The sequence below is a fragment of the Xiphias gladius genome, chromosome 17 (assembly GCF_016859285.1).
Source record: "Xiphias gladius isolate SHS-SW01 ecotype Sanya breed wild chromosome 17, ASM1685928v1, whole genome shotgun sequence".
Lineage (NCBI taxonomy): Eukaryota > Metazoa > Chordata > Actinopteri > Istiophoriformes > Xiphiidae > Xiphias > Xiphias gladius.
In genome coordinates, this window is record NC_053416.1 from 10,044,595 (window position 1) to 10,163,358 (window position 118,764).

The window sequence follows — 118,764 nt, forward strand, 5'->3', positions numbered from 1 at the left end:
GCAAAATCTGGCCAGTGATGGAAGAAGCGCTCAGATCTTTTACTTAAGAAGTAAAAGTACTTACACCACGCCGCAAAAATACGTCCTTACAAGTGCAAGTCTTGTGTTGAAAATGTTACTTAAGTAAGTATGATCAGGAAAATGAACTTAAAGTGTTAGTATTATAAGTATTTTCTGCAGAAAAATTGTTCCTGTGACTATTGTACTTTTATAGAGGCTATTACCTCATAAGATTATTATTTTTTATACAACAATAATAATACATATTATTGTGCGTTAATGTGTAGAGCAGGATTTTAGTGTTTCATAATTATTTCATATAAGGCTGCAATAAATGATTATTTTCAGTATGGATTAATCTCCTGATCATTTTCTTGATTAATCAATCAGTTGTTTGGTTTGTAAAAATTCAGAAAAAACTGAAAAATGCCGTCACAATTACCCAAAAGCCCAAAGAGACATCTTCACAAAGGCTTGTTTTGTCTAACCCATAGTCCAGACCTCAGAATGAATACAAATACAATTACAAAATGGTGTACAAGCTCTTCATGTTTTGTTTTTACAATCTTCTCTACCAAAGTAACTTGTAACTATTGTAGTCAAATACTTCTCTCGGAAATGCAGTGGAGTAGAAGTATAAAGTAGCATAACATGGAAATACTCGAAGAAAGTACAAGTACCTCAAATTTGTACTTAAGTCAATGTACTTAGTTACATTCCGCTGCCAAAATGAGGCCCATGTATGATGAAATTCTGTGACAGCATGCATGTAAATGAGGAGGGGGCTCACAAATCCCATAACTGAGAAACAAAATATTGCCATCTAGTGCAACACCAACGCTATATGGCATCAGTTAATTGTAAATATACTAAATACAGCACCTCACAGTGTCGATAGAATGTCACTGCTGACTTGTACTGGAGTCTTGATACAATTATATGAGAGAATAAAAATCTGCCTTTTTTTTTTTTTGCACAAATATAACAAACAAAAATATTTGGAAATAAAATTTTTCATTTGGTTTTTAAAGAATTGCGACCAGTTATTTTTGTAAGAACATATACAAATTTTTTTTTAAAGCTCATTTTATTCATGTATCTGGGAATAATTAACAAAGGAAATTAACGACAGCCTAATATATTTATAATATATAATTACTTAATTAATTTATTAAGTCAAGAGAAGTTTGATTAACAGTTTTTTGTTCTTAAGTTTGTGAGTAGGTGTAAAAGTGAAGGATTTTTACTTTTATCTTTCACTGAAGTCCAAAATTTCAGATTTTGCAGTTTGATAAATACGGGCCCAGGAAATATCAGCAAATGGAGCTGTCTCAGGTTTGTCTGGCACTACAGCCTGTTCTTTCGGTGGCCCAAAGAGTTTTTAAAACTCCCTAAAACATACAGTTTTCCCCTTTTATTTCCCCTTACATTGCTTTAAAATTTTAAAAACATCTTATTCCTGTGTCTGACTATACATATCCACTATTTGTTTAGTTCAAACTCTTTATACTGAGCGAAATATTCAAACCCATGTCTTTTGTGGCTGCTCCATTCTATCAAGTGGATATATTCAAAATGTCTTGTGTATCATTTTATACATGTTTACCGTTATTCAGCCTGACATATTTTTGGAAATGGTGGGATGTCTACTAGAATTTAACATTTGAAACATTTATACTGGTGGAAAAAATGGGTTTGTCCGAGGTCCGAAAATGGTGTAAGACTGGTCGCGTCGATACTGGACTTGCTAACACTGCACAGGGAGTGTCTCCACTGCTTATTTCTAGGTATTACCCAACAGAGGTGAATAAGTATTATTATTAACTGGTTCAGCCTTGCAGTGATGATTGGAAACGTGCTGCACAACATTGAAATGGAATTTGGAAATGAGTAAAATCCATAAATAACCTTCATTTAGGAAATTCAACATTCTTTCTTGTCTGTGATGACAACACAGATAGACAACAGACCGGTAATGAACCTGCCTTGAGGTTCCTAAATGTTTTAACTAATATTGTGGTTTGGTGTTGCATATTCCCAAACAAAGGGCAGTTGCCCACTTTCCCTGGTTGGCAAATCCAGCCATGCAAAGGAGCACATTTGGACTGTAGTTGAGCGATTCATTTTACTTGTAGTACGTTCACACTGCTGACTACGTTTTGATAGAAAGTCACTGTAGTAAAGTATCTGTCTAACACGTTTGTGCTGACAAGACAGAACTAAGAAGAGAAAACTAAGGGCTGTACTGATTTTAGGAACTGAGTATTCTGTGTGTGAGCGTATGAGTGTGCAAGCCAAGTCATCCGTGGTCGCGTACACACCAAGACATTGAAATGCTTTCTTTACTGTTCAGTTGTTGATGGTTATTGTGAATTGTCTGTCTCCTTGTGTGCAATGTGTAAAGGTTTGGAGTACTGTTTTTTACTGGTTCGGCTCCTGGGAAAGACTGAATGTACTGTTTTTCATGCCTTGGACAATAACCCGACAGGTAACTTTAAATAAAATGGATTTATAAATTGTGTTTTCTCCCTCTCCACCCATCGCTCTCTGTCCGATGGTACTATAGTAGCCACTCGTCTCACCTTTTGTCCTTGCCCAGTCACACTGCTTTGGGTTGCTCTTTCAATTTACTTCCACTTTATCAAGCTAACCCAACTGGGTGTCTCTGCAAATACAACAAGCGTCATGGCTGCACACTGGGCTCCAGTGTTAGAACTGCTAACAAAACACCACCTAATCTCTGCCTTGGCCCACTGTGCCCATCCTGTCTGCCCACTTTCATTACTCAGGACAAGGCCAGCACATCAAAGCTCACTAGTTTTGCAGGTCACAGTCTTTACTGATGAGGAAGGTCAGGGTCGGTGTAGGTATCCCAGGGTTCCTGCACATTTTCTAATTTCATTATTCATTCTGTTCCTGTTCCACTGGATTTGAAGAAATATGGTTGTGCTCTATGTAATTGATTCGAACAGCAGCTGAGTATCAAAACATTACTGTCTTGTAGTTTACCAGAGGATTAGTCTTCACAGCCATTTTAAAACCATTTGTGAATGGTGTGCTGTAATTTAAGATGCATTATTACATTTATAGGCACAGAACAGCAGCATTTTCCCTACTTTGTTTCTAATTCCAAAACTGTTTAGGATTAAAAATATCATTGGTTGCTCTTCTTGGGGTTTCTTACTCTTTGTCTCCTTAATCTAGGAATCTACGAAAGGCTTTATATGTTTTTATACTGTGATTTTGTGGGTGTATAAATAAACAACCAAAGCTAAATATTTTACATTTTTGCTTAGAGGGAGCCATGTGTAAGTTTAGTGCACTGTATGAATCTACCGTTTCTAATTCCTTTTTTTAAATATATATCCACGTGGAAGCCACAATTGTGTCCAATTACAGTTATCTCTAATTTGGATCTCCTCCAGGTCAAGGTCTACATCACAAGATCACTATTCTGGGACAACTTTAATCCACCTGTGGCTAGAATTCCCCTTCCCCTGTTAATCCCCGCATTCCCTGAAGGTGAACGACAACAAGAAAAAGATTAGAGAAGTTTAAGATTCATGGTTAGTGAAACAAAAAGACCCAGTGTTGCCACTTGAGTGCCAAAACCAGTACTTATTATGATGCTTCCTTCCTGACTAATAAGCTGTATTTTATTATTTGCCGCATTAGGGCTGTGCTCTGGCTAAAACTTTTTGATTATAAGATGAAGAATTGACCGTGTAATGAACAAATTACAAACTACAAAACCGTAGTTTTGCTTATGGATGTATTTTTACCTGTTTCACAGAGGAAGTTCAGTACGTTGTTTAACACACTGCTGCAGAAAGGTGGAGCATGTTGGGTATCACCTAATGTATTGTTCTGTTAGTCAAAGCTGCTGAACAAAGTGCTAAAATATTTCAGTTTTCTTCAGAACTGTACAAAAATTATTAAGGGGGAAGAGGAGGTCAAAAAAGGCAAGGGCTATGGAATTTTTTCTTTTGGCTGAAGGCAGGAATTTGCAGTAAAGTCTTTTATTTTTTCTCATCCTGAATTTATACTTTATTTTAGCCTTCCTTTGCAAAATAGTGTGTCTGGAACTAAATTATTTTCATTAGCAATTTATCTGTTGGTTATTTTTTTGTCTAAAATGCCAAAAAGTACTTAAGTGTTTAATGAATTTATAAAGAGCATTCTTATCTGTTATTCTGTCAATAAATCAATTACTCATTTTGTCTATAAAATGCCATAAAGTAGTGAAAAAAGCTGATTATAGTATCTCAGACCCGGAGCTGACATCTTCAAATTGCTTGTTTTACTCGAGCAACAGTCCAAAACCCAAAGATATTTAGTTTACAATCATACATGTAAAAAAAAAAAAAAGCATTAAATACTGACATTTGAAAAGCTAGAAATAGAAAATGTTTAGTATTTTTGCTAAAAAAAAAAAAAGACTGTGTTGATGTGTCAGTTATTTAACTAATTGATCAACGAATAGTTTCAGCTCTAAATAGCTACATCAAAAAAAGTGTACTTTACCAGTGGTGGGAGAAGTACCCCAGTGTTAAATTACTCTGTTACATGTCCTGCATTCAAACGTTTACTTAAATAAAAGTACTTTGGCCTACTGCTATTACAAATCGTGATATTTTATAAGATGGTCATATGTTTTGTTAACAAATCTTAATCTTCAAAATGACTAGTAACTAAAGCCAGACAAATCCGATAAATGTTGTGGCCTAAAAAGTACAATATTTCCCTCTGAAATGCTGCGGAGTAGAATAATAAACTTGCACAAAATGGAAATGGTCAGCACTGTTGCAGGTGAGGTTGTCTGGTGACTCTACATTGCCCGTAGGTTTGAATGTGGGCATGACTGCTTGTCTCTATATGTCAGCCCTGTGATAGTGACCTGTCCAGAGTATACCCCGCCTCTTGCCCAATGTCAGCTGGGACTGGCTCCAGCCCCCGGTATGTGCATTGGTGGCACACATTCCAAGTTCCACCAAGGTAATGAGGTTTAGACACGGTGTACCATTTTAGCGTAGTTATATTATTTTTGAAATGTTGTGTTGAGGTGTTTTTTCTAAGACAAGTGGTGAGTTCAAAGAACATCAAAAACAATAATAATGCACGGAAGGGCCTGGGAAGCTTTTTAACAAAGTGAAACATAACTTTTACCTCCTCTCGCTACACCAGCATAAAGTCATACAGTCCCTTACTAACCAGGCCATGAGTAAAAACTATGGTTTGACGGTTTTAAACAAACAAAATGTAGTTTGTGTCTTTATGTACATGGTTTAATATTTGTTTCCAACTTCATGCTTTTACATTTCATAGTTAAATTAGGTCACCTGCCAATCTTCAGCTGTTCATCCAGCTCCCATGACTCTCTTTGATCCGCCTCACTGGCTCTCAGTGTGACGCACTAATCGCTAACTGTAAGCTGAGTTTTAGTGATTTTGCTTCCATTTCTCCCCACTAAACTGAAAAGAGACGTGTAGACATGACACAGCAGGCAGCAGGAAATTTAATTGGAGGACAGAAGTAACAAGGAAGGTCCTTGTCACCCAAGGTGGAACTGCAATGATAACATGTATTAATACACTCCACAATAATATTGATAGAAAGAATAAAACAGCTGAAAATAAGCGCAGAATAATCCTTATTTTAGATCAATAAACCAGATGCTGATTATGCCTTTAAACGATGAAATATTGTTCATATAATGAACCTCTTGTCACAGTGCTTAGATATGGTTATTTTACCTAACTTAACATTCCCAATAGCTGATTTGACAACACACGGCCAAAATGTAGACATGATGATGCAACTAAGACAGCAGAGTTAAAAACAATTAATCGTGAAACTGTCCTGACTAAGAGCATGTCCAGGACATAAACCTCAGGGGAAAATATACGGACTGGAATGACGAGTCACTGTCTTTTTCATGATGCTACATGTTGCTTGACTTTGGGAGGTTATCATCAAAATCGCATCTCTGCTAGTAAAAGAAAACACGAATCAAAGCAAGAAATTACCCTTTTTAAACTTGATCAAATCCATTAAAAAGACATTCAGAAAATATAACCATCATTGTAAAAAAAAAAAAAAAAAAAAAAAATACAGCTATGATAAAATGACAAAAGGATATATGGAACATGTTTTCGTTTTCACTGATTACTGAATCAAAATAAAGTACATATAGTATGTGGAATGACTGAATGGAGACACAACATCAAACGTTTTATACATTGGATCTCTGTTTTGTCCAGGAGCAAGAGTCGTGTTTTTCCTACACCGTTGACACTTATCAGCTCGGACATTTCCGCCAGCTTTATAATGACGTGATGTAGAAATAAATGTACACGGGGCAGGTGCATCATTCTGTATTGTCTTTGCAATAAAAGAGAAAGAGACAGACAGTAAACACGAGAAATAATATTCAAACATGTTCAAGCTGTAAGTGGATTTGAGTAATGCTCTTTGAGTAATATTATAATTCACAGAAAATATCAGAATATGAGAAATGACTGTGGGCCCATACAGTACAACACAGCCCCCTCTCCCTCTTTTTTTTTAATATATAACTTTTGACCAACTGCTAAACTTTTAAAATAATCAAATTCATGTTCTATGAAATTGGATAACACACATTTCTATATGTGTGTAGGAATCCTGTTTTTATTTGTATCATGCATTTTTTGTTAGACGAGGCAGTTGCTTGCTCTAAATACAATCAAAAACACAACAGGTTCCACATCCACACTGTCTACATGTTTTATATTTGCTTTCCACAGTGGAAAACAAATATACAGACAAGACTGAACTTTTGGACTTTAGTTTTACACCCATTCAAAAGTACCAGACGTTTTTTGCAAATGTCATTAATTTTTCGGAATTAAAATGGAAATGCTGACTCCTGCTTTTCGTTGGTGTAACGATGTAGAGTGCAAGCATTGCTCAACACATAATAAAATTTTTCTTAAACGGATCTTGGCCTCTATTAATGTGTTGTATTTAGATTGAAAACACGTTGTGGACTGAAATGTTATCAACTCATTCAAATCAGGCAGGCAGGTAAAAAAAAAAAAAAAAAAAAAAGTTGTGCTGGCAGCTCTAATACGATCTAAACATGGTACGTTACACATGTCTGCATGCAGTATGTCATGAAATGGTGACAGAACTGAACAGGTATTTTCCTGAGCTGAGGAATTGCAGTGCATCAAACTTAACCAGTAAGCCACATGCAGTGCAGATGTTTCCATCACTTATGTGTAACTTCAATTTCATGTGTTTTATTGCCAATACACAGCGTGCCATGATTCTCTTCCTGTATTTCAAGGCTTGCAAGTGATCAATACTGTCTGTTGTACGTGGAATGCAATATTTTTATTGCTGCTTTACCTACAGACATTAAATGCAACTAATGTCGTTCATTAGACATAAACTGTGTCTAATGAAGTGTAGACAGACTTGAATTGGTAGACTCAGATGCAAGAGGCAGGTGTAACTTGAACATAAAAAAGCAGGATATATCAATAACTACTTCATGGTAGAATTGACTGCTTTGTTTTTCAGACACAGATTTATCCATGTTTGAAAAAACTGGATCCAGGTAAATAAAGATCTGAATCAACAGACTGAACAGCGTGATAGTGATCAGAGGCATGTAGAATAATTTGTCAGCAAGACTAAGACAACAACATATTGCAATGAAAGCGTGCAAGTTCGCCATGCAGCCAATGATTAGTGCGGTTGATAGTGGCAGTGTATCAGAATTAGTTTGGAAAGAAATGTTTCAAAAAGAGCTGTAGTCATGGGTGATGTACAGTACTTAATCCCTATTAAACAATAGTTCACATAACTCAAAACACTAGTGGTGGTTTGTCTTTCCACTGGCCTGATACTGGTGGACTGAGAAACCTCTTCAAGCCAGTTTCTGAAGCACAGCTGATTAACACTAGTGCACTCATTGCCAATTAAAAACTTTCAACTGTAAATGAGATTTTACATTAATTTTTCCCTACATGCTAGATAATGGCTAATGCAAAACTGGCTTGGAGAACGTTCTTCCCTTTCCACACCATGATGACGTTTTTTTTTTTTTTGAATAACTGGTTGTTTTGTGCAACAACCAGGGACTATGTGTGGCATATTTACATGGTAAAATTACACATTCTTGTCAGATCTCTGTGATGATTTATATATGATACTAGCATTGTTTTACTTAAGTATCTGTGAACTATCGCCTTTGGTCTTTACAGTGCCCATGCAACCATCTTTAACTTCCTGAAAGCTCTTAGAGACGGGATAAAGTAAAGCAAACTTACTTCATTCATACCTAAAAAACAAAAAAACAACAACAAAAACAAAGAGAACAAAACAGGATCAGAACTCTCATTTATAGTCTGCATGCATTCCTATGGTACACATTAGTGCCAACACACACATTTTGACATTATTCTACTTTATTCACATTATATTACAATGATGAATATATGACACTCATCAGGGAAAGACTGAATGTATCGTACATTATTTTCATTACTGAAAATTGTGATTAAGAACCAAATCTTCACGATACAATCACAAGTAAGGAGGGGTACTTTCCTTGTTGTACAATTATAAAACAAATGCACAAGGGAGAGAGAAGCCACAGAGTTGTCTGAAACATTATCAACATGTCCTGATGTATAGTAGAAGAACATACTTCAAGATAAAGTGAATAAGACTTTACAATGGTATACACAGAGAGAGAGAGAGAGAGACAGAGAGAGAGAGAGAGAAGGAGAGAGAAAGAAAGAAAGAAAGAGACAGATAAAGCAGAAAGAAAGAAAGAGACAGATAAAGCAGACAGAGAGAGAGAAAGATTAAGAGAAGTTGTGAGGGAAGAGAAAGGCAAGTCAGTCCATTCTACAACCCCGAGTCTAAACCCCACATGCCCATTTCCCTCAGTAAACCCTAGTGTCGTACTTTTCCAGGAATGTAGTTACGGTCAATGCTTTCCTCTTGCAGAAACATGTGAAGACAGCGCTCGTTCTGGGCCAAGGGGTGACCTGCAATTCTACAGAAACATACACACAGACAGACAACATATAAAATTCACTCACTGCTCATTTAAAATGCTTTTCATGCAGGTCGGTGAAATGCAATTGTGGATTATTTAGTTGACGTGGTGCTGCTTTTCCAGACACAGCTTAGGTTAAGCCTTGTGTAGGGCTAAACGTTTTTGGCAATGTCTGACTCACACTGAAAATGTGAATTTCTGTTTAGGCCAACACATTTTGTGGCTATAAAACGTACAGGGAGCACAATAAGAGCTTTGATACACGCTTTACTAGATCTAACCATCCCACAGAGCTCAGTGATAGAATAATACAAAACTGTTCTTGTCTAGTAGCTCCTCTTTCAGCGATCCATTACAATTTCAAACACACATTCTCCACATTAACACATTTATATGTGACAAATATGTTTATATGATTTATATCTAAAAACACAAAATATGTAGTTTAATTTCGGGTCTTTGAACTGGCTCACCTGTTGATGAACTGCTCCAGGCCCGATCGCCGTTCCTCAATGAAGGACTCCTCAAAAAGGCCTTCATCTCCACGGAATGGCAACTGTCTCTTCAGGGCTTTGCCCGGCAGGGGTGGTACTACAATCTGAAGGTGTCAGAGGTCGAGGTCAACACAAATGACAGTACAGGTGAAAAATATCCAATATAATCTGAAATTTTCATCACTTAATTTGAGCTCCAGTTCCATGGCAGTGTAGAGCCACAGTTAATCCAGGTCACAACAAAACTTACATTTCACTTTTTATATCAACGCAGAAGATGACACTTACAGTGTAACTCTAATCCTGATGACAGGTAAGGAACTATGAAAGGATTGGTTTTTCCGCCTGTAACTCTGCCATTATCAATCATCCGATTATTGTAACTATTATCTTGCACCTGCCAGCCTGTTTAAATTATTAGCCTGAAGCATGCCGCTGTTGCTCACTCACCTTACTGTCTCTTTCCAGCTCATTCTTTAACCATTCAAAGTCACTGTATCTTCTTCTCACACAGGAATCCTTCAGTTTGAAAATGGGAAGGTTTGTCTACACAGAGAAGAAGAAAAATACAAAACATAGCAGCCCTTGGTTTATACTAAATTCAATGATTATCACATGGTCGCTGTTGGAAGGAGAGGACAGGGCTTGCTGAACAACTGACAACTATCAAGCCTCACTGACAGTGCTGAAGGTATTGTGGAAGTGCCTCAAGAGACGAAGGTGTTATGTAACAAAAACAAATATCTCTTACCACCATAATTTGACAATCATCAAATTCATCACAAACTGTGACATTACTAATTCCTAATGTGTAATTTTTCAATAGCTTATGTCCTACCAACAGTTCAAAACCCAAAGATATTCAATTTAACAACGATATAAAAAAGAGAAATGCGGGAAATTGTTTGCATTTTTGCTTTACTAGGAAATTAAATAATGTCCAGTAATTTTTTCTGAATCATTTTATGGATTAATTGTCTTAACGCTAGTTTTATTTGGCCAGAAATTATCTAAAGATCCTTCTAATCGGTGGAAAATTAAATATACAGTTCAACTTTCTGTACAGTAAAAACTTAAATAAATTTAACCTTATTGTGCCATGTGTTTATTTGAAATGCATGTAAAGATGCCTTGCAAGTGAACCTGCTTCACAGAATGCTGAAATGTATGCAGTTTACTTGAAAAGGCAGATTATGACTTTGCGTTTTCAAGGTGTTTTCAAAGTATGTAACTGACATTATCTAATTGACAAATTCATCTAATTATCTGTCAGTGTTTCAGTGGCAATAAAATGGGTGATCCTTCTGCATGTTGACAGTCTGTAGGCAGTGAAGGGGGATATGATGAAACACAGTGCTGAAGGTTGGTGTCTGTTCACTAGACTGATCTGGCTTTGTTCAAGTTTGACTGTAATTGTGAGAAGGTGCTGCTTGGACATGCGAGTTAACAAATACTGCCTTAAACTAGACGACCCCACCTCTGATGTAAGAAACTATCAAAAATCAATATGCCTGTCTGAGTCTGAGAATGTTGTGTTGAAAAAAAAAAAAAACTATCCGAAGTGGTCAAAACACTAACTTATTTTTATATTGTGAGGGAAAAACTCTCCCGGGAGACATCCACAACCATCACAAAATGAGAGTCTGTATTCAAGACAAGCCGAGAAAGTTGCAAATACGCAAATACAGTGTTAGCATAAGCTTCCTGAAAATGTCTGCAAAGTTTGCTGTGTCAGTGATTTTCTCAATCTCACACTATTGCACGCCTCACTGCTTTAACTCACTACTCATCTTAATATAACCAATATAGGTTTAATTCGCGTGCTTATTAATTGATATGAATAATATTTTAAATTTAAGTAACAAACTTTACTGCATGTCATTTCTCCCATTTCCACAAAACCACCGACACTGTTAACGTTCCTCATTTAGCTACGTTGCGTTAACGTTACTCTTCTCATACGTTTACCGATCAACAGTAGTAACGTCTGTTTTATGTTAACATTATCGACAAACGTACTTGATGTCTGACATCTAGATAGGCAGACAATGTTAAATCGGTCCTTATTTTTATGACTGCTAAAGTCTAGCAGTTAGCTACACGGTGTCTGCTGGGACTTAGGTAGCTAAATGGTAGTTAGTTTTAAAAAACATTACAGTAGAACGTTAACTCTACAATCTAAAACTGTAAATCTGCTTTCTGCATATATGGTGGAAGGCATTGGCATGCTCAAGAAACTTGTACATGCCAGCTTTGCTAATGCTACACCAAGCAACCTCCAGGTCCACAAGGTAGGCCGTTGAGAATCCCCGGTCCTCGAGTTTTACTGGCGCGACACCTTGAGCTACTCGTGCCGCCCAACGTCAACGTCACAGCCCGGTCCGTGTGTTGACATCAGCACAGCAGACAAACATGCTAACGCTAGCAACAACAGTGTAATAACCAGTTAGCTTAGCGAAGAAATGATCATGCTGCAGCAAGGTGTTTTGGCTTACGGTTCCAACACTTACCCGCATACGAACTTCGTAAGTTGTGTAACGGTTTCGTCCAACTCCAACGATTTGTGGATCATAAACGTCTATTTCCAGAAAATTGCTGGGGGGGCCGTAAGCATCGGTCAGGTCCTGGGGCTTGGAATTCAACCGGCGAGTGTCGGCCACCGCAGACTCTGTCATTTTGTCGGGTTTTAATCTTTGGACGACCAACGGCAAATTAGTGTCAAACCAACTAAGTGCAGGGCAAAATCTTAAATGTCATCTGAAGACATCAACCGATTGCGATAGCCGGTCGTTTCAGCTAGGGAAGTAGCTGACTTGTATCTCTCTTCTTGCGGGGGCCAGCCGCCCTGCGCCCTACCCTTCTTGAATCTGAAAAAATCCGTTGATTCAGTTCCGTGCTGTGCGGGACACCCTGCGCTCCCTCTAACGGACACGGGGGTAACTGGATGGGGCAGATTGAATTAAAATGAATCGTTGCAGTTCTACAAATCATGGGACAGAGGTTTTATACGGAAATAGACAGGTATGTTTATTTTTTTTTCAAAAAGAGTAGGAGAATAATACAACAAGGAATACAGAGCTGAGTCAGATATACAGAATGTGGGAAACCAACAGAAAATATACAAGTAGGTTACAATTAAAACAAAAAAAACAAAAAACGTCCAACCAAATTTAAAAAAAACTACATTCAAAGATATTAAGATAGGTGACATTCAAAATTACAGGCATATAATATAAAAATGATGTGGCTAGGACATTGTGATATTGGTGTTGATATTAACACGACTATCTGGATACTGTAATGTGGTGTCACTTTCTAAACAGGCACTATTTATTACAGGGTTTATAAATTCTATTAATGCATAATACTGCATTATAGAGCATTTGGCAGACCTTAATAAGAACATAATTTTGGGTTGCCAGGTTGTGAAAACTTCCTTTGGCTGGTGCTTACTCTTTCTATTTGGTAATAATGCAGTTATTAATGTATTAATCCATTAATAATTGATTATGGGTTTCTCACTTTTTCAGAAAGCCATCAAGTCTGCAGGTGTAAATGTTGACAAGCTGATCAAATAGATTTTGCTCTGGACGCTCTGCAACCTTCTCTAGCTAGCTAAGAAGACAAAACAAGTGTCATGCTGGAGAAGGATGAACACCAACCGAAGGCAACCTCTTGAGCTGCCTCTTGGCAACCCCAGAGGTACACATATAGAATTAGTAAGTCTTTTTTTTAACTGATCATTCACTTTTTTTAAGCATTAGTAAATTATATTCACCTATTAACGAAGCCAAGAGTTTCTAAGTTAAACTTAGAAACCCTTTATTAGGTGCCTTATTAGAAAGTATTACTATGAATTTGACTCATAAAGTGAGTTAACAGTGAATGCTGGTTTCTTGGCTGTTATCTAAATCGTGTATTTTTTAAATTTACTTTTATTATTTATTTTATTATAGTTCACAGTAAATACCAGAAAATAACCCACATAACATGTAAGGTATTTTGTCAAAAAGGAATATAAAAAATTACAGGATATTAAATTTTATTGGGATTTTAATTTTTTTTAATAGTTTTTTACACACTGCATTACAAACAAAAGATTTCAGTATTTGCTTCCTGAGCAAGCCATTTTCTCCAAATGTATTGTCCTCTCTTAAGTCGAACTGAACTTTCAGTCAACCACTGAAATGTTTCCTTGAAACAGTCAAACTCAAAGGGAGTCAAGGTCACATGGTATGAGATCAAAAATATTTAGAACTTGGTCTTGAATTGGGCAGTGCCAGAGGCTGGTGCAGTATATAAACTAGTTTATTTGGATGCACACTTTGTGATTTATGCATGTGGATTTGTTTAAATAGAAAATGTCTCACAAAAGGTTAGATATATGAAAAATGTACACATTTATCACTATACATCAACACCATATAACCAAACTCAATGTAGGAAGAAGAACTTCAAGGTTGCATATAAAGAAAAATGACCAGACTGAAGCAAACATTTTTACTTTTTTATCATACGGTAAGTTTTGTGAAGAAGAAATTCCCTTTTTGGTGATTTAGATTTTCAGTGAGTCATTTTAGTGTGGCTTTTCCTCAGGGCCATAGCTGCTCTACTAAAGTTACATTCCCTGTTATCAACATAGTGAAAGCGGGCTTTGGACTGATAACAGTTTTTAAGAAACACTTTGGATATTGTTTTCCTCATGAGCACTTCAGTCCAAACCTTAAATGTTAACCTCCACTTAACATAACATATGTTTACTTCTCATAAGGGAATATCTCATAAGTCAACAAAAGGGCTCCATGCATCTGAATTAAACACTCCTCGCACTAAATCCATATTTTCAGTCAGTACAAACCTGACACAATCATGGAGCTCAGATGTGTGAAATATTTGTCTCTCATAATAAACTTTAAGCTTTAAGAATAACTTATACTTTTATTGTCCTTAAACTGACATTCAAACTTCAACCAGTTACATTACATACGACAAGGGATTGGATGAAGAAGAATTTTAAAAATAAAAACTTAAATTTGTTGTCCTAGTGTAGTGAAATAAATGGACCACTGATAAAGTGAAAACTGTAGAGTAAATGATGGAATGTCAGCGCCTCAAAGTGGTGGTTAATGAATACTTAAAATATTTATACCCTAAGTATGGAAGTTTTCCTGTCTAACTTTGTAAGAACTTTGAATGGCATTTTATTAATGAAAAATGTTTCAGAGTTTATTTTGTTGTAAAATAAGCTAATAAGATCAGGCATTTTAAGGGGATTTAAAGTTATGAGTTGTTGTTTTTTAAATCTGTAACTGCTGCATCTGGTGGTTGTTATCCCTAAACACTAATAGCTTTAATGTAATTGAATGTAATTGTAATTGCTGTATCTGGTTTCTTCTGGTTTCTTCTCATAAGGGAACTATGAGACCATCATTTATCCATTTTCTGATCCTTGCGGTCAAGCAGGAGATGTGTCTGTAAGAATAAGAATTTCTGAATTGTAAAGTTTTGACAGACCTAACCCTGACTGAGAAGCCTCCTAAACACAGACCTGCTCTTCCTCCTGGGATAAGACAAGAACTTCAGAGGTGGAAGAGGAGATGGGGTTAGACAGGTCTTCTGATTTGTTCACACCGATGGAGACAGAGCAATCGGTTTGGTCGGTGGTGACAGAGAAGGTGGAGCCGTCAGAGCTCTCGCTGTCGGACTGGGAGACATGGGAGTACTCGCGGACAGGACAGGCATACTCATTGTAGTTGGCCTTAAAGTTCCCTTTCAGGCCTTTGGAATATTGAAACCAATCCTTTAAGAAAGATTAAAAAAAAAAGTATGGCTTGATCTGCTGTCACCTCATATAATTGTACATTTCTGTCACTCACCTTTCTGACCAACGGGCCTTTCATCAGTTAAATATGAGCACTGTGGATAATTAAATCGGGAAATACAGGCTTTGTTATAAGTCTACAGTGTCTATGTTTCTAACCATACTAGTGGTATGGCACTAGCAGTGGCTATGTCAATGTTGTTGCTTGGTCGATCCACTTCTTTGGTTCAAACTGAAATATCTCAACAGCTACTGAATGGATTGCCATGGAATATTTTACAGACATTCATGGTACCCAGAGTATATAAACTAGTGACTTTGGTGATTCCCTGATTTTTCCTCTAGCGCCACCATGAGATTTACTTTTGTGGTTTTTAGTTAAATGTCTCAACAGCTGTTGGAAAGATCGCCATGTAATTTGGTAGAGACACTCATGTCCTCCTCAAGATGAATTGTAATCCCTTTGGTGATCCCTTATCTTTTCAAGCGCCATCATTGAGACAAAATTCCAATTTGTCTAGTTTGACCAATGAAATTCCCATAAACCTCAGCTGTACTTGATGTGTAGTGCTGACTAGCAAATGTTAGCATGCTGATACGCTGAACTAAGATGATTAAAATGGCAAGCCTTATACCTACTTACAAATACAGCTTCACGTGGCTGCTAGCATGCCTGTAGACTTCTAGTCTTGTAATTTAATTCTTTCAATGACTGCAGTAGTTATTGTCTAGGCAGAAGACACAGAGCTGCTGCATGCTACTAACCTCAATGTCGTAAAGGACCAGGGATGGCTTGGGAACCACAGGGATGGGGATGATTCTGAGCCTGTATGGGAGGTAGGCACATTCTTAATATCGGATGTTCATATCAACAACAACTCATCTGCATTACTTTTGTTCCTAACTCCACTCTGTTGCAAGTGAGGTTGGGTTATGGAAGTGGTTGATATTTCTTGACTGCATGCCCCTGTACTTAACCTCCCTTACATTTACTGCTCCTTTAAACAATTAACATTGTTACTGCACAATACTAACTGTTAATAACCTAACAAAATCAATGAAAAACAGAAGAAATAAGTACACATTGCTGATACACTACACTACTCGATAATTTACGCTATAATACTATAACTACCACAATTTTTACATGACATATGGGCCAACCCACCTCTCATGGTGCAGCAGCATCACAGCCAGTAGGATGAGGATGACAGCACCCGACGCATACAGCAATGGAGTCCACACAGATATTGAAACATCTTTTTGTTCAGTGTCTGTGTGGGGGAGAGAGAGGTGGATAGCAACTATTTCCTAATCTTGTACCTTTAGTGTTTCGAGCACATGGAGAACAGCACATGCAGAGTTAGTGTGCTTTGGTGGAAAAGTTATAGAAATTCATAGAGGACATTACATTTGCCTGTTCAAATAACCCAGGTCTGATTTAAAGGGGAAAAAGTAAAGTTTTTACTGCCCTATCGCCCATACTGCCATTCTTGTACTGTGCATTGTGCTGGTTTTTATGGCCTGAGAAATTTATTACTAGTTCCTCAATTATTATTTCTGGCTTCGAAAACTTATTTGCCTACCTGTATTGTGTTTGGACACAAACAAAGAGCACGCACCTCTACCAACACTACATTGTCAAAATGCCAATTTTGCATTTTGGAATTAATCAAAAGGTCTTAATTCCTTCATAAAAGGTCTTAATTCTTTTTATGCCAATTTACCGTAGTGTATACCAGAATGTACGCTTCTGAAAACTGTATAGAAATAAGTCAAATTTTAGTCTTGTTTACGTGTTGTAGCTGATAATTATTGTGTAATCCAGCCAGTTGCTCCTCTGTAGCTGAACAATGTTTTTGAAAAATTGCCCACATATAAGCTCTCTGCTTGTTTAGTCTGTGCTTTAAGTCTGTGGTTTCTGTAGATTGCCAGTAGCAGTCAGTGATTACTTCATTCTTTCAGAATATATAGGCAATTTTACCTGTTCTTTTGTTGGATCCCCAGACCACAGGCTCGCTCCAGTTACTCCAGAAAACAGACTCTCCACAATTGTTCCCCAATCTGCTTCGCACTTGCAGCTCATACCGGGAACTGCTGGAGGGCAAGTTGATGCAGAAACTCTGCCTCCCAATACTGACTTTGGAAGTCTGTGGAAAATAACAAGGAGTTGAGAAAGCAGAAGGGTGGGAAGGGAAGACAAAAAAGATAACGAAGAAAAGAGTGAAGAAGAAGGATGAGATTGTTCACTCAAATTGCCTACCTCCCACTTCTTGCTGCTGGTCCTGAAGCGAACCTCATTCTCCACACAGTTTGCAGCAGTCTGGTTCCAGTAAAACCACAGGTTAAAGTCGGATCCATTCTGGACAGTTATGTTGGTTGGTGGATATAACTTGACTGGAGATGAGACAGGGCATTCAATACAGAATACAACATGTGATGTGATGATAAGGTAACAGGGCAGACATGCCAATATATTTTTAGCCTGTTTTTATGTCAAAATACTAGCATTGTTTTCCTTTCCTGCAAAAAAAAAAAAAAAAAAAAAAGATTTAAGTTACATCTGTGCTGTACCAGTAGGTGTAAAAAAAATCTCTCCCAGTGAATAAAACTCACTCCTTTATTAATTGTTTTTTTTTATTTTCAGTAGTACCTCCCAAGGTAATGTTGCACCTCAGTAAGTAAGCTTACCTCTCTTTTTCAGACTGTGTTCCTGCTCAAAAGTCTTGTTGCCATGTACCAGGCTGGTGTAAAATTTGCTGAACCTTTTGGACGGGCTGTCATAGGGCTGAGAGCATCCAGTGTTAATTCTGTTCTCTGACACATAGTTGGTGCAGTTAGTGATTTCTTTGTCATTGTGGAACCTGTGTAGAAATCACTATTTAGTCATTCACACACAAAGCAAAGCAATGTATGCAGCCGTATCAACATCAACTCTAAATGTAGCACTGAATAATCAAGTCATCCGCAGCAGGAATATCTGATATCGGGAGTTGTTTAATAAGATGTCCAATCATCCTCGGGGCAGAATTAGCTGAACATATTGGGTTATGATAAGTTGTACTTTTCCAGGTGATGTTTTTCTCTGTATTTTGCTACGTTAAGATATCAGGGTCTGTGTTTATCAAACTTGTAAGAGTTATGCAAGAGGTAATAATTTGAAGATCCAATCTTGGAGTATAAAAGTTATTTGCTCAGTGTGAAGAATAAGAAACATTTATCAAGCGACTTAATTACATTGAAGTCTATCATATCTCAGTTTTAATCACATGCTCTGAGCAGGAATGGCCGATCAGAGACAAGGACTTTCCCTTACAATCCTTACATTTTACTTAGCGAGGCATTCTGCTATTCTGCAAAAGCATGTGCTTATAAGTTTTTGAAATGTCAATTTCTATTTGTGTGAAATCTTTAATGCTTCTGGTAGCAATTAACATGTTGCTTTAGCAACTATCTAATACATTTATGATATATAAATATGGATGAACACATAGGAAACTGGTTGAAATGGAAACAATGACTGTGTGTGGAAAAGTGATGGTGAACAAAATCAAGCCCCGCTTTATCTTTGTGTTTTGAACCACAGATAAATGCAAAAAAAAAAAAAAAAAAGTGGTACACCTCTGGAGCTCTCTTAAATTTAAGAGCATTACAGATCAAAACAAGTTGATATGAAAGGATTTTTACTTTTATCTTTCACTCAAGTCCAAAATTTTAGTTTTAGTAAATTGATAATTCAGATGACATTTAAAAAAAAATAGTTTTATGGTTGGAGTTTTTTTAAGGGTACTGTCACCAAATTACGAACCTGCTGTAGAAGGTGTAATTGACGTCTGGAGTCCCCTGCTGATTCCAGGAACATTTAACATATTTCAGATGCAACACGAAACAGTCCACATCTGTCAGAGACACAGGAAGGTTGAGAACAACAGAATAGTTAAATGAAAACTATAAACCAAATGTCATTAGGGTTACACTCATGCATAGTGTATAAACCTACAGAAAGGACTGTAGACTAATACAGACCCACTCACACACGCACACAGTAAGGAAATGGCAGCAAAATGACGTAAAGGGGAATTTATGCATCAATTCATGATCAAGGAAGTAAGGTTCCACGCTAAACAGACAGTTTAATTCATTGTGATAATACAAGTGATTTATTAATTATAATCTTAAGGTCTAATCATATTTCAAGGCAGATGTGCTGTTCCTGCTTTTCTACTATTAGATTTTTGTTTTGGAAAGTCATCAAAAATATATTTAAAATCACTCATATAACATTTGTAGTAAAGACTTTTGTGTATGGCGGATTAATAACTGATATTATAGATATAAACATTCATTAACAAATGAAGCATCCTCACACGATAAAGCCAAATGGCAAACAATGTGATTAGATCTGACAAAAGTCCTTAAGCAAAGTGAATTACTGCTAACACACATCCATAAAGGCTAAAACAGTTGTTATTAATATCATAAGTTGCCTAGTAATTTATATAATTGAATTGTTAGTCTTCAAAAGTTCTTACCATGTGCTTCCTTGGCAAACACATCTCCCATCAGACAGAGGAGCAGAAGCAGTTTAGTCAGCATCATGGCACACAGAAACAGGATACTCAGAGTATCGGCGCAGATGTACTTCTACACCACAGTATTGATGTGCTGCGTGTTTCATTTCTGCTATTGCTGCTCCTGACTGTGGGTTTTTGTTTCCTGTCAGCGGAAACTTTAGAGATAATAGGCTTTCAAAATGACATTTCTGCCGTTAGACATTATGCTTTATTGCTTTAATGTCAAATAACTCACAATCTAATATCATGAAAATTGAATGCGGATGAAACCACATACAGACTACATTTATTTGGTCATCGTTCCCAGTAAAAGTAATCTTTTCAAATCTTAATCTTGTATAACCAATTTCTTAACTTCCAAAAACAGCGTATAGTTTTTCAGTGAACAAAGTGGATACCTTTTATGCATTGGTGCATTAGCCATTTGCATTTCAACCTCAGTTTAAACAACATAAAACTTTACAAACTGAACTTGAGGAACATTAAATTTCAAAAAATAAAGTGAGAGAATTTTTTTTTAGGATGCTTTTTGAGTAACAAGGTTGTTTTTTTTCAGCTGTCAAACATCACAGTTATCGTCTATTACATGGTAAGACATAAACCATCTTAACTTTTTAACAAAAGAAAGTAGAACAAAGTAGTGAGAAAGCCAAATCCACCATCTCTGCTTGTCATCTGTCAGGTTATATTTTCTGATGAAATTGGAATGCAATGAATTTTTTGGTAACATCAGAGTCCAAGATGTCTGATCTTTCCACCAGCATGTGAAAAAAAAAAAAGGCAGTTTTATCCATTTAAAATTAAATCTACAACACAATAGAATGCAAAAAGTGAAGGGGTCTGAATACTTTTTGAAGCCAGTGTATGTGTAACATACAACCTGAGATAAAGTGTTGTTTGTGTGTGACAGAAAGGTCATGTGATTCTTGATATGTGTGTCAAGCTGTATCTGCTGTTCCAAAGTTGAGTTTTGTGGGTTTTGTTTCCTGTTAGAGGAAACTGTTTCAAAAATAAAGATTATAGGTGTAAGGTATATCTACAGCTGAAGTGGTATGTTTTACATGTATACCAACACACAGACAAAAGTTGTTAAATCAACTTCATTGAAGAATTACCTCAAACAACTTGTTTACAACTTGTAAGCATGTCAAAATCTAACACAAAATGGTGATCTAACCCCTTCCTGTCAAAATACATTCAAAGGCAAAATACATTGTACTAATATATTGCAGAAGATCGGAACAGCATTTTGAAATTTAGCTTGTAATATGTTCCAAAACACGAATAAATTTGCCAGTGATATTTCCCCAATTACCGGTGTTACCAAAAAGGTAAGTATATTATGGTAATTTCAATTAGATCATGCACTCAGACAACATTTCTATGAGTCAACAATCAGCTCATCTCAGCTCATTTCCAGTGAATCGGACGTTACTTTGTCTGTGTACATATGTGTAAATCACTTTGACCTTAAAGCTCTTTTTCCTGTTTTCACAGAAAAAGGAGAGGCATTTTTTCCTATCTCTGAATTACGCTGTCTTTGTGTAGTCACAGACAGTTGGTCAGATCTTCCGGCTATAAATTCATCAGTTGTGAAACATCACACGGTCAAATGAAATACTTACTGAAAATTAAAATGATTCAGAAACACAGATACATTAGAATAATGTACTTCTTATGTTTAAAAATACAACAAAATTGAGACAGACTGTAAGCACATATTGATATTGCATCATAGGTGAATAAGCCTCATGGTGCTAAATGCTACCTTCTGACGTACCAGGTGTATGACGGTGCATAATATACTTCTGCTTATTGGAGTGACCCAGTCAGAATCCTGACCTTAACCCAATAGAGATGCCGTGATGGGATCTCGAGAGAACCGTTTACAGCAGACATCGTAAGAATATGTCTGAGCTGAAGCAGTTCTGTCAGGAAGAATGGTCCAAAATTCCCCATGAACATTGTGCAGGTCTGATCTGCAGCACTTGTTTGAGGTCATTGCTACCAAAGGAGGCTTGATCAGTTATTAAATCCAAGGGTTCACTTACCTTTTCCACTAGGACTGGTAAATGTTTAATGGGTTTGTTCAATAAAGACACTCAGGACTATAATTGTTTGTGTATTATTACCTTAAGCACATTATTTTTGCCTGTACTTGTGACTTTGATGAAGATTAGATCACATTTTATGATCGATTAATGCAGAAAACCAGCTAATTCCACAGGGTTCACATACTTTTTCTTGCCAGTTTCTTTTTCTACCTCAGTTTTTATTTAACCTATTTTTTTCTGTTTAATTCTAATTTGTATGATTATTTGTCATTTTCTTGCGTGTGTTCATAGTATATCTTTCTGGTGGATTTCATTGCACAGTCATGCGTCGTGTCGAACCTCAACCTTGAAACACCATGAAATGTCGGCGTTGGCCCCTAGACAACCAATCACGGGGTGACTTTTATTTTGAAGAACCGGAAGTTCCAGTGTTTTGATAACGGCGGCGGAAGAAGCTGTCATTTGCTCTCGTTTCGTCCAAGCGGTAGTTTCCCGACAAAACCGGTAGGAATTACATGACAAATGTGACCCGTTTCACAGAAAGTCACAATGGGAATTACACTGAGACGCTTTCTTGGTGTTAAACCGTCGAAAGCGCTCCCGTTGTTGCCTTTTCTGGTGACATTCGTGCTCGTCGGGAGCCAAGGCGAGAGCAATGCGATGGACAACGTCGCAACTGAGAGGATGGCTGAGGAGAGCCATCGCCAGGACAGTGCCAATCTTCTCATATTCATAATGCTCTTAACCCTCACCATTTTAACGATATGGCTGTTCAAACACCGGCGATTTAGGTTCCTGCACGAAACAGGACTCGCCATGATATATGGTAAGACCACTAACATTAGCTAACGGCAATGTCGACCATTTAATTTAACTTAGCGTTAATACTAGCCGGCTGTGATGGTGTTAGCCCCTCGAACTTGACCTGTGAGCTCACTTTGACAGCTTTCTCTTAGCCTTCATCGTGCATTGGGGGGGGGGGGACGTTCGCATTCAAACGAGTATTATTTGTGTAGTGTTATACTTACAGCCGATTATAAATAGTAACTGTGTCAGGGTTGTGGAATTGTGGCGGTCTTTTTCGTAGAGTTTGTCATTCTGTCAGCTGATTATTGAATAATAACTTCTAAGGCAATATGTGGGATATTTTTGCTACAGCAGCTGATTTAAAAAAAAAAAAAAAAAGCAACTCATCTTCCCCTTTAACTAGCCAGACACCTGCACCCTCATTCATTTTCAGCATGCAGCGAGGAGCTGCTTTGATGAATCCATGGCTTTCAGAATAATTAATTTGGCCCAATTAATATTTGTTTTTTGTAAGAGCCTAATCCAATCAAAAGCATGCAGCACACTCAAATAATTCAAGGCAGGTGTTTTAAATAGAACCTCACACTATTTTGCCACACAAGGGATATTTCCTGGAGATTTCTGGCCGACTGCTTTGCCTTTACCCCCTCTCTCCTCTTCTCCTCCTCCCCAAAGGCCTGTTGGTGGGTGTGATCCTGCGGTTCGGTGTCCACGTGCCCCAGAGCATGAGCGACGTGATCCTCAGCTGTGCTGTCAACGCCAGTCCTGCCACTCTGTTGGTCAACGTCAGCGGCCGATTCTACGAGTACACTCTGAAGGGGGAAGTCAGCCGGAGCAAAGGTCACCAAGTGCAGGACGATGAGATGCTGAGAAAGGCAAGGGGATGAACAGATGGAGCATATGGAGTTACCAACTGAAAATATATCTAATGGATATACTGATAAGGGCTTGACAGTAACCTTGAAATGAAAACTTTCAAATTCTGTAAATACAATTGAGTTTTGTCCATGTGACTGTATATAGTGTGATAAACAGCCTCAGCAAACTTTGACATAAGGTGCATTTCCACCGTAGGAACATTCCCCCAGGAACAGGAACCTTTGGAGCAACTCAGCTCCACTAACTGTGTTTCCACCAGACGAACCAGGCTCTGAATTAAGTTCCAGGGAGATAGTTTTACCAAACAAAAAAGTCCACGCTCAGGGGGCAGTAGTTTTTCAAGATTTAGGAAAGTCTGGGTTGGGGCTTGCAGTGCTGAGTGTGACTGATTGGTCAAGTCCGCTAGCATTTTCTGCAGCATTGTTATACAGCCCGGCATTTTTTTTAAAAACCCGCAACTGCAAACTTGTTGTTTTGCTTGTGGCTTGTGACCGACAGTAATCAGGATGGAGCAGCCCAGAAGATTTTATGACTGATGGACAGATGACGAAGTCCAACGTTTGTTGCCCATTTTGGCAGAGGACGACATTGTACACGCATCCAAATGACATGAAAAATGACCGTCGCACTCTTGATACATCAGTGGACTAATTTGCTCTGTCTTCTTTGGGCTTTGGCTCTGCTGTAGAAATCTAAATTGCAAAAACGCTGGAGGAACTTTTACCGCAAGGAAAGTACCCACACATTAGTTCTTGGGAAATGAAAGTTCCTGGAGCTTGTGGTGGAAAAGCACCTATATATCTAAAATGAAAATGTAAAAATGTTTTCAGTTTACTGGTTTGCATACACAAACAGTATATACTGTGAAGAAAGTTGGAAAAGTGTCATGTTGAACAAGTGGGGAATTCGCTACTTGTAAAAAGGTGTATAACTTCTTATAACTTAACCCCTGTCTTCAGGTGACCTTTGACCCAGAAGTGTTTTTCAACATTTTACTGCCTCCCATCATCTTCCACGCCGGTTACAGTCTGAAAAGGGTAAGAGGGTCAAAAGGAGTTATGATACTCTATTCCTGGAAAATAACAGTCAGATTCAGGTTTTTCACAAATAAGATTTTATACAAATTACTTATGATTTAAAATGAGATGTTTTTTATTTTCTACAGAATATTGCATTACAATTAAAAGCTGAATTATTTTACATGTGACTACACATACATTTATGATTATTTTGATACTTGTCTATATTCTTCCAACCTCACAACCAGTACTAGACATCCTCCGTTTAAATAAACCTGTCTTTTTCTGTTTCAGAGACATTTTTTCAGAAACATCGGCTCCATCCTGGCCTATGCTTTCATGGGAACAGTTATATCGTGCTTTGTTATCGGGTAAGTCATTTGGGGTTCTCTGAAATAACCTCATAAATGTGATGTTTTGTTTTCACCATTATGCTCTACATTCAGACTCACATAATGGAAGATTTTATCTCATTTCATCTGATAAGCTTTGTTGTGCGTCTTGTTTGCGTCCTTCTTTCCTGCTAGGTTGATCATGTATGGCTTTGTGTCCTTCATGAAAGTTGTGGGTCAGCTAGGGGGAGATTTTTACTTTACTGACTGCCTCTTCTTCGGGGCCATAGTTTCGGCAACAGACCCAGGTAAGTAATGTCGCATTAGCTTTCACTATCTATATATTCAGCATCAATGGAGGCAGCTTAGCAATGAATCTTTATTTTTCATATGATGATCATTGTTTGAGGACTTTCCTTGCTCCTATTGTCCTATGCAATATTCATGCATGTTTTATTTTTTTCTTCCTCTGTATTCCAGTGACAGTGCTGGCTATCTTCAATGAGCTCAAGGTAGATGTGGACCTGTATGCTTTACTCTTCGGGGAGAGTGTCCTCAATGATGCTGTGGCCATTGTTCTCTCTTCGTAAGCACTGATTACATCCTACAGAAATATACACGTGGGCCCTCACAGCAACAGTATTTCCCACTTGTCTTTTGTCAAAGCAACAGTAGTTCCCCATTAAAGAATAGGCTCACATTTTTTTTAAGTCTATCTCAAAACAATACATTTCAATAGTTACTAGTTTCTGTAATCATTCCTCCTGTTCATATTGGCTGTTAAAAGATCCCTTCCTAACATGTCTCCAAAAGAAGTGATGGGGACAAAATGCATTGCCCCTTTTTTTTTTGGTGTAAAAGCATGTTCTTAAGTTCAGTTGAAGCTCATGGGAGGCTCCAGCAGTCTTGAGTTAGATAAATCAAGTGGGTGTTTTTACAAAGCTACCAACTTTCTGGTGTGAAATTCAACATTTTGTTTTTTTATAAAGTTTTTCCTTGCTAAGCTTCAACTGAGGGATAGTAACACAAATAATTTTGTACTAAAAAGACGGAAACTTCAGAAGATCCTTGTTTGTTTTGTCAGACTGACTGCTTAAACCTCATATAAGCTTCAGTTAAAAAATTCATTTTTACACAGAACGAGGACCATGGATTTTGTCCCCAGTCACTTAAATTAGTATTGTATTAGGAAGGGATCCTTTCATGGCCAGTATGGACAGGAGGAACAATTACAGTGACCAATAACATTTAAAACGTGCATATAAGGGCACATATGTGTTGTTGTAAGACAAATTAAATTGTGAAAATGTGAACCTGTCCTTTAACCCTAGCTCTGTGTTGCTGACCTGCACTGTAATCATGCTACTTCTGGCAAATTCAGCTGTTTGTGTTGTACATTGCACATGAATGGACACTAATCATACTAACATCCATCCCTGTCATTTCACTGCTTGCCTCCCTTCACCCACCCGTGTCATTCATCGCCCGCCTGTACGTATGTATGCAGTGTTCTCCTCCGGTTGGAGAAACAGGGTAGGCAGGAGGCTGGAGCTATGCACTCCCCAGGAGACGATGGCCCAGTCTTCTCCGAGGGGGTAGAGGAATGGCTGGGAGAAAACCAGACATTGAGCCCCCGGTGGGTGGGTGGGTGGTTGTGCCGGCAGTGTTATAGCGCTAGAATCTGATCATCTTAATTCAGCCAATGTGATGCAGATCTTTTATTTAGAGTGTAGCCGTGAACCACCACCCATTAAGATGATCACTACCCTCCCCTACACCCCCCAGTCACTGAAGCCCTTTTATATCCACTCATTGTATCATTTTTCTCTCTGATCTACAGAACCAGCAAATGACCAAAAAATACTTTATTATTGATGTTTTGGTAATCTCTGCTGTCTAAAAGGTTTAATACTGCTGGATATTAGGGCTGGTGATTTGCTTTGTTGGTCTTGAGGTAATTTGGGTGCTATGCGTCATAAATGGTTAGCGCCTGAATTGTTTTTTTCTTTATTTATTTGCACTCTCATTGGGTATCAACCAAATAGAGTTGAGAGATCCAAGATCCAATCAGAGTTGGGCATGCAAGACACTAACCTCTTCCCTTTTTATGACTGTGAAACCCAACTCCAGTCCATGTGTGTAGAGTTTTTGTTTAGTTTTTAATGGGAAACCAAGATCCCCTAAATTTATACAAAATCAGAATTGGATTTGGGTTGCTGCAGGTTTAATTTGACGCTTGACCAACATCTTGAAAATTGTTTCCGTTTGTGTCTATCTGAGCATGTGTGGGGCATCTGACCAGTTTCCCTTCCTGGATTCTCAGTAACCGTGTATTTCCTTTTTTCATGTAAATGTTTTTTTTTTTTTTCTGTGTACTCCCGTCTGTCTGCCCTTCAGCTCTATTGTTGCGTACCAGCCTGCAGGAGACAACAGCCACAGCTTTGAGGCCATGGCCATGTTGAAATCTTTCGGCATCTTTCTGGGCGTCTTCAGTGGATCCTTTGCTCTTGGAGTGGCCACTGGAGTCATGACCGCTTTCATATCCTTTCACCTGTTTCTTACCGTTACATAATGTTGAGGAGTAATAATAATTAATAATAATATAATAATTTATATTCACAAGTATGCATAAGAACCAACAGACTAACACTACAGGGATTAAAACAGTTGTCCTGCTTCTAATTCAAGAAAACTGCAGCTGTTAAATCATTGTAGACCAGACCAGATGGGTGTAGCCGGAATTTTATATTTGAACAATAAAATAGAACAGTGCTTACGTACTTCTATACTTCATTTGTTTTATTCCATCTGTTCAGATTGTCTCATCTTACCAAGACAATGTCTTTCAATTCATTCTCATTAATATATATCTGTGTTTCTGTTGTCACTTATGAGGGCTGCAGGTGTACTGTGGATGTGCCGGTTCTTGTTTTGTCCTTGACTTTCAATTTTTATCACGTGACCAAGTTCACTAAGTTGAGAGACTTCCCGTTGCTGGAGACAGCTCTCTTTTTCCTCATGTCCTGGAGCACTTTCCTGTTGGCCGAGGCCTGCGGGTTCACAGGTACACCCAGTACTCCTGCATGCAATTTAAACAGTGTAGATCCTGGCATCTGTTTCAGATTTAGTTTCAGTCTTAGGCCTTTGACAAAAATACAAATGACTTTTAATGACATTTTGGTCATTTGATGAGTATTTGCTATTGTCTAGTCTAAAAAAAATTTAGATTAACTTAATTTTGATTTTACAAGACTCAGTCTGATGTTTAATCGTGTATTTTTTTTTCTGCTTTATGAAACCTGTACATGGGCCATTCTTCAAGAAACCAGAAATGTTTAGCTATCTTAGGTTTTCTTCTTAGGAAGATCCAACTGTCAACCTAAAAGTGATGACACTGTCATTAACACAGTGAGGGATGAACCATTCACACCAGGACACTTGAAGTCATCAAACCATGTTATTCACACCCTCAAGCTTTGTGATGTACATGGGATGGATATTTAAATTAGATGTGTTATTCTCCTAAACCACAAGATTGCAAAGGACCTTGCGTACCTGTTCGCACAACTGAGTATCCATTGTCACATTATTATTTATTTTTTTTATGAAAATTGTGATACATCTCACCATAGTTTTTGTTTTTTCAAATGTTTATTTCTATGTTGTTACTTAATTTTCTTACTGAAAAAGACTAGATGAATATTTTTTTGTCTTTTCATTGACAAAATTAATGCTGATTTTTTTTTTTTCCAAATGCTTTTGAACCCCCTCCACTAAAGTATAATTTAGAATGTTTTGAGTGACACTGAAGTGAAATCTGTCTTTGTTTTTATTCAGGTGTAGTAGCTGTGCTGTTCTGTGGGATCACTCAGGCTCACTACACCTACAACAATCTCTCCCCTGAATCTCAGGACAGGACCAAACAGGTGAAATGCGATCACAGTGATCCCAACCCACTGTAACTACTATGTTTTAAAGAACTTTAATCAATGCACCACAACACATTATGCCAAGACCAACACTGCTACTACCAGTAATACTACTCTCAGTATCATAGGTTATTTGTATTTCCATTCAAAAAAAAATCTAGTTTTACAAAGTTGCAGAATTGAAGAAAAACACAATAAAAATAAATAAAAACACAGAGAAATGTCTTACAAGAAAATAGTCAGAAGAGCGGATGTTTGACAAATGACAAACCCCTGTTTTACTTTTGTTAAGTTGCAGAGAGTTCTGAGAAAACCAAAAGCTGATGTAATTTATTAGCTGAAACACAGAGGGGATTGACCTGATGGCCACGGGTCCTTTGTACAAATATTTGTGTCATCTAGGCAGAGCTGAACCAATATGTTTTTAACAATACCAGCTAGTGGAAGCATATAGAGGCTAAATAACCTTGACCCCAGCATCATAACGTGTCACCACATGACGGGGTGAGAAGTTTGTGGACATGAGTATGTAGCACAGCACTGTGTTTCTAATGGATTAGATTGGATATGGACTAGAATAAATCCGTGGTCATCTGTATCAACGGCAGTGAGATTGAGAAGAACCAAGATAGACATGTCTCTGAATATCTAGTAATGCCGTGATTAAAAAAAATGAGAAATTCAGTTTGTGTGCCTTTCAGAGCCTGAAAACTAGACTGAAATGAAGAAAATCATAATTTGCGTTGTAATAGTCAGTTAAGTGAATACACAGTATGTTCTTAGTTATATTCAGGACATCAGTTGGGGATTTTAAAAGCAATGTAACTAAAGTAAATTAAAAGCACTTTTGGTTGCAGTGTGTGATAGTGGATTAAGTGCTGTTGGCTTTTATGGCAATCACTTTATTTCTATAGAATGCAAATAAACATCACAGTTTTCATTTGGGCAGGGTTTTATGCGAGATTTGGAGGAGTTAACATGTCTGTCAATAGGTTAGAATAACAGTTGACAGTTATGGCACATGTGGGTTGTATCTGCTTTTCTGGTTAGTGTCCTATCCAATCCATGTCAACATTCAGCTGGCATTTTTCCGAAAGCTATACACGTATATGACTTGTAGGTTTACACTGAATGCCGTGTGAATTTTTCCTGTTTGTTTTCAGTATGTGTATTTGTTTGTCTTTTACCCATCAGTTGTTTGAGCTTCTGAACTTCCTGGCAGAGAACTTCATCTTCTCCTATATGGGTCTGACTCTCTTCTCCTTCCAGTCACATGTTTTCAACCCTTTGTTCATCATTGGAGCCTTTGTATCCTTTACTCTGCCTGGTGTTAATGCTCCGCACAAACAAATCAAGGCCTTTCTGGTGCTATCTGAAAAATGCGTTGTTCCACACAACCACTGGTTGGTCTTTTAGGCTTGTAAATATTTTGATGATGCTGTTATTTACCATAACATGTTCCCCTGGTAAACCTGCCTGCATTTGTTAAAAACTCCAGTAAATCTATGAAAATATGGCATGATACTAATGCTAGCAATACTGCCGCCCATACTATACAGTATAGTTCAGTATGTTCATACAGTATATGTATTTTAAAGTATATTTTATTCCGTGCTTCAGGGAGCCCAAGAATAATAAAACAAGCAGAATGAAATTGAGAACACATTTAAAGGAAACATTAGTCAACCTTGAGACAGAATTTCAGTACTGCCATCTACCCATGATTATTTTCCAAACCAGCCTGCCTGCAGTGTATTATTATTTCACTGTGTTGTGCCCTTGACCTTCCTGTGTGGTGTAGGTGGCAGTGTTTCTGGGCAGAGCAGCAAACATCTACCCTTTGTCCTTCCTGCTCAACTTGGGCCGCAAGAACAAAATTGGGTCTAACTTTCAGCACGTCATGATGTTTGCAGGTATGTAGGGTCTCTGATTTTCTACATAGTAAAGATGAGTGAAGTTTCTCAGGCTTGGACCCAAACGGAGTAAACTACCACTCACCTGTGATGTGGTTCCATGAAATAAACTGTCAGTGGAAGTTTAAAAACATTATCCATTAGTCTAGATAATGTTGTGCTAAGGCAGTCTCTTTTTAGACCAACAACACTCCCACTCACATACAGTATTGTTATGAATAACCGCTCATGCAGGAGCTGACATTTAAGGTTGAAACGGGCTAATTCTAAAAATCCCCTTCATCTCTCTGCTCATATTTGTTTGTGTTTAAACCAACAGGGTTTTTTCCCTTTAATTATGCAGAGAATTTAAAAATGTTATCTCGGGGCATAATCTAAATATGATGAATAAACTTTAAATATAACTGATTAGCATTGCTACATGCTATGGTGATGAATGCCTACACGGCCATGAGAGGAAAAAACACCCACATCGACAGACTGAAGAATAAGCTTGCTAACAAATAACATCAGCAGTTAGGAAAAATGGACCCCAAGAGCTGCAATATTGAGTGAAGTTAAACACATTTTGCAGCATCTCTTGAGCTGATGTGTAATGAAAAATTGCACAGTGTCTCACTCTGGGCCCCTCTCACACAGTATTATGGTGAAACACACATACACTCTTTCTTAGTCTCTCATACTGTCCTGCCTTCTGTCTCTCCCAGGTCTGCGTGGGGCAATGACCTTTGCTCTTTCTATCCGAGACACAGCGACGTACGCTCGTCAGATGATGTTTTCAACCACCCTCCTAATTGTCTTCTTCACTGTCTGGATCTGTGGCGGGGGCACCATGCCCATGCTGTCCTTCATGAGCATACCGTAAGGCTGTACAACTGTTTGTGTGCCTTTTATCTCTCTGACTGCGTTTCATCCACTCTATTGAATGTTTTTCTGTCAAAATCATGGCTGCTAACTTTTCCCTTTCAGAGTGGGTGTGGACTCTGATCAAGAAAACTCTGTAAGTAATCATGACAGATTGAAATCTCTTGTTTTAGCAGTTATTTAAAATTCTTCTAACCATACATCAAATAAAAACATTACAAGGAACGAAACAGTAAATAAATATGAATGTTCGGCTTAACAGAGTTCGGCGGGGTTGGATGGGTCACTGCGGAGGAACACCAAACACGAGAGCGCCTGGCCCTTCAGGATCTGGTATAACTTTGACCACAAGTATCCTTTGAGCCATGGATCACATATTTAAAATCTTGTAGATGGTGAATTCAGCTTTGAACACCAGAGGGTGCTCTTCACAAAGAAGTATCAAGTAGTAACTTGATCTTTCTTTATGGGAGTGTTACTGATAGAGCCTCAAACTAAATATTTTAAAATACATACATACTATTTTATAGTCCTTGGAGGTTTTTTTTTTTTTTGATCCCAAACCCTTAAAATTTTGCTGAAAAGGTCTCTTAGTAAGCCCTGAACTGCATATAAGATTCATGATAAGATACTGATAAAGTTTGCATAGTATTTTCCAGTTTCAAACACATCAGACAGTTTGCTGACTTATTAGGTTGTTTACTTGAAAGTAAGTGTGTCTAAACAGTTAAGTCCTTGACAGAAGCTTGTTCACCAGCTACCTGAAACCCCTCCTGACCCACAGCGGTCCGCCTCTCACTGCTACTCTGCCTGCTTGTTGTGGACCGCTAGCACGATGCCTCACCAGCCCACAAGCCTATGAGGTTTGGACATAAACCACCATTTAATACAGTTGAAGTTTCTTTTCATTAAATGCCCCAACAGTAACTCGTTTGACCATAGGAAATAAACAGAGATTTAGTGAAACAATAGTGTTACTAATGAGTTTCTTTACTTTTCTTAATTGTTATTTGAAATATATACCTGTTTTTCAACGCTTAAGATGAAACTTATATGTAAACTTGAACTTGTGTGTTGAAGTTTGGTGGTGGGGCTTCACCACTGTTTGTATTTGGATACTGACTTTATTTAAAGTAATAGTTTTTTTGCGGTTCAACTCTCCTTCCCCTGTGATTGTAATCATCTTCATCTCTTCCGTCCCTTGCTTTTCTTTTTTCCCCTCCTCCTTTCCCCTTTGCACGTACCAGAATGAAGGTCAGCTCCATGACGATGACTCTGACTTCATCCTGAACGATGCCAGCGTGAGCTCCATGTATGCCGACGTCACCGTCAGCACAGACGCATCCGGATCCCGCACCATCAACCGCAAGCGCTCCTCCACCACCAGCACCGCGGGTGGCCCGTCTGATGAAGGTCTGGATCGAGAGCTCGCCCTGGCGGAACATGAAGTGGCAATCAGGGGCACCCGTCTGGTACTGCCGATGGATGACCCAGTGGAGCCCCCGACCACGGTCACCCTGCCCCCGCCACCCTCCCCGCCACGCTCCGACCCTCGCAGGCACAGACTGTAAGAAGGCTTGCGCTGTCAGGATTCAGTTTGTTTCAGAAATCTCAAATCATCTAAGCTGATTTCACAAAGAAACAATCTGTTAGTTGATTTGTTTGGATTTGTGATTGAAATGTCAAACTGTTTTTGTCCCACGTTGACGCGGTTACCTCTCTTGTCTAAGGTTTTCAAAATAGTCTGAGTTTTGTGACAAACTTGAGGTGTGCTTGATTTAACTCACCATTTAGGTGGATTACTTTAATCTTGAATGTGAATGCACTATATGTAAGGCAAGGTACTGTAAATCAAGTGCACCTCAAGTGTAGTGGTTACTTAAATATCATGCCAGATGCACGTTTAGCTAACATTTAAGGAGGCGGTAGATTTTGCTCCCAAGTTTGTACTAGTACGGCAATATGCCAGTGCTTTTGTCTGTTCTCTCTAAAACCCCCAAACACACTCTGACTGTGCGCAGCGATCCCTTAAACAGTTTTATATGCAGTTAAGACTTTTCTCTGTGGTGAGGTTGCTCCTGACAAAAGGTCCTGTATCTGTCTAGCTTCCGTCAAGTATTTGTATGATGACCTACAGTATCTTAACAAATTTAGGGCAGTTCAAAGCTAACCTGAAACTTTGCGCTGTTACCACTTATTAACACTTATTACGGAGCATTTACACTACAGTTACATTACTAATCTCAATAGTGTATCCACAGACGGGTTGACCTGACCTCGAGTTATCTTTCCCTGCATTCCGTGTGCTTGCCTCCTGCTCAATGGAGAAGGTTTAAAGAGGTGAAACGAGGGATTTTAATTGGCTGAAGAGGAAGCCAGTAGGAAAGGATATTGTCATCTGTGATGGGAACAGTAATGGGTTTTTAATTTTAAAAGACAACAAATATTTTCTACAACAAGATTGTAGGTAAATTAGAGCCACAGCGGTTAGCCGATTAATTGATTAGTTGTTTGATGGAAACTTAATTGGCAACTATTTTAACACTGCAGTCATTCTATCAGTTATCTCTTATGTTATCATCATTTTTCAGCTGTTTTGAGTTGAGGATTTGCCACTTTTCTTTAAGACAGTAAATTGAATGTCTCTTTGGTTTTGGACAAAACACACTGAAGACATTACCTGGGCTTAGAGAAATTTGAAATGGCATTTTCACAATTTTTTTTTTCTTTTACAGCACCGTATTCTCACAGACTGAACAATTAATCAATTATTCAAGAAAATAATTGTGAAATATAATGAAAATAATCTTCAGTTGCAGCCCTAAAGTACTATGGACACTATAAGGCCAACTTTAACTGCTTCCTCAACAGTGTCCTGAAGCATCTCCTTCATCTTAAATTTTAGCACTGCCTGGCTCTTCTCTTCGTGCTCAGGCTTTTTACATATTGACATATTGATTTATTTATTTAACACAAAATGATTTATTTATAAAACAATTTATTTTGTATTTATTTATTTATTGTTTTGTAGTGTGACACTAATAATTATTACCTTGCCCTTTTGTTAATAGGACTACTTGGTGCACTATGACTCTTCCCATCTAAGGTACACTGTACAGGAGTCATGAGGGAGGTTAATATTCATTCCAGGAATTTGTTTTCCTCTACAGTGTTCGCATGTTAAAAAATATTTCTTCCCTTTTTGTGCATTTTACAAGTAGGTGTGTGTCTGATTTGGCCAAATCTACTGATGTGGTTATTAGGGCTAATGTCTGTTTCTGGGTCTTTTTTTTTTTTTTTTAAATTTAACTGCTGTGTCTTTGTGATGTTGTATCATCAAAGATGACTCTGAGGGCTGGCTGAACTGTTTTGAATTAAAGTGCCTATTCAGAATTTCAATGACCTAATGTAGATTTGTATATATTTCATTTGCTAATGTGCAGTAAGATGATCTTTTTGGTTTTTATATGACACTAAACCCTTTGATGTTAAATATTGTATTGCCGGTATAATTAGGCCATTATGTGACAACTTGCATTTTACGATTTGTTTTTGATGCCCTAAAGAGTCCAAACTAAAATATTGTACTTACATTAACGGAAAATAGCACTAATATTTTGTCAGATGTAATCATTTTGTCAATAGTGTACTTATGGAAAATGTACAATTTGTCAAAAAGTATATGTGGCTTTTTAAATGAAATAATTAGGGCCTGAATTTAAATTCGATGGTCAAGGGAAAGATACTAGTACACAGGAGGATGTCACTGACTTTTTACTGATGCACTGTTTGTCTGTTTTGGACCTTTTTTTGGCAACGCAGCTCATCTACTCTGCTCCCATCTCAGTGAGAGATATTTTGCACTGATGAATCTCTTTAGATCCTTGTTTGTCCTGTTTTCTGCTAAACAGGCCCGTCTAACACAGCAAGGCTGATTTTTATGACAGAGGTTGAAATTAATTCCTGGTCAAATGTAAAAATGTTTGTTTTAATTGTGTCAAGCTACACAAGTCTTGTCATTCTGATCTTCAAGCAGTATTCCTACTATGAGGTTTGAATAACTGTATAATCATCCAGAGATATGGACGAGTTGAATCTGCATGGTTTTTTTTTCCCTTTTCATTAAAGTATCCTTTGATTTTCATTTGTTGCTTAACTGTATCTGAACCATAAAAAAAACATACTTTGTTTGTATGGAATTTTTGAAGAAACAGTTGCAATCTTACAATAACAATCTTACAACTAAACTTAAAAATCTGAAAATTTTTGACGATGGTTCTACTGTATGTAGAAACTGTTCACGACAGTTGTTTTGTGACAAGTACACCTGCAATAGGTCTATATGTGAATGCTCTTGAAATGTGAATTTATGCTGAGAGGAAAAATAATCTCAGATTGAGATTTTTCCCTGTGTAGTCCTGAAATTGTTAAGTGTCTCCTCAGTCAGACATCTTGCAAGTGTACTGGAGGTAAATAAAAGCAACTCTTGAAATTGACATGTCTTTGCTCTTTTAAATTATACAGTCCCAAAATGGTAACGCTAACATTAATACAAAACAAGTATAAGGAGACTGAAGTCTTTTTAGCATGTTCACACAAATTTCTCAAAAGCTGCTGAGAGTGAACGTCACATTTACTGTATTTTCAAAAGGTCACAGACTTTTATTTTGAAGGTAAATTCCCCGCTTCTTTTCGAGCGTCACATTTTTTTTATCCCCTTCGAAAACTGAACGACTGTACTTCCGGTCTGAGCCTCGTCGTGTGCGTCCAACTTGACGCAGCCGCAGACTGTGGTATTTAAAACGCGTGAGGGTCTCGTTAAAGCGGAGTTCCGCTGCCTCCAAGGAGCCGCTCATCCACCGCTGCAGACATCACCCGGAACCCGGTAAGATGGCTGACGAGGTCCGCCGTTTATTGCTCTGCAGTCCAACCGAACCTCCGTCTCCTAAAACTTGTTCTTAGACAAAACTCTACTCTAGGTCTGTTTTGCAGTTTCCACTCTGAGCATGCAGCGGTAATGTCACGCCTGGTGAGATTCTCTCCAAACACCTTTTCTTAACCCACCGTAAAGATGTGGCAATAAAGTTACTGATCTCTGAGCAGATCACCAATACAATATGTCCCACCAGCAAATCGTACAGTAGCATGTTACTCTGCTCCTCTCTCTCTCTCTCTCTCTCTCACACACACACACACACACACACACACACACACACACACACACACATCACATCTTAAGATTTCACAAACACTTCACTTGCAAAGCAGCATTTTTATATCTGGAGAGGAAACAAGCCTTATAGTTGTCCGGGGCGTTGGCTGAGTGTCTGTCTCTATAAGTGTGTGTGTGTGTGTGTGTGTGTGTGTGTGTGTGTGTGGGTTAGAGTTACATGCTGACTTGTGGAAGCCTGGGCAGCTCCTGAAATCTGTTTCCAGTTAGGAGGTCTCCTTTTTTTTTTTTTTTTTTTTCACCCAATGATGGAACTGCTGAGGCAAAAAAAAAAAAAAAAAAGCATCACAGAGGTCAATTACAATTCCTTTTCACTGTCCTGTGTGTTGTGTGTGCGTGCTTGCATGCGAGTGTGTGTGTGATTTTTTTTTTTTTTATATGAATTCGAGATCCATATAGGTGCGATTGACCTCTTTCTCCCAAGTTTTTGGGGTTTTTGAAGTCTTCAGTCTAACTGCAACCCTCAAGTCATAGCAAGGAAACTTGGATTACTCATAAATTTGCTAACGAAAATGTCATTTTTCAGTCCAGTCAAGACTGAAATGGGGAAGGAGATATTTCCCAGTAAGGTTACAGAAGCAAACACCTTGTTGCACATTGTGAAATACTGCCTTCACAAATGTTGCAACATCTCATGATAAAATATTCGGATGTAGGCTTTATAGCGCCGCTGATTCTAACAGTCATATGGAAGTACTTGTAGTATCGCGCTAATTTCTGACTGCACGTACGAGCACACATGCAGACACACACACACACACACACACACACACACACACACACACACACACACACACACACACAGACAGTAAGTAAACCAAGACCCGTGTGTGTGACTGACCTTTCGCTGAAGTTTGTAGTTTGGAGTCAAAGCTGGTGCCCGCCTGTTAAAGAAATTACCGTGAGCTCAGTCCCATAAAATACATCACGGGCTCATAAAACTTTGTCATAAAACAATTTGTCTGACTTCATGTTATGGTAACTCCCTGTTGTGTCTTGCCTGTTGTGATTTTAATAGCAGAGATTGTAAATGGGATACTGGCACACTGTGTTTTTTTTTTTCCTTTTCATTGACCCCCGATAGTAAACTCGCTTTTTTTTTAGTTTTCAAAACGGAGATCTGAATGGATTTATGCAGTTTTAACGTTCTGGCAACTTGGCAGTCTTTTATCTTTGACCTGCAGCCATTAAAACCTGTTGTAATGTCTTTGGCTGTGCCTACGTTAATCAGAGGGTGTGATTAACGTGGTTCACTTCTTGCCAAGAGCTACATAACAGCGTCGACACCACTCTCATATCTGCTTGTTAAAGCCACAGTGTGCAACTTTTTTTTCTAACATTTTTAACTTGACATATGCTCCAAAACACATCTTAAAGTGGAGAGGTGCTGTCTGTGACCCAGACTCATTGAACAGCCTGGCAGCGTTGCAGCGACGTTCCCCTCTGGGAAGGCCAGGGTCAGGGGGAGGGAGCTCACGGCTGTCGATCAAGACGTAGGGCTAGTAATCTCGCCGTTCCTGCATCCGCTGAGATGGCGAACACGTCAAGGATGTAGGTGAGGAGCTAGGTGGAGTGTAACGGGGCAAGGAGAGGGAGGGGATGGGGGAGCAGAGGGGTTTTGCCTTCGAGTCTCCTGCATATCGGACCTTTGAATATGAAGCTGCAGCCAGGACACGTCAGCTCGGCTCAGCATAAAGACTGGAAACGGGGGAAACAGCTAGCCTGGCTCCATCCAAAAAAAAAAAAAAAAAAATCAGCATAACAGCAACTCTAAAGGTCACAAAGCAATCCGCCATATCTTGTTTGTTTAATCCGAACAAAAATCCAAAGTGTAAAAACATCAGGTTTTGGTTTTACAGGGATTTACATGCGGGACTATTTCCTGGCCTGGAGCAGTGAGTCCCTGGAGTCTTGCCGTCACCGTGCAATCGGTGAAGATTGGTAAACCCACGACTTGTAATTTGTACGCTTCATTTTATGTACAGATTAGACAAATGAGATATAGTGTGTTAATTAGAGAGCTTTAGAGGTGCTATTAGGCAGATTTTTTTGTTAACTTTGGACCGAGCCCGGTTAACCGGTTCCCCATTTCCAGTTTAAATGTTAAGTTAAAGCTAAACTAAGCATCTCCCAGCCGTAGCCTCCTATGTAACAGAGTGGTATTGATCCTCTCATCTAACTCTTAGCAGGAAAGCCATTTAACGTACTTCCCAAAATGTCAAACTGTTCCTTTAAGCTTATAAATAGTAACAGATGGGCGAAAAAATTTGTCGAAAATCACAATAAATGCGTGGAGAAAGCTTAACACACACAGATTAAATTTGTCAACCATCTGTGAGTTCCCTCTGCCCTGTGGTTTAACCGTTAAATTGATGGTAAGTGATCTAATGTTTGTTCCCCTGAAAGGAATTTTTTTTTTTTTTTTTTTTTTTAAATATTTCAAATGGATTTATATTTCAACACAGAAATTGTTATGTTTGGCATTCGTTTAGAAACGGCTCTGTTCAAGTAAGGGTCTAGTGTGTTCATTGTTAGGGCAAGAATCTGGAGAAATGGTTAGAAACTGGGATTCGGGGGGATTTTGCTGGATGGAGATTTATGAAGGGAGATTAGAACAGTTCGAAAGCAAACAGGCCCCCGAGACAGCACTGAGGGCTTAAATGTCCATATCATCATTTTAACATGAAATTTCCCCGTTAGCTTTGAACCTTCAGTAGGGCCAGGACGGACTAGTCTGATGTGGGAAGGGTTCACACACACACACACACTCTGATGCTGAAGGTTTTTAGTTTTGTCAGCTGCTCTGTTCTGAAAGGCATCTCAGTTACTGAGCTGAAAACTGAGGGCGATAAAGGAGAGAACAGAAGACTCTGCAGAAACATTGTGTGTAACTCAAGGCAAAGCGAGTTAGGTTGAGTACAGCTAACCAGGAGCCTCTGGTAAAACCATCATGTCTGTCCTCTTGTAGTGAGACATGCCAGGTTTTTTGACCTCACTCTACACGACTCAGATCTGTTGTATCGGCTCTATTCCAGTGTCTGGAATGTGGCTCACCAGAGCCAAATTAAACAATTAGATTTCTTTGCAGGCTGTTGCGGAGTAAAAATTGTTTGACCCAACTCGCTTGCTCAATTTCAAATACTGATTTGTATTTATTTTTGAGATAGCATGATTGGAATTAGGGTTAGGAACTCTCCCAGAGTACTGTTGTTCCAGTTGGACCATGATAAGGAGATCCTGTGACCTTTTAAAGCTGCTCGAAGTAACATTTTTATATCAACAATGGATCAAATGACTGTGTGTTGCTCATGACAAACCCACAGACAATCATCACCCAACTCTACTGTCAACCTCAGCTCTACAGAGCTTTTTAGCGTCTTGAGCCTATTGTTTTGGTTTTATGGCCCCACAGCTTTACTGCTTTGGTTCACTGCTCTCATCTGCGTCACTTTCATCTGCAGCAGACAGCAGCTTCCAGCAAAAAACAAACAAAAAAACAAACAAAAAAGCTCCGATAAAGTCACTTTATGTTTGTCGGTGAACATAGTTGAGTATTTAGCAGCTAAAAAGCCATATATTTCCCGAGGGAGTTCGTAAAGACTAAAACGGAGCTCAAAGAAGAGTGAATATTCGGTTGGATGGATAAACGACTCGAAATGAATGCTCATATAGCTCAGTGTCTGCTAAATAGGCAAATAGGCCGGAAAAAATAAACGATTAAATAAATTAACTAATTAATTAAGCCCAAAAAACAAACAGTTAAAGTAGGTTTAAGCAATTTGGTTTTCCATTGAGTCATTTTGTAATTCACGTTAAAACTGCCTTGATTGGAGAAAGAAAGCATTGCCATTATTTATATTATGAGTCTGGTACATTCTTTTCTGTCATTTCCAACATTTCCCAGAATATTTGACACAACCCAGGGAAGCCATACATTATACTTTAAATAAAACCTAGCAACCAACTAGTTTGTGAAAATTTCAGCCTGTTTATGAGGGCAGCTTCTTACTCACAGGTATCGGTGATGCAGTGCATTCTGGTCTTTGGAGGCTTTTGCTGGTTCAGACATTGATGCATCTCTTCAGCTTCTCCGATGGATTTCTTTTTCTGGGACCGACGCAGAATTGTGAGTTTTGTAAAAAGCTCTTGCTGCCTCATTCTGAAAGACAAAAAAAAATGTGAAATTAAGTTTACAATGCAGAATATTTTAAACAAATTTTAAGGTGAGATATGCAGTAAATATTTTAGAGCTGAAACGATTAGTGGTTATAGATTAGTCAAAGTAAAAAGAGGCTTAATCTACATCAAATTTATTATCGCTTAAATCATTTTTAATCGCTTAAATCATTTTTCAAAACAACAAGGGCAAAAATCTCCTGGTCCCAGCCTCTAAAATTATGATTTTTGCTGGTTTTTTGGGTTTTTTTGGGGCATTTTTCACTATTTTCTGACATTTATAGAACAAACAATTAGTTAATTAATTAATTAAGAAATGAAATGATTAATCGATAATGAAAATACATTTTTAGTTGCAGCCATAATTTTGTTATTCAACTGGATCTTTGTGAGATGCTGAAGTTTTGGGTGTATTTTCCCATTAAGTATTATCCCTTAAAGCAGCCGAACGTCCAAACACGATCTTGTAACGTCCATTAATAAGTTCCAACCAAAACCCTTTAGACTTCCACAATTTAAAGGCCATTTCTTTCCCAGCCATCACAACATCGCGTCGTCTCTCATGAGTTGCCTCGACATTTAAGCAATAAGTGACCCGTTACACTGAGGAGGTGAATCCATCTAAAAGCCATTATTCCTTATTTATTCCAAACTTTAATTCCGCATTAGTATTAGGGTGGGAGGAAATGTAGATCAAGAGGAACAGACAAGCTGAAGACACATTTTTAAGCATTAAAACAGCTCAGATGGGAATTGCAGCTCAGTATCAAGATGGACACGAGATGAATATTTTGTACATTCACTGTTCCAACCCGAATCTTTTTTTAAACCAACGGGAAGTCCCACTAAGTGATATCTTCTACTCGCTGCCATACCGAATCAATGATTAAAGAGTCAGACATTTTTCAGAGGCAAGTCTGCACTGAGGTCACACCTGCAGCACACTGAATGTAATATAAGTTCAGCCAGGGTGTACGTTGATGCGGATCTGCAGGAACTAATGAGATGTTAATGTAAACTTATTAATAGCCAGTACATGAAGGAATTCACTGTGTGTGTGTGTGTGTGTGTGTGTGTGTGTGGCTGGATGGTGCCAACTTCACCCTTCTGATGGAGACTTCCTGTTTCCCAGTTTTCCACTACATTCTTCCGCGATAAGCTCATGCCAACACACACAGACACACAGACACACACACACAGGGACATACACAGATGGTTGGTACATGCAGACACTCTAAAATAATACACACAGTTTCAGTTTGTATGGTCATGTTTGCCCTGGCCGATTTCACCCCCACTCACTTTGTGTTTCTTTGTTTTTATGCCTCCTTCTCATCCCCCCGTGTGTTTTTAAACATGGGCGTGATTCTCTTCTCGTACACAGGACATGATGTCACCTCTCGGCGCTCTATTTTTACACCATAGATTTCCAACAGCAGCGTGGTAGGTTTGGGGTTTGTCATCGTTGCAGTCAGGTGGCTGAAACTTAAACTGAGGTGTGAAAGGGTGAACAAAAAACACAGAGAGCAAAAACGGAAAAAAGCAGGAGATGAAGGGATTCGGAAGAAATTTCAAGTTAAAAATGCGTGGTAGTTTTGAAATGCTTTAAATTGAGTGGCTGCGGACTGCATGGAGACTTAAATCAACTTACAGGATAAGGCTGGTGGTTTTTCCCACTGCCAAAAAATTCCACGATTGGACCAAAAGGAACAATAAACTGATCCTAAGGAGTATGACCTATGTATCCTGCTAGCCTGATATAACTTAATCCTCTCGACCATAGACCTCCATTGTTGTCAAAAACTATTTGAAAACACGTCAGTGAGCCACGATGTCCCTTCATTACCATGAACATGGACACCAGTTTATTTTGAGTCATTATCTCTGACTGAAAATAGTCCCAAACAAATATGCAGTTTGCTCCTGTTACTGACGACAGTAAGAAAAATGTAGAATAACATCAGCCTTATCTTTTAACCATAACCAGTACATGCTGCACCCCAACCCTTACATGAACCGAGGAACAAGTCTTAACCATAAGATGTAATGTTTACCCTGGGGGGGGTGCGCTGGGTTTCGAGTCCCTATGATGTGACTTTATGAACAGATTAACGTCCCCACAGTGTGATTAACACAAGTACACAGAGAGTTTTCCTTGGCTGCAGCGCTGTCCTCGGCCCTGCCTTCAGCTTCGACTGCATGACGCAGCTTGATTTCCCCCTGAGCTGTTTCCATGGTGATCAAACATTACAGTTTTGTATTGGCAGTTTGGAGAGGAGAAAATGATGTATAACGCGGTGTCATGCCACGGTGACATAGCAAGAATATTTACTGCAGAAAAACAAAGTGAAGACATGTAGCAACACTGTCCTCGGAGGCGCCTGACGTCAGTGAAAGCTGATTTATTTTCTTCCAACCTGTGTGGATACTGGCTCGCTTCCTGTCAGCCATTGTCCGGCTCCCATCAGATAACATTTTCATGAGGCTGTTAGCCAAACATTCTTACTACCATCATATATCCAACACAGTACTTCATGTAGCTGTGGCCTATATACACACGTCGTACCTACTAAGTTTGTCCGTGCACTTTTGAGGAAAAAACAAGCGAAGAAAGTTATAAATTAATTCCTATTAGTTGAGAGGCAGGGAGTAATAGAGCGAGAAGTGGATGTAGATAGATTATAACAGGTAAATACCAGATGAGTGTCGTCTTTGTCTGGCCCGGACTTGCTGTCTTCCAGTGGAGATGGATGAGTTGCCCCAGCGAACAAATAAACCAGCCGCAGGTTTTTCATTAATAAGTAACGAATTAGCAGGTCACTGAAAGGAAGACGTATGCCCGCTCCGCACGATGTCGGCCTCAGTTTGCCGCGGAATTGTCTGTCGGGGAGACGCGACCACAAAAGAAGTTATTTAATCAACTTCATTAACAGTAGCACCTTTAACCTCAAACACAGATCTCTGTCAGACTCTGGGTAACAAACTAAAATGTGTGAAAACTGCTTAAGCCTAAGGGGGACTGCTCAGATCTATCTTTTGTTACTGCATGTTGTGCTGTCAGCTACTGACCACATAAAAACATTGTAAATAACAGAGTAAAATGTTATTTTCTTTGCATATTAACAGTTTCAATTACATACACTTAAAAGAATCAAATTAAAAGACATGTAAGGCTCATCACTTTCAGTTTTTTTACCACTGTCTCGATGGAAAAAATGAAAGTTTTAAATGAAGCAGTATTTTTAACCAGTTGCTTTTTTTTTTGTTTCGTTACTGCTGCCAGAGGACACAGTTCAGAGCAATTTAGAGCAAACGAGGTCAGTTAGTCAAATGGGAAAAAAAATACACTAAAGCGCCACTGAGTCGCTCTAAGCTTTTCAAAAAGACATTGTTCAACTACGGAATACTTGGGCTGCAAACGGTAGGTATTTTTAGCCACACGAGCATGCATGGGTCTGAAGATCATGAAATTTGGTGCAGAAATACAAATTTTCATCTAACACCATCATCAGGCCAAAATCTCAATTCGTCCAATACTTTGGTTTGGGACCAAATCTGAGACATCCCTGTCGGCCTCTACTGTACTTGTTGTGTTTAGTGCAAATGAGTAAATGTCAGCATGCTAACACGCTAAACTACAATGGCAGACATGATAAACGTTGTTCCTGTTTAGTGCCATGCATGTTAATATTGTCATTATGAGCATGTTAGCACGCTGATGTTAGCCTTTAGCTAAATTTATCTCACAAAGACTGTTAGTCTTGTTAAATCATTAAGAGCAGAGCTGAAAATAATGAGCTCTAAAAGCACTGAATATTAAAAGTCAGAGACCAAAAAAAGGAGAGACAACAGGGACAAATATAAAGGTCACAGCTCTAATGTCAATGTGTCACCATCCTCCCAGATCCCTACTCGGACTTTAACCTCTATTTTTAACCTAAAACCTTTAAATAATGATTTCTAGGCTTAAAAAAAGAAAGTTCAGGGGAAGGGATTTTCAAACTGGAACAACTTGTATTACAAGTTCTTTATTTAAGTTCAAGTTATGGGACCTGACAGACGGCCAACAACTACCTCGGCACAGCTGTTACCGATAAAGAGTAAAGACATCCGCGATTTCCCCTCCTAAAGCATCAGAACAGGTATCAGCATAAAAAAAAAAAAATACCCAATTCCGTCGGGCCTTGTCTATAAAAACTAATCCCTGGCCCATCTCTGGCCTTTTCTGAGAGCTTAAGGAAAGTCACAAGAAAAGGGGGGATTTGAATGTTTGCAAATGCAAACATTCCGACCCTAAAAAGCAGAACTTCCTCGTGAATCTGTGCTGACATGCTGCTCCAACCAGGAGGCAAACGCTATAGTTTGTGGTTTTCATGGTTTCCTAGGGAGTGGTCCATGCATGAGGTTGAATGAGTGTGTGTGTGTGTGTGTGTGTGTGTGTGTGTGTGTGTGTGAGTATGTGTGTGTGTGTGTATGCGCGTGCGTGCGTGTGGAGGTTCTGTCAAAGAGTTGTCGTCGTTCCAGATCTCACCACATTAGTCATACCAGGCATTCCTTCATGTGTTCATCTTATTGTGTGGACACAAGACACACACACACACACACACACACACACACACACTCACACACACCCTCAGCTCTCATCCCAGCAGTTTGTGAGAATACCTCGCGGTCAGCCAGCATGAACTTGATGTGGGAAAAATAACTGACTTTATCCATCTCTTCCTCCACGTTTCTGTGCATTTGTGTAGCCGTGATTTTGCCATCATGTTGTGTATCATTTACCATCTGAAAATCCGGACCCCGTAATCACAGCTCTGCGATCGGAGTTTGCGTTTGGCGAGCGACGTGGTGATTTTGGTTCTATGTTTAGGAAGTTTATGTGCGATGTAAGGATGCTGAAGACAAAGCTGTCCAATTTAACTTGAACAGTACCGAGTTGGGCTTGGACAGTGGCTGAAGAAGTATTCAGATCCTTTACTTAAGTAAAACTACCAATACCACAATGTAAAAATACTCCATTAAAAGTACAGGTCCTGAAGAACAGACGTAATTTAGGAAAAATTTACTTCATTTATCAATTGTAACACTGCTAATTATTCTGAATTTCAGGCCCCTGTGAGTGTTATACTATTATATATTATATCATTGGATCATAAATACCAATATATTGATGTGTAAGCGGCATTTTATTAGTTTATCATATTTTGAATGAAAAATTTAATCTGTAACTATAAAAGAAAATAAATTACTCATAGCTTGACCTAAGAACTTGAGTTTTAGTGACTAATAATCAAGTTGGCTTATAGCACAGTGAGAAAATTAGTTTCTGGGACAGGGATTTGTAAATTTAATCTGGTTTAAAAACCTGAAAAAAGATTTTATATGACAGCAAATTAAAGTTCATTGTTCAAATATGTGTTGTTGGTCATTTTTCTGCCTCTCAAAGCAGCCGTCAGACTTTATTGCCCAAGTTATCGGTTGTATGAGCTGTTTTATTGGGAGTAGATAAGATGTGAGGGTGAGGAGGAACATATAACACACTGTACACGAAGGCTGTACACGTCTGCAAACACACAGGTGGACACACGCAAACAGGGATATGTGCAACTGGTTGCTATGCTCTTACACAGAGCAAATATTTCAGTGTCAGAGCAAGTGACGAGAGGCCTCTAATCTGCTGCAGCAGGAAATATCAGAGTGTTCATTTCTGTGAAATCATTTTCTCTCTCTTCAGTCGCACTAAGTGTACCACCAACGCCCCCGTGTGGTGGTCGCCTCCTCACGTTGACATACTTGAATACATGTGAAAGTCATTTCGGGTCAGCCGTTGCCACCGAGAGCAGCTGATTTAGCAGTAGAAACAACACGGCACCCAAACCGGAGCTGACATGGATGCCTGGGTGCTTGCACTGAACATAAATATTACAGTGTCAGAGGAAGTGAAGGAGAGCAGCCGATCAGCAACGATCACCGCACTCGGAGGGACTTCTCTGAAACTCTTTCTTTCTCATCAGTCACACTAAATGTACCACCAGCGGCCCTGGGTGTGGAGGTTGTCGGTGGCCTTCTACGATGTGACAAAGACGCCAAATTCAGCCATCTATGATGTTGAAATGCCAAACATTTGCTGGTCAGAGCTCGACAAATATGAAGTATAAAGTGAATACTTTTGGGTTTCGGTTGCCACCTTAGGGAAATTATGATGAGCATTTTTTGACATTTTGTGGACCACAGAATTATTAAAGTCATTATTAGTTGCAGTCGTCAAATCAGCATCGATTTTAACGTGATCTCTACATGTTGACCTCAGGACGAGCAGGATTTTACCTTGCCTCTCCTCTCCCTCTGTCCGTCTACAGGCGAGAGCCTCCCTCGGTGTGACGATGGCAGAGAGCTCGCACTGCTTCTACTGTCGGGAAGACCTCGGGGGGAAGAGGTTCGTTCGCAGTGAGGGCAGGCCGGTGTGTGTCCGCTGCCACACCAAGTTCTGCGCCAACTCCTGCGCCGAGTGCCATCGACCGATCTCTGTGGAAACGAAGGTGAGATGAGATGCATTTCTCATTGGGTCCATTCAGTTTCACAGTGTTACGCCCCCCCCCCCTTTTTTCCTTTCCACGTACCTTTGAAGAAAGCCTCCCTCTCTTCCTCCATCAGGAGCTCAGCCATAAGGGCCGATACTGGCATGAGGAGTGTTTCCGTTGTGCCAAATGTTACAAGCCTCTGGCCAACGAGCCCTTCAGCACCAAGGACGACCGCATCATGTGTGGAAAGTGCTGCTCCAGAGAGGATGCTCCGCGCTGCCACTGCTGCTATAAACCCATACTGGCTGGTAAGACCGATGACCTGGAAACCCCGATTTTGTAACCTTAACAAAGAAGCACTGTGCTGGAGGGAGACCAGCCCACTGGTCGATGCAATTAGGTGCTTAAAACCAAAGACCCGTGAGTAATCATTTCCCAGTTGGAAACTACAAATTAAAATCCAAAGAAAAAAAAAAAATCTGACAAAGTCATCAAAACATTGAAGTATATACATGACAGCTGTATCTACGTTTATGGCACCAGGCCACTGTTGAAAATATTTATCATATGGAGTTTGAACTGTAGTGGCCATCTGCAGATTGCACTCTGTAGCATCAACCCTTTTTCTTGTCCCCTGCAGGCACAGAGAGTGTGGAGTACAAAGGCAACTCTTGGCACGATGAATGTTTCACCTGTTGCACCTGTAAGCGACCGATAGCGTCGCAGAGTTTCCTCTCTAAAGGAAACGACATTTACTGCAGCCCCTGCTATGACAAGAAGTTTGCCAAACACTGCGTCGGCTGCAAAAAGGTAATTTTTTTTCTAACCGGCGACCGGCCAAACCTCCTCCATCATTCGTCCTTAAAGCAAAAGGATAAAGACAAACAGCCTTAAAGGGATATGACTTTTTTTTTTTTAAATATTATTATTTTGGTTTTTCCCTGGTATATTGCTTTTTAAATGTTAAAGACTGTGATTGTTAGAGATTAGAATAGTATGTTAGGGGGAGGTTAAAATTCAAGATGGTGGTTGCTGCGTTATGAACTAACATTTCTTTTCTAACAGTTCTCTAAGGATTACTATATCTCTGTGTTGCCTTGAAAACTGCATTGATTAAAAAAAAAAAAAAAAGAGTATTAGAGTAATATTGCTTTTGTTACTTAGCTTTTCTCTTCCATCTGTCTCCAGCCTATCACCTCCGGAGGAGTGAACTACCAGGACCAGCCGTGGCACAGCCACTGCTTCGTGTGCAGCTCCTGCTCAAAGCCTCTGGCAGGGTCCAGTTTCACCAACCACCAGGACCAGGTCTTCTGTGTCGACTGCTACAAGAGCTCTGTGGCTAAGAAATGCAGCGGCTGCCAAAACCCCATCACAGGTGAACATAAATTAAAAGTTAAGATTAGGACATTAAAAAATAGCAATGAGTTAACATTGACAGGGCAGCACACAATGACTAATTTATGAACACACTGAATTTTTCTCTTAAACACTGTATTCAAAAATATTTTATGCCGGTCAGTTATTAATCTAGTCCAATATGTCCAATACTCCAACATGTGCAATGTTCATTTATTGAGGCAAGCTTTTGGTTAACTGATCTTCTTCAAGAACTCATCTATGCACTGTCTCTAAATTGCTGCCCCAGTTTGAGACTACAATCCCCAGAGATCTCTGGTGTGGTCACACGTTCCAGCGGCTTAAGTGTTTTGCACCAGGACTGCTACTGGCTGTAGCCTCATTTTTTAACAGGCATATATGAAAGTGGCATCACTTACCAGCCTCTCATCTATCTCTCAAAAAGAGAAAATAAGTGTATTTCCCAAAGTGATGAACTTTTGCTTTGACAAGTGATGGTTGTGTCCAAATTCAGGGGCTGGAACCTCTGAATGAAGATCGTCGAGGCCACGTTTAACCTGTGGCCCCTCCCGAAATGAGGGGGTCCAGCGTCACAGAGACAAGACCTAATCTGGACGGTCTCTGTCAGCTCGCAAAGTCAAAAATGGACATGTTTATCACTAAGAAATTTCAACAATGAGTTTAGAGTACAGTTGTGCCTTTTAAAAATCAACTCATGAGGGAAAATACCGTACCAGGTTAATGGTGTACATATCCACATGTCCACAAAGTTTCTGAGATAGCAGTAGCCGAAGTAGAGAAAGATGGAGGAAATAAAAGCTCAGCGGACGGTGCTTACCGGTAAACCAACTGATAAACTCGGTCTCTAACTCTACTCTCCTCACAGGTTTTGGTAAAGGGGTGAACGTTGTGAACTACGAGGGCAGCTCCTGGCACGAATACTGCTTCAACTGTAAGAGATGCTCCCTCAGTCTGTCCAACAAGCCTTTTGTAACCAAGGGGAGAGACATCCTCTGCACCGACTGCGGCAACAAGTAGTGATGCAGGGCCCGGTCACTGTCTAGCGGCAGTCTAAGCAGTCATTAAGTTTTCTTTTGTCTCTTGGTTTGTTTTATTTTTGTTTTGCGGCAGTCGATGGTCGTGAGCACAGCGTATGCTCAAGTGTTAGCACAGTGTAAGAGTTTAGTTTGTAGTTTCAGAAATCGATGCTTGTCTGTTGCTGTTAGATGAGACGTACATTTGACATAAATGTATAAATTGGCATTGTTTTAATTGTGTTTTTTTCATCTTTTTAGCACAAAAATACTGCTTATGTCAGCACCTTTAATGTCTTGTTCTTCCTACGTTTGAAAGGTGATATTTTGCTATGACCAAAAAGTGTTTTGTTTTTTTTAAATAATCAAAATTATATCTATAACTGTAACTGCTAATTGCCAGGGGATTATTATGCTTATTGTATTTTTCAAGTAAATAAGCTTATATGCACTTTTCTAAACCATTTTCCCCTCAAAGGAAAGATGGAAAATAGATATCAAATTGGAATACATGCAAACTGCATGCCTCAGTGTGTTGCTAAAATGAAATAAACTTTCCACAAAACTGAGCATTACATTGTTTTCATTGACTGAACATAGATTTTAAGGGTCCATGTTATACAGCAAACTGTGAAACATTTGCACACCATTTGCCGTTACTACCGTGTCACATGTAGGTAAAGACCTTTTGCATGAATTTTGCTCCTTGGGAACTGGGGACTGAACTGTTTAAAATATATTTTCCCATATAAAAGGAAGCGAAACATCAAAGCTTTTTCTGGAGCCTGTCGACAGAAAACAATTGTGGTTTTACTATAAATTTTGCAAAGATTGATGAAATTTCTTTATGTTGCTCACTTAACACAGATAGTTACATTACACACAAAGACAGGTACCATCCTACCAAAGGTCAGTACGCAGGTGTGTTTAAAGAAAACAGCGGATGTTTGTCAAAAGTAATTACCTCTCAGCTTATGCCTTTGTGTGGGAGTCCATTAAATTTTTTTAGACTTTAATTTGTTTGACTGGTTAGATGATATTCAATATGTACATACCTATTCCATCCCTCCCTCTCCATGTGTCTCACCCGCACGTAGCTGAATACACACATAATTACTCGAGTGGACCAGTCACAGCAGTTGAGAAACTAGTCTCCACTCCAGACACAGTCCTACCGTCTTTGTTTGCCGGGACCGGTTTGTGGTTCATCTTATTCTCTGTCTCAGAGCTTGTTGGATGAAACCGGGGCTGTACTTTAAATCCTTTGCAGCGTTACATATCGCTACTGACCAGGATTTACCTTTACAGTTCTACTTTGCTTTAAGGATTATTTTATTCATGCAGGTAAGTACTTATTCAGATATTTCAGGGCTTGGACAGTGTTTATGATAAAAACTTGATACTTGCACTTTAAAACAAATGTTGGCAAATGTTTAGGTGGTTAAAACTCAAAATTGAATGGAGGGAGATTGTTATGTTTCCACAGCCCCTTTTTGGCATATTGTAAAACTTGAATGTATTCAGTTAATGCTCAGAGATTTTTCTTACTGAAAAATAATGAAAAGATAATAAACTTTTTTTCTTTTTTTTTTGAATTTCAGGATGATTTTTGTTCAAAAACTCCAGAATGTATTTCTCTCTCTGTTTCTGCTGAGCAGCCCTGACTCTACCGTGGGGCGAGGTAGGTCTAAAGGTTTAAATGGCTATAGCTTGCTAGTTTAACAGAAGACTGAGTCACTGTACTTTAATGTGATCGGAGGAGGGCGTCACAATGAATTTTACAATAATTCCTAGTTGTGTATACACATGAAGAAGACAAGACAACTGAGAATAATTGACACTCACTCTCGGAGATAAAAGCCTATTTCTCGTAAAGTAAGTATTCATTATCTTTATGGTTTTTAGATCCTGCATGGCTGAACCCAAAGTTCTGTGAGAAAGTTACTGTGTTGATTGTAAATAATATCTAAAACAATCGCAGTTCACAGTAGTTAAACACTGTATGGCTGCGCAGTTACATATGTGGTCTGTCTAAGCTACAGATGAAAGGTCAAAAGGTTGAAGCCAATATAAGAGGTTAGCAGAGCTGTAATATGTGTACAGGTGTTGTGTCGCATTACATTCAGTCTCTTCCACAGATGGGAATTTTAATTTTTCCTACAGGATGATTTACTGTAACTAACTCAATATATATTTTACCCATGAAATTAAGAAAAATAAAACAATTCAATTTTTTAATTAGTTCTGGTAGATTTAGTGCTGTAAAAATATGTCAATTTATCCATCAACAGGAAATTAATCAATTTTGAAGATTAATCAACCCTCAGTTATCAAGCACATGTCAAACATTTGTTGTTTCATGTTTTTCACTTTGAAAAACTTAAACCGTTTTGATTTAGTTTATGTGGTCAGACAAAATGAACAAGTGGAAGAGTTCATGTTGGGCTCTGAAAAAAAAGTTACAAACGAGTCGACCATCACTATGAAAGAATATTAGTCGCACTTTTATTAAAGTGGTATCAATTGAGGTTTTCCTAAATGCTGACATTACTGACTTTAAACTGCAGGGTTTTCCATCCAGTCATGTCAGATTTGTAAATATAAAAAGTAATATGTCTTCAATCCTATAATATGACCCTGGAGTTGCATGTCACTTGGCTCAAAGTTATATATCATGTGACGTGAAAGTTACGATTAATAATATCTTTAGTCTAAAAGGTTTTATAAAATAAACAAAAAGCAGCTTCAGAGAGATAACACTTTTTAGCCCACCTTCTCGCTTCTCCACTGCTCTACAGATCTAGTCCTATTTGCTGCATGTTAATGATGTACTGTATACTGTCTGTGTCTGTTGTCAGTCCGTTGGTTAAGTCTATGGGGGGAGGTGGTTAACTTCAGCTTCGGGAGCAGCCCCTGGAGATTAAGGCATCACATCTCCATCCCTGCCCTGCAGGAGTTCACTGTTTGCCTCAATCTGAAATTTGAGGTACAGTTGGCGACGGATCTAAGTTACATTTACTCTTTCAGTAACTTTTAAGGGCAAATTCAATGGGACTGCACGGTTCAAGTCTTTATGAATCATATTTTGTATAATGTTTCATCAACCATTTCTAGGTCCAGCCCACCTCACCATGGACCGCCTTCATGTACCGTCACCCTGAGGTTCAGTATGCTGAGCTGGGCTTGGGGGGGAAGTGGGGTCACTTAGTGGTCTGGCTGTTAGGGACAGAGTGGACAGCCCCTCAGATCAACCTTCGCCTGTCACAGTGGTACTCGCTGTGCTTGACCTGGTCACATACTAAAGACAGACCTACCCTATACGTCAACGGCAACCTGGTGGACATGACGGCAGGTGGGATTTATCTTGTGGTTTAACATTTCATGGTCTGTTCTGCACAGTTATTTTTGCTTCTCACAATTTTGTGTTTTACATTCTGATGTTGCCCTGTTACCATCTTTGTGTTATATATCAGATGTCTCAAAGCCTAAGTTACCTCGGGGCCACATTTTATTGTCCCTAAGGATATGGAGGCTGAGTCCTGCTGCTCAGTGTATATGTATATGTACAGTTGTACAGGCATAGATCATGGTGAGGGTATAAAACCACTTCTAAAGCACAGTGGCCTCATAACTTTGAAATGTAGGACGTTTGGAACCAGGATTCTTAAGAGAGTTGGCTGCCCAGCCAAACTGAGAAACCACAATCAAGTAGGGCCTTGGTCAGTGGGTTGACCAACAATACAACGGTCACTCTAACAGAGCTTCAGAGGTCCTATGCAGAGATGGGAGGGCTTACTGTAAGGAGGACCATCCCAGCAGCACTCCAACAATCAGGCCATTATGGTAGACTGGCTAGACGGAGTTGCTCTCATAGCATTGTGTTTAGCTGCAGCGGCAGTGGATCGTTTAGCAGCTAAAGAGCCAGATATATTTCCCTCAGGAGTTGGTACAGACCAAAAACAGAGCTAAAAGAGAGTCAATATTGGACTCACATTCATCAGGTGGCCAGAAACATGATTTCAAATGAGTGGCTGCCGGATGTGTAAATACTTAATAGTAAATACTTCACTTATTGCCGTTTCAATAAGGTGAGCATTGGGGAGGACCCTCTCTGAAAGCAGGTTAGATTCACAGTTTAGCAAAAGGATAGGGACACATGACAAGTTCAAATATAACTCTTGTAACAAGCAAACATTTTCTGAGTTAAATCGTGTCAACATTTCAGAGGCAATTACTTGGCAACGATGACTGGAGTGTCTTTTGTTTTTACAATGTGTTCTTTTGGCTCTGGGGCGACTGACAACTAAAAGATTTTGCTGTTTCAGGTTTTGTGATCATTTTAGTTTGTCTTTGACCCCTCTGTGTGTCACACTACCCGCTTTTCTACTCTCCTAGCTCAAACGGTCGACACTTCTCCCTCCTTTTCCCCCTTGTTCCGCAAACTGTCTCCCAATGGAACGCTCACTCTGGGTGCGGCACACCTCCTGAACGGCGGGAATATCCAGATAATTCCATTTACCGGCATGTTGGGCAAATTATCTCTTTTTCGGATGTGGGGGCGAGAGCGGAGCAAACAGGAAGTTACATCAATGATCTGCACAGAGGGGGACCTGGTGAAGTGGGAGAAGGACAACTGGGTTACTCGGATGGGTACTCTTCTCCCTGATTACAGCCTGCAGTGTGGTGAGACAATGGAAAACATCCTTTACATTAACTAGAATGTTTTCTCTGATTATTTCTACTGTAGTCAGATGTTTTATTTAAGATACATTTACCACAGCAACTGCAAGCAATACAAATATCGACAAGTTGAATATTTCTCCCCTCTCTGCCTCCCAATGTGTTCTTCGGAAAGTCAGTGGCTGATTCACTTCTATGCAGTAAATGGTCTGTCAGTTTCATCAAGCGTTTTACAGCTGTTTCCTACCTTACTGGCCGCCACTGTGGCTGGCTGCCTTTTGTTCATGTCCTCAGCCCTCAGATTAAATATTGACCACCTGTCTTTTTGTCAGATAAGTAAAAATAGAAGCCATTATATGATCAATAACATTAAGCTAAGAAACATTAATCATACAGCCATCAGAGGTTGCTATTTTCTCTTTGCAATGTGTAAATGAATTTTCACCTTAAAACTAAAGGTAACTCTTAGCCTTTAGTAAACCTAAAATTCTTGGTTTGATTGAAAAATCTTTTTTTATGACTCTGTATAACATTTGCTTAATATTGATTTTTTTTTTAACAAAATAACTTTTTTAAAATAATAACTTTATAATAGAAATATATTATTAGAATATTATAAATAATTTTTTTGCTAGGCAACAGACATATCCTGTCTGAGTTACACAAGTCTTAATTATCAATTAATGTCTGTAAAGAGATTAATATCTACACCTCAATGAAAGAAAGAAAGAAAATCTACTGATTTACAGTTTAAATCAAAATATGTAAGAAGTACATTGATTTTACTTTACATTAAACATATCAAACTTATTTGAATACAGAGTTCAATATTAGGAAACGTCCTTTACAATAATATTAAAATGTTAGCAGGATGCATGGAAGAAGTGGTTCAACAACATAACAAAATTTTTCAATTTTGTTTTAAAGCAGAGCCCCAGTTTTGGTTTTTACCACAAAAACTGTTTCCATTATCATCATATTTAACATTTCCTGTTGCTTTTATATCATAATGCATTTGTTTATAACGAAAGATCATTAAAATAAAGCAGAGACAAAACCGCGAAATGTTAAACAGAGTTATGCTAAACTGTACTTGGCAGTTATCAGTATTATTTTTATATGTTGTGTTTCTGGATTTCATTGTACTTGCACTCTTTGTTTGCATTTACACATATATTTATAGTGTCTCATATTCTCTTTGGTTGTTTGGCAGAATGGTCCTTTTACGAAGTGAGACTGATATTTGCCATCATCTGTTATGATAGGAACAACACCGAGCCCTACACGGCCAGAGACATCGCACATCACTGGGTAAAAGAAAGGAACAAACAACTATACTAAATTAAAAACAAGATATTATCAATTGTAAAAACTGACTGGAAAATGTTCCTTCTATTACACTCTGAATATTGAAACTGTTTCTTCTTCCTGTCACTTTCGGCCGCTAAACAGTAGATTATGAAGTAAGAGCTAGATAATTTCATAACCTGTTGAAATATCATACACCATACTCTGCAAAATGGGTAAAAAGGAAGAAACCCTGCTAAGATAAAACAAGACTTAAGTCTACAGCCATGCTTGCTGCTTTGTGAGGCCATACCTCAATGCAGCTCAATGCACAGTGGTGCATTGAGCTAAATTTTAGGTTTTGTTATATGGAAAAAGTAATAAAACCTAAAAATCGAATAATAAAAAAGGTTTGGATACATGCTAAACCTAGTATATTTGGGCAAACATTAATCGTTTATATATTTATAAATTGTCTGGACAAATTAAAGGGCTGTTGGGTTGGATTGCAGTATACTGTACAATTTTTCCTCTGACTGTGTTCACCTGCAGTAAAGCTCGGCAGTTGTAACTCCGCTATTTGCTGTTTGTTGTTCCTGCAGCTCGAAGAAGTGCTGCCGACCAGCATCTATTTACACAGAGTGTCTGTGTTCGAAATACTCAGGTAGGAGAAGCCTCCCGCTTACAACACTGGCTGACATGATTCAGAGTATATTTCGTAATTAAATACCAATGAATGTCACTTTGTGTGGCATGAATTAAACTGTAGTTTTATAGTATATGACGGAGAGAGGGAAGCGATGGGCCATAAGCGCACTGAGTTTCTCTGATCTCTTGAGCAGACCCAGTACAGAAGACAGCTTTGAAAAAACATCACACGAAGACAGGCCGGTAAGCAAGCACCTTATAGCCTGACTGATAATTTAACCAGGCCGATGTATATCGGCCGATATTAGCTTATTGCAGGTAAAGCCGCGTCACAAGAAAGTGCAGTGCAGATACGTCAGATACGATGCATATCTTGGCCACAATTCTTTAACGATCAAATTTAAGGGATCCCTATCAAAAATGTTTGTTATGTGTTTATGTAAAATTAAATGTATTGGCCAATATTGGGTAATGGCCTCAATAACTCCGTATTAGGCTCTAAAGACACACACAGACACATATATAATCTCTCTCGCTAAAGTTTATGTTTTAATTTTAAAAAGAAAAAGAAAAAAAGAAAATTATTTGAAGCGTTATGCAGTGAAGTAATGTGTCTTTTACTCTTCAGGTGCGGTGGGCTACCCCTAATATTAACAGGTAAACAAGGTTCAGGTTTACTGTTTACAATTTCTAGCACAAAAGATATCCATTCATCATAAAATATAAGTCTTCATGCAAAAATATAATCATAATTATGTAAAACATGTTTTTGGGACTTTATTTACATTGACAAAACTTTTTAAGACTTAAATTTCCATGCTGGGGCAAGCTCTGCTGATCTGAGTGCTGTTTATAATTCACATAGTGTAATTCCACAGGGAGGCAGAGCAAAGTATAATAGAGCAGGGATAATATGAAAAATAAGAAAATTACAACTAGGAATGACAGCAAAGAACGGAAGAAAACCTCATCAGTACTTCACATCATTCTTTTATGGAGGGAAAAATCAGTCTTTGGTTGAAATGCTCACCACCCATGTACAAACTAAGGCAGCAAAAAAACAGACTTTGCTTCATTTTAAGGGTCACAAGCCAAAATGCCCAGAAACCACTGCTGAAGAGGACAGTAAAAACACTCTATGCAACCTTTAACTGTCTATCTCCCCTGTAGGTTTCACTGTCTGGTTCATGCAAATGTTATTCCCAGCTTGGATGTGGCAGCTGTGCAAAATGAGATGTACATGGACCTTAGGATCCCCTACCGTTACCCCAGACGTCTGCTACAGCTGCTGGCTGATGAGGACAGCATACACACCACACCTGTTGGTAGGAAATACATGTGTGTTTGGGTAAACTTTTCAGAAAAACAAATTCACAGTAACCTTTTCTGTTTGTAGAAAGCTTCTCCGCTGCCACCACCAGTCCGCCTGACGCGGTGACGGAGCCCTGTCCCGTCACAACCACCAGACTTGCAACCACAGCATCAACTTCTACTTTCTCCCCAACCACCACACTTAAAACCACAACCACCAGCAACACCGCAAGTGCTTCTACTGGTGCGACGGCAGCCACCACCACCACCACCACCACCACCACAACCACCACAATCACCACCACCACCACAACAAGCCCTACAAATCTCTCTGGTCAGTCTGCTCATTTCCAGTTGAAGAAACATTTTGTGATAATGCCTTAAGGAAAAAGTTTCTTTAAGTTCCGGATCGTTTGTTTTGTCTCAATCTTCTCTGCAGAGCTTTATTTTGAGGTTAAGATGAACGTTTCCATAACAGGAGACTGTGACCCAGAGCAGATTCTTTCCACCTGGGTAGGTCTCACAGAATAGCACAGCTCTGTTATTCTTCAGAGATTTGTCTTAACTCATCTGAAACGTGACCAGTTTAGGAGTCTATAAACAGTATAACATTTAATGCATGTTGTTACGCTATAGGAAAAGTTTTATAGTCCACTGTTTCCAAACCTACTTGTATCCCAGGGGGTACTCCTGCAGTTGCCATGGAATATGTGGGAAGCGTAGCACTAACTCAAATAAAAAAAATCTAATTTTAAAAAAACAAAATGTCCGTGATAATGTTAAGATTTATGCCAAGGAGGAAAATAAACTTCAAAATAGAATAACAAACTGGTGTGATGCTGATTGATTAATTGGAAATTTACAATAGTAGGCTGCCCGTCAACCTCAGTCAGTTGTTTAGCACATGTTACAACTGAAATAGGAGTAAAAAGACAGAAGAAATGTTGTAATAGTTAAAGTGACGGATAAACAGTTGAAATATTTAGCTCAATGTAATGAAAAAATAGCATTTAGCTAAGGTTCATGAAAAATTGTTAAAATAGTTGTTAAAAGTAATGCATAAACAGTTGAAATAGTTAAGTGATGGATAAATAAACATCCTTCTATTGGTCCGAGTTGGGGTAGTTCTACAATTTTGACCAAAGCAACCGAAACAGACAATCCAACTGTATGGACAAAGTATTGTAGCCATATCCCAGTCATTTAATCCCTAGTGTTACATAACATCCAGTTTCCAGTTCATTCATAGGAACACATTTGGAACAGGGAACATGAAGGTTGGTGCTGAGAAAGGAGTACAGTCCTGGGGATAAGTCGGACATACGGGTTGGGAACCACTGTACTAGTCTTTCAATTCTTCAGAACTCGTCATGCTGAGATTTCTCTGACTCTTCACAGCTCAACTCTAGTCTACCTGGTGACACGATGACAGTGCTTGACCTCCAGCTGCTTCTCCCCAAAGCTCCAAGGTGCAGTCGCTGCCGCACCATCAGTTCCACGCACGTTTTTCCAGGAAATGTCACGCAATCTGTGGAAAACTTAATGTGACCCTGAATTTTTGATTTCACTTTCAGCTATCATCCTGACCGGCAGTCGAACCTCACTACCACTGATGGAGTAAGTGAACATGAAAAGCTTCCAGATTCAACGTGACACAAATTAAACTCACGCCTTTCACAACTTCAGAACAATTCTGAGATTATTACCGGCGCTGTGAAAGCCGGCAGATCCAAGATTTGACCGATTTCGGGTTTTGAAAACTGATGCTTATATTCAAATTTTCAAATTTTATTTATTGTAGCGGAGGAAAAACCTTTACACTGAAACACACAATATGGAAATGTTAAAGTAAGGTGAAATTGTTGTTCATTTACAAATATTTAGCTTTTTAAATTAAATGCATACATTTCAATGGATTATTAGCCTGATTTCACATTTGGTGGAACTCAGGCTGGAAATTATTTTTTGGATGGCACTGACTAAAACTGGTTTAATCCTTGTTTGCACAGTATCTGTAAGCTGTGCCAATATTTTCATTATTTTTTTTTTTCCCCCCAGGTGCACATATACAGAGTGGCAAGGTATGAATCATACAGCTCTGCACGATTTCCTTTAGATCAAGAACCAATTACAGGTAACGATAAGGGAATAGTGAAATGGATCCAGTATTACAGGCTGCTCAACAGGCGTGTTTACTTTTACAAAATGTATTGTAATTTTAGATTATAATGTCAGACGTGAAATACATCTACTACTGGAAAACTTCTGCTGCCTGAAAATGTAGTATTTTAAAAAACACTTCAATATACTGCATGTGCTGTGTATGTCAATCCGTTGTATTAAGAGTAACTCATATTAACTCTATTCATGTCTGCAGAGAGAGCTGTATTTTCCAAGTTCAGGTTATGATGTCGCCGTCAGACACACAGAAAATAGAGGAGCAGATACGACACCTACTGCTACTGCCTTATAACAACGCCTCCATCACTATAGCGACCGAGGACATAAAGATAAGCCGCATCTGTGAGTGAGGTTCAGGTTCAGTCAAAAATTCCATGGTATAACATTTAATTTTTTTTAAATTGAAATTAAGTTACTTTTACTAATTGATTTCAAATTGTATAGAAAAAAAATACTTGACAAATTAAAAAAATAAATAAAAGTCAGTCTGTCAGTCTCCTTATCCATCTGTGTTGCTGTTAAACTGCCTTAGTGATATTAAAGTGCAATGCGGAAACCTGCCAGACGAGGAAAGGCCTGTTTGAGTGGCCCGCCACTTCAGGAGGAAAAAATGCAACACGGCCGTGCCCGAAAAATCCTCGCCGATATGCCACTCGACACTGGTGAGAGCGCTAACAGGAAAAACTGAAATTGATAAACACACATTAAATAGTCTTTTTGATAAATTGACACTTTCTGATGTTTACAACTCAAGTCCAGGTATGTATTTAAAGCTGGCATCTTTATAGCAGGGGTGCTCAATTACTAGTCGTAGACGCTGACTTGCAAAATTTCCACAGTGTCACGTAATTAAGGTCTAATGGGTCCAGAACTGTGTACGCAAAACATATTTCTGCATTAACCTTTGCTGTGTAACCAAGTCCTGAAACTTCTGGCAGATTCGTCCGCACATTCACAGTTGCAAACGCTGAACCATTACCTGCTCTTGTTGTCCAATTAATTTTCCAATTACTCTGCTGGTAGCTTGATAGGAAAATTTCAGACGGGTCAGTTTTATGGTTCTTACCTCCGTACTCTGAGGATGGTTTGGTTCATTTTACCTCCCCTCGCAATGACCAGCTCTTTCATTGAAAATTACACACAGTGATCTGGTGTTTCTCTCAGAAAGAACTTTCTCAGTCTACCTGGCATATTTTCAATATCAGATATTCTTTGGATGGCTAGTTTTGAACCCGATATTTCACATCTTCAAACTGGGCTCCTACCTTTGACAACAAACTTGCGAAATGCTGCTACATGCCAGAAAGATGACAGGTGGGGTGATGTGATAGTAATGTGTCAGGTCTTAGGTCTTTCAGCAGGACAACGACCCAAAGCACACAACCAGCAGCACAAAACACTGGTTGAAAATGAAAGGATGGACCGTTTTAAAATGTCCAGCAATGAGTTCTGACCTAAATCCCATTGCAAACCTTTGGAGAAAGCTGAAATCTGCCATTGCAAAAAGGACTCCTGCAAACTTAAAAGAGCTTGAACGCATAGTAGTGGAAGAGTGGCAGAAACTACCGGAAGACCGGTACTAGAAGCTTCTAGACGGCTTCAAGAAACGTTTAGAGGCTGTCATAGTTTCCAAAGGTTCTGCAACCAAATATAAGTGAAGGGTGCCAATAATTGTGTCTGAGGGTACATTTTGTGTTTGTATTATTTTGCTATAATGCACGATTTGTTTTTTTTAAATGTTATTTCGTTTAGTAAACTTGGAAATTTTTTAAAAATATTTTTGAATATACAAAATTGGTCAATTTGCATTTATTTCTGAAGATATTCTAAATTCTGTACTTAAAACTTAGGGATTCCAATTTCAACCATTACCATTTCAGCCGGGACTGTGACGCCTGCCTATTGATTGTATGCTTTAGTTGACATGTGCCGCTTCCTATTATCACTGAACTCTTGACCTGCAGATAATTCAAGATACAGTCACGTTGAGGAAAAAGTACATGTATTAAGCTAGTTGACTCTGCCAACACAAATTTAACACATGAATAAATACGGGCCTGTTTGAGTATTGATTACATCCGTTGGCATATATTTGCGTGTCTGTCTCACTGTGTTCAGGACTCTTTGTGTGTGTTGACCCACTGTGACAATAATCATTGATGGGCTGCTTGTCAGCTGTGGGAGGCTGTGCTGTAAAAGCATTAATCAGGAGGTCGGTGTCACTAATGAGTGGAGTTAATGGATAAGTGATTCCCGGATCAAAAGCCTCCCATCTCTATGGTTTTACACAACGGCCATCCTCTCTATACAATTTTCCACTTTTAAGAAATTAGCTGATGTATTTTCTGCAAAAGTCAGACTTGGAAAAGCACAGATAGCAAAAACTTGACATGGAAGTAGACATTACAAAAGGAGCAGTTATATAAACGGCAGTCAGAAAATTTAAGTATCAGGAATAACAAATACATAGCTTGTAAATTAAATGAAATATGTGCTTTTTAAGCCTTTACCCCACCTGTTTGTCTGACAGTAAGCTGTGCCTTAGCACCCACTGGATGGTCCCAGACCTGGAGGACTGTCCGCCAGTGGTGGAAACCATCCCTGATCTGGACCATATCAAAGTCACTGCTGGTCTGTTACACGCTTTTCACTTCAATTATATGTCTTATGTTGTAATTGTCAATTTATAAATAATTGCATGATCCAGTCCCACATTCTTGTGTACAAGAATTATGTTTTTTGAATATGAGATAATAAAACTAAACTTAGCTAAACGACAAGATGCAGCCAACTGGTGATTTTACTAGCCACCTTGACAATGCTGTCCAGTTGATTCCCGTTTAAAACATTTAAAATCCTTATACCGACAAATCAGTGAGATCATTACTGATTCAAAGCTAGATCTGTATTATAACACCACCAGATTTGTTATTTCACAAGTTGTTTCATTTATCTCCAGACAATGCACTGGACGTGGTGGAGATGATTGCGGGTTTACTAAGGAACCAGTCCACACTCCTCTACCAAGAGCTGGTCACAGTCCTCAACAAGCTGGAGGACATTCTTAAGCTCAGTGTGGTCACACCAGACCTGGGCCAAGCTCTAATCAACATCATCTCTGACATACTGGAGTCTGACAGCAACCTGTTGCCTTTTACTAACATGTGAGGATGGAAAACTGAATCTGCTCGACTTTTCCTGTTTGACATCCGTTTACTGACCCCCTCTCTGTTGCCCACCACAGTATCCTAAACATAACAGAGGCGGTGGGAGACAGGATGGTGGGCTACGAGGGCTTCTCCAACCTGGTTGCCTCGGCCATTGCTATCTCAGTGGTGGATGTAGTTCCTGGACAGTTTGGCAGTTTGACTTTCGGTGTGTCATCTTATCGCGCTGGCACAAAACCTGAGGTTGGTAAATTCACAAGAACAGACATCAATCTGTCAGAGTCCACAAAAAAATCAGTCTATCAGTACGTTTTGTTATGTGAATAGGGCAAGCAAAGCCATTAGCATCTTTTGAATCCTCTGGTCATTGAAAATAAGCTATATATCATTATATAACATTATCTATAATGCTCTTACATAAATACATCGGTTATAGCTTTATTTGAGAAAACAGACTGAGAAGTGATAGTGTAGCCTTAAGAGAAGACACTATTGTAGGGTTCCTAAATTATTAATCTGCTGAATATTTTTTCGAAGGCCCTAAAGATATTCAATCTACAACAAAAATATATGACAAAGAAAAACAGCAACTCTTCTCATTTGAGAGCCTGGAACAAGTGAATGTTTAGTTTTTCTTTTCAAAATTTTTGCACAGTAGTTACAGATGATTTTTTCTGTCGATAGACTTACCGATTATTCAGCTTATCGATTTAGCTTTAAGCTACACTAAGTCAAAATGTGATAAAATCATAACCAATGAACAGCACCTCTCATTACTTGGTCTATAGAAGTAACGTTACCAGTAGAGTTGCCTGCTGCAGTTACAGCTTATACATTTAACCCTTCACATCTGGATTTCCCCTTTAATTTCCCCTTAAGCAGCTTTGAGGCTGGAAAAAGGGCTAAAGTCAACCACAGAAATTTTGGTCGACTGAAATCCTAATCGTAGCGACAAAGAAATCTGCACATTATCTCTAAATTAACTAAACCGGCCACAGGGAACTGAATGCACTCCACGTGTTAGCCTTATTAGCCTTGATGTATCATAAATAAAACACGAAAAGCAAGTATTTGCAAGATAACATATTGAAATATGCCAGTTCCGATATGTTCAAACTCGAAGCCTCAAACGTTAAACACGAAGGTCGACGGAGCATCCTAACGCAGACAAGTTTAGCTTACCGTTTTTAGATGATATGCCATGTTGGTTGTTGAGCTGTGATATGCAAACTGTTTACGAAAAGATTACACTCAACTATTTGGTCATCTGTTTAAACAATTTGGTTTCAATTAGTTTGGAGCCGACTCTGAGAGAACGTGCAGTAAACATCCAGTAAACGTTAGATAAGTTAGACCTAGTAGTCTCCATTAGGTTGGGCGAGTTCAAAGTTGTGAAAATGGGATTGTTTTCGAGCCCCCTCCCATTTTCACAGGCTCGACAGTCGGATTTAACAAATTAATGTTCTGAAGTTGTTCATCAACTTGAAATTCAAACAGAACACAGCCTCTTTTAGCAAATTTGCAATTTAAATGCAGGGGTGTGTAGGCAAAAATGTCATTTAATATGTTCTTATTAATGTTACTTCTCTCAAAGCTACCATGTGGTGAGCAGCATCATTCTAGTTTTTAAACTTTTTAACATTCATATTCTTGTCACACAGCCTGCACCGAGTCATGAAAAATCACTTTGACTGTTGATGTTAATTACCGCGTGCTGAGTGTGAGTTTAAAGGAGAATCAAGAAAGTTTGCTTCTTGTTGTAGATTTTTATCAACAAGCATCCCTTCAATGGCACAGTGGCTTTCATCTCCCTGCCGTCTGTCCTGCAACACAGTTTCCCACAAAACAGCCTGAACCAGAGCCTGCCAAGAGTCCAGTTTCAGTTCTATGGCATACCGATGCTCTTCAAGGTACTATTTTGTGTGAATCCTTTCCTGGTTATCAGAGTTTTATTTATATTCAGTGAGCACTGTTACATTTGGAGGAAAAACACACTTCTTTATAAATACTTTCATGCTGACTCTCGCAAACAAACCGATTCGATGCACATTAGCCAAGTAAGTTACTCACATGCGTTTTGTTATAATTTTCAGAGCAGCGAAAAGGGTCAGACCCTCAACACCTTTGTGGTGTCGGCCAGTGTGACCAACGCCAGCTCTCAAATCAAAGACCTTGATGAAGACGTCAAAGTCACACTCCACCATCTTATACCCAATACAGTAGGATCGGCTGTCCTTTAAAGATATGGTTAATCACTGAAGGAAATAAAACTGTCGCTTTAAATATATAAACGACTTAGTAATGCCTTTGATTAACAGGTGCATTTCGTTTCCATCTCTGTTAAAGCTTCACAGGGACGTACAGTGTGTGTACTGGAACTTCAACAAAAACAGTAGGTCCTGATTTAAATCACTTCTGTCACATGTTTATAAATGCTGGATGAACTGTGTGATGGTAAATGTCTGTCTCATCATCTAGACGGACAGGGAGGCTGGGATGACTTCGGCTGCAGAAAATACAACAGCAGCTCTGACTACACAACGTGCCTGTGTGATCATCTCACAAACTTTGGAGTTCTTCTGGTACAAGCTACGCATTTCCGTTTTACTTTTTCCTGGGAAGAACGCTTTGGACTCAGGGGGACTGCAGCACATTTAAAAGTTTTGGTGACGGTAGTGACAACGGTAGTGGTAAAAGCCAAGCAGCGCTACCAGCAGAGGGCGTTCAAAGCACAAGAAATAAATATGAACTCCTGTCAAGCAAATGTATTATTATTGTGTTCCCTGGTGTTTTTACAGATATCAGAGACACATTTACTTCAAAACAAGCATAATGTTGAGTACAGTGCTTTTATGTGAGATAGAAGATAATTACATCTAAGAGTCTTGCAAGACATATTATTTTGACAAATTTTAATTGAACATATTCCAAAACTGCAAATATATCATGGCTATAAATCCTAATGTTACTGAAATGCACACTTAAATATATAGTAAGGGTGGCAATTTCCTATTTTCTGTTAACGTCAACAATAAAACAATGTGTTAGTTTGTCTCTCAATACTTTCTGACTTCCCTACCGCCCCCGTGGCCCATTGATTCCTACCGAGAGTGTGAATCTTTACAAATGGATCACAAATATAGATTATCTTTTAAAAAGGTTAAAAGAACAAATTCCAAAACGGCTGGGGAATATAGGTTTTAGCAAACTTTTCAAACGTCTATAGAAATGTATTGTTTTGTGTGACCAACAGTCCAAAACTCAAGATACTGAGTTTACAATGATATAAAGAAAAGAAAAGCAGCAAATCCTCTCATTTGAGAGCCCGGCGGCACAGGCAATACTTGTTAGTGGAATTAGTTGATTGCTGGTTTAGTTTTTTCCCTCGGATTTGATGACAATAATAAAAAATTTAGCATATCACTAGACTTACCCTTTAAGCTATGTTGCCCAATTTTGTCACTTATTTATGCATACTAGTGCTACAGGGAGCAATTAATTTAAGTGTGTCACTGAGGGAACAGAAAGATGCAGGTCTTCATGCTAGTTTTTACTCGGTAGTAGGGGACAGGAGCAGTTACTTTTATTACTGTACATGATTTTCAATGTGTGTTATTGTTTTATAGTTATTGGTGGCACATTGGGAAATAAATACACGTACGCTCATGTTACCAAATCTCTGTGTGTTTGTGTCTAGGATATCTCTAGGACTCAGGTGGACCCGGCTAATGAGCAGATCCTGACCATTATCACCTTTGTTGGTTGTGGAGTCTCATCACTGTTCCTAGGAATCACCGTTCTCACTTACACAGTTTTCGAGTGAGAATCCAACCGCCAAGTTGTTATTTTATAAATGTTTTCTACTTGTCACACACTGACTGTGTTTACATGCCGTCTCTCGGAGGGTGTCGAAATGTCATATCAACACGGATGCAGAGAAAATTTAACCACTGTTTTTGTGTCCCCGCCCATACAGAAACACTAAACTATCTGTCCTTCATTTCTATAGATAAGAACAATGGGTATGTGTTACACCACCATTCTTGCAAATGTTTCAAATTCAATGCAAATGCTTGTCAGATGTACGACTACATTTTCGATAAACCCAAATGTTTCTTATTGCTACAATTTAGTTGACTTTGTACTTGCAGAGAGAAGTCGGGATCAGTACAGTGGAACATGTTCTGCAACCAGACAAACAGTACAGACACATAATAAAGAAATTCTGCACTGAGTTCAAAACTCAATTGTGTTGCTGCTTAGTTTCACCCTCTGTCAGGTTTATCTCTGCTTGCACTGAAAAAAATAAGTTGTTTTTTTTCCCTTGTTCTATAAGATAAGAGATTTTATGTGAAATGTAAGACAAGGCTACTGTACCTGACAGAAAATGTTGTCCAGTCTGAAAATTAATGCTGTACTAATTTACCTATCGCAGCTATAGTCTATATTTTAGTATTATAGAGCCTTACAGCGAGTTTCAGCTCATTGCTTGGCTGTCCACCCACAGCTTTACTGTTTAGGTTCACTCCCACTGCTCTCAGAGCGCCACCTTTGGCTGAAGCAGCAGCTGTTTTCCGTGAAAAAGTAAGTTACATATCATACAAGCAACATATCAACACCCTGTCATTCCCAGCAGAACGCCGACGTCCCACTCACCATTTAAGTGAGGCTTCTACCCTAGCCAACTGGTTTATCTCGTTGCCAATCTACATATCCATAGCCCTGGTTCTTCACACTTGGTTGTAACCCCTCGTTCTCATAGATATCCAAGCAACATCTGAGCATCACTTTTGGCTATTTCCCATTCTTCCTTATTGGAAATGAGGCTATACAGAGTTCAATAAATAACCTCTAGTGTTTCGCTGGTTGGTTCTGATTATTTAGTGAACTACTCACACTCTAGGTGTTGAGCCCTGTCTGCTATGAAGTCAGAAAGGTAAATGACATGGTATGATTTGGGTGAAACCTGAGTAAAAGTTACTCGGAGTATATCTTTGTTGTTGCCCTTTATCAATTTTCGCTTGTGTTATGAGGCTGTTGTAAGCTCACAGTTGCTCTGTGTTTCACCAGAAACCTCACAGATTAGACTGGTGAGCTGTGTTATCTTTCCGTATCGAGCGATCTTATTTGACACCCCTCACAGTTATAAATCTTGACTGCAACCATCACTTCAAATAAATCTGGGCAATACATCCATATTCGAAGCCAATAAGAGACTTTGAGAGGGAATTTTAATGTTGTGTTTCAACAGCCATGAGGAGGCCAAAGTACATATTACTGCAGGTTTAATGAACTGGTAAACATAACACTTTAACTTAAAAAATCCCCAAGTCCACGCTGTCTTGGCTAATAAATAAAGATCTCTTATTTACACCGCTTGCATTTTATGCTCTGCTTTTTACCTTTAATTCTCCTCCCTTGTGTCTTCTCTCTGACTCAGGAAGCTTCGTCGGGACTACCCCTCTCAGATTCTCATCAACCTCTCCCTGGCCCTGCTGGGCTTGAACCTGGCGTTCCTGGTCAACTCCTGGTTGTCCTCCTGGGGTCTGTACGCCCTGTGTGTCGCTGCAGCCTCCACACTGCACTACTTCGTCCTGGCCTCATTCACCTGGATGGGATTAGAGGCCGTTAACATGTACTTCGCCCTCGTCAAAGTCTTTAACGTCTATGTGCCCTCATATATCCTCAAGTTCTGTGCTCTGGGATGGGGTGAGTCGTGTGTTCGGTCGACTGACTTGAAGTTAGTTGCTGGCAAAAACCGCATCACGCTTTAACACTGGTGACTGGAGAATGCTGTTGACTGAAACACTGAGACGAGGCTCATGAAGAGCATTTAAACAAGATAATAGTGATAATTATAATTTCTAAGGCTGTGAAAAATGCTGTACAAGTATTTAAACTCTTCCTCCAGGGCTTCCTCTGATGATCTGCATCCTGGTGCTCATCACGAACAGAGGGGCCTACGGCAGTCACCTCTACACACTTGCTCAGCCTAGCTTAGAGTCACTAGACAACTCTGACAACTTGTGAGTTTCAACTTCATCTTATATTCACTTTCAATGACTTGATGGATCTTTTCAACAAAGTGGTTTCAATCAGAAGTGAGACTGAATATTTTTTTTAAATCTAACACCTTCTATGCTGTTTGGGTTTGCAGGTTTTGCATATGCTGTGTACTGCAGGTTTAATAAAAATGAGGATGTTTGATCATCACCATGCATAATGATGTATGTGCAGAATTTGTCACTACAAGGCTGTCTTCACATTCTTCTGCTGATGGGGGAAAGTCAGGCATCTTGTCACAAATAGTTAAAACAATGAATATGCAAAAGCATTGAACTTATTTAAAGCACCTAAAATATAACAAGATCTAGATAATGTTTTTAATTTTCTTTGTTTCTTGTTATTATTATATTAAATATACTTATATATGATGTCAATTCACAAATCTGAAAAATGCCCAATCTTGTCGACTTTTCCCTTTAGATAAAAGCCACCAAATGGTACACATCATAGTTCATGTTTTCAGATCAAGCTAGTCTTAATAGTGCCAAACTGAAATAAATGGAACATGAAATCAAAATTTTGATTATCTGTTTAGTTGAAAAAAGTTTCAAGACATCCGTGCTCTTTTATTAATTGCTTTTCCCACTCAATCCTTGTTTCCTCAGCTGTTGGCTGCAAGACAATGTGACATTTTATGTGTCTGTGGTTGGCTACGCCGCGTTCGTCTTTCTCTTCAACATTGCGGTAAAAAATTCATACATATGTTCAAACTATTAAACACTGGCCTGTGTCCACATTTTAATGGTTAATTAGCTTTCTAATTTTCACACAGTTTTAGAAGGAAAATGTAAAGGATGCATCAATTAGACGGCACTTATTTTAGACAATACTTCAAAGCAACGATAGTAAATACTGTAAATCTTAAAGTTTGATATCCAAATAGACAGACCGGGCTTTGTAGCTCATGTAACCTGGCATGACTCCATCAAATCTCCCATTTGAGGGCACTTTGTTATCTTGCATCTCTTATTTTTAATTCCATTATTGTTTTACTGTTTAGCTACTCTAAGCCTTCTTTTGAATTTTCTTTTAGGTTTTTGTGGTGGTTTTGATCCAGATTCGCCACATGCGAGTCAACAGCCCGGCTGGAACCCACAGTGGACTGATGCATGACCTGAAGGGAGTTGTCAGTCTAACCTTGTTACTTGGACTAACATGGACTGTTGGCTTCTTTACCTGGGGGCCAGCCAGAGTGGTTCTGCTGTACCTGTTCTCTGGACTCAACACCTTGCAAGGTTGTTGTTTCTTTTTCGTACAGAGACCATAAGTGGAGGCTGAAAGCTGGATAATACATTTCTAAAAATGTAAGAATCGAGAGAACAGAGAATTTTCTTGACCATAGAATTTTCTCTTAGGTACGAACAAAATTCACGAGTGGTCCAGACCTGTTATATGAGTCATGTGCCTTTCTCAAAAACACTTGTTTGACTTAACAGTTAGAATGCCTTAATCTGAATGGATCTGGGGTTTAAAAATGTCAGTACCTAAAATAGGTTATTTACTCACCATATCATCATCTTCATCATGGCTTTACTGAAAGGTTTGACAAAATTTTAAACTTTTTTTTAAGATTTTTACAATTTTACTGTACTAAGTATTTTGGCCTTGCAACGTACACTGTGCAGTAGAAATTCCCTGACACCAATAGCTGCCTCAGGGTCTTTATGCAGGTCTCTGTCATGGGGGAACATCCTCGTTGACGTGAACCTAACTGCATGTCAAACTTTTCACTCTGTATTTGTCTCGGTATGGCAGCTGTATTAATACTTTTAAATTGTTTCTGGTCCTCTAATAAAACTACTGACACTGCTAAACTTGATGTATTTGCATCTGCTCATTTGGACAGCAGGACTTGAAGCTCCCTGCTGTGAGGTTCTTTTGAATCTTCTGTCATGTCTTTACGAACAGGGCCTGACGCTGCTAGTTGAAACAGTTGTAACGAGCAAGTTACGATATTTATTCAGTGATGGTTTACTAACCACACATGCAGTTTTCCTAAACACTTAACACTTAACTCACTTAACATCCACAATTCAAGATACCAAAAGAACTCAGATCAAAAGGGACGAAATCAAACAGACGCTGAATGATGCAACTATTTCACAACTGTTTTTACCTCACTGATATTACTTTGTTTTATCGGAGTATGACGCAACAAAAACCTTCCCCTGTTTACCTCTCAGAGGGAAATGCCTCGCTCAAGATCAAATCAAATGTATCTGCAGAGGGATGAATAGAGCCACCAACCAAGACCCAATCTAGTCCACCGTGGCTCATGACGTCACTTTTATTTATATTCCAGGGCTTTTCATCTTCTTCTTCCACTGCCTGATGAAGGAGAATGTCAGGAAACAGTGGAGGATCCACCTCTGCTTCGGACGCTTTCGACTTGAGGAGTACTCTGGTACGACAGCCACACACAGTATGATCCAACTGATGCCACGTCATCAATTAACGCTTAAATTTACTAAATCAACAGTGAAATCCTACACGGGATCACTTTGCTAACCGGTGCGATCGAAAGATTTGAGATCAAAAGCAATTACAAATGAAGGAAACTCTGGGTTTTAATTTCTGTTACTTGTGTTTGGTGTTGTCGTCAAGAGTGGAGCAACTCAGCCTCAGCTGGAGCTGTGGCCAAACCCAGATTAAATCCTCCAAGAACATCTGTACCATCGGTCCACTCAGTCAAGTCCAGCTCCACAGAAAGCACATCGGCTTCCTCCGACTCCAGCCAGAGAGACTCACCCTGCAAGAGACCGAACCTGGGTGAGGAAACAAAGAACATTCGTTCCAAAGCAGCACACATCCTTACTAAATTCGTAACTATTGGTCTGTCAACACTGCTATGGTTGAAGTAAACCTAAAGGCAAAAACAATGACGGAAGATAATCCAGGATGAATTAAAACTTCAGTGATAATAAAAATTTAATGCAAAAATAAAAGCAAAGCAAAATTGTAAAATCTTGTTTTGAGTAATAAGCAAAGGTTTTGGCTTCAATCATAATCTTTAATGAGTTCTTCAAAAAGCCATTTTCATTGAGATATTCTTCATTTTTCATTGGTCTATCATCTTTTGCCATTATACTCTTAATGAATTCCTCAATCCTAATCTATTGTAAGACACTTAAGGTTGCAATTAAAAGGTATAATTCATCTTATTGAGATTCAGCCTCCCTCTTATAAAATGATGACAGATTTAGTCAGACATCACAGTCCCTCGGCTACCAGAATCACAGTTAATGTCACTGCATACATTAATGAGACTTAAACACAACTAAAAGAAGATGACTTACAGGTTTTCTTCACTATCTGAAATCGAAATTTAAGTTTAACCTCTAATTCCCAGGCATATGTGAGAGAATGACAAAATAGCTGGGGGGTTTTTTTTACACTTCTAAATTGTTCACTGATGTTTAATTCCCTTGCAGGCCTTCTTTTGAATTCCCCTGCTCTCCCTCGAGCCCAGAGAAGCCCCTCAGGTACGGGAGCTCTGCCTTCCCAGAACGGGGTGAACCTGACACCTGGCTGGACGAATCACTTGCTTGACCAGCAAGAACAAAGATAAAACGCACAGGATACAAGTATGCATACTTGTATTTACATGTGGTCATGCAAATTCCACAAACAGTCATGAAAAGCCTGAAAACTCAAACAGCAGCCTTAACACAGAGATATGTAGTCCATGCAGTGTAAAGATAATTTTAGCTACAAAAAGCACCATTGTAGTCCAGCTTCATTAGATAATTTTATAATACAATTCTACTGTTTTTTGTTTTTGCTAAATATTGTAAAAGAGCCTGTAATTATAAAGACATGAGTGGTTGCATCAGTTCCAAGGAGGAGTTGGTTGCCAAGCAACTGGTGAGTGGAGCCATGGTGACAATGAACCACGGTACCCACAGTTTGTATGAAAGAATAATAAAATTTAAATTCAAGATGATGGAAGTGTCCCTGTCTTCATTCTTTAACTATTTCTGCCTGTGTATTTCAGATTAAACCAAATAATTATTCTACAATCATTCCTCAATTACTTCATGAAATGATTACCATGCCACCTTTGAATGCAACTGATAATCGTGTGTGTGTGTGTGTGTGTGTGTGTGTGTGTGTGTGTGTGTGTGTGTGTGTGTGTGTGTGTGTATTCAGACACCTTCTCATTTATAAACACATATGGTCCAAAATGAGTAATTCTTGTAATTTATCCTTCCGCTCATTTTCTGGATGCACACAGAAGAAGTTTTCAAACTAGTGCAGCCTGTGGTCAATATACACCCACTGGCCACTTTATTAGGTACACCTGTACACTCTACCCCAATCCAATACAACAGTTCAGTTCAGTTCATTAATTGGAGATGATCTGTAGCATTGTAGAGACATAACAGCAACTTAACATGGAGGGCTCTCAACCAGTGTACAAGTGTGTTAAGTCTGTTTCTTTGCCACTGAAATTCTATTGATTAAGAGAACATTATTCAAAAAAAAAAAAAAAAAACACAGTGGGCTGCAAAAACTACAGGGGAAAGTTGAAACTTTGAACTTCGTTCCACATCTTCAGCTCTTCAGCTGCTGATTCGACCGCCTGACCTCAAACACACTGGGATTACTGTGGGTGAAACACTCAGAATAGATATGAGCAAAATCTCAGAATGTTTAAAATCATACGATAGTGAATGACTTTAAACACTAAATTCTAAAAACAGAAAATATTTACCTGTTCTTACGGCCTCTCCACACCAATGACAACTTGCTTTGATGTTAATCAGTATTAGCTTTTGTCTACAGCATGACAGGGTGTCAATGTTGCTCAATTCTACTTGACAGGGCAGGGAAAATGTTCCCTTTAAGCTTTAGCCTTTAAGCAATGTGTTTCCATCCACTACTCATTCAAAGTGACTACTCCACTGTGGTGCATAACAGTAGGGTCTCGTTTATTATTCTCAAACACCTACACAAAACTGAAAACAACACCAATGTTGCACATAAAACAAAACTAGCATTACTGTTATGGTAATTAGTGCAAAGAAGAACAGTAAAAAAAATCTCAAGAACTTGGATAAACTTCTACACAGTCAGTTTCTGGAAAAGCGTTCAAGCACTAAAGCAATCCACCAGCTTTTTCGAGTTCCACGGACCTGCATGGATGCTCAGAAACTGCTGCTTAACCAGATCTTTGACTGTCTGGTAGACAACGGCCTCCACCTATAAATCAAGAAAAACCATTAACAACATCATGCATCACATCTGTCTAAAAACTGCATTAAAGCAAAGTGACAATACACTCTAGTAGTTGCAGAATGCACTGCACATTCACCGTAAAAACACCTGATAGCTTTACGGTGCCACAGTTGTCAGAATGACCACTTAGCATTAATGTAATCATCTATAGCTGACACACACCTTGATGCTGTGGTAGGTGGGAAGGTCCAGCAGATAGCTATGCCCACCCAGCTGTGCAACTCGGAGGAAATATCTGTAGAGGGCTCTCTTGCAAAGTCTGCTGGAGAAGCCAGGCCCACTCACCGAGGGAGAGCTGGGAAACAAGAAAGTGCACCATAACTAATAATCCACCAGTGTATGTTTCACTATAAAAACACTGATCGTCTTATAAATACAGTATTATATATTAGTTCGTTTCAAATATTCTAGGTTAGACCAAAAGCCAATTAATATGGATTATTTGATACATACTATTTTATTTAAAAGGTACCTTGCCTGTAATGAAAACTTTTCTACTTGTATATTTTTCAGCAAAGCACATGATGTGTGTCCTCAGACGTGCAATGAATCATTTTGTGTGAAGTTGTGAACACAACACTGATTCAGATGATACTGCCCTATAGTTTTATTATTGCGAGTGACCTCTTTCGCATTGTGACATTATTCTCACTTTGCCATTTGATACATTATAAAAATATAATCGGTATCTTTATAGTAATAGTTTCCCATAGGCAGCATTTACCATTGCTGCTAACCAATTTCCTGGGATAGACCCTGGAGAGGAACCCTGGGGGGGGGATATTGAGTGTGACAGCATTAGCAGAGGGCTGTGCAAGGTGACTGATATCAAATCATTTAAGGCCTGCTCCAAGACCACTACACAGTCTATAGAATATGATATTGTTCATCATCAAAACTTCCTTTAATTTTTTTTCTTTTTTTTTTATTACTAACACATTTTCCACAGTATGCATTCTTCTTAGCAGAATTCAAGAAATGTGGGTGCAAGCCAAAGTTTTTAGGAAACTATTAATTGCTTCATAGCTGAAAACCATAGCTAAATAAAGCTAGGAATAATTGGCATGGTGCTTCTACATCACTTAATTAAAGAAGTCTCATGCGGCACAAGCAGCATCTCCTTTCATTTTCAAGCTTTAATGTGGGAGATTTTTTCAGTAGGTATTCTTGCCCCCAAATCAATTATTTTCTTTTTCAGGAGCCTATTTTTCTTTTTCTATTTTCTTATTCTATTTTTTGTTTGGAACACAATACAGACCTCAAACTGACACTCTGACCAATGGTATCCCCTAAAATGAACAGTTAAAGCTGCAGGACAGAAGCTGAAATACTCTGCAACACTGTGAGCAGCAAGCAGGATTTCAAATCTATTTTTGGCTTTAATCTCTGCTCAAGGACAATGCAGCCTCCAGTGAGAGCCGCGTCTGTGTCACACTCTAGCTACTGGACATCAGCAGTTGTCTGCGGCTCCAAAGCCAAGAGATGGCAGGAGCCCCAGGCCTCAGTGAAGCTGTCAAACAAACAAACTGCATCAGGCTCTGCCAGCAGTTCTGCTCTATCCCTGGAACTGGCTGCAGGAGTGCAAATGAGGTAAGCTACAGTCATGTCGAGACACTCTGAAAGAGGAGTACAGGACATGATACTGGTCCCAAATTTTTGATGCAGGGACAAGTTGCTGTATAGTTTCTTCTTTTCTTAAGTTTACTGAAATTTTAAATGTTATGCAATTTGCTGGAAGACAGTGTGCACAAGATAGACTTGTTGTACAATGCATCTGCATCTTACCCATCAACAAGGAAGCCCTTGCTACTGTCCAGAACTTCAATGTCCTTGTCACCAAGGCACCAGTTGACGCTGAGGTCGTCATGCTGCGAGGTCGTCACAACGGGCCCCGCGTAGTCGACACAGAGAAGGATGATGTTGTGTTTCTTATAGGAAGGCGGCAGAAAGTCCTCCCATCCATCACCTAGTCGCTTGGTGGTGATATCAGACACCTCCTCATTAAAGAGCTTCTGGGCTCCTAAATCAACACAATTATCTCAGTATGTTCTCTTAAATCTTTATGGGATTTACAAGAACACAGGTGAAAGAAATTAACCCATGTAAAATATGAAAAATTCTTTAAATGCCCATTACCATTACAGCTACCAGATCCTCACTAATTTCCTTATAATCTCTTTCTGTTTATGACAGCATTAAAAGAAATAGAAATCATACCACTTGATGTAAAACACATGTATGTAGCTTCATATTTAGCTAACAAATATTGTTTTTCATCATATAACTCTTGGCAAGAAAGCAAATAAGAATAATTCCCCAAAATGAACAACTGCTTTGAGGCTCTTTACCTAGCACCATGCTAGTGATGTAGAGTGGCTGAATGAAGTGGCTTAATAATGCACCCTGAACCCCAGTGACAGTCCAGCGACACAACTTGTCACTACCAGACATGCAGCAGACTTTGGCACCCCAAAGACTCGGGTCAAGGTAGGCTACAGGGACCAACAGGCCCTTGGCGTGATACTGCAGCTTCATTGTGGTCCAACTGTTGTTCGCAGAGCCCCTAAGCAATACAAATTGAAGAAGTAAAAAATATGTATTAACTCAAAATGAGATGATTCAATTTCCAGTTCTTATCACTGTACGGAAATATATTGAAAGATTAATAATACTAATGTGTTTTTGTAGGATGCCACAATTCTTATAAGTCAAATCTATAGTTTTTAAATTAAATCCTTAATTTCTATTACAAAAAAAGGCATTTTACATACACACTGCAAAACACTGCTTAAAACAATTCACACAAGACAAATATGTACGCTCAGTGGCCACTTTATTAGGTACACCTGTACAGTCTAATGCAATCCAATACCATAGCCCTGCCATTATATCTATATCTTTAAAAAGTTTTTAGTGTTGAGCTTTTATTTTTGTGGGAAATGCAGATATTCAACAATATAATGCATTTATTATGGAGGTCATAATTAAAGGTGGTGTTGCACACAACTACCTTCTACTGAGGGTGTTTCAAATTTTTTGTCCTTTCCATTTACATAAATGAATATACAAAGCAGCCCAGTAGAACACCACCACTAACTATGACCTCAGTGCTAAAAGATATAATTGAATTTAAACCTCTAGGACAGAATCAACAAAATTTTACATCATAGGCATCATAAAAGTAGACTTTATGGCCAAAAAGTCGTAATGGATTTCATTAGACTGTAAAGGTGTACCAAATAAAGCGGCCATGGAGTGTATATCAAAACAGTCAAAACAAGGGATTAACAGAGTGCTGTACTTGAAGTAGAAGTTCTTAGCAGCTCCTTCAGGACACTGATTGGTGTAGAGATGCAGGCTGATCTTGGGTTTGAGCTGAAGCTGATGGCTGTCTGCACTACTCTTGAAAATACAGTCCTCCTTGGCATTTGGATCAGCATCAAAGAACAGCAGAAGCTGTTTGTACAGAAACCTGAACACAAGCCAGACAATACCATTCTCAATTTGAGCCACATCAGCATTTTCAATGCAAGGGAAGCACTGTCAATGGCACTAGAAAGTCAGCAAGCAGACCCAGGCTGCCTACTCTAACAAGTAATGGCAAGGCATGTCATGTCTTCACCTTTAATATTAATGAGAAAAATGCACCATTTATACAATATATTAGTACTGTATCTTTGTTCTTCAGGCTCTGAGCTTCAGGACATTAAATTTGAAATAAAATAATGGATATTAAATTAAAGTCTTTTAATTCCCAGTTTTAATTTGAATGAGTTAATGTCAGTATTGAAAGAACTGTGTGGGAAAATATAGCCCTTTTTATACATAGTGCCCAAACAATAGCAGTTCAAAAGTAATTGGCTACTAAATATTTCTTGGGCAGCTGTGTGTCGTCTCAGCGTTAGTTCATGCACAAAAAAAAAAGCTCACACATAGCTCAGAGTTGATGGAGAATTGAGAGTTGCATTTAGATTGAGGTGGAGTTGTCTGTCAATATGAGGAGTGAAGAGGTGACCAAGCAAGTGAAGAAGATATTATTGAGGCTCAAAAAAGCAAAAATATATTAGAGAGTTGTCAAAGTTAGTCGATATGCCAAAACCAACTGCTGGTTACACTCTAAAAAAGCAAGAGCACACAGAAAAACTAGAAAACGGCAAACGACCTGGTCGACCGAGGTGAACGTGTCTTGTCAATGAAATTTGCTAAGTGAAGAAAAACCCCTTCATGATTGCACAGCAAGTTGAGAACGCTCTCAGGGATGTAGTCGTACGTGTTTCCTTGTCAGTGATCAAGAGAAGACTTCCTGACCATAACCTCAGAGGGTTGACCACAAGATGCAAAACCCTGGTAAACCTCAAAAAAAGAAAAGCCAGGCTGCAGTTCAGGGTTGTGCAACATGACGATGCCTGTGGGTCAAAGATTTCAGACAGTCACTGACTGGAAAGGATTTTCCACAAAAATTTAATTTTGATGATTCAGTTTGAATTACTTTTGAACCCCTAAACTTTGGGCACTATGTGTTTAAAGGGCCATATCTCCCTCACCGTTCTTTCTATATTGATGTACCAACTCAAATTAAAGCTGAGACTTGGAATTTTAATGTAGTATCCTTTATTTTATTTCAAATTGTATGTACTGAAGCTTAAAGCCTGAAGAACGAAAAAAATTGTAATTGTCCAAATACTTAGGGTGTGGACTGCATAAACATTCTTGTGATTTGCATGAGGTTGTTATTCATCCTATAAGGAAGTCATATTAGTAGTTTGTACCTTAGGAGAGCCCGTCTTGCAATGATGATGGCATGGCAGTCATGGACCATCGTCCCATTGTAGCAAAGCCACTTGCTGCAGCTTGAACGGCCAGCTCCCAGTGCCACAACCTTGTAATGCTCACATGGACGACCTGCTGTATCCAACACTTCTGGGGAGGAAGTTAAACTGTTTTCATTTACATGTATTATTAACTTTCTGCTTTACGTAATACCAACCACTTGAGAAAAGACGACAGAGACAGGATTGACATGGAGACTGACGTGTGAAGGGAATTTAACTATGAGGTGAGCCACAGTTACAAGCTGTGACACGTTTAACAACACATTTAAAAGCCTGGATAGAATATAAAAGGCCTACAAGCTAGCAATAGGGAAATGCCACTCATATGCTAGCCTCATCAGTCTCCATTCAAACCAGCTTGTGACTAGAGACTTAAAGGTCACCATCAATCAGACAGGTTTTCTTGAGTAAGAAAAGAAAGATTTAACCATCTCGCTGCACCATCAGATGAAAAAGTTTAGCTGTCTCACATGTGATTTCATGAAAAAAATGTTATAATTCACTGAGAGATGTTTTTTCATGCTTGGAAACATTAATGAGCCGTACTAGAATTTAAAATGAGGATGTCCAGCCGTTTAACATGCTATTGCAATAAAGACCTGTCACTAGTACAGGTGCAGTTTATGAATTTCTCTTTAGCAGTGTATGGTTACAGCGATTTGTTACTAAAAACCCATTTTTAAAATAGGCAAAAAAATAAAGTAAATAAACTAGTCGTTCAATAAATAAACTATTTTACTGACCCAAGATGTACAAAGATCTTACCCCTTATTAAGACAAATGCTGCCATATGGGTCTTGCAGCCATGGAAATCAGGACACATCTTCAGGAGGCTGTCAAACGTGTCACTGCTTATTGCTGCCATGTGATTCTTGTGCCAGTCAGTTCGCCAGACTGGAAGAAAGATGAAAATAAAACCAAAAGACAGCCAGCAGCACAGGCAGCTAGGACAGAGAAGAGCCCTGACCGTGATGAGCGATCACAGGGTCCTCAAAGTGACTGGGATACCAATCGTCTAGACGACAAGACGCGTCAGAGTATAGGGTTTGACTATGGCTTTGAGGTAGGAGAGTGAGTTCAGAGTTGAACTTGGATGCAAGCTACAACAGGGAGCCAGTGCAGTGAACACAAAAGCTTCAGAGCTCTGTTCACAGATGAATGGGCTCCACTGAACCTATTGAGCAGCACTACACAAAAAATTCATAATGATCAAAGCTATGATCAGACTGGGAGCCCAGATTTTTTGGAATATCCAGACTAGAATTAGATATTGAATGCTGACATCCCACCAAGCGTGCCTACTGCTGCACCTTCAGTCTTTGTGCTCTCTCCCTGATTCTTGAAGTCCTTGATCTGGTCCAGGAGGAGCTCTTCATCTAAGATTATGCTGTCAGCAGGTGACATACCAGTGAGAGAGAGGACAGCTGGTTCATCATCTGAGTCTTCATCCTTAAGAAACAAAAAACAGAATCATTTTGGTAGGAACTGGGACTGGGGTTTTCTCCTCTTATCAACCTTGAACATATTTCTCTGGTGTTAATTGAGGAAAGCATGTTGTTGTCAAGACATCATCATCACATGTAAACCTACTATTGGAGAAATAAGGAGACAAGAAAGACCATAATATAAAATGAAATATAATATAAATTCTGAGAATGTATTTTTGTTCTTCACAGCTTAAATGAAAAACTGGGTGGCCGCACATGGTTTTTCTACCCCTCCAGTTAGCTGGGTAATGGTATCAAACACTGCTGTACTTGCCAGCAAAGTAATCTGCTGTTAATTATCACAGATCTTGAGATTTCACTTCAATGTCAGATTTTCAAATATAGCTTAATACCATTATTTATTCCCACATCATTTCAGTTTGTCTCTGAAGGACAGCCTCCATGCAATGCGTAGAATTACAGATAAAATTGCATGTTAGATTTTCACCCCAGGAAATCAGCTACTGGAGGTGATAAACTGAGTCTGACAGATACTGACAGCATCTCATCTTTTGAGATCAAATTTCTAAGCAGGTCTAAACAATAACCCAATAAATTTAACATATTGCCTTTGCTAATATGGGAAAATTCTGACATTTATTTACCTCATCTCCCAACAGGATATCACCAGAATCAAGTTTTTCTTTGAGTTTGGGGGTGGAAGCCCTTTCCATTTTGGGTCTGTCACCTCCCTCCAAAAGTAAAGCCTCTCTTGCTTGGTCATGGTCTCCAGAAGCATGCACATCTTTCCTAAGAGGGTAACACAAACAGTGACCGCTGGAAAATGAGCAGATGGATGGATATAAAGGAACATTTGCACATCCCAAAGTAAGACAATACCAACTAAACTAAACGATTAAATAACATGTAAAACTTAACATGGCTACTAAGATTTTTCAAAATTCCCCCACCAACATTTTTGATCAACAGCATTGGCAATTCTGAACACATTTCAAATCCGCTTTTTTCAACACATATGCAAAAAAACTTCTGGATGAGTAAGTGCCAAGCACGGAAGCAGGCTTAGGGTTTTGGGGTGAGATTCAAGAGCAAGGCATCATTACAGGGCTGACCAGTGGCTAATTAACCGTTTTCTTCCCCTGCATGTTTCGGTAGAAGTGTGAAAGAACAGCCCATGTACTCACAAATGAGATCACACTGCTTCATTTACACTTCAGGTGTTAAGCTGAAAACTTATGAAAGTTCGGGGGGGATGTTTTCGTGTTCAATTAATGGTAGCGTTTTGATTGCCAATAGACCGAAAGAAAAAAAAAAAGGGAAAAAAAGAACAACTAACGCAACAAAGGCCAAGAGCATTTTCAGACCAGTTACGTGACATGTGTCACAACCAAATGAGCACCTGGGTTGTCCACTGTCCTGAAACTATGGGTGCACTCATTACTGAGCTCCAGTAACTGACAGCGTGTGCACCCAACATGCTCGCCAGGAGGCTCCTCACCTGCCCACTCCGAAACCTCAGTAACAAGCAGCCTTGACAAAATAAAAGCCAAATTAGTGTTGTTAAAGAGTTTTGTTTTATTAACCTGAGCTTTATAGTGCACTCCTAATAATTTCCTCTTAAGTCAAACAGATACTGTTTAAGTCTGTCCCAATGTAAGACTGAAAATAGTGACAGTCCATCTGTCATGTTTAAAGATTGAGGAGTGCTCTGAACAATTTCTGTCAATTATGAGACCAGGAGGGCAATGGGAATACATAAAAAAGTCCAATCTCTTCTCCAGACAAATATACAATTAGTGATAAACTGGTTGTACCACCATACAACACTGCAACCCTTTTTCATTACCTCAGCCCAGAAGCGCCGCTATAAACTAGTACATCATCTGGCAGGTGGGCTGGAGGACGGTGAAGGTGCAAGCCTGGCTCGAAGTCTGGCAGAGACTGAAAACTAGCAGCATCTCTTCTTGGACTGTATTTAAGCGCTTCTTGATCCTCCATGCTTTTCAAGCAACCTGCAGAAAAATTAAATAAAGTTAGCGTGAGGGTTGCAGCTTTTAACTATGCCAGTATTATCGATAAAATGCCTCTTTTTACAACTGTCCCACAATTTCCAATTTTAGTTTTTCTATTTAAGAGTCATTTGTCCTAAATTTTCTAGCTATTTCAATTACAGGAGGGCTAACCTGATCATTTCTGATAATGCAATCTCTTATGTATTGCTAGTGAGGAAAACACAATGAATAGGATTTTTAAAAAATAGTAACAAGTATCATCTGTCATGCCTTACTTTGTTTACAGACATATTACAGTATGCTTTTTGCCATGCTGTAGCAGGAAAAACATTCAGGTAACTTAAAAATAAATATTTAAAAGAAAAATCTGAAATTAATTATTTTAGACAACTTTAAATCCTAAACTTTAAACAACAGGCTAATAATATGGTTCCTTGTTCTACTTATTGTATCCATACATGAGCCCTTAAACCGATGATGCAAGTTTTTCTGTTGATGTATTTCTTTAATGTATTTCTATAGTAAACATTAACGGACGTCAGTGTGTGACAGTTTTTCAGATTCATGAGCTGCTATTCGCTCAGTTTTCACTTTTCTGAAATTTCTCAGCTGTACAGAGTTTGACTAAAGAGAACCAAGTGTTAACTGTAATGCTTTTGCATATAACGTTAATTGAGGCCTGTTACTACCGAACTGAATTAAAGCCAACGCTGAATCTCACAGACCAACATCAGCCAGAAGAGATTAGCACAAAATATGTTAAGTTTCCAAACAAAACGTCACATTTACCTACGAGCTGACAGCATTACTTGATTAATCAATAAACCTATCAACACACAATTTCAGCAACTTTAAAAAAAAAAAAAAAAAAAATCCATTAATCTTTCAAGTAAATGATTTTCTGATTTCCTGTTGGGGTTTTTTTCTGATTTGTATAATTGAAAAATTTTGGATTTTGGACAGTTGGACACACAAAAAAATATTAAAAAAAAAAAAAACCCTTGGGGTTATTTACTATTTTCTCTCAATCTTCAGTCAAATGATTAATCGAGAAACACAACCGACAAATTCACCATTAGTTGTAGTCCTACACTTGACCAGGCACCTGTTGCTAGCCCGATGTAACTCATTCAGCTAAATGTAAGCTAATCAATTAACACCTGCTAACACCTACTTAAATGCTTTCTCTGTGCCAAAAGTTATATTTAAAAAAAAAAAAAAAAAGAGTTTTAAGACTAATCTCTGAGACAAGACCATTACCTAAAAATCACCTCCTTTCTTTCGTTTTCATCGCTTAGAAACTAAACTTAAAAGTAAGGTTTGCTAATGTTACATTATTTGGCTAACGCTGGCGTGTTTTCGCTCCGACGCACAAATCGCAGCGTCTCCTGTCCCGTTATTCTTATAACAATAACAAATGCTGCACCGTTTCACGCCGACTTTGTTTGAGGCGAAACGATTTTTAGCCACCAAATAAAACGCGGCTTCGTGTTGCTCGGAAGTTTTTACCTTCAATCTTTTCTGCGTTCGTCAACACTGGAAAAAAAAACCAAAGGTGGTAGCGTAGTCTCGGTTGTGCCAAGCCGTCTGAAGCCAGAGCCGTAGAGAGGATGTGTTGTGTAGAAAAACTAACTTTGAAGGCAAGCGAAGGAAGGAGCGGAAATTGGGTTTTGGTTGATATGGCGGTGCTCGTCGTGTTTATTGAGAGAAACTTGCAGCTTAATGTCTCCGTTTTGACTTTAACAGCGTGTGCTGATGCCAAAAGTGTGTGGACACCCGAGCGCTCCGGCCACAGGCCTTCTGTGGCTGTGGGGAGTCTCATTCCTGAATCATTTGCATTGATATGCAGCTACAGAGCGGCCTCCACGACTCCTCTGAGAAAAGCTTGCAGCAACATTTTGGAACCCGGGTGCAGGGATTTGCTCCCATGCAGCCACAGGAGCATCGGTGAGGTGAAGCAGCGATGCCGGGCGCCAAGGCCTGGCTTCTGCGCTTCATCCTGAAGGTTTTAGATGGGAAATGAGGGTCAGGGCCCGTGCTTAAGTTCGATAAATAGTCTTTACTGTTACTTTTGTGAATGGGAGTAAAAGTGAAGGATTTTTGCTTTGTATCTTTCATTGCATTCCAAGATTTTACTTTTAGCTGTTTTATAAACATGGGCCCTGGACTCTGTGCGGGCCAGTCCAGTTCAGCCACCACAGGGAATCCATCTCTAAACAGACTTGGCTTTGTGCTCAGGGTATATTGAAACACATGTAAGATTGGGCCTTCCCCGAGCTGTTACCACCATTGAATTATTGCCTACGATATCATTGTAGGCTGCAGCATTAAGATTTCCCTCAACTGGGAATAACAGGCCCAGCCTAAACCAGAAAAACAGCCTCAGACCAAAACAAAAATATCCTTTTGACCACATAATGCTGTGTAAGTGCTCTGCAAATATTTTCCACACCCTCAGCTATTCTAATTGTGTCACTTTACATCTTCCACATACATGATAGTTATAATGGGTTGTCAAAGGATGGATGTACATGTAAACCATAGTAAATGTCACAGTTTCAGATACCTGTTTACACTGTGATATCTGTTGATAACGCCATTCTGGTGGAATTTAGATTGAATCTGAGGAAATGAAATGTGAGGAAATGAAAGGGCAGATCTGTCATGTTTTATGTATCGACGCAGTAAATAAGAAAATAGGTACAGAATGGTGTGATGATTTCTATGAATTTTAAATCTGTCGTGCTGCACACACACACACGCACACACCAAAAACACATAAACACCAAAAGCATACAATGGAAAGCTCCCATGATGATATGAGTGTGCAGTCATTGAAATTAAACCTCTCTCTCTCACACAGGCAAAAACAGACACACACACACTTCTAAGCCACATAACTGTGTGTCATTATTTTCAACAGAGGAATGTTCCCCTGATCATTGAGAAACTCGAGACTGAACTCTGTCTCGCTTCTCCTCACCTCAAAAGAAAGCCTTCAGATCTGTCTTTCTTTAGCCAAATGAAGCTGTCTTATGAGAGAGTTTGTGTGTGTGTGTGTGTGTGTGTCTGTGTTCTGTGTGTGTCTGTGTGTGCATATGTCGCAGTGTGTAGTGTTTCACACGAGACTGTGAAATGTTAAGTCACTCCCATCTCAAGAGAGCCTGCTGAGGCGCAATGGAAACTATCCCATGTGTCGTCTTCATTTTAAATACCACCTATTCCCTCCCTGGCTCCCCTCTCTTTGTCTCTTTCTATTCCCTTTCTCTCCCTGGGTCTGTCTCTCCTTCTCTCTTCTTCTTTTTTTTTCCTTTCACACCCACATACTCGCTCCCAGGCTGAGAGATTTCCGTGTTTATTTTTTAATGGAAAATAATGAAACAGCGATGACGTACAGAACACCACAGAGCTCAATTCAATATTTCTTTTTTTTTTTTAGTGCTCGGGGACACTGTTTCCCGAATACATGGTCACAGCTTTTTTGTTGGAATAAGAACGAGGAAAACCGTGAAATATTGAGTCCTTGACAGTTTCTGTAAACATATGCTATCGTGCTCATGTATGTGAGGGTGTTATTGTGTTGGTGTGTTGGTGTGTGTGTGCCTCTGTGTGAAAAAAAACAACCATTATGCACTTTCAGGGATAACACTGTGATGTATTAATTTATGTTAATTAAACACAGGAATTGAAAACTTGTATTTCAACCAAATAAATTTTCCCTCTGCACTTAACAATAATTTTCATACTGATGTCCACCATGTAAGATCAAAATTGCGTGTTACAGTACACCCATAAAAAAATACCTGATGCAAAATTTAATTAATTGATAATTTAGCAACATTAGCGACATTTGCATTTATTGTTTGCAACTATAACGTGAGCTTTATATTTCAAATGTATATATTTACTGAGAAAATAACTGAAACCCGTTTCATTTTTGGGCAGTATGAGGTTATTTCATGCATGGTAAAAAATATCTGCGTTCATTAAATTATGATTACATGTCCTTTGTACTCCATGTAACATCCTCATGTTGTATCTTCTACTTCTCTGACTTTTATACAGTATGGGGTTGTTATATGAAGGCATTCCACCTATCAATTGACCTTTGTAGTCTTCTGGTTTGATTGTTTATCAAGTATCATGTGTATATATGTATATATATATATATATATATATGTGTGTGTTTATATTTATAAAAAAAAAATCTCCCTCAGTGGTGTGTCTTCTTCAAGCTTGGGTCCTCTACCAGAGGCCTGGGAGTTTGAGGGTTCTGCGCAGTATCTTAGCTGTTCCTGGGATTGCGCTCTTCTGGACAGAGACCTCAGATGTTGTACCCAGAATCTGCTGGAGCCATTCTCCCAGTTTTTGGGTCACAGCTCCCAGTGCTCCAATTACCACTGGCACCACTGTTGCCTTTACTCCCCACATCTTTTCTAGCTCCTCTTTCAGCCCTTGGTATTTTTCGATCTTCTCGTGTTCCTTCTTCTTGATGTTGCTGTCGATCACTACTGCCTTCTTCTGTTGTTTGTCGATCAACACGATGTCCGGTTGGTTAGCCGTCACCAGTTTGTCGGTCTGGATCTGGAAGTCCCACAGAATCTTGGCTTGGTCATTCTCAACCACCTTTGGAGGTGTCTTCCATTGTGACCTCAGGACCTCCAACCCATACGTAGTGCAGATGTTCCTGTACACTATGCCAGCCACTTGGTTATGGCGTTGCATGCAAGCTGTTCCTGCCTGCATCTTACACCCTGCTACTATGTGCTGAACTGTCTCAGGAGCATCTTTGCACCCGGGGTCCTGTCTGGTGTGTTAGATCACCGCCTCTATTGATCTTGTACTGAGTGCCTGTTCTCGTGCTGCCATGATTAGTGCTTCTGTGTTATCCCTTAGTCAAGCCTTTTCCAGCCACTGGTAGGATTTCTTGATATCAGCCACTTCTTCTATCTGTCAGTGGTATATGCCGTGTAGGGGCTTGTCCCTTCCTGATGGTTCCTCCTCCTCCTCTGCATCATCTGGTTTCTGCTGCCTGAGGTATTCACTTAGCAGTTCATCTTTGGGGGCCATCTTCCTGATGTATTCCTGGATGTTGGTTGTTTCGTTCTGGACAGTGGCTCTAATGCTCACCAGTCCTCGGCCTCCCTTGTTCCGCTAAGTGTACAGTCTCAGTGTATGTGTATGTGTATATGTGTGTGTATATATATGTATGTATGTATATGTATATATATGTATGTATATAGAACTTGATGAAGATCATTACTACTAAAATGTAGATACTGTAAACATACCACCAATAAGCAATGTAAGCTTTTTTTTTTCCAGTTTAATTCAAATTTATATGTTTAATCTTTTATGGCACAAGCAACTGCACAGAGAGGTCATGAAATTTTGAAAATCAGGCTTAAATTTTGTGGATGGTGAAGATTATAAAAGCATGATTAAAAAAAAAAAAAAGAAAGCCTTTTAGAGATCTTAAATGTATTGCTTTTCATAGGATGTTGAAATTTCTTTGTCACTAACATCTCTGTAGTGCAACATGAGCAACTGTGTCTGATTCAGTCTGCTTGTTTTATTCTGCTGGGAGCTGTTTGGTGCAAGAGTCTGGGTGATTGTGCGCTTCAAAAAAGAAAACTAACTTACGTACTTGCACAGCATATCCCTCTGATTCACACTCAAACGTATGAGACTTGCTGGTGAATAAAATATGAAATTTAAAATCTGAAACTGATTTCCAACTGGGTCACTGCCTCCATGCACAACTGAACAGGGATAATTGGACATTCATATTTTTTTCCCAAATGAATTTGACAGGCATTTCCCCAGGCCGACCACTAGAGGGTAAAATTCCTTTGCTCACTCTCTCTCTCTCTCTCACTTTATTTCAGATACTCACACATGACCTACAAATCAGCAGCATCAGACAGAAGAGAGGGAACAGAGAGGGAGAAAGAGACGGCTTTGGGATCCAGCACTGCTTCCCCAAAATGTTCTGAAACAAAGAAAATCATTTTCTCCTTACAGAAAATTACACCTGGTAGGCTTCCCAGCACACCTACCGCATGTAACTGCACTCAGCACCCATTCATATGAATTCTGACCTCGGTATCAACTGTCAAATCATTGTGCTTTTGTTTTTAAAATACAAGCGCACTTTTACTCTTGATACCTTCATCCAGGATTAACAACACCAAATTAGCTGGATGAGAATAAACTGGATTAATTTAGAATTTAAAATAAGTGAATTATTTAAGCCACATTTCATGAAAGAGGGCCCAGGTCAGAATGTGTCCGATAGTTTGGATTATTACCAAATACAAGCCTAAAAAAAACCAAAGACGTTCCCATCAGCCTCGGCTGTACTTTGTGTTAAGTGCTAGTTAGCAAATGTTATTACGCTAACACGCTAAACTAAGATGGTGAACCTGGTGAACGTTTACCAGCTAAACATCGGCATGTTAGAATTGCCATTGTTAGCTCGTTAGCATGCTAACTTTAGCATTTGGCTCAAAGCACCGCTGTGCCCTGTAAGTACAGTTATGGACCTGCCATATTGTCGCACTTTACTAACTGTAAACTGGAAAATGTGTCTAAAGGTTGGAAGGTGAGTATGGTGTTGCTAAAAATAATTTGTCTATCAGAGATCTTTTAGAAATGGCAGATGATTTAATTTGCTCCACACAAGTACGTATAAGAGTATGCACCAGACAGCGACACGTGTGATAAAGACTCACATGAAAAAGACGAGTGTATTAATGTGTATTTCTGAACGATGAATGTATATGGATCATCTGTGTGTGTGTGTGACTGTGTGAAAATAGAGCCAGACAGGTGGTTGTGTGCGCGCTCGACACGACACCTGTGTTTTCTTTTAATCTCAGGAAATGCAGTGGATTGTGGAGAGACAGCGATCAAGCTCTTTGACCAGAGCATGAAGAAAGAGACTGGTGTTGATTCTGTTTTTTGATGTGCTGCCATGCAACTGTGCCAGGCAGAATCACAAAAAGGAGGTGGCTACTGATATAAGGGTCCACAGAGTGGTCCTAAGATCAGCTAGCAGAAAGAGATCAATGACACATTGAGCTGGAATCTAAATCTAATCTAGGAGGAGGGAGACGGGGCAAAAACTGATTATGCACTCGTTTTCATTGTCCCTCCGCGCCTTTTCTTTTTTTCTCAGCAGACAGAAACTGTAGGGTTGGGAGTTTATTAGGAGCTGTATGTATTTTATACAGTAGAAGACCAGTGCTGCTCAGCAGCCCTTCTTTCTTTATCTCCTCTACAGTCTGAGTCTCTGTAGCTGCTGCCTCATGCATCTTTAAAAGATGAGAGGGTGGCTCCACATTCTCACGCCATGTATGACGAGTAGGGAGAACACACGAAGGAGAAACAGTAGGCAGTGGCATGCCGAACCCCCGTACTGTATAGACATACTGTAGCCTACTACTGTATATTTATATAAAACTTAATCACCCTTTGTCTCTCTTTTTCTGTGTCGTGAGTTCTTCCCCACGACACAGAAATTTCGTGCCGCTCTCAATGAATCTCATCAGGATAATTATTCGCGCACAGGCATCCGAGGCATGAGCATCTGCCTCTCCTTCTGTTGACCTCCCCCTGCCTCCCCCTCCATTTTTTCTTTTCCATCCTCCTCTCCTCTCCTCTCCTCTCCCCCACCCTCCTCTCAAACACACCTTTCAGTTCTTTTTCCATCCTCATCCTCCTTCTCCAACTCATCTCCTCTCCTTATTCTCAAGCCATTTCTTTGTTAACTAGAGCGTCTCCTCCATTTATTAGCCACTTCACAGTCTTTGCAAAATGCAAACATATTCTGCATGCACTCAGAAGGGAGAAGAACTGGTGCAGGAGGGGAATAAAGCCGAGATGAAAGATGGCAGGGAGAAAAGAGCAGATTTGTGGAGATGTTCAGAGAAAATATGTCTTTAAGAATTAGAAACAGTGGAAAATGTGGAAAATGCTAGTTGTAGTTGTATCATCACTGGCGTTTGAAACCTCTTATCTCCAAGATGCATTTTTTTTTCAATAAGAAAAATAATAAATTTTGCAAAAGATTTAACAATAAGGAAAAGATTTGATTTTTTTTTCTTGATGACAAAACATTTTTGATATATATATATATATAAAAAAAAAGGTTCTGAAAAAGATCCATAAGCTTAAGACTAGGGAGTTTTCTCATCTCCCATATTAACTCTCAGCTAAAGTGAAGGAAAGTGGAGGTATGAGGTTTACACACAACAGAAATGATGGCAACCGCTGTATAACTCTTCCTTCAAATGCTTTAATGGAATCAATATTGCTGTAGAGGTGTGTAGACTACTACCACACGATCACAATACTTTCCAAAGAGCATATTTAAGATGATGGATGTGTCTGTGCATGTAGGACCAGCGCATTACTGACCAGAGACATTGCCAGGAATCCAGGAATCATATTAACAGGTGAAGTGACTCCCACTTATGAAACCACATGTACTCTTGCTGGCCTGAGATAAAAAAAAAAAAACAGCTCACTTTATTTCCATCTCAAGGTAAAGCAGAAACGTGATCTGTCTACACTTCCCGTACAACGCACGATGTGATACATAAGACAACAGATGCTTGGTCAATCATCTGTATCCCTTAATGCCTGTCTCCAGTGCAGGCTTACTCTTGCTGTTTTAAGATCTGTTGACACTACACAAAGCAAGATAAGTAAAAGTCAAGACGGCCGTCCTGCTGTCAAGCTGGCAAAATAACAACAGGGACTGCTAACGATATTAAAACGCACGTTTTTCGACGTGAACCTGAGAGTGTGTCTTTCAGTTTGTAGCCATGGTTATAGGGTTGGCAATGTTGGTCTGCTGGTCGGTCCACCACTTTGGTCCAAACTGAAATGTCTCATTAACCGTTGGATGGGTTGGCATGAAATTTTACGCAGACATTCATGGTCTCTAGAAAGATGAATCCTAATATCTCTGGTAATCCCCTGGATTTTCCTCTAGCACTCCCGTGAGGTTCACATTTGTGGCTTTGAATGAAATGTCTTGTCTTGACCCCTAAACATCAGCTGATGTTTAGCTCAGATAAGTAAGTAAGTGTACAGCCTTACAGAGCTGCTAGCATGACTGTAGATTGCAGTCTTGTATTGTATCTATCACACCAGGCCCTGTCTCCTCATGTATATCTTTAAGGCCACATAACAGCCATATATTTCCGGCCTGTTCTAAAAAATCACTGTCTTCACCTTCCATACTCGCTATATGTCCTTGCTATACCCAGTTGCATCTGTTGGCACATTTCCCTGGCACATTTTGTGCTATAAATAGCAAAAAGGCATCTGCAGTGACTTTGCCTCTCTGTTATACTGCTTTGAAGCAATTGCAACATTACTATACACTGGGCTTGGATGTGCATCTATGACATTCACCTTAGTCAAGGTTGACGGCCCTCCCACAGCTCCAAATTAAAACAAAAGCTTCTGAATGATAGATTTAATTTCTGAAAGGATTGGTTGATTGAGAGAAAATTGATCAACAACAATTCTGATAATCGGTCATTTATCAAGGGAAAAATGCCAAATATTCAGTGGTTTCCAACCGTCTGTTTTTCTATCATTATGAATGAAATGTTTTTTAATTTTTGTTTTGTTGGTTCAACAAAACAAGAAATTTGAAAACGTCAGCCTGAGCTCTGGGCAATTATGATGGGCATGTTTCACTGATAACTAAAAATAATAATCAACTAATAATCATTAGTTGCAGGCCTAGATATTCAGCATAGAGCTTTTTTTAAAAAAAAAATAGATTCTTGACAGTACATACATACTGTATATATCATCCATGAACAGGGAAGAAAAGGTTTTTTCAACCAAGACTCATCTTTGTCTCAAAGACATTATGATCACAAGGAAAGAGAGGAAGGGAAAGAGAGACGTATGAGACTTAGTTAAAAGAAGGCACAGCTAATCAAACATCTAATTATACACCCATAAAAAGAATAGAATGAAAGATAACATTACAGAATAGGGGGAATTTTTCACGCATGTGCAGAACAGATTTACATTACACTCTCTGTGAAATGTGGGGGGATGGGAACTCCTCTTCATTGCCTCAGCAGGGGATATGCAAAATGCTTATTCAGATGGCAAGAATGCGTACAGTATGGCATACTGTACGCATACAGAGGCTTTTCAAGGGCATGCACTGCTCTGAGGTCTACCGTCCAACTCAAGCATTTTGGGTATTTTTTTAAATCTAGATGCCCTGAATGCAAATTTTAACGTAGATACGAGTCATACGAGTCAAGTGTATGAAACGGAAGCAGTACAGAATGGTATGTAGGGGTTTCTGAATTTGTATGGTGCACAAAAGAGCAGCTGGTGGAAGCGAGGCTTGGAGAGAGGCGCACATAACAGCCATATCAATTAAACATCAATGGCCAGCGGGACATCACTCGGACTGCACTGAACCTACTGTAGATGAATTCCAGCAAAACAAGACTTCAAGTCCAAAAATAGGGCTGTGTCCATTGATCATGAATTAATATGTGATTTTTTGATGGGTTTTGTGTGCCTGTGTGTAACTGTGTGTGGTGTGTGTGTGTGTGTGTGTGTGTGTGTGTGTGTGTGTGTCTGACTGGGTCTTTCCTCAGAGCGGTTCTGTTCTGTTCCTCTCCAAGGTGACGCCGGTTACCATGGCAGCAACATCATCTCTAAATCTCCCCCTCTTCCTCTTCCTCCCTCTGTCTTTCTCTCTCTTTTTCTTCCTCCCTCCTTCTCCCTTTTTTTTCTTTCTCCCTTTCTCTCGTTTCTCTCTCTCTGCTGCTTCCATCACTCATCGCAGTAAGCAGGCCACCAGACATCATTTACATGGCACAGTTGGTCCTCGGCCAAGGCTCTCTCATCTCTGGCAGGCAGGAGATACATGGAAATTATGGAAATGTTACACACATCGCCACAATGCTGTCCCGCCATTCCTCCATAAATACAGGGGTTGACTCCCTTATCTCCAATCTTCATTTGACTTTTTTTGTCGCAGTCCTTGATGTCATGGCTCTAGCAGTGACACCAGCATTTCTATGCAACACCAGACCTACAGTATTTCAAATGGCCCCTCTGTAGCCACCCTAGCTGTGCATTAATTCACCATTCACTGGAGTTTTGGTCTGTTTCTGTGAAACAGGAAAGCGTGCATATTTTGTGAGTGATCTTCGTCATCCCTCGTCCGTTGGTCTTCTCTTTTCCATTTAATTTGAACAGTGTAATGACATGTCAGACTGAAGACAAAAAGAACTGAAGGGAGAGAGCAGATAGAGTAGTGTAATGTCGAGGGGTGATTTCCATTCCCAGTAGAAATCAATAGACTGAGATCTAACATCATGGGAATGTGTGTGTGAGTGTATACTTCATGTGAGTGTATGTACATGTGGGTATATGTGTGTCTTTGTACAGTATGCATGTGGATACGTGCACCTGCATATCTATTATAAAATAATTGTATGTAATTAAATGCCTTTTTACATTTGTGTGTTTGTGTGTGTGTGTGTGTGTGTGTGTGTGTGTCTGTGTGTGCGCCTAAAACAGAGAGCCACAGCTAGAGGGTCATCAATCCTTACTTTAAATGATGGCTGTAACGGGACCATGCCTGTGGTGATGTAGATGGAGCCCGTGTGTGAGTGGATACAGTGCTGAGTGCTGGTATTTGATCCTGTGTGTGTGTGTGTGTCTGCGTGGGAGTGTGTCCTCCAGTGCAGGGCAAAGAGAGGGTGTGGCTGGTGGGCAGACAGGGTCCCAGCCTCAGCTCTGGGTGTACGATAACAGTAATTCAATTGAGATGGCGAGCCCTGGCTAGTGGGATTCACTGCCTGTGGGTAAGTGTGTCTGTGTGTGTGTGTGTGTGTGTGTGTGTGTGTGTGTGTGTGTGTGTGTGTGTGTGTGTGTGTGTGTTTTAGTCATTAGGCAACCTGATCCTCCTAGCTCCCTCCTCGGGTCTGAATGAATAAGTGATCACGGTCTATACCACTGTGTGTGCATGCGCGCTCGTATGCGTGTTTATGTACTGCATGTGTGTCTTTGTGTTTTACTCTCATCCTACTTCCTTCCCTTTGTCCTTTCCTCTTTCCTTCCTTCTTTTCTTCTCTCCTTCTATTTCTGTGCTTCCTTTATTCCAACTCTTCTCCTAACTGTCTTTTCTCCCCCTTCTATGTACTCCTTTTTCTAATTTTTGTACATCTTTATTTTTATACTTATTTAATTATTTTTTCTCTCTCTTTGAATTCTCCTGTTCTAACTTTCCTTCTTTTTTTCCTGTTTACTTTTTAAGCATTTTTTCAGGAACTACCAAGGACTTTAAACTAAGAATGTCAGTCAGAATGCCAGTGTGTATTATTGTCTCTGTGCACATGACGATAGCTTTAAATGTTGCATCCTTAGTTGTTAATTATGTTTTCAAATAATTAAAATATCCAGTAAAAGGGTCAGTTCACCCAAATTACAGAAAATGTTTTCTCACTTACATCCGCTGCTATCTACCATATAGTATTGGTGTAATTGTCCAGGTTTTTAAATGTCACTCGGAGAGATTTGTACCACCACCCCAATACAATACAAGAATGTTTTTTTTCTCGTGGCTCTTAAAACAATAAAAAATGACAATTAAAAAAAATTACACTGTGAACAATTTTGTCATTGGGAGAATTTTTTCTACATAAAATTAAATTATCTATGTGGCTTGATACTATCACAGATAAATGAGGATCTCTTTTTTTATTTTTGTACTTTAGGTGAACTGACCCTTTGATTGCAGTTTACCTAAAAAAAAAAGCCACATAAAAGTAATGTTTTCTCATCCTTCTTATCCTTGTTAAGATCCTCTCCTCCCACCGCTCTGCTGAGCCAGTCCTTGGCAGTCGATCCTCCTCAGCGGGCCAAGCACAAACAAATGGCAGCCTCCCTGGCTGGACACGCACCCATGAGCAAGCAGAGGCACATACAATACTGTGGATGTAGTACGCCTGCACACATCTCATATGAGCAACCGCCCATGCGTGTGTACTGCAGATTCATGGCCACACACAGGGATGGAAAAACTGTATGGACACAAATGTGCACTCCTCTGCCGAACCCTGTGGCTTCATAGTAGTGTAATCCTTGGTTTAATATGAATCCAGACCTAAGCTTTGCCTGTTTTCCCAAAGGAGATACTGCCATGGCCTGGTTTTACTAGGACAAAGTCATTTAGCCCACAAAGACACACTCAAACACACACACACACACACACACACACACACACACACACATTCTGGGTGGGATCAGGCTGTATTCATGCCAACCAGTCCCAGATTGGGCGCTCATGGTGACAGTGTAATGAGTGGAGACCAATATGTTGCCTGCCTTTCTGCCTCCCAGTTTTCTTTCTGCGTCTTTAAGTGTCAGGATCCCTTTTTCCCTTTTTTTTGCCTTAGAGCGTCTGACAAACTCCCACTGTGCCCACTTATGTATCTCCCTCTACTGTCATACAGTATATTGTCTGTGTGACATATTGCTATTCTGTGAAGGCTACATATCAAGAATATCTATTCCTACTGCAGTACAACATGTCAAAAGCATTGTGATGGGCATTCTTTGATTTCAGCTATGTGTTTTCTTTCATGAACTCGGAGTTTGACTAATGATCTGGCTAAGAAAACTCTGGGGTTAATTACCATAGTGCATTTCACCGCTTTTGGCCCAAAGTCAAAGCCAAAGATGGATTTTGCAACGGGGTGAAATCAATTCACATTCACTCGTTCGGTCACATTCAACTCGCTCAAATGAACTGTCACAGAAGTGTTACAGAATTATAGTAAAATGGTAGTTTTCAAACATTTCTCCGTAGGCTCCTGATTCATGGTAAAACTCTTGCAGCTTTAAAATTTATGCCCAACTTGCTTTGATGTTTACATCAACAACTTAAATTTTGAATTTCAAAAAAAACATTTTGAATGAGGGCAGTGAAACGACATCAGTGCCTCTTTTAGTCATGAGTTTTAGTCTCTGTGAGACCATATGATCTGCTTCCATCATATAACTGTTCTATTTCTAATATGTTTCACTAAGTTGGGAGGTGAAACAACGTTTGCCAATTGCCCGACACTCGTAACTACACATTCTTTACCTATAAGTCGAACTAATTTCCTCACTTCACAATGTAGAACAAACACACCTGGATCTACCTCTAAAAGAAGGATAATTAAGTCAATGACTAACTCTGCACAAGCACTTGAAAGAACGCCCCCCCCCCCGTTGTCGGCTTTGGAGTAATCAATAAGACTAAAAGTCTACGACCACACTAGGGACTCTGCTTATTACTAATGGAAGTGAACTGGCATTGAAGGTGTACACATGGGATACTTTGAATATGCAAATGAGGATGTGAGGAAACAGTATTTGCATGATAATGGCGTCTGTTGCTCACGTACTATGGCCTCACATTCCCTCCACAAACATGCAGACCAATCACTAGGGCTAATAACTCTCATGGGATGGCCACCATCTTGTTGCAACAAACACTGTGCTTTGATCGAATGATTTGGTATACTCAAATGCATTGAATGTAGGAAAATGGTTGCAAGCCCACATCAGACCCTAACACTGTTTTCCCTTGCTCAGTGGTCCACATTGTGCACTCTGTACCTCAGGCTATGCATATTTGTGCTCTGGCTTTGGATCTTTGGACATAAGCAGTTTCCCAGTGCTGCTACTGCCAATAAATGCCGGCTTTGTTGAGCTCAACATGTAGTTTTTCGTTGTGACCGTGCCAAGGAGGCGTTCAGTCAGTAGAGTTCATTTTTGAGCCGTTCAGCTCTACCGGTACCTGTCTATTTATTTCCTCATATGCTTTCGCTCTCGTGCTTTTCGAGAGTGTTGCCCCTGGCGACATTTATCACTTCTGTGTCATATTTGGGCTTGTCTTACGTTCTGTTTGTATGAGTTATTTTAAAAGTGGTGACTCACAGGCCTCTGCGTTTGTATCTTCTCATTGAATTTTAATTAATTAATTTTCATTCACTGCACAGCTAAAACACTGTTCACGTTCATTTGCTTTGTGCATCCTCTGTATCCTGTGAGCATGTGTTTAATCCTCAACCAGATTAATAATCCTTTCATTTTAGAAGCTGATTAGCACAGAGAGAAAAAAAACGGATTTCTATTCCAAGACATGCTACATGGATTAGACATATAGTTGTCATAGATTTTAGTCTGTCACACGAGAAGCAGCTTTCATGATGATTTGCTGTATCCCATCCACCTCTCATGGATGCTGTTTTGTGTCTGACAAAGAGGACTAAATGAATTCCCCTTAATTTTCACCAATCATCTCATTATCTCATTATCACATTATAATTTTGAAACATTACATACTGTGCAGGTTACATATGAAATGAAGTTATGAACTTTATAGTGCATGTCCTGAACTTTTTAATAATAAAACCAATATTCCTGAAAATGTATAGTCCACACTATTTCCAAAGCACTACCTTTCACCCACCATTTAATTGAGCTATTCTTCATTGTAATTACTGTGACACAATGGGCTTGTGGTGATCTCTGCCAGCGTTTCATTACTTAAGATCAATGGGGCTTGAGTTACAGATTTGGCCCTGAGACTTCTTTGTCAGTTGTGTTATTAAAAAATAACATATCTTAACTAAGAACGACATCTGAGGTATTGAATCCAACCTCTTAACTTGCAAACTCTACAAATGGCTTGACCTTCAACTTATTAGGCACCAAATGTTATTACTGTTAGACGGTCACACCATTTTTGCTCCACTAAAAATAGCTGTAGGCACTGAGCTAAAATAACCACAAAAATACAGCCTCACAAAGCCACATTATGAGAATTTTTCTTTAGATTTTATTTCCTTACACCCGTGTTATTGTGCCTTAGATGATTCTACACAATTTTGTATAATATATTAATACAAAATATATAATATATATTAATATATTATATAATTTTGTATATTTCTTTGTTACAATAAAATGATGATCACTCACTCACTCATACAGACATCAAGAGTGTCAGAACCAAAAAAAAGATCAAACCACAAACACCTTTCTTAAACAATTCCTGTATCATGTCCCCTCTCTTTCTCCTCTCTCCCTCTCACTTTGTTTCACTTGTTTCATAAATCTGTCTGATGTGGCTTTCACACAGACGCAGATTATTGCTTTCCAACCAATACCGGAGACATTTCATGCACAAGTATGAAAAGGGATTTAAGGACAGACATCTAATCTACTGTAATGTGCAATGATGAAATATCAGTGTAATATCTACTGAGAAGCTTGGGAAACCTCAGTAGAAAGCCAGCCCCAGATATGATGGAGCATTTATAATCCTATTTGGTCCTCTCCACTACCCTTCTCTCCTGCATCCTATCCTTTTCCTTTCCCTTCCTTTCCCTCTGCTTAATCCAGAACATCAGAGCAGATTGTGGCTGCATGGGAGGCTGCAGTAGCAGGTGTAATCTTAGTGCCGTGCATCTCTCGTCAGTAGATCTCCCTCTGCAGCGTCGCCGATGCTATTTATGGCACACATGCACATGCATCAGCATGGCTGAGGATGAGGCAGGGATTGGGAGCGCCTTGAGGGGAGGAGGGGAGGGTTGAAAAGTGCAGGGTTGCCTTCATTGGAAAGCACTGGTCTATAATTTGCCTGCATGCTGCTTTCGATGCTTGATTTTGGTCGGGTTGAGGCTGCATTGGAATGATTTGAGGTGATTGTTGGACATGTTAGGCTGGATTTGCATTGACTACATGATAGATTAGATTATGTGAATCAAGTTGAAAGAACTCAGGCTGTGGCTAGTCTTAAATAACGCCCTCCAAACAGGGTCAGACAACATTCCTCTGCACCACCAGTAGGACTGTCTACTGCCTAGCATGCCACATTATCTTCACAGCTCCAGCCAGCCATGCGTGTGCCTTCACCGACCCTGGAATGGGAACAGCACTATCAGCACTTTGTCTCCACTCGGTTATCGTGGTGGTGGCGTTGTGTGTGCGTGTGTGTGTATGCGTGGATGTGTGTAGGGGAGGTTGATTGTGGGTCGACATGCTAACAAAACACTGTGAATCCCCCTCTCTCTGCTGCTCTATCTTCATCTCCACTCCTCTGCTGCCCTGCTACTGAGTTTGTTTGTGTCCAGCCAGCAGTCCTGAGAGCGAAAAGCTTCATCAGCTGAATTACTGGAAGTTAGCTGTCTCAGTCAATTAGGTCTTGCTGGCTAGGACACATGGCTAGAGCTGCAGAGGTGCAGTTCCCATTACCTTGCCTCTATCCTGCTATCTTGTCGTCCTTTCTTTTAGTCTACTCTCCTCTCCCAATCTCTCCTCTCCTCTCTTCTCCTCCTCTTCTCTACCTTTTTAACACCCCCTCCCCTCTGGTAAAATGATAATTCCGATACAAATAAAATTATCCATACAGAGCCCACGTCAGCCTTTACTTGCGCCTCCTGCACTATGAGACAGTCGCTTCGAGGACAAGCCCTATAGGTACATTTCCCTTCACTTATCCAAACAAGCTATAACACATTAATGGGAGAAGGGTGGATAGAGGAAGGAGCAGAGGGACAGAGGGAGGAAAGACACACACACACACACACACACACACACACACACACACACACACACACGCACACACGAACACACACAGTCCTGCAGCTACACTCTCTCTCATGTGGTCAGCTTGATCCTACAGTATATAGACTAACTTTGTATTGAATCCTTTATATTTTGTATATATTGCACTGACAAAATAGAGTAATTAGTAGAAACCACGTAGAGTAGCTTGGAGATTATTTCAATAACAGGTTACTCTTTTTGGCTTAGTGAGTGAGTGAGTGATAAAGTTACACCATGTCAAGCCGAAAACCGTGTGACTGAGTGCTAAAGTTACACCACTGGTCGGCCGGCCGAGTGTTGGAGTTTCCTCCATTTGTCGTTGCTCTTTCAAAATAAATTGACGCAAACAGTTTCTATTCCGTCATCGGGGTGCGTTTATGGGCAGTGTTGCCAACTTAGAAACTTTGTCGCTAGATTTACCAACTTCTCAGACCGCTTTAGCGACTTTTCTTCATAAAAACAGCTATCCACAAATCCAGCGACTTTTTGGACAAGGCTTAGCAAGTTTCCGTAGAAGAGTTGCCACTACTCCCTGCTATTGAATTCGGGTTGTCCCTCCGCAGGCACACTTCTCTATGCGTCTCATTCAATTGACCGCATGGCAGACGTAAATACAGCCGAATACACTCAATAAAAACTGAACAGTATGTTGGATTAGGCCGCATTAGTTTTAGCCAGGTGTTCCTAATAAACTGCCAACTGAGGGTATGAGTGACAGTGTACGAGATGACCACCTGAACTAGCTTGCTTCACTTCATTAAGGCATAAACAGGAAAAAGAAATGTTTGCTAGAATAAAGAGATTTAAGAGTACATAACCACATGCAATCAACACTTTGAGAAATATGTTCAGAAAGCTGATTACTGATTTGGAAGTTTGGAGGTTTCGATATTGTGCAAAACAACAGCAGTGCAAATGAAATGAAAAACAGAAGTCCAGTTTAGCCCACAATCACAAGTTTGTCCTACAGGGAAATCTTATGATACACAGTACATACACAAACACAACAGAGGCTGAGTCATACTGTATGTATTTGCATATGCCATATTATACCAAAACATCAAATGCCAGATATGTGCAACAAATTTACAAATGTATCCATGAAGAAGGATACAATAATCAAAGAAAACAAAAATTAATTGTGCTTAAAAAAAATCAAAGAAAATCAAACTGACATTTTTAACAACACTATACCTAAAAATCAAAGTTTGGAGCACAGCCTTACTCAAAAGTATATCATGGTTCACTCCATATGTTTAGATATTTAATTATAAACATGTAACATTAATCTTTGTTCAATATTTCTGTTTTACCTTCCTTTAACAAACCACGTTTCTGATAAGCCCTAGACTAGAGAACAGAGGTGCCACTGCTCAGGCATGTCAGAAGTTTTAAGGCAGCAGGGATTACAACTAAAAAAATGGAGAAAATTACTTTGGAAGAGAGTGTGGCTGAATTTTATGGATATGGATGAAACCAAGTTCTGATGTTTTCTCTGTGCTCATAAGGTAATCAGTGTTTAACTTTGCACACCATTTTGTCCTAGAATATTGAAAATAAACCCCAGGAACACATTTCATCTTTTTCAGAAAGACTGAATGAGAGATTGCATTAAGTTACAGAAGATAGTGAAACAGAGGCTTGTCTTAACGTGACGTCGGGCCTTTGGGTATCAATAAATAATGCAAATACAGAATGTGCCACTTCGGAATAAGCGTCAGAAAATGAGCAACTTATAAAACATTACAAAATTTGTTCCTTAACATTATCCCTGATTTTATTGAGTCTAACACCACGTCGGATGTTTGATGTCCTAGATTTCTCAAAGACAAAAATAAACTGGGACTTTTTGTGCCGTTTCATTTGTAATATTTAGTGATGTTGATGCACATCGTTGTACCTTGGCAATCCACCACTCTTCTTCATGATACCTCAAGCTCCTGTCACAAAGGAGTTGGCACCACTGAATATAGCATTTCACAATGTCACCACTCAGGTGATAACTGTGTTACTGTATGTTCCCTAATGGTTTGCATTGTGTGCTTGTTTGTGTGAAATTCTCACGATTGGAATTTATTTCAGCAGTTTGCCACGATGCCTGTGTCCCTGTGTTTTTAACACGGCCGTGAAATTCCTCATAACACCTGGGTGGTAGAGTGGAGAAAAAACATTATGACTTTTGGCTTGTTTAGGAGGATAATAATTAGCTTGTCAATTACTGTTTGCAGAGTGCCATTTGGTTTGTTTCCAAGACGACGCTGTTATAAGTGAGTTAGCTGTGCATTTTAACACAGTGTGAGAGCAAAGGGTGTATGGTTGTCGTGCATCCAGATGACTTCGACTCGAGAGCTACACAGAGAAGAGAAAGTTGATCATGTGATCAGTGTCACATGAGTGTTTCTGGACAACAAAGAGTAGATGTGTGCGTGTGAAGCTGGAGGTCAAAGTTTAATCTGAGTGATCTTATGCGTTTGTCAGCCATGTGTGCCTGTTTACAGTGCTCTGTATGTGTTGCCTTTACAGCACTGTAAAGTATATGTGTTTATCATATGTGTGTATCAGATTTTCAGATGCTCTCTATCCTCAATTCTGCAGCAAAGCAGATGTGTCTCAAAGGCAGAGAGAGAGAGAGAGAGAGAGAGAGAGAGAGAGAGAGAGAGAGAGAGAGAGAGAGGGTCACATGGATAAGGTCACATGGGCTCACCATGTGCTGCTGCTTGAGGCCTGGTGAACTGGCATCACACAACAATCCTCCCACTGTGTGTGTGTGTGTGTGTGTGTGTGTGTGTGTGTGTGTGTGTGTGTGTGTGTGTGTGTGTGTGTGAGTGTGTGTGATTGTGCTGATAAAGACAGTACAATAAGTGTGATTCAATGCGCCTTGTTTATGTGACTGGTATTTTTGCTATTTGTCTGACAAAGAGGATTAAGCAGGAAAGGGTGCAGTATGTGTCATTTTGTCTTAAATTGAACCCTTATCATGGGTATGTTCTTGATGAAGTCTGTGAGTTGATCAGAAAAATATATTTGGAATCATATTAATTTCAGTAGCAAGACACAACCCATAGACTTAAGTGAAAGTCTAAGATAGATTTTTAAAACCCTAAAAAGACATATGATTTAGTTTCATTGTCCCTGACAACAACATTGTAGCTGCATTTCCAAATTAGACTCCCAGGAAAAATGGCCACATCAGTTGTCTCAACAAATTGCCAATAAAGACATCTGTTTACGTTCAATTGACAAAGCCCCCTAGTGGTTGTCGTAATTATGACGCTGTTCTGTCGGGATTAAAGGAGGACATAGCTTGATGTTATGCAGCCACAAAGTTCCCAGAGGGAGGAATTAGGCATGGTTGGATGAGTCAACAAAACTTAAACATGGGAAACTGCTGTTTGCTCCTCGTTTTGTGCTGACGGGTTAACGTTGGTTTCTTTTAAGCCTTTTTGTGCCTCAAACTCACCAAACCTTAACCATATAGCAGTGTAAGATCAGAAAATGTTGACAGTCGTGAGTCTTTAGAGTCATCTTCAAAACAAAGGAAAATGCAGGCATATTTCCAAACAGTTTAAAAAGCCTGACCAAACTCTTGCTGGTCATTTTATTCCAGTGCATTTGCTGCATAACAGTGTGGTAAGATTGCTGCAACAAGGCTAACCACAAGGCAATACAGCAAGTTAGCACGTTAGATGTCCTGATGTGTCGGGTGATCTAAGGCTGTTTACGATGTGAGGCTGTTGATGGTGATTTTCATTTGTGCCACAACCCATCTTTCCAGGCTTTTCACGATGACCAGAGCGAATGCAAGAAAACCTGCTGCATTCGTGGCACATCGTATGCAGCGTGTCATGCAGGATGACATCTGACACAGTGCATATGTTAAAAGACAGACATTTTGGCAAGTCTGATCCCAGCATTGAAGTAAAAAGCGTGAGTGAATGCTAGTGAGAAAATGAGGACAAAAAGAAATTGTCAGACATGAAAAAAGTTTCTAAAAAGCGTAGAGCCGAATTGGGTTACTGGTTTCGTCTATACTCTCCTGTAAAATAAGTGAAATGCAAAGTTATGTCTCTTTTGCACTCAACTCTTCTAGTTCTTCCTGTCTGTGTGCCTCTCTCCCACTACATGAAGTTTAAATGAGTTTGAAATAGCTTCAGATAATGATTTCTTTGGACAAAATGGATGTATCTTGAACTTTTTATTATATGTCTCAGTAGCAGATTGCCCTTCTGCCCATTTCTCTGTTCGTCTGTCTGGCACTGTATCTGTTTGCTCTTGTCTGACTCCATCGACAACGTCCAGAGATGAGATGGGGAGGAAAAGAATGACTGCAGAGAGATGAGGGAGGTGGGCAGACAGTCAGAGGCCAAGAGGAATGGAGAAGAAGAGGAGGAGGCAAGTGGAAGGAGGGGACGGAAGGTCACAGGTGTCTCAAAAGGACGCTGCTGTGAACACCAACATCTCTGACTCACATTGTACAGCGTATGGTAGGAGCCGAGAGACAGACACAAAGAGGTTGATCAATAAAATAAGACACACAGATTTTTTGTCTTTTTGATTTGTAAAGGGTATATTGTACACCATTACACCAGTATTCTTTTACTGTATTACTTATTCGGGAAACGTTCCTCTTTTTATCATCAAAAATGGTGAAAATAACAGCTACATTTGGCTAAGTAGTGTAATTCAGCAACTATTTGTATTGGCCCTCCTTTTAGCTCTGTTTCGGTTTCCACCGACTCTGTGTTCACCAGTGTTTATCTGCCGTTTGGTGCTAGGCAGCACAAAAAAATAAAGTGGTGGGCAGTAAAACCAAAACAATGGGCTAAAAGGTGCTAAAAAATCTCAGTAGTGCTGCGGGAAACTGCAAAGACGGGTGATAATTCTCCATGGTTTTGTCCTTACAAGCGCCACCTTTCACACAGATGCAATCGTGTTCCGTTGTTAATATAAAAATGCTGATTAGAGCCGTTTTAAAATAGTTTTGACTGTGTTTTAACCCCTTACATTTACTGTATCATTACACATTACCTGAATAGTAACTGGCTGATGTTAAACCAGGAGAAACCTGAAGGAGTATATTCTAGAAAATTACTCCTTTAACATCAAATGCTCACATTTATGCATGAAAATGGGTTGATTTCCATTAGCCCAACAGTTTACCCTTCAACTACCGTTAACATTATTGGTTTGAGTTTGCCTAGACTTTTTTAGTTAGTTTGATAGCCGACTGCAACCAAAGCAAATGTGTTGGCCTACTGAAAGAAGGGGGTAGGCATTTAAACTACTGTTTTGACAGATACTGTTGTATCCCATATACAGTAGCTCACTAAATTTTTAAATCTAATGTTTATATCCACATTGTAGTCTCTACTTTATTTTTCTAGTTATCAGTTTGTTCAAGTAAACGGAGGGAAACTTGTTTAGAGACAGATGCCCTCCAGGTACCAAAACGACTAGTCTTCACCAGGCGACACATTTTTCCTGTTTCAGATGTCAGCTGTTCAGCTGTTCAGCTGCATATTCTTCCAGGTCACAGGGATATAATCCTAGATGAAACTGAGAATCACCAATGTGTAATTACTTATTAGGCTGTATTGGTAATTTGTTATCTTTTTTCTTCTTCTTCTTATTTTTTTTAAAAGAAAATCACATACCAAACTTTGCTCCTCCAGACCTGTTAAACAACTGGTTTAGACAAATAGTTTAACAGGTCCTGTGTAGTTGCCAGGTTAAGGTTCAATCAGTGTTCTGACTGTGTGGTTGCATATTTTTGTGAGTGTGTGAGTGAGTGTGTGTGTGTGTGTGTGTGTGTGTGTGTGTGTGTGTGTGTGTGTGTGTGTGTGTGTGTGTGTGTGTGTGTGTGTGTGCCTTTGTTGTTTCCCTCAGCTGCTCTGTGGAGTCCTAATGGGGCAGGAAAAACAACAGGAGATCATAAACAGCAGCTGTGCCCGGTCAGATCACACAGTGCTCTCCACCAGTGAGACAATCTTATGAAACGCTCTATGAAACTCTAAGACGACAGAGTGCAGCAGGAAAAGAGACAGAAAGTGATGAAAGCCATCAGATCGTGTTTTATGCATGTATTTTACAGATATTTTATCAAATTTTTAGCCATGTGAGTGACCAATGCTGCATCTGTGACTGAAATAATTTGACAACTATTTGATTGCCATAAAATTTGGTTCAGATAGTAGTGGTCCCTAGAGGATTAATCCTAATGACTTTTCATCTAAAGTAGCATCAGCGTCAGCACAGTACCATTATTGTTGTGAGGATATTAGCATGTTGACATCAACATTTAGCTCAAAGCACTGTTGTTCTTAAGTAAACCCTGTCTCCTAGAAATTATGTTTATATACAACTAAACTGCAGCAGCAATGTTTCGTAGGAAATGTAATCAATGGCTGGATTATGTTCAGAGAAAACGTAGATGGTTGGGGTGGTTGGTGGGTGCACAAGGCGCATAATTAAGGTTAGAAAAAGATCGTGGTCACTGGCGACTTTTTCTGTATTTAACCAGACCATAATCTTTCCCTGACCTTAACCAAAATGCTGTGAGTGCCCAAACATAACCATTAAAAAGTTTGATAATGCTGTAGTCACTACACGTGACTACAGCGTTATTAAACACGTCGTTTTGGTGCATTTGCTGAAAAGACTGATGTTGTCTCACATGCCCGCTAGAAGTCGCTTAACAATAAATTGTCCCTATGAGTCGTATAAGACCTATGGGTTCATTTTTCTAAAAGGAGGAAAGTCTCAGGCTAACTACCTTCCTACACCTCGGGCCCCTGCGTCAATGCGTTGCGCACCAGACATTGTCCACTGAATGCACAGAGACAAAACTGATATCAACCCTCTCACCTAACTCCCATTAAGAAAACAAACGAGAAACTCCCCAAATAGTTGGAGTAATGGAACAATTTTAGTCTGACAGCAGACATGTGTGTTTTTATGTACCATATATATATTGCCTGGTCTGCTCAGGGTGGAAACTTGAGAAAATGTGCAAAAACATGTCGGGAAATGAGACTGAAATGTTGCTTTATGACATTTATCAGGAGCTATTTGTACAGTGTGTGTACCTTTTGTCGGAGTTTTGCCTTTTGTGCACATTCTCAGTGGCATGTTTAAATTATATCTTGTGGAGAAAAGGCAAAAGGAATTTGCTTTTTTTCATTTTTTCTAATCTGCCTTTTAAAACTGGCAAATGTCTTTGTACATCCCATGGGAGGAATCAGAAAAAGATGATAAAAACTAGCCTTATCACCCTGCTGGTACTGGCAATAGAAATGCTGGCACCGGCAGCAAAAATATGCTCAGTATTTGTTTTGTTTAATCTTTAAGCATATTTTAATAAGCCTGGCTGGAAAAGACAATAACTGAGGACTCCTAACAGAAAAAAACAGTAGGAGGGTTTAGAAACAGATAAAGAGAGGAGGATGAGGAACATGAGGGCTTGGGAGAGTTTATTGAAAGCAACAAAAAAAGAGGAAGAGATTCTGCTGATAGGGTGGGATTAACTGTCCAAACCAGGCTGTCATCATCAACGCAGATCTGGACGTGCAGCATTAGCGTTCGTTGCTACGACGACAGTAACCAGAGATACTGGCGTTGGTGTTCAATCACATGATGAGGTCACCCATTGTCCTGGGGAATCAGATCACCCATTACAGCCAGCCCTCTGTGAACTGGTACACTTATACATCGAACTGGGCAACCAAAAAACAGTCTACAGCTTCTAAATGGCTTTATGTCATAGAGCCACAAGTCTCAGAACTTCAAAATGTGTTTTTTTTTTCTTTTCTTTTAAAGTCAATTTAAAGAAAAAAATTAAGAGAAGTGAGGAACACATCCTTCCAGCCAGACATGCAGATAATTTTAGAAGACTGTCCTGTAAATAAAACCCCATAGGTCATCTGTGCCCATTCTAACCCATAGTTGCGTTTTATTGCTGGCCGACATCTAGCAGCTGTAGTAATTATGACCGAGCAAAGGCATAAGTTAAGTGATGTAGTATATAGAGCGACAAAGTTCGCATTAGGAGTTGGTTGGGGTGGATAGATGGTCTCACAAAACACAGGGCTTTCACACTGAAGACCACTGTGTGAAACCCATCCATGATTGTTTCACAACCTTAACTGCCTCTTTATTATTGTAAACATGATGATGAAGGTCCACTAACAGTAATGAAGAACTTACTTTAACCCAAACCATGATCTTTTCCTGGACCTAACCAAGTCGTTTTTATGCCTAAACCTAGCCAAACCGTGACTGTTCCACGACGTTAACTGCTTGTTTATTGTTGTTACCGGCCCGCTGCTGGTACGCTCCTATGGGTTGTATCCAAGGATAGGGACAAACAGATGGTCGTTTAGGTTGGAGGATTTGTTGAATTTTAGTTGGGGGTTTTAAAGAATTTCAAAGTCAAACTTTGTGCAACTGTTGACCTTATGAGGCTCGTCCCTTTGTCCATTTTATGCATTTCCAGTTTTGTCTCTTAACTTTGGTTAAAGTCACGGTCCTGAGCCCCATTTCTCTGATAATGATCATTCTTAGAGGGTTTTCTAACAGCGTTTCTACAAACCATCTTAAGTTTCTACACACATTTTCCTGAAGAGCAAGTGCACACACACGTCGTTAACGGCTTATAACCGTCGGCTCTCTGTGCTGCTGGAGATGATGCTGAATACACTTCGAAGTAACTTTACATAACTGTCTGTAAGCTGTGCTATATACTGCATCAAAAATGAATTCATCACAAAGCATAGGTGTTATAATTAACACAAAGAAATGTTTCATAGTCGGAACTGTACAGTATGAAAACAAAGCTTAATGTGCGGTAAAAGGTCTACAGCTTTCAGCCTGCTGCTCTCTATAATCCGTGTTAGCAGGTGGAAGTTTAAGAAAGTAGACCTTGATTGATTTAGCTGCTGCTCGAGACATATGTTATACTCCTAAACTCACATTAAAGCTAAAATGAAACAGCAGTGTTTCCTATAAGTTTGATGAATTTGCTCTGATCTGTTGTGAATGTAATTCCATCATCATTTCTCTTTAGGACCTGCTGTATATTATTGTGTGGCAAACAACATACATACCATGAATAAAAAAGAAAAGAGAAGCTATAGAACCTGAAAATTGACCATCAGGAAAGCTTCATTTCAGCCAGCGGCGTGAATGAATATATTAGGTGTGAAGAGGGAGGGTGATGATAGGAACTGTCAGATCAATTACACAAATAAATTGTTGAATTAATTTGTGCTTGTGTCTTAGTTTACTCATGATAACAGCGGTTTACAAGAGTGCAGCAGAGACGTGTTCCAGGAGATAATCTATTTACATTCTTCAGTTACATTACCTACATACACTATACAGTGTATGGTGATCTGTTAGTCCCTTGAGAAGTCAGTGCTGGTGTGAACGGGGTTAACAACATGACTGAGCCACTGCAAGGTGAGATCAGGAAACTAATGCCAGCGGGTCTAACTGCAGCCTTTGTTCAGTTCGTCTCTTTCAGGTCACAGGGAAAATAGAGGTGGCTTTATAATACACTATTAAGCCAAAGGAAAATAGATCCAGTCATTAAAGGTTGGCGGTTCCAAAGGAGTGTGTCCGGTAACACAGCGGTGTCCCAGTTATCAGACGGGGTTAAGTACAGCTGTTGTTCCTGAGAACAATATGTATGCTATGGAACCAGGTTATTAAAGGAAGCTGTGTGTTGACACCTTAGTCAGAACAAGTGACTGGAGAAAAATTCCACTGAAAGTTCATGAAAGGGGTGTGACATGAACTGTGATAATGGGGGAAATATAAATATCTCCAAGAACTTTGCATTTCCCCCTCAACACATTTATTTTGTTTCAGAGTCGCATGTGACTAAGAAAAGCGCCCTCTGTGATCCACTGTAGTTTATGGAGTCTGTGAGTGTTTATGTGTTTGTTGAGCTGTCAGGACAAAATAAATGAAAATGTTTTGATGGTAAACTGACAGCTATAGGCCCTAAAGCAGAAGAAATTGTTGGCACCATGCAGGCTTAGAAGATGGACTGCTTGGGGGCAGAGAATTGATGAAATGGCACCATCCTCTAAGGCCTGGTTACATTTCCCAGCTGCAGAAAAAAATGCATAGGTTTGTATGTATATTATTATTTCATTAATCAGTTTTACTTGCTCTCTATGCAAGAGAGAGAGCTGTAACTCCCAATAAAATCACAAGTTTTTTCACAAACGTATTTGCTTAGGGCTTAAACGAATAAGATGCACTGTGCAAATAAGTCAGCTTTAGAGCTGCCTGTGAGTGTATTTTTTAACTGTGCACAGAGCCAGGCTAGCTGTTTCCCCCTGCTTCCAGTCTTTATGCTAAGCTAGGCTAAAAAAACCCCGACTCCAGCTGTGTACTCAAATCTGCAAAAATGGGGGCAGCAGAAACTGTTGTGAACACAACATTGTCATCAACTTGATATGGCAAGTTGTTAGCAAACAGTTGCTTATTTAAACATCCAGCTGCTATGGAGCAACATTATCATTCATTTGGATTCGTGCGTCTGGCCACCTGGCGAATGCAAATCCATTAACCAGTTAGTTGCCAACTTTGTGTGTCTTTGTCTTTGGTGCTGAGCTGGTAGTGTCCAATGGATTTTACAGCTTTTTTGCTGAAAGCAGTTGCCTGCTGTGGCGGCAAACAACACTATGAGAGCGGTGAGAGTGAAACAAAACAGTAAAGTTGCGGTTAACGGTGAGCTGAAACTTGCAATTAATCTCTGCTATAAAGGGGACCTGCAGATTCAGGTGATTATTCTCTCTTGGTTCATCAATACTCACAATGCACATTGTTATTTGATACACTGTTATTACAAAAATATCAGTTATATATACATCTCAGTCTGAGTAAAGAATCCAAAATGTTTAACAATGTCTTTAAGATAAACAAATCTTAGTTTGAATGAGATATGAATGTACTATTTCATAGTTTTATATTGTTTATTTTGTGAACTTACTTATTTTGTGAAGTACTGAAATATCCCTAAAAATCAGGAGGTAAATATATACACATACATTTATAATAGCCCCTTTTTACCTTACCTTTGTGTTTTTTGTTGTTTCCTGTCGTTTTTCCTACATCTCCTCCCCTCTCCTCTCCTCTCCACCCATTACCAGATGTGACCCATCACATGCCCCATCTGTCTAATGCACCTCATATATCCAACAGTGCCATCTCTCCAACAAGGTCCAGGCTTTCTCTCTCTCTCTCTCTCTCTCTCTCTCTCTCTCAGCGATGCACCACTCACACATACAGTGACAAAATTTGCTACTGCTTACCTCTTTACCATCTACTACATCTCAGCTCTCTTACAGTCAGCTTCTTCAAGCTGTACACAACATGTGCCTCAATCACTACATGTCCATTCATCACCATGATGCTTTACAGTGATAGTGAACCAGCATCATTGTACACGGACATTAGAGGACATCACCTGCGTGTATAACGTGGTGCAGCGTAGTAGGCTTTCATATTTAGCAAGTTTTCCACCTAGAACGTGTTTTTACTGTGAAGCTGACTTCTTTATTTATTTATACACTAAACTCAACCCCAGATTAGGACTGACCTACTTACCTTTTCGTATACCAAAGCTCGGCATTTCCTCTCCCTATCTTTCCTCAAGCAGATGACTGTTTCTGCAACTCCTCCCTCCATCCCTCTGCTCTTTCTCCTTTCTTGCCTGTCTTCTCATTCCTCTCTCCTCTCCTCTCCTCTCCTCTCCTCTCCTCCCCTCTCTTCCCATCTCCTCAATCCTCCCCTTTCCTCTCTTCTCCTCCTTGATATGTGGGTCCTGACGCAGTCACTTCTGTTGCTATGGTGAGGCTGTGGGTGCGAAAATGGAGAACTACGCATCCAAGACCACCACAGATGACAGAAAGGGGAAGGCTAGGATAATAGTGTTTATGATGATGAGTAGGAGGAGGGACACAAAAGCAAAATGGGGCAGGTCAAGGCTGAGACAGCAGGAGGTGAATAAAACAACAGGAAGAGGGAGAAAGGTGACAGAAAATGAGACGGGTATGGGGTGCAAAAGTGAGGAAGGTGTGTGAAAAAAGTCTGTCATTTTGAAGGTTAAAGACGACAATTCGGTCCACCTCTCCTGAAAATCAGAGTGAGAGAACGGAGTGAGTAATGCTCTCTTCTCCCTTGACAACTGCTGACAAGGTGCCCTTGAGCAAAGCGTTCAACCACGTTGAGTGCGATGGTGTGTCAGCATCAATGCGAATGAGGGTGACGCCGAAAAAGACAATGAATACTCAATAAAAGCTATCCTTGGTTATACTGCTGCACTGCATTAGGTAAAGCTGAACTCCCACAGTATAAACAGCACACAGTATACATAATAGATAAGCATGCTAAACAGGAGGAGGAAGAGTGTCACACATACTGGTCTTGTTTCTCTTGATGATTCATCAGTGTCATGAAGTTTGTCTCCGTGGACTGTGCGCCCTCAGAAATAACCCCCACGTCAATCCTTCATGTTGTCATGGTAATCTCATCATCTTATTTTTGACACCCATTGCAATTGGCGGCATCAGGACACCGACAAAAATAAATAAATAAATCACTAAATAGGACTGAGAACAGGAGAGAGACTTAGGAGAAAGATAAGAGCGGGTGTGACAGAGAAATGCACGTTTGAGTCAAAGATATAAACTGTGTACAGTCACATATACTGTACCACCCCAGGAAAACTGGATCTCCAAGTGTCAACTGTATAGAAACTGTCAGAGGGAAATTCAGTGGAAGCAGTAATCAGAGACAAACAGTGTCAGATGTTTGGAGTTGGTGACTTTTGCCTGCATTGGTAACTCAGACGTAGCTTTGATAATCTGGTGCTGCAAACAAAATGACATCTCTGTTAGGAGTGACAGTGCAGTTTCTCTTTCACAGAAGAGCTTCCTAGGAAATAAGGCTGGATGTATCTAGAGTGCAATTCTCGCTCTTATTTGGCCCTGATTCTCTTCTTCCCTTTTTTACTGCCTTCAGGAATGTGTATATTCATTTTGTCTGTGTGTGCGTGTGTGTGTGTATGTTTGTGTGAGTGTGTGTGTGTGTCTGTCTGTGTGTGTCTTTGTGTGTGGGTGTGTAGAGTCTGTGGTGTAGTTGTTAAGGGCTTCTGAGACATTTCTGTCAGGTGCCTATGTGGGACAAAAAACTCCTATGGGGCCTTTTTAGATGGCCACACACACACACACACACACACACACACACACACACACACACACACACACACACACACACACACACACACACACAATCACATTCACATACACACAAACAAATGGATCTGAACTGAAGTGGAACAGCAAGGTCACAGTTTTTTCTGGGTGCCATGACACCCTCCAGAGAGATGATAAAATGCAGAGAAAGAGGGAGAGACAAGGATGAGAAGGGTATATTTCTTCATAAATGATGAGTTCTCCTTGACCCCAATTATAAGAGTGGGATCAGGTGATTATCATTTTTCTGTTAAAAAAAAAAAAAAAAAAAAAAGAGACGTCTGCTCTGCTGTGAGGGTTCCAGCCAAAAGAGGAATATTAACTGACTGAATAATTGCAATGGACACGGTGAAAAAAGGGCAAATTGGCAATAAATCTACCGTCTTTGATTGGCAACAAATCTTAAGTGAAGGCCCAAAATGAAACTGCAAACATCGGCTTTAAATGGGATTTAACAACCACAGAAAACTCATCTGTTTATCCAAACCTCAAATTTTACCTTTCCAAAATGAGTTATTGGTTTTAACCAAAGTCTTAAATGTGTAAATTTATAGATTTAAGACTATGAGTATATACTACAGGTATATATATTGTCTTAAGTATTTGTCACAGTAATAGCTTAAAATATTACCATTAGTATAAACCCTGCTGGTGGGCCCTAGAGGCAGCAAATCTCTTGGCAATCTGGCATCGCCTGTTTGAGGTTCTTTGTGCTTCACCAAAGTGTTGCTCAAGGGGAAAATCTGACCTGATAATGGCATGGAGCTCTCTGAAAGGTCAGGAAGTCACCCAAATCATTAGAATTCATCCTCTGGGGACCATGAACATCCAGAACGAATTTATGGGTCTGGCCATTAGTTTGATCCTCATTGTGCATTGGAGCAAGTGGTGAACCAACTGACGGAATGACAGGGTGCCTGACAACTAAATGATTGTACTGTAACGTATATTCATACTGCACTACTGCTTCCCTTTTTACACACACTTCTTCTGAGATGTAATTACCTCTTAAACTGCTACATCAAACAGATGATCACAGAGAGAAGAACCTCAAACATGGTGAAAATGCTGATGAATAAGCTGCCGATGAAGACTAAATGGACATGAAAATATGCCAAATTATCAGTTTAAATCATGCTCAGTCGGTAAGCTCTGTTATACAAACACACAATCATCCCTTCATCGTGCCAACCCTTCCCCCCTACATGCATGCAGATAAACTGCTCCCTTATGACTTTTGCTCCACAGATTACAGATCAGGGTGTTTCATTGGGCTTTTGGCTTGTATGCACTGGCTTGCAAGCTAAACATGTGTGGGTCCACACTTCCTTTTCTTTCTATATGTGACTCATCCGCTTGGACTTTAATTGGTGGTGTTACACTGAGATGTCACTGAGTTCAACAGCAGCTTTAACGGCAACATCTAAAGTGTGATAAGCTAATTGGCTAACTGCACATCTGGTGATTCTGGCTTAAATAAATAAATGAATGATACGTTTTATGAAGGTATTCATCTTTTTCAGGTTTGCCATCGTAGTTTAGCCTGTTAGTCTGCTAACATTCACTAAGAAGCACTAATCACAAAGTACTGCTGAGGCTGATGAGAATGTCATTAGTTTTATATTGTGGATATTTGGTCACAGGCCAATGTATTGGGAAAATTGAAATTTTGCCCTGATGATGGTGTTAGATGAAAATTCCAGGGATCCTCAAAGTCAGACAGATTTATCCTCTGGGGACCATGAATGTCTGAACCAAATTTCATGACAATCCATTCTATAGTCGTTGATACATTTCACTCTGAAGCAAAAATGTCAATTTCTAAACTAAAATGATTTAAAGTTACGGAAATAAATTGGGGTTATCTGGGGTACCGTTTGCATCAAGCTCATTGCACAAAATAGGCAATGATAAGGCTGATAAAGCAGACTTGCATTGATGTTAATAAAAGTCATAGATCACCTCATACCCCCGTACAACCTGTGCTTTAAAGAAGCACATTGAATGGTTTCTACATTGTTTCGTCATCCCCAACAGGAATGTTGAGTGATGCTCTTCTTGCAGGAGCAGCATCATTCGTCATTTCAAAGGAGTTGCAAAAGAAAACTGTTCCAAAGACTGCTTTATTTTGCTAATATTTATTTAATTATTTACTGTGGCAGAGAGGTGTCAGGAGAAGCAAACACAAGCCAACAGGTAATATTTGCTAGTATCCTTTGCTCCAACAAAGGATGATGCCTCATAAGCGAGAACTCTGCAAATTGCATTTGGTGGTGTTAGGAAGAGAATAAGAGCAAACTGCATTCAGCTCAAGCTCAATATGTAAGTGTTTGTGTAGTGATGCCAATGCTTGGCTCTATAAGAATAGCAATGGTGGTCTGTTGGTTGGTCCACCACTGAAATATCTAGACAATTACTAGATGAACTGCCATAACAGTATAGACAGTGATCCACTGACTTTTCCTCTCACACCACCATTAGGTTGACATTTTTTGTTTTTAACAACTATTAGATGAATTGCCATGAAATGTGGTGCACACATTCACATCTCTTTTGTATGACCAAATACCTGCAAAACTAATGATTGTCCCAATAGCCTCAGCTGTACTTTATGATTATTTGCTTTTAATTAGCAAATGTTAACATGATAACATGCTAAACTAAGATAGTGAGCATGATGAACATTATACCTGCTAAACATCAGCATTTTAGCATTGTCACTGTGAGCATGTTAGCATATATGATATCAGCCTTTAGCTCAGAGCACTGCTGTGCCTGAGTACAGATTGGTAAAACCTCCCAATGGAGCTGTTAGTATGGCAGCATCACTTTAATGAATGTTGGTGGTGAGCAAAAGTAAAAATTAAACACCATGCACCACCTCTGCAAGTTTCATGTGTAACACGTGCAAACACAAATATTTTCTGAATTTACACCACAGACGCGAAAGGTTCTAGTTAACTACTCTTGTCTCTCTCTCCCCCTATGCATCTGTGTCTGCATGCATGTGTGTGTGTGTTGGTGGTGGTTAAATGGCTGCCTACAACTTGGCAGAGCTCTGTTTGGACCTCGCTATGCATCTCAATGACTGCAGGGATACTGCAGAATGAGTCAAGCGCAGTCAACAATGGCGGAGCATTCAGACTCATCCCTGGCTCTGGGTTTGAATTTCTGAAGGTTAAGGTGTGTGTGTGTGTGTGTGTGTGTGTGTGTGTGTGTGTGTGTGTGTGTGTGTGTGTGTGTGTGTGTGTGTGTGTGTGTGTGTGTGTGTGTTTGGATCTGTGGAGTACAAGAAAAAGAGAGAATGAGAGAAAGATGGAGAGAAACATTGTTTGGCCTATCTTTCCAAACTACCTCATATGAAAGATAGACTTTAAATGTACAGTGTGTCTAATCAGGTCAGAGGACGCTGGAGCACTCTGTGTTTTGCAAACAGCAGATGCACTGACTGAAATAAAGGCAAAGATACTGAGTTACTATAACCTCTGTGTTATTCTGTGCCTGTTTTGTTCTAGTGACCTGCATGCCCAATGTCATTATGGGTAATTACCTGTCTGAAAAAAGGCACAATGACTCACGAAGGTTATTATAAGCCGAGGTGTGACAAAATGGACAGCCAAAGTGTCTGTGTGTGTCGTGAGTGAGTGAGTGAGTGAGTGAGTGAGTCCATGCATGTGTGAGTAGGCAGTTTTCTCTGAGGTGCATGCATGACTTGGGTATATTCATGCTATCACTGTCTCTCTCTGTGCTCGGCTAAATCTCTTCAAATGCTCACTGTCTGTGCACACAGAATAATACGTAAGCCTTAATGCATTCCCAACTGTGACCCGTCGGATCACGTTATATCTCCGCCTGAGATTGCAGATCATGCAGCAGCCAGCCAATATTGTACCAGTGTTTGTTACTCCCAGTGGAAAACTTTTTACAACTTTAATTGAAAACTTTTGGAGACTCCAAGGCAATCAATTTTCTATTAATAAAACTTTAAAGCTACACTAGGCAAGACTTTAGTGTAAATACAGCGAAAATGAAAATTGCTGTGTTGGTTAAATACACTCATTCTCCCAAAGGAAGTAACATATCAAAGATTAAAAGTGAAATAGGAGCAGACAAAGGTTAAATGTTTTCGAACCGTTGCTCTCTTGCTGCTTTTCGGAAACACTACCATGAAACTGTTATCATCATCATCAGACTTTTATCCAGTAAAATCTCAGCTGATATAATGCAGCACACACAATGTCCTCATTCATCCAGTGTTTGATCATGTTAAGGCTACTCTCATTTTGCAGTATGTGTTGCTGTCTTACAATAAGCTCCACTAGGCATCACTCCAGTATTGATGAATTCAAAGGCAGATTTTCTCCTCCGAGGTGCATCATAATCCTGTGAAATAATTATTCAGCAGAAATCCCCAGAATATCGCAGCCTCATTTTCATCAACCATCATTGGTGTGGCTATATATACTGTCTACTAGCTCACTGCTAATGCATTCCAGCTGTGAGCTAGACACATGGATGAATTATCAAAAGTGGTGTTCCAAGATGGCGCCTATTCATTCCAGTGAAGGATGCTCACCCAGTGTACAGGCCAAAAAAAATTCTCTCTTCCTGGTTTGCTTCCTCGTTCCTGCACGTGCACATTAGTGTCTCTTTCCCTGAAGCCACCAGATGACATTAAGCCCGTTCTAGGTTTGGGAAAGTTTTACAAATATCAAACCTTTGTAGTTTAAGAATCCATAATATAAAAAGAGGAATGATTGACTTTGTTTGCAGTTTAAAGTGTCCTGTCAACATTTTAACAGAGAGGAGAAAGTGTGTTTTGGAATTTTAATCTCCCACAGTCTCAAGTACTCACTAGGACAAACTGGCAGCTCTTGAGCAAATCAAGCCAAACTGACTCA

At 39.5% G+C, this 118,764-nt stretch overlaps 6 protein-coding genes and 2 long non-coding RNA genes across 21 annotated transcripts; 4 read left to right on the top strand and 4 right to left on the bottom strand.

Moving 5' to 3' along the window:
• Nucleotides 1-5,415: 5,415 nt before the first annotated feature.
• snx12 (sorting nexin 12) lies at nucleotides 5,416-12,482 on the bottom strand. 2 transcript variants are annotated; one of them, XM_040150091.1, is made up of 6 exons: nucleotides 12,060-12,482; nucleotides 10,000-10,095; nucleotides 9,529-9,653; nucleotides 8,962-9,052; nucleotides 8,319-8,329; nucleotides 5,416-6,381 (listed from the first exon to the last, which is right to left on the bottom strand). In XM_040150091.1, the coding sequence occupies exons 1-5, from the start codon at nucleotides 12,222-12,224 to the stop codon at nucleotides 8,324-8,326; spliced, it is 483 nt and encodes a 160-aa protein (XP_040006025.1). In that variant the 5' UTR covers nucleotides 12,225-12,482; the 3' UTR covers nucleotides 5,416-6,381; nucleotides 8,319-8,323. The 2 variants fall into 2 exon arrangements, with proteins under 2 accessions (XP_040006025.1, XP_040006024.1); XM_040150090.1 differs by lacking the exons at nucleotides 5,416-6,381; nucleotides 8,319-8,329 and having other exon boundaries at nucleotides 8,355-9,052.
• LOC120802362 lies at nucleotides 10,867-15,166 on the top strand. The gene is made up of 3 exons (XR_005709224.1): nucleotides 10,867-10,911; nucleotides 13,080-13,268; nucleotides 15,053-15,166. It is a non-coding gene; the product is annotated as an uncharacterized LOC120802362 (long non-coding RNA).
• LOC120802360 (cytokine receptor common subunit gamma-like) lies at nucleotides 15,066-20,075 on the bottom strand. Its single transcript, XM_040150089.1, has 8 exons — nucleotides 19,903-20,075; nucleotides 19,179-19,269; nucleotides 18,062-18,234; nucleotides 17,634-17,767; nucleotides 17,355-17,520; nucleotides 16,539-16,644; nucleotides 16,136-16,196; nucleotides 15,066-15,349 (listed from the first exon to the last, which is right to left on the bottom strand). The coding sequence occupies exons 1-8, from the start codon at nucleotides 19,967-19,969 to the stop codon at nucleotides 15,086-15,088; spliced, it is 1,062 nt and encodes a 353-aa protein (XP_040006023.1). The 5' UTR covers nucleotides 19,970-20,075; the 3' UTR covers nucleotides 15,066-15,085.
• A 2,375-nt stretch (nucleotides 20,076-22,450) lies between these two features.
• LOC120803119 (sodium/hydrogen exchanger 6-like) lies at nucleotides 22,451-34,488 on the top strand. Of its 2 annotated transcripts, none has more exons than XM_040151461.1 (16): nucleotides 22,451-22,824; nucleotides 23,481-23,680; nucleotides 24,644-24,721; nucleotides 24,998-25,074; nucleotides 25,231-25,343; nucleotides 25,516-25,621; nucleotides 27,433-27,574; nucleotides 27,994-28,099; nucleotides 28,873-28,961; nucleotides 30,159-30,272; nucleotides 30,766-30,877; nucleotides 31,585-31,738; nucleotides 31,847-31,877; nucleotides 32,004-32,092; nucleotides 32,499-32,604; nucleotides 32,989-34,488. In XM_040151461.1, exons 1-16 carry the CDS (start codon nucleotides 22,548-22,550, stop codon nucleotides 33,310-33,312), a joined length of 2,118 nt encoding a protein of 705 aa, XP_040007395.1. In that variant the 5' UTR covers nucleotides 22,451-22,547; the 3' UTR covers nucleotides 33,313-34,488. The 2 variants fall into 2 exon arrangements, with proteins under 2 accessions (XP_040007395.1, XP_040007396.1); XM_040151462.1 differs by having other exon boundaries at nucleotides 22,451-22,502.
• Nucleotides 34,489-36,508: 2,020 nt separating this feature from the next.
• On the top strand, nucleotides 36,509-50,621 carry LOC120803120 (four and a half LIM domains protein 1-like). The gene is made up of 6 exons (XM_040151463.1): nucleotides 36,509-36,626; nucleotides 47,510-47,689; nucleotides 47,805-47,979; nucleotides 48,312-48,481; nucleotides 48,860-49,046; nucleotides 49,914-50,621. The coding sequence occupies exons 2-6, from the start codon at nucleotides 47,534-47,536 to the stop codon at nucleotides 50,063-50,065; spliced, it is 840 nt and encodes a 279-aa protein (XP_040007397.1). The 5' UTR covers nucleotides 36,509-36,626; nucleotides 47,510-47,533; the 3' UTR covers nucleotides 50,066-50,621.
• On the bottom strand, nucleotides 37,195-43,989 carry LOC120803121. 2 transcript variants are annotated; one of them, XR_005709293.1, is made up of 5 exons: nucleotides 43,844-43,989; nucleotides 42,450-42,632; nucleotides 40,985-41,130; nucleotides 37,813-37,855; nucleotides 37,195-37,228 (listed from the first exon to the last, which is right to left on the bottom strand). It is a non-coding gene; the product is annotated as an uncharacterized LOC120803121 (long non-coding RNA). The 2 variants fall into 2 exon arrangements; XR_005709292.1 differs by having other exon boundaries at nucleotides 42,251-42,632.
• Nucleotides 50,622-58,282: 7,661 nt separating the features above from the next.
• On the top strand, nucleotides 58,283-71,909 carry LOC120802867 (adhesion G-protein coupled receptor G4). Its single transcript, XM_040151040.1, has 20 exons — nucleotides 58,283-58,321; nucleotides 58,427-58,500; nucleotides 59,386-59,456; nucleotides 59,562-59,604; nucleotides 60,046-60,068; nucleotides 60,365-60,510; nucleotides 60,701-60,830; nucleotides 62,699-62,799; nucleotides 63,128-63,332; nucleotides 63,413-63,578; nucleotides 65,099-65,245; nucleotides 65,429-65,554; nucleotides 65,682-65,727; nucleotides 65,814-65,917; nucleotides 67,033-67,154; nucleotides 68,776-69,044; nucleotides 69,247-69,361; nucleotides 70,007-70,085; nucleotides 70,435-70,636; nucleotides 71,704-71,909. Exons 2-20 carry the CDS (start codon nucleotides 58,447-58,449, stop codon nucleotides 71,907-71,909), a joined length of 2,355 nt encoding a protein of 784 aa, XP_040006974.1. The 5' UTR covers nucleotides 58,283-58,321; nucleotides 58,427-58,446.
• Nucleotides 68,926-84,865, bottom strand: adad2 (adenosine deaminase domain containing 2). Of its 11 annotated transcripts, none has more exons than XR_005709295.1 (13): nucleotides 84,441-84,852; nucleotides 82,766-82,931; nucleotides 81,564-81,735; nucleotides 80,782-80,920; nucleotides 80,237-80,365; nucleotides 79,409-79,559; nucleotides 77,941-78,111; nucleotides 76,988-77,202; nucleotides 76,425-76,659; nucleotides 74,802-74,934; nucleotides 74,537-74,603; nucleotides 71,983-72,166; nucleotides 68,926-68,943 (listed from the first exon to the last, which is right to left on the bottom strand). XR_005709295.1 is itself a non-coding variant. In XM_040151492.1 (12 exons), the coding sequence occupies exons 1-12, from the start codon at nucleotides 84,751-84,753 to the stop codon at nucleotides 72,090-72,092; spliced, it is 1,965 nt and encodes a 654-aa protein (XP_040007426.1). In that variant the 5' UTR covers nucleotides 84,754-84,865; the 3' UTR covers nucleotides 71,659-72,089. The 11 variants fall into 11 exon arrangements, 9 of the variants coding, with proteins under 9 accessions (XP_040007426.1, XP_040007430.1, XP_040007427.1 ...); XR_005709296.1 differs by lacking the exon at nucleotides 68,926-68,943 and adding an exon at nucleotides 71,659-71,802; XM_040151492.1 differs by lacking the exon at nucleotides 68,926-68,943 and having other exon boundaries at nucleotides 71,659-72,166; nucleotides 79,409-79,556; nucleotides 84,441-84,865.
• Between the last annotated feature and the right edge of the window lie 33,899 nt (nucleotides 84,866-118,764).

What these genes read in the sequence shown, in the direction of transcription:
- LOC120802360 (XM_040150089.1), bottom strand. Translation starts at nt 19,969, where the DNA reads ATGATGCTGACTAAACTGCTTCTGCTCCTCTGTCTGATGGGAGATGTG. An exon ending in GGGATCCAACAAAAGAACAG is followed by an intron (nt 16,645 to 17,354) that starts GTAAAATTGCCT and finishes TCCCCCACACAG; the next exon opens with ACACTGAACAAAAAGATGTT. An exon ending in TGGTCCTTTACGACATTGAG is followed by an intron (nt 15,350 to 16,135) that starts GTTAGTAGCATG and finishes TCTTTCTTAAAG; the next exon opens with GATTGGTTTCAATATTCCAA.
- LOC120803119 (XM_040151461.1), top strand. Translation starts at nt 22,548, where the DNA reads ATGGGAATTACACTGAGACGCTTTCTTGGTGTTAAACCGTCGAAAGCG. An exon ending in CTGTCCTTCATGAGCATACC is followed by an intron (nt 31,739 to 31,846) that starts GTAAGGCTGTAC and finishes TTTCCCTTTCAG; the next exon opens with AGTGGGTGTGGACTCTGATC. An exon ending in CCAGCCCACAAGCCTATGAG is followed by an intron (nt 32,605 to 32,988) that starts GTTTGGACATAA and finishes TGCACGTACCAG; the next exon opens with AATGAAGGTCAGCTCCATGA.
- snx12 (XM_040150090.1), bottom strand. Translation starts at nt 12,224, where the DNA reads ATGACAGAGTCTGCGGTGGCCGACACTCGCCGGTTGAATTCCAAGCCC. An exon ending in AGCTGGAAAGAGACAGTAAG is followed by an intron (nt 9,654 to 9,999) that starts GTGAGTGAGCAA and finishes TGACACCTTCAG; the next exon opens with ATTGTAGTACCACCCCTGCC. An exon ending in CTGGAGCAGTTCATCAACAG is followed by an intron (nt 9,053 to 9,528) that starts GTGAGCCAGTTC and finishes ATGTTTCTGTAG; the next exon opens with AATTGCAGGTCACCCCTTGG.
- adad2 (XM_040151491.1), bottom strand. Translation starts at nt 84,753, where the DNA reads ATGAGACTCCCCACAGCCACAGAAGGCCTGTGGCCGGAGCGCTCGGGT. An exon ending in ATATCCTGTTGGGAGATGAG is followed by an intron (nt 80,921 to 81,563) that starts GTAAATAAATGT and finishes TTGTTTCTTAAG; the next exon opens with GATGAAGACTCAGATGATGA. An exon ending in AGCATTTGTCTTAATAAGGG is followed by an intron (nt 79,560 to 80,236) that starts GTAAGATCTTTG and finishes CTTCCTCCCCAG; the next exon opens with AAGTGTTGGATACAGCAGGT.
- LOC120803120 (XM_040151463.1), top strand. Translation starts at nt 47,534, where the DNA reads ATGGCAGAGAGCTCGCACTGCTTCTACTGTCGGGAAGACCTCGGGGGG. An exon ending in CGATCTCTGTGGAAACGAAG is followed by an intron (nt 47,690 to 47,804) that starts GTGAGATGAGAT and finishes TTCCTCCATCAG; the next exon opens with GAGCTCAGCCATAAGGGCCG. An exon ending in CTGCCAAAACCCCATCACAG is followed by an intron (nt 49,047 to 49,913) that starts GTGAACATAAAT and finishes CTCTCCTCACAG; the next exon opens with GTTTTGGTAAAGGGGTGAAC.
- LOC120802867 (XM_040151040.1), top strand. Translation starts at nt 58,447, where the DNA reads ATGAACGTTTCCATAACAGGAGACTGTGACCCAGAGCAGATTCTTTCC. An exon ending in GCATACCGATGCTCTTCAAG is followed by an intron (nt 65,246 to 65,428) that starts GTACTATTTTGT and finishes TATAATTTTCAG; the next exon opens with AGCAGCGAAAAGGGTCAGAC. An exon ending in CAAACTTTGGAGTTCTTCTG is followed by an intron (nt 65,918 to 67,032) that starts GTACAAGCTACG and finishes GTTTGTGTCTAG; the next exon opens with GATATCTCTAGGACTCAGGT.